General features: G+C 35.0%; 2 protein-coding genes and 1 long non-coding RNA gene across 5 annotated transcripts in view; 2 read left to right on the top strand and 1 right to left on the bottom strand.

The window, feature by feature from the left end:
• Positions 1 to 30,762, top strand: part of LOC136026838 (tripartite motif-containing protein 2-like) — a 52,590-nt gene extending 21,828 nt beyond the window's left edge. For both annotated transcript variants that reach the window (XM_065703546.1, XM_065703547.1), the window contains 5 exons: positions 1,343 to 1,472; positions 2,735 to 2,893; positions 23,623 to 23,802; positions 26,956 to 28,054; positions 29,694 to 30,762. In XM_065703546.1, the coding sequence (XP_065559618.1) occupies positions 1,343 to 1,472; positions 2,735 to 2,893; positions 23,623 to 23,802; positions 26,956 to 28,054; positions 29,694 to 29,932 (1,807 nt within the window). In that variant the 3' untranslated portion in view covers positions 29,933 to 30,762. The remainder of the gene's footprint in view (positions 1 to 1,342; positions 1,473 to 2,734; positions 2,894 to 23,622; positions 23,803 to 26,955; positions 28,055 to 29,693) is intronic.
• A 23,441-nt stretch (positions 30,763 to 54,203) lies between these two features.
• Positions 54,204 to 69,964, top strand: LOC136026842 (uncharacterized). Of its 2 annotated transcripts, none has more exons than XR_010617430.1 (2): positions 54,204 to 55,198; positions 69,765 to 69,964. It is a non-coding gene; the product is annotated as an uncharacterized LOC136026842 (long non-coding RNA). The 2 variants fall into 2 exon arrangements; XR_010617429.1 differs by lacking the exon at positions 54,204 to 55,198 and adding an exon at positions 57,037 to 57,679.
• LOC136026839 (carbonic anhydrase 12-like) lies at positions 56,571 to 115,633 on the bottom strand. The gene is made up of 9 exons (XM_065703549.1): positions 115,490 to 115,633; positions 101,436 to 101,665; positions 93,043 to 93,269; positions 86,641 to 86,769; positions 74,315 to 74,440; positions 71,991 to 72,165; positions 64,904 to 65,009; positions 61,820 to 62,050; positions 56,571 to 56,796 (listed from the first exon to the last, which is right to left on the bottom strand). The coding sequence occupies exons 2-9, from the start codon at positions 101,663 to 101,665 to the stop codon at positions 56,629 to 56,631; spliced, it is 1,392 nt and encodes a 463-aa protein (XP_065559621.1). The 5' UTR covers positions 115,490 to 115,633; the 3' UTR covers positions 56,571 to 56,628.
• Positions 115,634 to 144,179: the final 28,546 nt, after the last annotated feature.

Consider the following 144,179-nt stretch of genomic DNA (forward strand, 5'->3'; position numbering starts at 1 on the left):
AAACATTTTTTTTTTTTTTAATTTCTCTAGCCTCCCTCGCCCACTGAGAAAGATCCCTATCATTAGAAATAGCTGTAGCCTCATCAAATTGTATAAAATGTTTAGGATGAAAGAGTGTATGTTCAGCCAGAGCCGAAACAAAAGTTTCAGGAGGCTTTTTTTAATTGTAGGGTTTTTCTATTGAATTGTGATGCTCAATAAATCTTTCAATAAAAATTGTCGGTGAGTTCTACCAATTTAAAACTTTCCACAAGAACAAGGAATTTTATACACCCCACTAACTAAATCTCCCCGGGTTAAGTCCTTCCCAGAATTAAGAAAACTACCCAATTATCTCACTAATTAGAAATAAGTATATATGTTATGTTTACGCAAAATTCTTTTAAGCATCTCCCCCAAAATAGGTACATAAGGCAAAGAATGTACGTAAGTTTCAATGTTCTCATTGAAGTAACTCTAATAGCTTCTTTTCCCTACGTGGATCAGTAGCGACAATTGTATTTATTATTACAGGTGGTGGTTTTATTTGTTTTTAGTTTAGTGTTTTTCTTTTTATCTTGTGCTAAAGACGCCTAGTTGAGATACAGGCGAAATATTCGCGTTATTTTAGTCTTTCCTCTCTACTGGCCGCAGTCTCGTTTGAGATTATTTTTTGGGGAGTTTTATCCCTCTTTTGTTTCCTGTTCCAAACCAAATTACCAGTGACGCCAGGACCCGAGGGCTTGAACCCCTGTCCTCTCGGACAAAGGATTTCAAGTTTAGCTTGCTAACCACTCCGCAAGGACGGCTCATGCTTGGCAATCACTTGTCATGGTGGTACAAAAATCTGGAACTAAATTTCAACGCAAATATGTGATAATTTTTACAAGTAACTGTTTAATAGGTTGTTGAAAACATTATTATCATATAGTTAAATAGGAGAGTAGTTCTGTGCTTGTTAGTTACCTTTTCTTATTTTTGGCCAGATGAATTAGTTCTAGGAAGCTTGTCTCTGTATACTAATTGCAGCGCTGAAGCATGGAACAGGGTATCTCTCTCTCTCTCTCTCTCTCTCTCTCTCTCTCTCTCTCTCTTTCTCTCTTTCTCTCTCTCTCTCTCTCTTCTCTCTCTCTCTCTCTCTCTCTCTCTCTCTCTCTCTCTCTCTCTCTCTCTCTCTCTCTCTCTCTCTCTCTCTCTCTCTCTCTCTCTCTCTCTCTCTCTCATGATTATGCACGGTTTTATCGTAGTTTGTTTTTTCATGTGTATATTATGTTAAGATATTACGAGGTTGAGGCTCATTCTTTTTTCTCAGACATCTTTGTGAAGTTAGAAACTTCTATATCTTTGTTTTGTTTTTTCACAGGGAATCCATAAATGTTCCGCGAGGGGGTGTTTCTGCGCTACCACCTAGCTTCATTGTGAACCAGCTACTGGATTTGATGGCAACTCAGAGACGAGAAGTTATCCCCAAATGTGGCCTGCATTCAAGTCAAGTGAGTTTTATAGTACGTCTTTTACTGCTAGATTCTAGTACTTTTCAGAAATTTTCGTTTAAATCTTTTACATTGACACTACTGAAAATCTAAATTAATGATCTAGATGATTTAGTTCTGGGACTGAACTGTAAAGCATATGTATACATATTTAAGAGATAATATAAATATATAAAAACAAGAAACAAGGAAAATAGTAATGGCCCTATACCCTTTCATGCTACCACCATCTCTAGGTAAATTCAATGGTATTTCCAGTTCTTCATCTAATCAATGTTGACTGATTAATATTGGTATTAATTTTTATGTTTATCAGAATGATCAATGAAAAGCTGAAAATGTACAAGCAAAACACAGTATTTAAGGCTTTAGGCGCATCAATTGCCCCAACAGGATTCCACCCTTCAAAAATTAATGTAACTATACAGTACGGAATATGGACGACTGAAGCAGCTCTCTCTATTCATGCACACAAAATAATTGTTTTTGGGGTAATATCACCTGTGAAACTTGCGATTTTTTTTACAATTCTGCAGCTATAAGGTGCTTCGAAGAGACTAGATTCTTATATCATCGTATTAATTACTTTCATATTTATCCATTCACTCTACCATAATTGAGATATTCCTTAGGCTTTTTCTTAGTGAATGATCTAGATTTGATAAAAAAAAATGAAAAATATCCTATTTTCTTGTGTTTTCGTACCTTTTAATCATATTTTTCAGTCTATAAAACTCTAAACTAATTTCAATAACTTATTTTGGTTTATTGGTAAAGCTGAAGTCTTCCTCTCTCTAATGTATAATCTTGGTTGGATTCCAACGTTCGTTCTAACGAAAAAAGCCTCAGATTATTCTTGAACTTGTCTAATTAGACTTTACAAAAAAGTATGAAATCATGTGAACAAACAGTTCCTGTGGGTTTTATTGGATTCGGATTCTCTTGGAATTCCCCTTTCTTTTGATTTTTGCTACAAAATATTTCCTCTCCTTTTCAAGAAATTTTTATATCTCCATTGTTATTTTTTTTCAGTTATTTTGAAATCCTAGTAAAATATGAAAACTAGTAAAATATGTAAAACTAGTAAAACCTAGCAAAATATGAATATGATGATTCATATTTCCTAAACCAATATCTCTTATTTCAGGTCATTAATTATAAAAAAAATTGTTTCGTGCATGTCGCATGCTAAACTTAGTATTTTATTTAAGGTTAATTAATATAGATTTTGGACCGCCTTATTAAGTTCCTATTTTTTCCAGGAGTTGTTATTTTGCGAGACTTGTGATACTGTTTTTTGCGTGCGTTGTACAGAAGGATTACATGGTGGGGGTTCTGATCACACAGTTATCCCATTTGCAGTGGCTATAAAAAGGATGTCTGAGATTCTTCTCTATCGTGCTAATGAATGTATCGGAAAGGTAATTATAGGTAGAATGCACTTAGTTTTGCGTAGAGTTTCAGTATTGCAAAATGTAACCATGTTATTTATTTCTTTTTTTATTATGAAACAAGCTGTGTTGGCCTCTGATGGCCAGTGCTACAAGGAGCTGTGAATAGCAGTAGTAGTATTTAAAGTACATAGTTGTAGTAGTAGTAATAAGATTTTTTAGATAAAAACCTGCATGCAATGTGTTCTTTAGCGTTAATAAACATCCCCTGAAAGTTTCACCTTAATACCCTTATCCTTTTCGGTAACCCAAGGTCAAATATCTCCCTTTTTGTCAATAACTCAACCCCTGTGTAAACAATGGACAACTTGCAAAACTTTCCAGTGTCCTCTCTCCAAGGCCTATGGGGGCACGAGTCAACCCCAGACACATAGCTATTGGACCTGTCGACTGTTAAAAAAGTGGCTGTCTCAAAATCTGTATCGTATATCTTTTGGGAGAGGGTTTATAAAATGGTGTCTCCTCACCCTTCAGTTAATTTTGACTGTTAAAAAAGGAACTGAATCTTTCAGTTTCCGATCGAATGAGCCCTGTCCGAAGTTTCTACGAGAACTTCTTCCATGCCAAGTGTCTCGGTGAAGAAAAATAACACATTAAAGCCATATTGCTCTAGCTGCCTGGGAAATTATATTTGACACTCTAAAGCTAAACCATTATGTATTTTGATAAGATGTAAAATGCAGGCATGCAAGGGATAAGACATGAAATAATCAGATTATATGATAAAGGAAGAAAGTGTTGAAGAAAATCTGATTCTATTATCAAGTTTAGTTATAGTCATTTTTCTTAATTAGTATCAATTTAGCATCAATTTTCAAATTAATATCAAAATTGCAAAGAGTTTATGGTTTTTACTTCTTCAAAGTGTGATACTCAAAGAATGTCAGACGAAGAGCTCCATATTTGCAAGTACAGAGAATCGTATTACACTGATACTTGGCACCTTTTCTTGACCTTCTTCTATTATTTTGGATTTGTATTGACCATCTACTTGTTAAGCTTGTTCAAAATTTCCAGTCAAATGTCTAAGCACTTTTTGGACAGGCATAAAACCGCTACAGATACTTCTAAATAAAGCAGGGAGAATGCTTCAAATTTACTAAGTTTTAAAACTTAAGAAGACAATCGGAGACATAAATATTATTTTTATTTTTTTTTTTTTTGTAATTTAGATTTCAAACCTTTAGGAGGAAGTAAAGGTACTTATCTATTAGCCAGTAGACACTCGAGAATTTGGATCTACTGTATGGGATTATATAAAAAAAACTAGTTTTTTAAACTGAAAGTAAGTTTAAAACTTAAGAAGACAATCGGAGACAGAAATATTATTTTTATTTTTTTTTGTAATTTAGACTTCAAACCTTTAGGAGGAAGTAAAGGTACTTATCTGTTAGCCAGTAGACACTCGAGAATTTGGATCTACTGTATGGGATTATATAAAAAAAACTAGTTTTTTAAACTGAAAGTAAGGAGCGTTATTAAAACTTAAAACGAACAGAAATTACTCCGTATATGAAATGGGTTGTCCCCTCCGCAATCCCTCGCTCTTTACGCTAAAGCTTTTAATTGTTTTCAAAAGCAGAATTGTGGCAAAGAGTCAAACTTTAGCGTAAAGAGCGAGGGATTGCGGAGGGGACAACCCATTTCATATACGGAGTAATTTCTGTTCGTTTTAAGTTTTAATGTCGCTCCTTACTTTCAGTTTAAAAAACTAGTTTTTTTTTATATAATTTCTGAACGTTTTTGAATTAATGCATGTTTGATTTTGGCTCTCCACACATAAATTATTAAAATGAAATTTACATATTAATTCCTTTTTTGGCTAAATGGCTTTCTCTTAGTTTTGATCAGACGATTTTGAGAAATAAGGGATGGGGAAAGAGGCCTAGTTGCCATGCAATTTTTCGGTTACATAAAAAGGCAACTAGAAATTTTAATTTTTAACGAATTTTTTTTATTAGTAAAAAATATACGTAACTTAAGAATTAACTTACGTAACAAACTTTAATTATATTCATTAATTTTTATTATGTATATGAGGGGGTTTGTACCCTCGTTAATACCTCGTTCTTTACACTAAATCGTAAGTTTTGTCATAATTCTTTAAGAATGACCCCTGAATCAGAAAGGCCGTAGAATAAATAGTTGAAATTACTAAAAAATACTATAGCATAAAGAGCGAGGTATTTATCTCCTCCTAAATACCTCGCTCTTTAATCTAAAGTATTTTTAGAACCCCTCATATGCGTAATAATCTCTGTCCGTTTTAAGTTTCATTGCTACTCTTTACTTTCAATTGAAAAAAATTTCCATGTTTATTTTTTCATTGTTTTTTTTTGTAGTAATTTTAGAAATCCTGCGCCCTTTTCATTGAATTTCTGTTCACCATGACATATTTCTCCAAGGAAAGATCCTCCCACATAGCCCCCTCCCCTCAACCCCAGCCCCAAAACAAAAAAAAATCCCCTGAAAACGACTGTACACTTCCCAATAACCATTATTATATGTAAACACTGGTCGAAGTTTGTAACTTGCAGCCCCTCCCCCAGGGACTCTGGGGGAGTAAGTCATTCCCAAAGACATAGTTATTATGGTTTTTGACTATGCGGAACAAAATGGCTATCTCAAAATTTTGATATGTTGACTTTGGAGAAAAAATTAGCGTGGGAGGGGGCCTAGGTGCCCTCCAATTTTTTTGGTCACTTAAAAAGGGCACTAGAACTTTTCATTTCCGTTAGAATGAGCCCTCTTGCGGCATTCTAGGATCACTTGGTCGATACGATGACCCCTGAGGAAAAGAAAAAAAACAAACAAACAAAAATGAACACGCACCCGTGATTTGTCTTCTGGCAAAAAATACGAAATTCTACATTTTTGTAGATAGAAGCTTGCAAATTTCGCTATAGGGTTCTCTGATACGCCGAATGCGATGGTGTGATTTTCGTTAAGATTCTGTGACTTTTGGGGGGTGTTTTCCCCTATTTTCTAAAATAAGGCAAATTTTTTCAGGCTCGTAACTTTTGATGACAAAGACTAAATTTGATGAAACATATATATTTAAAATCAGCATGAAAATCTGATTCTTTTGATGTATATTTTAGCATCAAAATTCCGTTTTTTAGAGTTTCGTTTACTATTGAGCCGGGTCGCTCCTTACTACAGTTCGTTACCACGAACTGTTTGATTGAAACAGATGAGACGCTTAGGAGATAGATTAGATATGTAATTTGGGCTGTATGTTTGCTCATTAGGGGGGAGGGGTTAAGTATAGCGGGGCTGCATGCAAAATATAACCTAACCAAAATACCAACTAAATATTTATTAAAATGTAGCTACAATGTAGTTTTCCACTGAGCCGAAGCTAATTGTTAGTTTTGTAGATTCAATCTATTTAAAGGGCCTGTACCCCCTTCGAATCCCAGTCCCGACACTTTTTTTATGGCACTTGGTATTAATCAAGTGACATATGGGGATCGCAAATTCTGTCGGACTGTCTGTCCCGGTTTTGCTAGTTTAGGCACTTCCAGATAAGCTAAGACGATGAAATTTGGCAGGCGCATCAGGGACCAGACCGGATTAAATTAGAAATAGTCGTTTCCCCGATTCGACCTTCTGGGGGGGGGTAGGGGGACGGTTAATTCGGAAAAATTAGAAAAAATGAGGTATTTTAACTTACGAACGGGTGATCAGATCTTAGTGAAATTTGATATTTAGAAGGATATCGTGTCTCAGAGCTCTTATTTCAAATCCCGACCGGATCCGGTGACATTGGGGGGAGTTCGGGGGGGGGGGGACTTAAAATCTTGGAAAACGCTTAGAGTTGAAGGATTGGGATGAAACTTGGTGGGAAAGATGAGCTCAAGTCCTAGATACAAGATTGACATAAACGGAACGGATCCGCTCTCTTTGGGGGAGTTGGAGGGGAGGGTTAATTATGTAAAATTAGAAAAACTGAGGTATTTTTAACTTACGAAGGAGTGATCGGATTTTAATGAAATTGCATATATAGAAGGTCCTCTAACTCAGATCTCTTATTTTAAGTCTCGATTGGATCTAGTGTCATTGGAGGGAGTTTGGGTGGGGGGAACCGTAAATCTTGGAAAAGGCTTAGAGTGGAGAGATCAGGATGAAACTTGCTGGAAAGAATAAGCACAAGTCCAAGATACATGGCTGACATAACTGGACCGAATCTGCTCTCTTTGGGGGAGCTTAGGGGGGGGGGGGAATTCGGAAAAATATGAAAAAAGAGGTATTTGTAACTTATGAACGGGTAATCAGATCTTAATGAAATTTGATATTTAGAAGGATCTTGTGCTTCAGAGCTCTTATTCTAAATCCTCACCAGATCCGGTGACATTGGGGTAGTTGGAGGGGGAAAACGGAAATCTTGGAAAACGCGAAAATTGAGGTATCTTTATTTTACGAATGGGTGATCGGATCCTGACGAAACTTGATATATAGAAATATCCCATGTCTCAGGTGCTACATTTTCAATTTGAATCGGATCTGGGGACATAGGAGGCTCGAGGGGGGAAACAGAAATATTGGAAAACGCTTAGAGTGGAGAGATTAGGATGAAACTTGATGGGAAGAATAAGCACAAGTTCTAGATACGTGATGGACATAATTGGAACGGATTCGGTCTCTTTGGGGGTATGGTGGGGGGTTAGTTAATTCAGAAAAATTAGAAGAATAGAGGTATATTTAACTTAAGAAGGGTGACCGGATCTGAATGAAATTTGACATATAGAAGGAACTCATGTCTCAGAGCTCTTATTTTAAATCTCAACCAGGCCTTGTGACATTGGGGGGAGTTGGAGGGGGAAACCGTAAATCTTGGAAAACGCTTAGAGTGGAGAGATCGGGATAAAACTTGGTGGGTAGAATGAGCAAATGTCGTAGATACGTGATTGACGTAACTGGACTGGATCCGCTTTCTTTGGGCGAGTTAGGGGGTGGTCCTGTACTTTGGCGAGTTTGGTGCTTATAGACTTTCTGGGCGATAAAATTGTTAGGCGTGCCAGGGACCTGCACAAATTGACTTGATAAAGTCGTTTTCCCCGATTCGACCATATGGGGGGCTGTAGGGAGAGGAAAAATTGGAAAAAATGAGGCATTTTTAACTTACGAGTTGGTGATCGGATTTTTATGAATTTTGATATTTAGAAGGACTTCGTGTGTCAGAGCTCTTATTTTAAATTCTGACCGACATTAAGCCTCTGATTTTCCTTTTAAATCAATCTATTGATTCTTAAAATTTTGCTAGAGCTCATACCATATGAGCTCTTGGCTCTTCCGGCCTCGGCACAAGTGCCATATGAGCTCCTAGCTCTTGTTGAACTTCTTCAAGGTGCAGGCGCATGTTACGCAATAGGGAATATTTTCTAAGAGATGCAAGTGCTTGCTACGGAATTGGAGTTAAGGTTGACGTAATCTTGCCTAACTTGTTGGTTCATATGTTTTGCATAGTATTATTTCTGCATTGGAAGGATAAAAATATATTATTTAAAAAAAAGGTGAAGATGAAATATTCCAAGAGGGCATGTGTACATGATAGCTTTGCAGTAGCGTTGAATGCCGAGAAAGAGAAATGTTTGGATTATGAAACAAGTGCTAAACTATTGGATATGTATGCGAGCGTTGTCATGACAGTAAGGAGTAAATTTCTTTGGAGTATCGAGGAAATTCAAGTGTTGTAGAGGTGGGTATGGTAGAATAACATCCCCAGAGAAGTTGGTGTTGAAAAAGATTGCGAACCTAAAACTTTTAGTTGATGAAGTAGGCCAACATCTTGTTGATGGTAACACATTACCGGTTGATTGATCTTATCAATATCATCCTACTATTACCGTTCAATGATATGGTAAAAAGAAGACAAGTGTACCCCTGCAACGTCATGCAACACATTTTTTCTTTTCCGAAACTTTTACCTGTGTAAGGATAATATGATAATAGACAGAGAAATCACGAGTAAAATAAAATTGGCACTAGCAGATATTTTCAGCAAAGAAATTAAAGATAAATTGATGAAAAATAAGCCCCATGCAAACTTTACTAGCACAACTGATAGTTTACCAACGGACACATTCATTGAGCCATGAATCAGTCTATAAAAAAGGAGTGAGTTTGTTACTAGCGAGAAAGAATCCATGCTAGTCTATAGTCGGTAGTGGGAGCGTCAGGATAAAAATGATTAAATTTGACAGAGAGAAGATTATTAAAAACTTTGAAAAAATGGCTAATTCTAGATGATAATTTCCAAAATTGTCAGTGCAGAATCTTCACTGAGAGTTATATCGTATAATTGACGATATAATGAGAAACGAGTATCCATCTTTCGATTATTGTCTGAGACTTATGTATCGTGGCCCCAAGGCATTTACTGAATTTACTGACATATTAGTTGAAACAAAACAGAATGATATTGCGCATCTGTATGAAGATTACCCGAGTTTCAGTTACTCCTTCCATTTCTCTAGTGATCCAATAAGCGATCAGCATAAGTGACTAGTGATAACAAATAATATTCATTTTTTGACCGCGAGTCATTTTATTTTTGGAAGTGGGACAGTAAACATCGAAAAAGTTTTACATATGCCTATTATTTTCGTATATATTGGGCCGCTGGTCATCCTGTGAGAATTGTAGTACTAGTGATGACTATAATGAAAAGTGTAAATCATGCAATCCATGTAAATTGTATAGATGATATGCAATGCAAATTAAAGAGTGTAATTCATGTCTTGAAGAGGTTTGTGACTCTCCCACCAGAGGCTTCTTATGCTCCGATTGTCACTACAATAACTGTGGTCAATGGGAAAAATACTTACCCTGGCATGATTGCAAAAAACGCTAAACGTGATTTCAGTTTATTTATACTTTTATCGTTGTGGTTTTAAATTGCTTGGGAAGAAGAATCTAGTCTACGCTTCAATTGCTGGAATAATAAGAGACTCTGGTTTTACGACATCGCTGTGAAGATACAGGCTACTATGATTATAAGCCTTCTGACTTTTATTTGGCTGTTGCAGAAAGTGACTCTTCATCTGAGAACTTTGTGTGCGACATTGCTTCAAATAGGCAAATTGAAACACTTGAATTTTATAATATGAATCGGAATAGTATTATTGACTTTACGAAGAGATATAATATAAATGAAGTTACATTATTGTAGAAAATGCGATCCTGACTTTGCATGCCAAGATAAATACAAGCTGAATCCTGATGAGCTGCTGCTACTTATCATTAACGATTGTTACCTGTACGTGGAAGAAGAAACCTAAAGAACATAGAGTTTGGGATATATAAGTTTTATTAATAAACAAATTCACAAACATGTTTACAGCATTTCACTCCTAGGGCACTGAAATTTATATTATGCATTTATGATAATGTTATTTGCACTACGAAGTCGTTCAATCGAGGATTGTTACCGTAAATGCTAAGAAATTCACTGTAAATATATCGACGACATCGCAAAATAAAATATAATAGTGCATGAAAACTACAGCTTTTGATTGAAAAATCTTGCCGCTTCCGGTTTTGTATAACAGATTTTCTACTTTTCTCAAGAAAGTCTTTAATATGAGGCGCGTAGAACTAACACGGTAGGCCAAAAAAATAAAAAATCCTATATTCTTCTGTGTTTGAAAGATGCATAGCCAATGTCCCGTCTTTACAGCTGATGGGCTACTATTAACAATGGTAAGAGTATTGTTAACACTTTGAATATGGTTGAGGAAATCCGAGAGTATGCAATAGGATTTGTATATGGACATGTAGGGATCCAAATTGAATACATTGTTTATTTGATTCGTGTTCATGGTACCAAGTCTTATAGAACAATGCCACCTGAGGTCATTTCCCAATAGGTTTCAAACTGATTTAGCGAGATTAATGCAACACTCTCCTCTAATGGCCGGGAAAAGGTACACTCTAAACGCACTTTGTCTATTCGGACAATAGTAACATCTTGAGTACCGGACAAATCCAATATAATGATACTATGATTTTTTCGCAAACATTTCTTCGGTTATACCATTTTCAAATAATTGCAAATCTCAATCTAGGGATTGTATTGTCAATTCATATAAGGTTCTGTAGGATTTATCAAAGGATAAATTGTAGAATGGAATTCCATTTACTTTACATACAATAGATGAAAGTCTAAACATTTCAAATTTATATGGAGAGTTTGTCCAATGATCCAACGGCGCTAGCATTTTTTATAAAAGCCAAAGGAAGTTTGGAAGGAATTGCACCATTAATAGATGATGAAATAGTTTAGACTCGTATATTCGTAGCAATATGTCGTTGATTTGTGATTGTATGAGGAACGAGCAATTTGATATTATTCCCACTAGTTTTTACTTTCTCAATTGTCAAAGTAACAGAACTCATAACCTGTTGTTTTCATACATGAAATATTGTCGAGGGGAGAGAGATTGTTGTATGGGGTGCAGTGCCAACTACTTTTCGCAAAATTAAATTGGGCGGAGCAAGATATGCAAACCCGGATGGTTTCGTATGCCAAGGATGATAACAATATTACTGATATGTGCAAGTTGCTAGTCACGGCGGCAAATCAAAATGTTCTGACCTGGAAGTTCGTAACTTTCTGTCCGTGTGAAGTACCTGCCATCGGCGAGTCTGTTCATGACACAGTAGTTTCGAAAGTAAATGAACTCTCGAGAAAATTAGGTTAATCTATTTTGAATGCTTGTCGCTACCCGGCCAGTCTGCCTGACAGGTCCCAGCCCCTTCAATCTCACCCCCTCTCCACTTTACTCCGTGGTACTAAAGCATCCCCCAAAAGACTTAAAAGGCCCAATTGAACGAAAAACATTCATCGACAAGGTGTGCCCGAATCAGAACCATATGGCCGAGTTACGACGCTTTAATGACGAGTAGAAACTTGTGTTTCGGTCCAAGAAAACCGCGGGCCAGATAGTTGAAAATGTTTAGCGTGCCGAAATATCTATCCAAATTTCCCTCAAGGATCCTGCCTTTGTCGCGGCGATTAAGCGAGTGCCAGAAGATTTAGACGAACTGTCTCTGAAACAGCTAATCCCCGAGTGCACTAAAACAGTACAGTGTGGCAAGACCCAAATATTTAAAGTGTACTTCCCGTCCCGAACTGTTCTTGATAAGTTTCTGAAAGTATCTATGAAATATGGATATGAAGCCCTTCCGGTTGGGGAGTTCATGTTCCTACCTCGTCGCTGCTTCAATTGTCGTGGGATCGGTCACTTCGCCGGGAATTTTAAGAACAGTGCACTGTATTCTAAATGTGGCTCCAGTTATGCCAAAAAATTGCTTTTTACATTTGTTGCAAGACCGATGGTCACATGTGTTATAGCGTAAAGTGCCCGAGAAACCGCAAAACATAAACCCTTGGACTCGTTTCTATTACCATTGAATATAAACGGGGCGCTTACAAATAAACTTTCTGTGTTGCAAAGCCTCGGCTCCAGTGATAGCGTGATTATCCTCCAGGAACATTTTGTTACTTAACATAGTATCAACATACTTACACTTGATGGCATGACGTCGTACTTCGTACCTGCTAGAAAGCTGAATAAAAGAGGCGACCCTCTCGTGGTCTTGTTTCTTTTGTTAAATCAACTCTCCGTTCTAGCTTGTTTGAAATAAATGATCATTAATTAGCCGTGAGATTGGACTCCGATTATATGCTGTATCGTGTGAAAAGTTAGATTCCAATTATCCCTTGCGACAATTTGGTAATAGAAATAATGGTCATATTGCTAATAGGTACCTTTTCGCCAGAGGTAATGAGAAAAGACTATGGATATAAACATAGATTTGCTCTGTACAATTTTGCAATACTTCTTTGTGCAACCCCCCCCCAAAAAAAAAAAAAAAAATCTGGCGTCTAGGTTTACCTTATGTTGCAGCCGAAGACTTTAATTGTAATTTGTCTGAACCAGATTCTCAGGCGTCTCCAAGTACTACCTTAGTTAAGGGTTTATTTAGTGATTTTTTGCGTGTATTAGATAAAATATCCTATTTTACGTATATTCACACGTGTTTGCGAACCTCTAACTGGGACCACATTGCTATATCGTCAAATCTAACCGCCGGTATAGTTAATTTTATATTTGGTTATCAGCTTTCTGCCCATTTACTTATAACTTGCTCTATCGGTGTGCCAACTGCTGTGTCTCGAAGTAGTCTACTACTACGTGATTCCTCACCGGAGCGGTATCGTCGTGATTGGTCAAAAATTGACCAAATTCATTTCGTCGAATCCGTCGACTTGATTCCAAGTAAAATTAATGTCCCATTTCACCTTCTCCAACAGTCACTCCAGTTGCCTAAGAATGAGGTCCTGATTTGAATTGACGTATATTGTGCTGAAATATGTCATGCCCTACGTTTTGCCGAAAAACCAGCTGTCTCCATGCAACGTGTCTTCAAAGGAATTGTCCCTGGATGGTCCACAATTTTACTTCATGTGGACAAGTCAAGTTTTGGTTTTTGTATATGGAAGGAATGTGGGCTTCCTACTACGGGGCTTTGGAGTGACATACGGATCTCGACGAAGCGAAAGTTCTCCAAGATTTTTGCTCAGCATCGTAGAGATCTTATTAATAGCTATTCTGCCCGTGCGAAACAAGATCGAAAAAATTTGTCTCCTCCTCAGCATCCCCTCCTTCGCGACTGTTCTCAGCTGATGTTTCAGAGGCTGAATGGTATGAATATTACGAATCCGAGTGTTCTTCCCCTTATCCTATCATAGAACAATTTTTTTAAGTAGCTCTGGATTAGTCTCTGGATGCTCAACCCGATGAAGATTTTGTGGTCAGTACCCGTTCTGTCGAAGATGCTATTCAAAAATGAAAATGGAAACGTTTGTCTGATATTGACCATGTTTGTGCGTTTCATTTGAAATACGTGGGAAACTTCTGACGTCTCATCTGTCCCTTCTTATGCAGATGATTTTCAATAGGCTGTCGTTCCTTCTTCTTTTTGCATCGGAGATCTGACTCCCTATCTCTAAAAAAGGGAAATCTAAAGTCCACTGTACATTATTCCGCCCTATTAGTGTAGCTACATCCCTTTGCAAGCTCTTTGATCTACTATTTATTAGGGAACTGAAAAAAAGTTTGCTATACCCCTTCACACCGGCTCGGATTCAAGCGAGGCACTGGATGTGCCGATGCTTTAGCCGCTATAGCAAATGCCCTGATTGTTGCGGAGTCGTCTGGAGGAAGTCTTGTTTTTGGGGGATATGATGTCAGACGTGCATTTGACTCTCTTATCCATGCAGCGATGCTTCTGAAAGCTGGTAAACGAGGATTGAATCTGGCCATTATTAGTTCTCTTCGGGATTAATATGCATGATTATGTATCCGCTTGAAACTACCCCCAGATAAAGGCAATAAGGTTGTCCAGATAAAGGCAGCTGCATATAACCTTTCTTCTGCAAAAATATGAAAATCCAGAGTATAAAAAAGCTTACAAGATAAAAAATAAATATCCAGAATTTAAAAAAAGTAGTGAAGAGCTTATTTGAAAACTAAATGAAAAACGTAACAGTAAAAAGTGTGCAATTCAGAATAATGGAAGATAGTTATGATTAACAAAAAAGTGTTAATTCTGCCACAATTAAAACATGGTATCAGTTTGTACGATACAAGAACTCTTGTTTTTGTTTTGATGGATTAGTCTCGATTCTTGGGAGAGAAATGGGTTTTGTGGTTGATACGCTGTTTCAAGTGGTCATGTCAGAGTAGGTAGAATATGCTTGAACTCAAATTGCCCACAGTCTTTTCGGCTTCATAATTTGTTACTTTTTTTGTTGTTCATGGTAACGTTACTTTCACCCTATTTTCCTCCCATAGTACTTTTCATCCTGAATAAGTCAAGGAAAAGGAAATATGGTAAGTTAAGGAAAAGGAGACATAATGTCTCATTTCTTATTTGTTTTACTGTAGTTTAAAATTGCCTTAGTGTAGTTTTCTTTATTTTATAGCCAAAACTTGAACAAACTTGACTTGCCAACCGAAATTTCCCTAGCTACGTAACATGGCATTTTTTACCTGCCAGAATTTATCCTATTCTATCTAAATTTAGCAATAGTTTTAAAGGGTTAGGTACTAACATTCTTTTTTAAGTTAGTTTTTCCAAAAAGAAAAATGATGAATTTATATGTTGTTCTTAATATTTTAGTTGGTGAACAGTAGATAGTCTAGAAATTGCCTGAATTATTGATTAGTGTCAGCTGCGAGGATTTTCTATATTATTTACAGTAAATATATAACAAGATAGATAAGAAGGATTTTTTATTGATTATCATGATTATAAGAAAATGTCATTGGTTTTTTTCGTCATTCTCACTGGCGTCAAGTTCAAGTTCTATATTATTCTTTAACTATACATATTTAAAACTATTCACATAACATTCCCGGCAGGGAGACCGGCTCGAAAGCCGGGCGACAATACAAACAGTAAAAGCAAACAAACCCAGAAGAAACGGATGTCATCACACTTCTCACTATCTCATACCAAAAAATAAATGCCAAAAAAACATTTATTAAAATTATTGTCTTCATTTATCCGATAGCTGAAGGGACGGGAGCTACTCACAAATTAATATTTACTAATTAGCAGAGCTTTGATTTTAGTTTTTGATGTTAATAGCGATAGACTCTGATCAAAAAAAAGATTCATATGTGTTCCAATAATTTGTAATAATATTTGTTGGCGAAAATCTAGACCGTTCGGAGACAATGAAAGGCACAGGAAGCTTACTTACAGGACAACGAGTATTGTATGGTCGGACTGAGGGAGGGCCTGGAAAAAATTATTTAAAACAATCTGGTTGCAGATCTCTTTAGATAACGGACACGGAAAAGTATACATTGAAAAGCTAAAATTTGTCTAACCGGAACGATATTAAAATAACTGTAAAGACTCTTAGCTGGAGATTTACCAGGAAGAGAAACTGGGGAATAAAATAACATCTTAAGGAATCTCATCGCTTTATTTTGCAACTTCACAATAGGAGAAATATGTGACAGAAACGTACTCAAATAAATCATCGAACAATATTTAATATACGAATGAACAAGAGAAAAATAGATTGATTTTAAAGCATAAAAAGGAAGGAAACATTTAAGACGATGCATTACAGTTTTCTGAATAATAGGTTGCTAGTCTTGGGAATTAGTTAAGTACCCCTTTATGCTTGGTTAACCCTTAAAAAAAAACAATAATAATAATTCTCTTAGTGGGCTTCAAAATTGCCATTGATCAACCAAAGCTGATAACTTACAACAGTCTCTTTAAATCTAAGAAATCTCTTTTGAGATTGTGCTGATTCTAATATTTACTCTGCTTTTTTCTAGTTCATTATCTGTGGGGATGGGTGTAAATGACAAGTCTCGACTTCGAAAGGAAAAACCGTTGATTAACAGAAAACAAAAAATTACATGTCCATACAAAAGCCTGCCCCCCTCCACAAAGAATTCTTTAACTTGAATTTGAATGCTTTATCTTACTATGTAAAAAGAAAATACCTAAAAAACTGAGAGTTTTAGTAGACTTTTGTTGAAGTTCTTTTTGTTAAGCTTTGATTTTTTTTTTACATTTTACTTTTATTTTAGCTTAAAATGTTGAATACCAAATATGTCAACATTTTAATAGGTTAATGATCCATTTCTATGAATGCCAGTCAAGATTTACCCAGCTAAGCCACGACATTTATCTATTGTATTTTAAGGTTAAAAGATAAGAAGAAATTAGGGTTAGTTCAGAAAAGTTATTAGGGCTAATTAGGAAGATTTCAAAATCTTTTTATTTCCATAGCTCTGGAATTCTATGTAAATTATCTCGAAAGCCGACCCTTAAGAGTATTCTAGGAAGAGAATCTGATTACGCCGCCTTTTAAAAAACCCGATTGGTTCTTGTATGTAATATTAAGCTAGTAAAAAGAACAAAAGTTTTGAGTCACAATATTTTTAGAAATAAACTCTCTTTTCCTATGTGATCAAACCTAGGATCTTGCTGCGCTTTATCTTAAACATCCATCCTCCTAGAGAATTATACTACTACTACTACTACTACTAATAACTCACTGCAGCACCAAGCCGCCTGAGGCCAACACAGCTACGCACGCTCCTCCTCCAACCTAATCTATTTAAAGCCTCCCTCTTTACACCCTCCCAGGAAGTTCCCATTTCCTTTAAATCCTTATTTATGACATCCTCCCAACCCAGACAAGGACGACCTGCTTTCCGTGTAGCCCCAGACGGTTGGCCAAAAAGGACAACCTTCGGTAATCTGTCATCCTTCATCCGTAGAACGTAGCCTAGCCATCTCAACCTTTCTTTCATTATAGCCCCAGAAAGCGGGATTGAACCACACTTTTCGTACAACCTACTGTTTGAAATACGGTCAGTCAGTCGGGTACCCAGAAAAATCCGTAGGCAATTTCTCTGGAAAACATCTAGTAAATTTTCATCTGCTTTTCGGAGTGCCAATGCTTCAGAGCCATATTTGACCACTGTCATCACTGTAGCTTCCAATATTCTAATCTTGGTTTGTAGGCTTATCTTTCTATTCTTCCAAACTTTTTTTAACTATGAAAAAACACCATGAGACTTCGCTATTCTACTTTTAACATCTTCACTGCTCCCACCATCTTTACTAATAATACTACCAAGGTAACTGAAGCTCCCAACCTGATCAATCTTTTCGTTACCTAAGGTCACCTGTTCATCTTCACTTATTCCTAACCTTAGTGACTTAGTCTTCTTAACATTAATTTTCAAGCCTATTTTAGCACCCTGAACTCGTAAAACCTCTAAAAATTCATTCATTTTGCTCACACTTTCATCTAATATGCTTAAATCATCAGCATAATCTAAGTCCAGGAGCGTTCTTCCTCCCCATTTGATTCCATGGTCTCCAATTGCCTTTCCTGTGCTCCTTAAGACGAAGTCCATCAAAATGATCCATATAAAGGGGGATAGAACACAACCCTGCTTAACTCCTGATTTAATACAAAACCAGTTGCTAACCTCATTTCCTACCTTAACCGCAGCAGTATTATTCTCGTACATAGCGCAAATCACTTTAATGTATTTTTCTGGTATACCATATAACGATAAGACCTTTGTTAACGCTGTTCTATCAACAGAATCGAAAGCTTGCTCATAATCGATAAAACTAAGGACCAAAGGTGTTTGACAACGAAGGGACTTCTCAATTATTAACCTAAGAGTGAAAACATGGTCGACACATCCTCTACCTTTTCTAAAACCGCATTGTTCTTCCCTTAAAACTTTGTCTACAGCATTTCTCAGTCTAAAAAGTATCATATTACTCAGTAATTTGCTACCTACAGAGACCCTAAACTAGGATACTAAAACCTAGGAGAATTATTACTAAACTTATTAATATTTAATTTAAGTTTTATTAATATTTAGGCCTAGATGCGCTTAGGAATAAGAGGAATAAAAGACTAGTAAAAGTTTTGGGAAAGGATAACATCATTGCCTGAGAATAGATTAGTTAAGGTAGCACGTAGAGAAATGATAAAAGATAATAGGAAACATTCTTGGCCAAATCAAGTAAGCAAAATACTGGATAGTTGTGGGATGTCAGGAACTTGGAATCAGGGGATAGGCATAGGAGAAGTGTGGTAAGAGAGGTAAAAGTTGTACTGCAAGAGCAGGAGATCCAGTTATGGCAGACTGTTTGGACCGCAGCAGCTTCTTGGTGTGTACGTGGAGGTCAAGGAGGCAGGGGAGAAATATTATTTTAAAATGGGGCTTTAGGGGGAGGATATAAGCTTGGTCACTTCAATATAGGGTAATTTTATGCATTTCGGTGAAAGAAGGAAATATTTAGGGAGATTTAGGTCCCGGAAAGATCCATACTTTTGCCAGATGTGCAGAGAAAATGAAGATTTGGAGCACTTTATGGACAATTTTAAGGATATGAGGGTAGAAATTTTTGGGACTGAAGTAAAGGGGAAGGATTGGATGGTGGGAATTTTCAAAAGTAACTATAAAGTGAATATTAAGATTGTGGGGAGGTACGTCCGTGTATCCATGCAGCTCAGAGAGAGATTTCTGGAGGGACGATGATAGGCAGTACAAGAAAAGAATGCTTGGAAGATAAGTATATATATATAATGGTGGTGGAAGGTGTTTTTCTTATTTATATTATTTTTGTTAACCATGGCCCATTGAGGCTCTATTGGTGTAATATATCATATCATTTAATTTAATTACGATATAACTATTATTATTGAGCATGAAAGTTGTGTGCTATTAAAATATTAATTCAGTTCAGTTCACTTTATTTACAAATCAAATAAATTTAACTAATATGCAAGTACCCGCCCCAAGAAAGATACAAAAAAGCACTTGCGACTGGGCGAGTTCATAAAACTTATTTTCTAACTAATAATTCACTACAAACGAAACATAAAAATAAAGAAAAAAAACAATAACCAATAACAACCAATCTCTCATTATGAATATAATAAGACTTACTTATATAACTGATATTAGTAGAATTAAAATATAATAAGACTCTTACGTGTCTTATTATTTGTGTTTTTGTTATTCTATCGTTTTTGCTTTGTTATTATGATTAAATTAAAAAAAAACAAACATCTTTTTTGAAATGAAAGTAAGGAGCGACATTAAAACTTAAAACGAACAGAAATTACCCCGTATATGAAAGGGGTTTTTCCTCCTCGACGCCCCGCTCTTTACGCTAAAGTTTTTTATTGTTTTAAAAGTAGAGTTGCGAGCGCAAGGAGCGGGGTGTCGAAGAGGAAAAGCCCCTTTCATATACGGAGTAATTTCTGTTCGTTTTAAATTTTAATGTCGCTCCTTACTTTTATTTCAAAAAACTTGTTTTTATTTAATTTCTGAAAGTTTTTGAATTAGTGCATGTGTGATTATGGCTCTCCGTACATAAATTATTAAAATGAAATTTGCAAATTAATTCTTTTTTGGCTAAATGGATTTCTCTTAGTTTTGATCAGACGATTTTGAGAAATAAGGGGTGGGGAAGGAGGCCTAGTTGCCCTCCAATTTTTCGGCTATTTAAAAAGGCAACTAGAACTTTTAATTTTTAACGAACGTTTTTATTAGTAAAAAATATACGTAACTTAAGAATTAACTTACGTAAAAAACTTTTATATTCTTATATTTTTGATAATATATATGAGGGGGTTTGTCCCCTCGTTAATACCTCGCTCTTCACACTAAATCTTAAGTTTTGTCCCAATTCTTTAAGAATGACCACTGAATCAGAAAGGCCGTAGAATAAATAGTTGAAATTACTAAAAATAATTTAGAATAAAGAGCGAAGTATTTATCTCCTCCTAAATACCTCGCTCTTTATGCTAAAGTATTTTTAGAACCCCTCATATGCGTAATAATCTCTGTTCGTTTTAAGTTTTAATGCTTCTCCTTACTTTCAATTGAAAAAACTTTTTCATGTTTATATTTTCATTGTTTTTTTTAATGGTAATGCTTAAAAAGCCTGCGCCCTTTTCATTGAATTTATCTTCCCCCATGAAATATTCCTCCAAGGAAAGATCCCCCCATATAGCCCCTTCCCCTCAACCCCACACCCAAACAAAAAATGCCCCTGAAAACGTCGGTACACTTCCCAATAACCATTACTGTATGTAAACATTGGTCAAAGTTTGTAACTTGCAGCCCCTCCCCCAGGGACTTTGGGGGGGGGGGGGGTAAGTCATCCCCAAAGACATAGTTATTATGGTTTTCGACTATGTGGAACAAAATGGCTATCTCAAAATTTTGATCTGTTGATTTTGGGAAAAAATGAGCGTGGGAGGGGGCCTATGTGCCCTCCAATTTTTTTGGTCACCTAAAAAGGGCACTAGAACTTTTCATTTCCGTTAGAATGAACCCTCTTGCAACACTCTAGGACCACTTGGTCGATACGATGACCCCTGGGGATAAAAAAAAAACAAACAAATAAACACGCACCCATGATTTGTCTTCTGGCAAAAAATACGAAATCCCACATTTTTGTAGATTGGACCTTGACATTTTTTCTATAGGGTTCTCTGATACGCTGAATACGATGGTGTGATTTTCGTTAAGATCCTATGACTTTTAGGGGGTGTTTTCTCCTATTTTCCAAAATGAGGCAAATTTTCTCAGGCTCGTAACTTTTGATGACAAAGACTAAATTTGATGAAACTTATATATTTAAAATCAGCATAAAAATCCGATTCTTTTGATATATCTTTTAGCATCGAAATTCTACAGTTCGTTACCTTCCTACAGTTCGTTACCACAAACTGTTTGATATTTCGGCATCGCTATTGTTAGGTATGTCTCTACTATGCCCGTAAGTGTTCGTTGGATTGTCTTCATATTTTCCTTGGTTCCAACGGGCTTTTGTTGTCATATCTATTTATCTATCTATCTATATCTATTTTATATCACCATAAAGGTTCCTAACAATGCAATACACTTTTCGTTCAATTGACTGAAAAATTTTCCTAGCCACTGGGAAAGGACTGAAAACGATAAATCCAAATTGCGGTCGTTCTATCGAAGGGTGATATTATTAGAAAAAACTAAATCGTAGTTTTTAAAACAAATCTTAATTTCTCCAGCCTAACTTGGTTCTAAGAATAAAAAACGTTTCTTACCAGTAAATTGTTGCCATATAATCCAGGTCATTCGTGTATCCTTTTCTTCACTTTTCTTTCTTTTGTTTGATAGTGTCCATCAAATTGGAGGAAAGTGAGCCATTTAACTATCGAGGAACAGTTGCTAATCTAATTTTAAGCAAAGCAACTGAAGAAATTGCCACGTCTCTCTCTCACTACTCACCATTATATTATTCTGGTATTCTTACATCTTTTTTTCTGTTTCAACAAAATTGAAACCCTTCCAAAAAGTACATGGGCCTCGTGAATAAATTGAACATATACGCCTGATACCCTATCCTCCATAAAAAACACAGAAATAAACGACCCGGCTCAATAGTAACCGAAACTCCAAGAAATGGAACTTTGACACCAATAGTAACATAAAAAAAATCGCATTTTTATGCTGTTTTAAAATGTATAAGTTTCATCAAGTTTAATCTTACCCATCAGAAGTTACGAGCCTGAGAAAATTTGCCTTATTTTAGAAAATAGGAGGAAACATCCCTTAAAAGTCATAGACGAAAATCCTACTATCAGATTCAGTGTACCAGAGAACCCTACTGTTGAAGTTTCAAGCTACTATCTACAAAAATTTGGAATTTTGTATTTTTTGCCAGAAGAGAGATCACGGTTGCGTGTTTTTTTTTTTTTTTTCAGGAGTGATCGTATCGACCCAGTATTCCTAGAATGTCGCGAGAGGGCTCATTCTAACGGAAATCAGAAGTTCTAGTGCCCTTTTTAAGTGATCAAAAAAATGGAGGGCCCCCTCCCACACTCTTTTTTTCCCGAAGTCACCGGACCAAGCCTTTGAGATAGCCATTTTGTTCAGCATAGTCGAGAAACCTAATAATTATGTCTTCCGGGGCAACTTAATCCCCTGCAATCCCCGGGGGGAGGGGCTGCAAGCTATAAACTTTGACCATTGTTTACATATAGTGATGGTTATTTGGAAGTGTACAGGCGTTTTCAGGGGGACTTTTCTGCGTTGAAGGGGGGGGGGTCTGGGGAAGGGGTTAAATGGGAGGATCTTTCCATGGAGGAATTTATCATGAGGGAAGAGAATTTCCATGAAGGGGCTCTAGGATTTTATATCATTTTTTGAAAAAAAAATGAAAAAAGTTTTTTCAGCTGGAAGTGGGCTAAGGAGCAGCATTAAAATCTAAAACGAACAGAAATTATTACGCATATAAGGGGGTTTGTCTCCTCCACAATACCTTGCTCTTTACGCTAAAGTATTTTTAGTAATTTCAACCTTTTATTCTACGGTCTTTATGATTCAGGGGTCATCCTGAAAGAATTGGGACAAAATTCAAGCTTTACTGTAAAGAACGAGGGGACGAACCCCCTTATATACGTAATAAAAATATACAAATGTAGTAGTTCGTTACGTAAGTTAATTCGTAAGTCACGTATATTTCTTACAAATAAAAACGTTCGTAAAAAATAGAAAGTTCTAGCTGCCTTTTTAAGTAACCAAAAATTGGAGGGAAACTAGGTCTCCTCCTCCATCCCTTTTTTTATCAAAATTGTCTGATTGAAACTATGAGAAAGCCATTTAGCCAAAAATCTCGTTTAATTATTCATGTGCAGTGAGCCAAAATCAAAACATGCATTAATTCAAAAACGTCCAGAAATTATATAAAAGAAACAATTCTTTTAACTGCAAGTAAGGAGCGACATCAAACTTAAAACGAACAGGAATTACTCCGTATATGAAAGGGATTGCCTCCCCAACGCCTTGCTTTTTACGCTAAAGTTTTTTACTGTTTTAAAAAGTAGAGCTCTGAGATAATCAAACTTTAGCGTAAAGAGCGAGGCGTTGAGGACGGGACAACCTCTTTCATATGCGGAATAATTTCTGTTCGTTTTAAATTTTGATGTCGCTCCTTATTTGCAGTTAAAAATCTTGTTATTTTCATTTAATAAAAATGCATATCTAATTCATACTCATTAGGGTCAGGTTCACGTGAAATATTATTTGTTCTAGTTTTTGTTCATAAATTTCAGTTTGTTGTTCCAGTTGCAAGATGCTGATACTGTGGTTTCACAAGAAATTAGAAACTTGGAGCAAAGTAGGGAAGATGTAGCAGAAAGCATTGAAAGAATCTTCAATGAAATATATATCCTCATAGACAGGAAAAAAGAAGAGGTTCTTACAAGTCTGAATCGAATAAAAGATGAAAAAAAGGAAGTGCTGGAGGTAAGCTATTTAACCCTCTTTTATTTTGACGCTTTTTGCATCCAACAGCCCCATGGCCATTGTGTGGCTTTAACCAACACTAATTTTCTCTTTTTATCTGAATTCAGTTATGATGGCTTACCAGAAAAACTACACGAAGGATTGAAGATTTGGAGGAAACCCAGGTATTGAAGTTTCTCCAAGGGGTCTGAAAATTCAAACTGTATTTTGAGGTCCGAATATCAGTATTTGTGTACACTTTTTGCTTCCAAGCATCGCCATTGGGAAGGGGGGCAGCTCTTTGGACCTACCACCCGCTTACTTCTGTGTGGCACCATATTTCAACTTTGTTCCTCTTTTCTTTCCTCATTGTACAAGTTTTAATTATAATTTAATTTCTTCGTCTGGGATAGGGGGGGGATGGCTCGTCTAAATGGAATTACCTAGAATTAAGATGAAAAAAGACCGAAAATGTTTGTTCTTGAACTCTAAATAATCGTTTCAAAATTAGTTCGGCAAAAGATATAAACAAACCAACATGGTCATGGGCGTACATAGCTTCTAGTCTAGAGGGGGAGCAGCTGATTCTGTGATGAAGGGTTTTGGGGGAGGGGATGAGCTGAAGTTATAATGGTATTTCACAAAACCTTACATTGCCAGCAAGTTCTTTATTAAGAAGTAATTCCAAAACTTTATTAATAAGTAATCACCAAAAATCATAAATCATCAATGAGCTTCAGCATTAATCTTTTTAGATTAGAGCTAACTCTTTCTAAGATATCATGGATAAGTTTTATTCTTATATTCTTGTTTGACTTTTATTCTGTCATTCCAGCTTTATATTATATTCTTGTTTGACTTTTATTATGTCATTCCAGCTGTTTATTTCCAGCTTTATATTATATTCTTGTTTGACTTTTATTCTGGCATTCCAGCTGTTTATTTCCAGCTTTATATTATATTCTTGTTTGACTTTTATTCTGTCATTCCAGCTGTTTATTTTCAGCTTTATATTATATTCTTGTTTGACCTTTATTCTGTCATTCCAGCTGTCCAGCTTTTCAACCATCTACCTTTTATCAACTGCTTTTTTAGCCACTTACCTTTTTATAATTGCTTTTTCAACCATCTGCCTTTTCAGCCATATCTAGTGTAAATTTGAAGTTCTAGAGGGGCAGCTGTCCACCTCCCTCCGCACGCCCATGAACATGGTCAAGTGTTGTTCTGTTCTTGATTGAGGGAATAAATCCAAGAAGGGTGCAGGTATCTAGTATACTTGCACCCTCCGTATACATCATAGTTCTATTATGATGAGCTTCTGTAGCGAATGACGTTGGATTTTCTAAGTTAGGTTTTCTTCGTTTTTGTTTTCATTACAGACTATACAATTTTCAGGAGGTGTTCATTGATGTGTTGAGAGGCATGTTGTAGAGGAGGAGTGCAAGATGCAGCCTCCGACCTAGAACGAATCATTATTTCATTAATATTCCTACGGATATTCGTAAATATCCTTTACCGATCGTGGAATTCGTCTTTTTTTGTTATATTTTTACTGCCCACTTCCCCCCCCCCCTTCTGAAATGAATTGCCTGCTTATGGATGTGACAAGACCCTGTAACTATTTTTTTTTGTATTAATATACACCTTATTTCAATAATCAAATTCATTTCTCAAAACTTTGTGAGTTAAGAATGGAACCGCCAAGCCCTCTCGTGGTTTCCTTGCTTGTCCCGTGCCCTTCCAAAATCTCATGATTTTAAGTTTTCCACAAGATTTCAAACGTTTTCTATAGATTTGATCCAATAATTGCTCTTTAAAACGGACTCTTGCGTACTTTCCTTGTAAACCTAGATTTATAATGATGCCTTAAATTGTTTACGCCCAACATATTACTATTGAGTGCTTACTTCAAGGTAACCCAAATGGTTCATTCCTTTTAATGGAAAGGCAGGTTTTGCATAAAGCGCACCAAGGGCCCTAGTAAAATTGAATTAATTAATATCTGTATTACCCACAAATACTACAAAGCAAATGCAGAGTACAGAAAAAAAATGAGAAAAAAAAGAAAATAACTACGAAAATACTCCGTCTCTCTTTCTTTCTCGGTAATTTTCTTATAATATCTCAAAAACAAAGAGATGAAAAATAAAGACAAATTAAAACGACTCGGATATTTCGTCTGTATGAAACAAGGCATTTTGAACGCTACAAGTTGAGGAAAAAAAAAGATATAGTCTAAAATAATCTATAAACCCTAAAATTAAGGAAAATATAAAACAAATAAAAAACAACCAATATCTATATTTACAATTGATGCTACTGTGATAGAGCGCAAATAGCGCTACGTCAATGAGAACACTGAAGGACTGACTAAAATAAAAGATAATGAATATGAAATTAATCTTATCGTTGCGAAATAATCCTTTTCTTAGGTTTCAATGATTCTTTTCACTGAGACCAGGTGGCACAAGTGAAAATTTAGATATCTGTCACTATTTTTTCTGTACATTGAGCAAAGCAAATGGTTATCTCTGTTAATAAGGAAAATATCAAGAAATGGTAGCCTGTTATTTAGCTCAAACCCAATTGTAAATTGAATGTTTTTTTTTCAAAGTTATTGAAATGGTTAAGAAAAGGATTTAAGGACTCAAATCTCTGCTTCCAAATAAAAACAATGCCGTTCATGAATCTACCCCAAAAACAAGGGAAAGTATAAAACTCAATAGCGGACGTATCAACAGAAAACACATTTTTGCTAATCTTTCAATAAGCTAGCAACAGGACCATTCCGCAACAGTATGATTAATTTCGTATCATTTTCTTTTGTATTTGCTAGTCGAGTCAATGTTCTCATTGAAGCAACTCTATTCAGCTTCTTTGGTGCTCAGTCACAATAGTATCGATTGTATATTTTTTCTTTTATTACCGGGCTTTGGATTTTATTTGGTTTTAGATTATTTTAGATTGTATCTTTTTTCTTAGTGTTGAAAATGTTTTGTTTTATACAGGCAAAATAATCGCGTCGTTTTAACTTGTCTTTTCCTTCTACTGCCCATAGTCCTCTTTGTGTCCTTCATTTTGATTTTTTTTTCTCTTTGTCTTTGTCCTGGCTGGTGAGTTCGGTTACAGATATCTAATATCTCAGTTCTAATGCTTATTTTCGTTCTTTTTCAGAACCAGTTGTCTCAGATACATGCCGAACGGTCGAAAGTTGAACGTGACTGTGAAGGTTTACAATATCAAATGGAAGTTCGAAACATAACAATGAAAATCAATGATTTGAAAAGTCGCATTGATGGAATTTCAGCATTACTAGAGCCAAAGGAAAACTCATTTCTTTCTTATGAAGAGGATGATCTGTCTAGTACCTTGAATGAAGTCAATAATACCCTTGACGGTATTGTTAAAATCAGGACAAGCAAAACGCATCCAAGTGCATGCATTGTTGAAATGGACGATTGTCATCTTCATGTTGAGGTCAGTGCGAGTCTCGTGACATGTGATATTAATGGTAAACAATGTTGTGCGGGGGGTGACCCTGTTAGTGCTCATGTTCAGCATGAATCAGGATCTGTTGTTAAGTGCAATGTAATTGATAATAATAATGGTACATATGAAATTCGCTTTCGACCCAAGATTTGTGGTGAACATGCACTTTCTGTCCGTATTTTTGGTAGGCATGTCAAAAATTCTCCTATGTCCTTCATTTGTGATGGAAAAATTCCTTTGAAAAGCGTTTATGGTTCAAAGGGCACAAATATGCATCAGCTATCCCAGCCAGTTGATGTAGTGGCAGATAATAATGGATTTGTTTATGTTTTAGATACGGGTAACGACCGCATTCACAAATTGAACTATGATCTCAAACGAGAAGAAATCATCACGAACGATTGTCTCATAGGAAGAAGCTCAACTGGGATATGCATAAATGAAAGTGATAACCTTTTGGTTGTAAATTGGCGAAGCAAATTTGTCACAGAGCTAACATCAGTTGGCGAAAAGCTGAGCTCGTTTACGTGTACAGCATTCGAGGAGCCTGTTGCTGTTGCTTGTAGCAGTAGAGGTCAAATATTGATTGCTGACACTGGTCGTGGCTCTGTTTTTGTTTTTGACAATGGCAAATTGGTGAAGAAAATAGGTGGAAACGGTCAGTTTAATTTGCTTGCTGGTGTCACTTGTGGTCCCAACAGAGAAGTGATTTGTGCCGATTCGAGATTGCAAGTTTTCTCCCAGAATGGAGATTTTCTTCGAGAGATTTACACTGAAGGGAAAGGTAACTTATTCTTTGTGTTCTTAAAAGCTTTATATTCCAAAATTGAAATAAAGGGGTAAAAAAATTTTTTTGGCATTTCCAAATGTGATTGCTCATTCTTCTTATTTTTCACTGACATGAGGGAATTTTTTAAGGCTCTAATCAAAGTACTTCGAAGATATATATCCCACAGTTTAAAGCAAAAGTAATTTTATCAACAAAGCAACGCAAATTTGAAAAATGTAGCATAGTGTCACGAATACTCTAAGTGTGATAATAGTCGGGATCAGAGACGACCTTGTTTTCGTCATTTAGATGCAAAAGCACAAATAACGCTAGTTCTTTTGGAACGGCTAGGGGGCAATAACCTTACTCCTCTCTCTAATAATTACTGTTCGTATAACCAGGTTGTCTTAAGACTTAACTATTCATCCATAGCAGCATCTGTTATCTTTTGGTTTTGTGTGATGGTCTGTTTCAATTTCTGTTTATTTTGCATTTAATTTATTCGTTAACAGAAATTTCTTTTTGTTCAAGTTAATAAATTATTTTATTTCTTCTTGTTCAAGGATTTAATAGTGCTCTTTTTCTTTTTGGTTGAGTTTTTTTTTACGTTTGAGCCTTTAAAAATGTACAGTAGGTTTTAGTTTCTAAGCAAACAAACCTACAGCCACAAACTTAATTTTATTTATACTCTGGCTGAAACAGGTCGTTTGGGGTTAAGACATTTGTCTGAGTCTAGTAGAAAAAATAAGTGCAAATATTAAGACGCTGACATCAGCAAAAGATTAATGTTGAAGAGCTACTACTGCAACCGTATACGCTTATATTTTGTTTGAAGGCACAATACATGCACAATATGTTGTGCAGTACAGTAAAAATAAACAAAAAAAGTTGGATCTATAAAATCGTTGGTGTTTTAACCCTCTTCTAATATCCCTAGATACGCCCCCGTAGCTGTTGCAAAGCACTCAAAAAAGGGAAAGTCCTTAGGTTTAAAAACTCATCAGCAATTCAAATCAGAAAATGGAATCTTGCCATTCCTCAATACTGTACCCTATTAAAACAAATACCTATATAATAGTACTAATAATATTTATTACCTACAAACATACAAAAGTATAAACAGTGGAGTACAGAGAAAAAGATCAATAAACAAAGAAAAAACAAAAGTACACGTAACTCAACAATGGCAAGCATAACAAAGCTAATATAACAAAGAAAAACAGTATAATCAAATAGACCAACAGATCAGTAGAACAGACGAAGTAAAGCTGCATTAATAACTAAAAACATTTACAAACACAGTATAGACCGCCGTTCATGTTTTGCATTCATCATGTTCATCATTTATTTTTAACCCACAAAGATAACCCAATGGAGAAAAGAACAAGCAAACGAAATTAACAAAACAACCAAAAAACTAAACTCTCATCCCACATAATACATAAATAACAAGAGAAAATATAACTAAACTAGAGAGATAACTTATAAGAAGAAGAAAATTATGGCATCATCGCCCCATACGGGGAACTATTCTTGCAGAGAGATTGGACATAGCAAGAAAGCCGAATATGTAATGTAAGTTACATTCTGTTTCAGTACAAGAATTAATTTCCTTTTGGTTTTGATTTCGCTACTTATGACTTTTTTTTTTCAGGGAAAGGTCGTTATGGGGGAATAGCATTGGATCCTCACGGACATTTATTGGCGACAAGGATTGAAAGGTCCCGTTCATTTGTTCAAGTGTTTGAATTTAAGACTGGTGTTCTTCTTTTTCAAATTGAATGCGAGGAGGCAAAATTCAGGAGACCAGCGGGTATAGCCTATGTGCCTGATGGGTGTTTAGTAGCCGTCGACCTGGGGAATGAGTGTTTGAAAAGGTTTCGATATTTTTAAATAGTGCAAATTTCTAGTCTTTTGCTCTTATAACACGGTTTTAATAGTCTTTTTATTCATATTTGTAGTGTATTTTTCTTGATTATTTTGTGCCCTGGTAAATATGCAGGAATTAGGGGTGGGGGGAGGGGGTATACATAAAGACGAAAAAGAGTTTTGACTCAGGGATTATAAGAAAGCATGTAATATATATTGTGAGTTTTGTATGACTGGGTTTGAAGAATCATCTCTCTGTCGTGTACTTGTATTTTTCACCCTTTGGTTTCGTCAGTAATAATTTTTTTTAGTAATATGTGAAAGAATTTGCCTTTGGATGGATATTCCTCAATAGAGCAGGGTCGCTGGATTCTAGAACTAAACCGAAATATGTGACAAACAGTTTGAGATTTTGAAGAAAAGGCTTAAATGCTTCCCTAAAAAGTTATGTTTGAGGCTCTAAAAGGTCTTATATTGCAGAATTTGTTCGTAAGACCAATTTTATGGTTGTAATTTATGAGTGTAAGGGGTAATGTCCTGAGTCTTTTCCAATTTTTTATTTCAAAATGGTAAACTGTTTCAAAATTTGGTGAAATCTTCTAAAAGAGAAAAATGAACATTTCCTGTGTATCATTTTAAAGGAGACGAATTTGGCGAGAAAAAAAAATTATACGAAGTTTACCAAAAACCTTTAAACTTTTGGTTGCGTCATGAGCTTTGAAAATTGGTACACTATGCTGTAATGACTAATTTTACCTTTGCGCTTAATTTTGGCTAATTCAATTCCTTAAAGTTTATTTGCCATCAATATTGTTGTATTATTGATTACTGAATAAACCGTAATTTTTTTTAAAGTTTCCTCTATCCATGTAACACCATTTTCTCTGTCTGAATTTTTTCTGATAAATATGCTGACATTTTTCACATGGGTTGTGTGACCTTAACAGTGACGTTGAACTGAAAAATATTATGTTCAAATACAAAATTGGTTTCGGAGATTTATTTTTGAAACATAAAAGAAATTTTAAAACTCCTTAAAAAAAAATTGGGAGCATAAACTGTATTTGTTAGTTACAGCTCATTATGTCATCTGCTCAAGACAAAGGTTTATTTTGTTTAAAGTTTCTTAAGAGCTTGCTCTGAAAAATTAAAAATTCAGCGCATGGATTTCAGGTACAACTTACTAGAGGCGGTATTCTTTTTGATTTTGGTGAAAAATGCTCTCAGAAAAGGTGTTGATTGAGTACGTTTTTTTTGTGGCTGTTGTAAATTCTAAGAAGGATTTTTAAATGAAAACTTGAGGGAAAGTCATTTTTTGGGTCGGTGTTTTAAGTTAGGTTTGGAAGGATACTACATATCCAGTCTTGACTGGAAAGTTGAAGGCAACTCGTACTCGCACTTATGGATTGTATTTTCTGGGAAGAATTTCCGGATTCTATTTTTGTGGAGGGATGGGCTTGGAAATGGAATCTGATACAAAACTAAAATTGACAAATTGTCATTTGTTATTTGAAGCCCAAGTTGTCAATCTTAGTTTCCTATGACAAAAATGTCATTCAAATTAAGTTGGCAAACTTAATGACCAAGAATATATTATTTGAAATTGTTGGCGATTGCGGTAATTATTTTATAGTTCTTTTCAGATATTTTAGGGAGGACTTGATCAGTTTAGCCTAAAGTCACCATTAAGGCTTCTCCTAATTTAAGTCTGAATTAAAACAAAAAGGTCAAATAGAAAGGGACTGGGATGCTCGCATTGACCTGAAACGGTTATGAAATCATAACAAAGAATGGTCATATGTTGAGCTTCAACTAGACAAGATTGTGACATCCACTAGTACAATAAACAAAATGTATCACAAACTTTTACTGCGTAGACTCTCTGGTTGTAAGTGTCAGAGACTTCAAAGAGGAACTAAGGGCAATAAATTAGCAAAAAAGAAAACGCAGTCTAGACGCTATTCAATCCATTGATTCGTCCTTTTTCGGTTTCATTGCTGGACTAGGTGCAGCCAAGGTATCCGAGGAAAAAAAAATAACAGAAAACATGGATAAGTCACTGTTTCGTCAACCGGGAAAGGATTTTCTAATAGGCCCTCTAGATCCGGGCTTAGGGGCGCGCAATACCAGGGGGGGCACTAAATTATCACTGGGTTATTTTTTCTTAACAAATTGGCTTGCTGTGATTTATCGTCAAAGTACCATATGCACTCCGCCACCGCGCTGCCTCATAAAAGCGATTCTGAAACAAAACAAGATTTTTGTGCCCACTTATAATTGTCAGGTATCTCCCAGGAATGGCAGCTGAGAGTTCGGAATCAACTCTTTCTTTCATTACTTTTGGCTCGTCAGTTGCGTTCTGTTCAGTGCTTCCACTATCCCCGAATTTTCAGGGATTTCCCTGAAAATCTTGCAAAAACGGAGCGGCGCATTGAAGTATCAAAGCTTTTAATCTTGCCTTAGTTTCAAGCTTTGACATATGAAGCTATTGTAAGCACTTTCTTTAAACGATTTTCCGGTTTAATAATATTGCGACAACCTTGTAATTGGCGGTTATAATTTATCAGGTCAACTCGATTCGATTTTTTTATCAGCTAAAAATTATACTAATAATTTTCATAGTGGCGAATGTAGTCAGCAGATCTCACGGTGATTTTAACAAATTAACCAGTTGCTCTCTCTGTTTTTGATCAGTGCACCTACGCACTGTTAAGATTTCAGAAACTGTACCAAACGTCCACAACTAGAACCAACAGTACCATTCTAATTTTTTTGGTAAACATGCATGCTTTTTATTTTTCTTTTATTAATTCACATTTTTCAATGAAGATTCAAGTTTTAGATAGAACAAAAGCTGGGCTTTTCATAGATTTGCTGATTTTGACTAGACATTTAGCCACTTGTCTGTGTTGAAGGATTAAGAATATTCGGTAAATTTACGTGTAAGGTGAATAAACATTTGCTCTTACTTTTCTCTTCAGTTGGTTTATAGTTTTCAGTGAGTGTCTGGTGTCAGGTAGAATGACAGCATCGCTTTTCATAGACATATAAATTTTACTATAGGTTTTAACTTGAAATGGTTATTATGTAAATAAAAATAATATAAAATTTGGAGGATAGGGGGAGACTAACGGTCCAAAATGGTCTTAGACTATCTGCAATATGTTAAATTTTGTTTTAACTTTATTTGGCAATATGAGCCAGTCGTAGACGATAAATCACCCCAATAAGTAATTACATAAAAACAAACATTTTTTTTTTCTATTGAAAGTAAAGAGCTACATTAAAACTTAAAACGAACGAAAATTATTAGGTATGTGAGGGAATTTCCCCCTCCTCAGTTCCTTGCTCTTGACGCTTGAATTTGAGTTTTTGTTAAGAAAAAAAATAGATCTACGTTGTATGGGCAACGTGAGGTGTTGCGACAACGTTTGTTCGGCTTCGCTGAGCAAAGGGTTGTGAGAGCAACGCTTTGGTTTTATTTCCTTGCTTCGATTAAACGTTGAAGCTGTTAATATGTGAGGATCTTAAAATAAACAATTCCCCTATATGTTTTACCATTGGAACCAAATTGGTCTTACGATGAGATACACCGGAAAATTTACGTGTAAGGTGAATAAACATTTTCTCTTACTTTTCTCTTCAGTTGGTTTATAGTTTTCAGTGAGTGTCTTTTGTCAGGTAGAATGACAGCATCGCATTTCATAGACATATAAATTTTATTATAGGTTATAACTTGAAATAGTTATTATGTAAATAAAAATAATATAAAATTTGGAGGATAGGGGGAGACTAATGGTCTAAAATGGTCTTAGACTATCCGCAAAATGTTAAATTTTGTTTTGACTTTATTTGGCAATATGAGCCAGTCGTAGACGATAAATCATCCCAATAAGTAATTAAATGAAAACAAACATTTTTTTGTACTGAAAGTAAAAAGCTACATTAAAACTTGAAACGAACGAAAATTATTAGGTATGTGAGGGAATGGCCCCCTCCTCAGTTCCTTGCTCTTGACGCTTGAATTTGAGTTTTTGTTAAGAAAAAAAATAGATCTACGTTGTATGGGCAACGTGAGGTGTTGCGGCAACGTTTGTTCGGCTTCGCTGAGCAAAGGGTTGCGAGAGCAACGCTTTGGTTTTATTTTCTCGCTTCGATTAAACGTTGAAGTTGTTAATCTGTGAGCATCTTAAAATAAACAAGTCCCCTACATGTTTTACCATTGGAACCAAATTGGTCTTACGATGAGATACACCGGAAACAAATAATAGATACACCAACAAGCAAAAGTTGCAAACCCCTCATTGACAAAGATGATTATGAGCTACCAGTCGACTGTTCCTTAAAACTGCCCTATATGTCTCACAATTGGTATCGGCCTGTTTTTGATTTCAGTGTGTACATTACCACTGAAGTTGTCAACCCCTTTAAACTTTCAAACTGGTACATCTCATGAAGGAATTTTTCAACCAAAAAAATGGATAACATATGCTTCAGCTCATCAAGAGCTATCGACTGCCGTCGAAAAAAAATCAACCTGTCTTAGTTCAAAAGTTGACTTTTTTGCCGTAGGCCAAGTTTCTAACGTCATCACTTAGAAAGGGGCAAAGGATAAATTCTAATTTCTTTAGCAATGAGAGAACTTTTGAAGTTTAAGAGGCACATCTGATACCATTTCTCTACCGCAATCCCAGGTGCGAAAAACTGAATGATAAACTCAGCTGAAATTACGAACAGAAACGAGTAGAAACAATAGATAACAGCACTTTCGGACCCGTGGGAAAATGCCTTTTTTGTTTCTGTAAATTTTTATATTCATCACTTAAAGAAGATATATTGGCTGTGGGGCTGGATAAATGCCGCATATATTTAACATTTATAGATTTTAGTCCATCTTCAATTTGAAACTGGTGCTTGCCTGCTAGAAAGGAGCTTTCCACTCGAAAGCAGAAACATGATTTGATGAAACGAAAGCTTGACTGCATAACTTCAGATAGTTCTCTCTGACCTAGGCTATAAAACTCCACTTCACTTCACATACTATAGGCTATGGCTCACGGACAAGCGAAAACCATCCTTTTTGGCCCCAGGCAAGAGTTTTACGAAGCTGTCCAAAATGAAAAGTCATGCTCATCAATCCGGCTTATGGTCCACACTTTCTGTAAAAACCGCAGAGGCTAGACCCTTACCACTTTTCTAGGAATAAGCGGAAATCGGGGTGCTAGAAAAAAAAACCGACAAAACCAAAGTGTTGCTCTCGCAACACAATGACTCACGATACACAAGGACCGTTTAACTGGAATAATAAACTTTTACAAATTCAAAGGACACTTCAACGTAAAGAGCGAGGCACAAAGGACGGGGCAACCCCCTCATATACCTAACAATTTCTGTTCTTTTTATGTTTTATTGTTTCTCCTTACTTTAAGTTAAAAAAAACTTGTTTTTTATTTAATATCTGATAGTTTTTAATAAATGCTGGGAAATCAGCGCATCTCCCATGAAAAATTCCCTTCCCCCGCGAAAACTCCCTTATGGATAAAATCCTCCCACGTAAGTACTCCCACCAGAAATCCCCCCTCCGAGAATATCTTTGTGCTTTCCAACAGCCAATACTATATGGAAGCAATGGGCAAAGTTAATAACTTACTGCCCGTCCCCGGGAGCTGTGAAGGATCAAGTCATCCTCAAAGACATAGTCATTAGATCTTTCAACTGTGCTGAAAAAATGGCTATCTCAAAATTCTGATCAGAAAATTTTGGGTAAAAAAGGGGGTGGTGGGGGGATTTAATGGCCCCCTAATATTTTTGGTCACTTAAAAAGGGTACTAGAACTTTTGATTTCCGATCAAAGGAGTCCTCTCTCGATCTTCTAGGATCACTGGTTTGATACGATCACCTCTGGAAAAAAAAACAAATAAACACGCATCCGTGATCTTGCTTCTGGCAAGACATTTAACATTCCTCATTTTTGTATACAGGAGCTTGAAACCTCTATAGTAGGGTTATCCTATATTCTGAATATCATGGTGTGATTTTCATTAAGATTAGTTAGTTTCTTAGGGGTATTCTCCCCATTTCAAAAATTAGGCAAATTTCTCAGGCTCTTAACTTTTGTTGGGTAACATTGAACGTCATGAGTTTTATATATTTCGGATAAGCATCGAAGTTCAATTCTTTTGATATATCTATTATTATCAAGACTCTGTTTCTTATAGTTGCGGTTGCTATTGAGCCGCATCACTCCTTACTTTACAGTTCGTTATCACGCACTGTTGGAAATATATATTTATGTACAACCCACTTACATAAAAATATAAATAGTGGAGTAAACACGAGCTAAAATCAACAATAGTGTTGCACAAAAAAAAACAACAACAAATCACCAAAAATAATTAAACGACATTAACATTCAATAAAAATTTTTAATGAAAACAAGAGCTAAGAGCTCATATGGCACTTGTGACGAGGCAAGAAGAGCTAAGAGCCAAGAGATCATATGGTATGAGCTCTAGCAAAATTCTATAAATCAATAGATTGATTTAAAAAGGAAAATAAGAGGCTTAATGCCGGTCAAGATTTAAAATAAGAGCTCTGAGTCACAAAGTCCTTCTAAATATCAAAATTCATTAAGATCCGATCACCCACTCGTAAGTTATAAATACATTAATTTTTCCTCTCCCTTTTGCCCCCCAGATGGTCGAATCTGGGAAAACAATGTGAAATCATCATTGATGACTGTCACAGTGTAAAAATATTTTCCCTTTACTGTGCTGATTGCATAGATGACTGGAACAGTTACATCCGCAGGACTTTGCTTCTTAGGGAATTCCAATTTCGTCAGCAATAGTTACAGCTTAGGGGTATAAGCCTAGAGAAGGAAACATGTTAAGAAAACATTTCATAATACGCACAATAGCTGTAGCTAACACCTTTTGCATGGATCCCCCCTATACTTTACCGCCAACCCCCCTTCCCCTAAAAAGCAAATATATAGTCCAAATTATATAAAACCAATGCATTCTGTCACCCATCACTTGTTTTCCGGTTGTTCTTTTAAACAGTTAATTCAATTAATAAGTACAAGGTATGAAACAAGAGAGACGCATTGGGGGAATAGAGGGGAAATATATAATTTCGGCTGTATATTTACACATTAAGGGGGGGAGGTAAAATATAGGGGGTTCCATGCAAAATCTGTTTGCTACAATTGTTATGCATATTGTAAATTGTTTTCTTATCATGGTTCCTTCTCAAACATGTTTCCTTCTTAAATCGTAAGTTAAAAATACCTCATTTTTATAATCTTTCAGAATTAACCCTCGCCCCCACTCCCCCAAAGAGAGCGGATCCGCCCTTCCAACTCCCCCGAATGTCACAGGATCTGGTCGGAATTTGAAATTAGAACTTTATAGCACATGATCCTTCTAAATATCAAATTTCATCAAGATCTGGTCACCCTTTCGTAAGTTACAAATACCTCAATTTTCAAAATTACCTCCCCCCTCCCAATTCCACCAAAGAGAGCAGATCCGGTCCAGTTATGTCAGTCACGTATCTTAGACAGGTTTCTATTCTTCCCATCCAGTTTCATCCTGAGCACACCGCTTTAAGTATTTTCTCAGATTTCCGGTCCCCCCAACTGCCCCCCCCCCAATTACGTTTGATCCGGTTGAGATTTAAAATAAGATATCGGAGTTACGAGGTCCTTCTAAATATGAAGTTTCATGAAGATCCGATCACTCCTTCGTAAGTTAAAAATACGTTATTTTTCAGAATTACCCCCCCCCCCCCCCGCAATTGAGCGGATCCGTTCCAATTATGTAAATTACGTATGCAAGACTTTTGCTTATTTTTCCAACCAAGTTTCATCCCAATCCCTCCAATCTAAGCGTTTCCCATCATTTTAGGTCTCCCCGCCCCAAACTTCCCCCAATGTCACCAGATCCGGTCAGGATTTAAAATAAGAGCTTTGAGCCTCGATATCCTTCTAAAAATCAAATTTCATGGAGATCCAATCACCCGTTCGTAAGATAAAAATACCTCATTTTTTCTAATTTTTCAGAATTAACCCCCCCCCCCCCCAACTACCCAAAAGAAAGCGGATCCGTTCCGTTTATGTCAATCATCTATCTAGGACTTATGTTTATTTTTTCCACCATGTTTCATCCCGATCCTTCCACTCTAAGTGTTTTCCAAGTTTTAGGTTTCCCCCTCCCAACTCCCCGCCCTCATCACCAGATCCGGTCGGGATTTAAAATAAGAGCTCCAAGACACGATATCCTTCTAAACATCAAATTTCATTGAGATCCGATCACCCGTTCGTAAGTTGAAAATACCTCATTTTTCTAATTTTTAAGACTTACTCCCCCCCCCCCCAACTACCCCAAAGAGACCAAATAAGTTCCGATTATGTCAATCATGTATCTGGGACTTGCGCTTATTTTTCCCATCAAGTTTCATCCCGATCCCTCTACTCTAAGTGTTTTCCAAGATTTTAGGTTTCCCCCCTCCAACTCCCCCCAATGTCATCAGACCCAGTCGGGATTTAAAATAAGAGCTCTGAGACACAATATCATTCCAAACATCAAATTTCATTAAGATCCAATCACCCGCTCATAAGTTAAAAATACTTCATTTTTTCTATTTTTCCGAATTAACCGGCCCCTACTCCCCCCCCCCAGATGGTCAAATCGGGAAAACGACTATTTCTAATTTAATCTGGTCCGGTCCCTGATACGCTTGCCAAATTTCATCGTCCTAGCTTACCTGGAAGTGCCTAAAGTAGCAAAACCGGGACTTAAGGTTTTCCCCCTCCAACTCCCCCCAATGTCATCAGATACGACCGGGATTTAAAATAAGAGCTCTAAGACACAATATCATTCCAAACATCAAATTTCATTAAGATCCAAGTACCCGCTGATAAGTTAAAAATACTTCATTTTTTCTATTTTCTGCGAATTAACCGGGCCCCCACTCCCCCCCCCCCAGATGGTCAAATCGGGAAAACGACTATTTCTAATTTAATCTGGTCCGGTCCCTGATACGCTTGCCAAATTTCATCGTCCTAGCTTACCTGGAAGTGCCTAAAGTAGCAAAACCGGGACCGACAGACCGACAGAATTGGCGACTGCTATATGTCACTTGGTTAATACCAAGTGCCATAAAAACGAATTATGCCTTGATGAGGCGACAATCGCCGATACGCTGTTTCCGAAATCTTTTTGTGTAAACCAGTCAGCTTTTCAGTAATATCCGAGAGGTGAAATTTATTTATTAATTTTCTATTCCTATTTCAAATTAAATAAAAAAACAAGTTTTTTTCAACTGAAAGTAAGGAGCGACATTAAAACTTAAAACGAACAGAAATTACCTCGTATATGAAAGGGGCTGCTTCCTCATCAACGTCCCGCTTTTTACGCTAAAGTTTGACTCTTTCGCTCAACTCTTCTTTTTAAAACAGTAAAAAACTTTAGCGTTAAGGGTGCTCGCAACCAATGCCAGACTGAAAACCGAGCTGGTTCTCCCTAAAATTAGCACTCTAATTTATGAAAGGAAGTAGAATATAATTAAGGATTTTACTAAGATTACAAGTAACCGTGAATGGCCTGTAAGAAGAAACGATCCAATGGACTCTTACCTCGCTCAAGAACGGAAGTGACAGTTCCAAACAAAAAGCTACCGGGAACAAGACAACAAATATACATTTGGAAAAGCTACTGTAAATGGAAAAAACAAAGATGGGCAATTTACTTTAAGATGATGAACTCTAATTCCGTCAACATCAACAGAGCTTGATTTCAATTTCTTAACAGATGCAATTACAGCATCAACAGAAACGGATAGAACTTGTGCCTGAGTCAAGGAAGACGGGAGAACCGAATCAAACAACTTGGAGTAAAATGCCTGCACTATATAATTCACTTTGGAAAAACTTAATAATGCTTAGACCACACAGCTGACGAGATGGGGCAATTAAGATTTGCTGAGTTATCTAATTTAGACGAATTAATCACTTTGTCCCATCCATTTTTGTTGGTAGGATAACCTAACCCTTTATATCGACTTGATCGCAGACGTTTTTTAAACACACGCTTGGTTTTTTGTGTTATTTCAAATACATTTCCGGATTGTGGTCGACCATTATCAATCCATATCCGCAGCCACAATATGGCTTTATTTTTCACAGTTCTCAGTTCAGGGTCACATGACCATATTGATTTCCTTGTACTTCTTCTCACTCGCTCCTGAAGGACAGCAACCTCCTCAGCATGTTTTAAATATCACACAATTTTGTTGTAGCACTGATTCAGTTCATAATTTCTTTTTGTAGAGTGAACATTAGGCTGTACTAAGTGAAAAGGTACACGTCAAGAACCAAGGAGTATGGCCAGGATTGAAATATATAGTGCCATATTAGCATTTTTCAAGTTACTCCGAACAAACCATTTAGAGGCAGAGGAATCTACCTGGGCTGTACTCTAAGTTCTAATAAAAAAAATAGAATGATAATGGAAGGTGATCAATATCCTGCTCATTTTCGGTGGCATGCACTGTTGGAGATGTGATAAACGGGGAACAAATCAATATCCGATAGGCTGCCAGAATTATGGATGTACGAAAAAGATAAATACTTCGTAATTATTCTGTAATTAGGAAGACTATCAAGAAGGTTCATAGAACGCACAGAATCAAGCTTTACGTCAGTGTTCATATCACCAATAATAATAAATTCGCAAGCATCCTTGCTTATTCTATGGAGGAGAGTTTTTAAACTTCCACATGCTTTGGAGAATTTATTCAAAGAAGTCATATTTGTCTCATCATGAGGCATTATGTATTAATTAAAACAGTTTTGCCGAGTGTTATAGCTAGAAAATACTCGTCAGAAAAATAACATGTCGGAGACAAAAAGCTGATCTTTTTTTTTTATAATACATACTAAGCCCCCGGAAGGCCTTCTAGAAGTAGAAGCAGCATTTTGTTGTGAAAGTAAAGTGATTAGCACTGCTGTGCAGGAAGTTAACACTCACTCTTGTCAAAAGATGTTCCTGCAAGCATACAATGTCAAACTTACTGTACAGTTCATCAATGGTAAGATCCTTGTTTTGTATCCCTCAAATATTAAAAGACACAACTGATACTGATACAGACATTAATTAAGTTTTAGGCAAATTATGACTTGCAATTGCTTTCAGTTTAGGACATGTGAAGCTATACGAAACATGCTTGACTTTACAGTTTGGGCACATAGGTGACAAATTGCAAGGCGAGTCTCTATCTGAGACTTTGGGACCGGCACATCGAGCACATTTTGGTGTTGCACTGGAACAAGACGACTGGAGATGTTCAGGGGACCGGCAAATATTACAACAACGAGGAATCGCCTTGAACTCGTAAACGTGTAAGTTTTTCATATCCTACTTTAATACCTTGTCGTAATGCTTCGGCTCTTGACACTGCGTCAGAGAATTCCGGTTTTACCGCAGTGTATCTCCCTAACTTAGAGGCTTCAACATCAAAAATCGTATTAGGAATGTCATCTTATTTTTAGATTAATAATACACAAATACACATTGGGAAACTTGCAACAGAACTTTTTTTACACCAAAATGTTTAGAAAAATCAGCTTAATCACACAAAAAAAATCCCTCCAAATCCCCCTTGCACAACTGCCCGAAACCCCCCCTTGAAGAGGAAAAATAAGGGGGGTATTGGAATTTCTATTTGGACGTATTTTTCTGTTTAAGTGGTCGTATTCTATCAAATCGAGCATGACCAATCCGAGTCTGACGTCAGAAATCAATTTTTCCGTACCCCAGTATCAATTTTAACCTTCAAGGAGGGGGGGGGGATAAAGTACGAAGATCGTTATTTGTCGGTTTGCTCCAGCTAAAGGATCATTTTATATCAAATAAAGTACCGTATTGCCAAATATGAGGTCAAAAGGCGTTTCTTTTTACTATTTACCTCATTTGCACCTCTAAGGGGCGTGTGGTGCGCCAGAGCATTTTGACCTCCCATTCATTGTCATGAGTGTTACCACTGTTTGTCAAGAAAACAAAAGTCCTTGGTTGTGACTTAGCGGGTTTTTGGTAAGTGTAGAATGGCACGGTGCTCATTGACTTCATCTCATCTCCACTTACTTCTTTTCTTGGCACTGAAAGGTCTGTTGCCGGCAACTCAGGTGTAGACACTACAATAGGTCCCATTCCATGAAAGATATTCAGGCCGTCAATAGTATCAATATGAAGATCAACGCTTTCTCTTCGGACTCTTCCAACAACGTTTGATTTACTGCTGCACATCTCTCAATTTTGTTTACCTCCGACTACGAAGTCGAGTTTGTACAGTGTGTCAATTAAAATCGGGATGAAAAATTGTGGTGCAGCTGTGAAACCTGTCATATTTGTATAGGAGACAATTAATCCTCGCGGTCTGCTTGATGCATTATAGCCTGTCGAATAGCAGATATTAGACGAGGCGTGTCGACCCCTATCGATGAAACCAGTAGACAAAGAGATGGGCACACGAAGTTCAAAGACTTCTCTATTGACGATATTTCGTTAAGAAATTCGTAGGAATGCTTCCTTGTCGTAATGGATTTGATTTCACTTCTTATTATCCTTCCAACGACTTTGATGAGCTGATCCCTTACTCCGTTTCCATTATCTGCTTTCACCTCTTGGTAAAATTCTCGTAATATCCTGTCAACCGTATCTCTAAATGTTACGAGTGTCTCTTTCCTTTTTGAATCGGACACAACCACTTACTCGCCATATTCAATAATTGGCAAATTCTTGGCTTGATGGAAGCTGTAGGCCAAACTATCACAGTCAGTTTCAGAATATGAGCCATCTGTCTTAAAATGATCGTCAAAGGTACAGGTTCTTCACTGCTGGTATAGCACCAAAGTGCTTCTTCGAGACGGCTTTCCTTGTACTATCGCACGGTCTTCCCTTCCGTTTCTTTGGTGGAGGCACTTCACTCACCTCTTCTTGACCACAGCATTTCTGTGGAACCTCTTTTCCTGTCCTGAAATTCACTGAGCATATTTGATGATAAGCGGCATCCTCTGCATGAAGGTCAGAAGTCTTTGAATTTATCCGACCAAGCACTGTTATGGCCTACCGATCATTTACACATTTCACTAATCGAGTAGTTGAAGCTATGAGTTCGTATTGCATAAGCTTAAGCGAGTTCGCGACTTGTGATCTTGCATAATTGCACTGCTTGACCACAGAATAGGCAGTTCTTCGAAAATTCAAAACATGGAGCTGAAGACCTGGTCGGGGGAACTAAAACCGGTCCTTTCTGCTCAAGTTTCATTTGAGCTTTCTTTTCTCTGTTGATCGGACGTCTGTCACAGTAGTTACGACGACACGCGGTGTGGACTTTATTTTTGGTCATCACAGCTATACTGCTACTGTTTTCGTTGCTTGGTTCGACTGCCCTAGGAATGACACGTGAACGTATAATTAGATAGACGTATCCATTAACAAATGAACTAACATCTTCTTATGCAATTCTAATAAGGGGGGGGGGTAATGCCAGAATTGCCTCTCACTCAATTGGACTATCTGTCTTGGCTTTTTCTAAAATTAGCCGTGACTTTTATGCCCACAACTATTCCAATTTAATTCAAACACCTAGAAGAACAAACTCAGCTTGAATGATACACAGTAGATGGCATTCCACAAATGAAGTTGAAAAGCAGAAATGATTAATGAGAATCGATTTTCCATTTCGATTTCGAGAAGTGAAAATTGATTTTCCCCCCTCATTTTTCTCCTTCAAGGAGGAATTTGGGGTACTTGTGCAAGGGGGATGGGGGGGGGGATTTTTTGTGTGATTAAGCTGATTTTTCTTACCTTTTTCGTGCAAAAAAAATTCTGTTGCAATTTCCCCGAGGTTTGACCACTTTTGTCCGTATGTTTCCTCCACCAAAATGGCTTTAAACTATGATCATAATTTATACATGTATGAAAAGACAAGGTTTCATTCTGTCTAAAACCCGACACCCCATTGAAAACTATCAAGAACAGGAACAGGTGAAAAAGTATTTTCATTTACCTTAAATATACGAAGGCAGGCTTATTCAAAGCTTAGTAGTACATAAATAACTAAACCTGTAGTCAAAATGAGTATATCGGAGGCAGCGAGTGCTGCCTAAGTAAAATGGGAATTGGGCTAAATGTATTTTTTTTTATTTCTCCAGGGCCCTTCTTATGTAAGGAGTTGTCGCAAAAACTTCGAAGAGAGCTCACTCGATTGAAAATTGGAAGTCCCAGTGTTCTTTGCAAGAGTCCAAAGAGATTGGGGGGCAACTAGCCCCCTCGCCCTTTTCAGATGACCCGCCTTCCTGAACCGAAATAAAGCATTTTGAGATTCTAATTTTGCTCAAAAGGGTCGAAAGGTCCAATAACTATTTCACTGAGAATGATGGGACCCCCACAGCCCCTGGGGCAGTGGTTATAAATTACGCAGTTTGTCCAATTTTCGTATATAGGATTTTTTTATATTAGGTAAAGGGAGAATCTTTGATTCTGGGTCTTTCCAAAAAGATTAAGGGTATTAAGGTTACACTGTAGTCATCCAGGTTATCAAAAAGGTGTAGCTGCAATATCTTAGAAACGGCTGAGGGTATTAATTAGGGTGTCAGAAGGGTGTATTTGTGATATATTAGGAACAGCTAAGGATATTAAATTGAAACTTTCAATGGATATTAAGAAGTAAGAGTAAAGAGAAGTAAAAGTAAGAGTAAATCAAAAGATTATATGTGTATCCAGATTGTCAAGAAGGATACCCAGGAACAGGTAAGAATTTTGCACTGGAACTTTCAAGACAGGTTGTCGGAGATGTTCGACCGAATAAAAAGACAATGTGTGTATCTAAAGTTGTCAAAAAGGCGTATCGCATAACATTTTGCTCCTTTCTCCTTTATTATTTACAGTGAACGCTAATAAATAAAGAAGAGAAAAGTCTCGCTGTCCTAAAAATTTCTGTGAATTTCTATAGGGATCTGTATATTTTATCTTCAAGAACGGGGGAGAGGTTTAAGAGCATTTTGTCTGTCAATACACTAGAATATATTCTCATTTTATAATCTCAAAATTTTTCTTGACTCTTTTCTTTGTTATTTTGCAGCCACAATAACCAATTGGCAAGAACAAAAAATGTGTCGTGGTATTCTTAAAAATGTTTGAATATTTATAGAGGGCTTTATATTTCTTCATCAGGGGAGGGAGAGGCTTAAGCGAAGAATTGCATATTATTGTCTAGTGTATTTTTAATTCGATACACAAAAGTATATCCTCAATTTTTACTCTCGATTTCTTCAAGTAAATATTTATAATGATTTTCAGAATTTGACTACCATTTTCTTTTGGCAAATACTAAGAAACACAGTTTCACATTAAGAGTCCTTGTCAGGGCTAGAAATAAAATTAAGAAGGAAGAAATTGGTATAATGACTACTTTGGATATTGATGTCATTATGAAGTTGGTTATCCTTGTAAATGAATATTCTCTTTATTTTGGTTTTAAAGGTGAATTTAGAAACAAGTGTTTGTTTTGGCCATGGGGGCATTCTTCTCTCCTTTGTTGGCAAATCTTTTCATGGACTCTATTGAAACCTCCGCGATAAACAGCTTAAGGTTCTCCCCTTGTTTCTGGGGCAGATTCATGGACGATGTGGTTTGCATTTGGAAACACGTTTTAGATTCCTAAGATCTTTTCAATAAACATTTAAATAGTTTTGATAAAAATTAAAATTTAAAGTCGAGTTTAAAGAAACTAAACAAACTATTTTTTCTTGATATCTTATAATTAAAACTAATTTCCATTTATTGTTTTTAATATACAGAAAGCCTAAACACAGTGATAGGCATTTGAATTGTCATTCGTGTGACCTATTTCAATGAAACTTACCGAAAGTAAGGAGTGACATTAGAGCTTAAAACGAACATAAATTACTCTGTATATGCAAGGGTCTGTCCCCTGCTCAACACCCCGCTCTTAACGCTGAAGTTTATTATTGTTTTAAAAAGTAGAGCTGTGAGAAAGAGTCAAACCTTAGGGCCCAACCTATTTTTTATTTAATTTCTCTTTTTTAATAATGATGAAAATCCAGCACCCCCTTCATGTAAATTCTCTTCCCCGTGATAAATTACTCCATGGAAAGATCCTCCCACTTAATCCCCTACCCCCAACCACCACCACTAGAAAAAAAAACCTGAAAACGTCTGTATACTTCCGAATAACCAATGCTATATGTAAACACTGGGGAAAATTCATAACTTAAAGGCTTTACCCCGAGGACTCTGGGGGATTAAGTCGTCCTCGAAAACATTGTTATGGGATTTTTTACTACGCTGAACAAAATGCCTGTCTCGAAATTTTAGTCCGGTGACTTTGGGAAAAAAGAGCGTGAGAGGGGGTCTAGTTGCACCCCAATTTTTTAATCACTTAAAAAGGCACTACAGCTTTTATTTCCATTAGAATGAGCCCTCTGGCGACATTTTAGGACTACTGGGTTGACACGATCACCCCTGAAAAAAAAGATAACAACAAAAAAACAAATAAACATACATCCGTGATGTTTCTTCTGGCAAGAATATACAAAATTCAACATTTTTGCGGATAGGAGCTTGAAACCTCTATTGTAGGGTTCTCTGATACGCTGAATCTGATGGTGTTATTTTCAACAATATTCCATGACTTTTAAGGGTTCTTTTTCCCTTTAATTACGAAAATAAAGCAAATTTTCTCAGTTTCGCAACTTTTGATGAGTAATCTTAAACTTAATGAAACTTATATATTTAAATTCAGCATAAAAATCCAATTCTTTTGATGTATCTATTTGTATCAACATTCTGGTTTTAGAGTTTTGTTACTATTGAACCGGGTCGCTCCTTACTACAATTCGTTACCACGAACTGTGTGATTTTGCTTGAACATAACATTAATGCATGCTTCCAATCGGTAAGACCAATAGGTAGTTTCCTTAATTTCGTGAAGGATTTAATCCGGGGAAATTTAGTTAGTGGGCTGTATGAAAGACCTCGTTCTTGTGGAAAGTTTTATGTTGGTAGAACCCACCAACAATTTCTTGCAAGATTTATTGAACATCGCAACTCAATTGAAAAAAGGACACGGCTACTTCTAATGATAGTGGTTTTTCATTAGTGGCAGAGGGAGGCTAAAGAAATTTAAAAAACATATGTTTGCTAATCTTTTAATAAATAGGGGGACGGGAAATTTAAATATTGACCAAATTTATCATCGTCTCTTAAAAAATGAATCAATAGTCAATTAGGGAATTAAGATTTTACATAATCACTAGGGGAATAGATACTTGACCAAAAAGAGTTGCTTCAATAATAGCTAACAAGAAGATTATTTCGCAACAGAATAATTAACTTAGTTTCAGTCTTTATAATTTTTTTCTCAGTTGCTTTGGTGTTCTTATTGAAGTAACTCTAATTGCTTTTTTCCCTACGTCGGTCAGTTGCTACAATTGTACTTTCTTAATATTGGTGGTGGTTTCATTTGTTTTTAGTTTTGTAGTTTTTTTTATCTTTGTTTCTCTTGTGCTGAGGACGCCTAGTCTGCTGACAGGCAAAACATCCGCGTTGTTTTAGTCATTCATTCTTTCCCTCTAATTGCGGCATTCTCAATTGTTGTTTTTTCTTTGAGTTTTACCTCGCTCTGTTGTTTTTTTGTTTTTTTTTTGCATTAGTCCAGTCGATATATTTCAGTGTATAGTCTATGAATTCGCTTGCCCTAAGATGAGTGGTCCCTTCAGATCTTGTACAATGGGTACCATAAACAATAAGGCCGTTTACCTACAAATAAGTAAAGCCTCATAAATCCATTTGGATATAGTTCGTTTGGAGATGGGTTTTTAAAGCCATACGATGATTGAGAAAAAAATGTTAGGTATATTTGCAAATATCCTCATTCTTGTGCACTTGGTCAAACGGGTAACCAGGCACAGTGACAATTGTTGAAAAGGCTGAAACTCAGTCATTTATTTTTGGTTGCCCTGTTTTGTTCTTTTTAACAATTTATTAATTTTAAAACTAATACCCGTCTTCATTTCGTGTCATGTTACTAAATGACAAAGTGGCTAATGCCTCAAATAAACGGTTTTCAATATTCCAGGATGTTGATCGAAATAGGCTAAATACACATTTTACATCCAAAATAATAGAAACTTGAGAAGACTACAGCTTAATTAAGTACATGTCATTAAACATCCCCTTCCTTTTTTTCATAATGAATCCTGCATGTAAACAACAGAAAAGTTGCATAATTTATAATCCTTACCCGTGGGCTGAGTGGGCTATGGCCTGCCCAGAGATATAGCTATTATAGCCTTTTGACTATTTTGAATGAAAGGGCTGTTTAAAAAATTTACTGATGTTGAGATGATATTTAAATCTGAAAGGGAAGGCGGCCCTCGGACACCTCCGGTGCCTCCTCAACATTCCCTGAAAGTTTCAACTTAATACCTTAAGCCATATCCTTAGATAATGCTGATATTCCTTTTTGACAACCAGCATGCATTTTGTGTTTGGGATTGTCTGAACATTTCCTTAAGGTTTAAAACGAAAATACCTGTATATTAATGTAATGCAACTTGCACAACTTTCAACCCTTTATTAACCCCTAAGGTACACTTTCAGATTATTTTCAATTAGTGGCTAGAAATTATGACTCTTCTTTCATTAAAAATAGTTCAAAGATCATATAACAAGGCTTTTGGGGTTGATACAGAGCCAAGGGATGAGGGTTGTAAGTTATTCCCCTGGGGCATTTAAGGTTCTTATGGAAGGGATGGTTTTGTAAACTTCAGATGTGTCTCATTTGGTTGAAATTGGAAGTTCTAGTTCCTTTTTAAGGGTCAGATGTGATGGAGGTCAACTAACCCTCTAACTACCCTTCTTTTCACCAAACGCATCTGATTGAAATTGTGCGATGGTCGTTTTGTTTAAAATAGCCCAAAGAACATATAAAAATGCCTCCAGGCTTGACACAGCCCCCCAGAGTTCTGGGGAAAGGGCTTTAAGTTATGCCCTTGTGGCATATATGGTTTCTATGAATGGCGTTTTGATGTTTTGAGTGTAACCCGTCCCTCCTCCTATGCCCATCATTTCCCAAACAAACATCCAAATGAAACTTTGAGACATCTTTTTCTTCAGCATTGTTGACAGGCTTTGCAATTGTGTGTTTGGAGATACCCCCTGAGGCTTTCTGGCAAGGGCTGTAAGTTAGCCAATTGTTCATTGTTTATACATGGTATATGTTATTGGGAAAGGGTATACGTCATATTTGATTTCTATTTTTCTAAAATACGAAGGGAAATAATATGATTCTTTCAGGGAATGATGTGGGGAGTGTTGAACTAAATCAAAACATGTTAAGTGTATATGGGTTGTCAAAAGGATATAAGTCATTAATGACTAAGTATATTAATTTGGAATTTTCAGAAAATAATAAGGGAGATGATCGATTGACCAAAAAGACTACAACTACTACTGCTTCTACAGATCCCACAACTACTATTACTACTACCGCTACTATGACTAAAACTATTGCTTCTTTAGAAAGTACTGCTAAGGCTGAGGATATTGAAAAAATATCTGAAAAAATGTTGAGGGAAATTTGCTGATACGAAGGAAATTGCTGGTACGAGTGCATCAGGAACATTTTTGGAACGGCTTATCGTATCAAAAGGAAACTTTAGGGGCATCATGAGTGAGATGTTCAGTTTACCAAGAGGAAAAATGTACCTGTTGCTACTGCTATTAATACTGCTGCTACTATTGTTACTAAGAATAAGAATAATAATTTATTTATAAACCTCTCCACCAAACAGAGTGAGGACAGTGGAGTAAAAAGAGAGAAAGCAGAATAAACATCAGAAAAGAAAACAACACAAGAAAATAAAACAACACATAGGTCCAACAAAATCAACAGAACAAACGGATGAGAACAAATGTAAAAAGGTACAACACAATACAAAATCAACAAGGAAAAAGGGCAACAAAACAAACGGTTGAGCCCGTGATATGGGGTAAGCCGTCGATATGCTTGTGCCGATAACTTATCATAAAGCTCCTGTAGTTTTGCAGTTATATTGGGAACTTGTATTTTCAGATTATTCTCAGAAGTGAAATCTACGTTGTTTACATAAGTCACTCTTTTTCAGGAGAATGAGGGACCCAGAAAGATAGAATATAGAGTGATCACAAAAAACAGAATGCAAAGAAACCATGGCCTTTCGATTATACTTAGACCGGTTTGATACAATCTTAGAGCATTCAATTATGACTTTTTTACAAGCTTCAGATATTGTAGACTTACGGGAGGACAAAATATTTTTACAAATTGTTAAACCAAGCCACCGAAAAATTTCAACAGAGGGAATGGATGTATTTTTAATTTGAAGAGGTGTATTTGGGAAGGTACCGGTTAAAACAAATATATTCGCATTTTTCAAGATTCAGATTTAGTCCAATATCAAGGAAACCTTTTTAACCCTTTGAACTGTGCGGGACAGGAAAGATTTGCATCTACTGATAAGGGGAATATCATCTGCGTAAGCAATGTATGACACGTCAGTAAACCCCATAAAGTACGTCTGAGAGATCTTGACAATTATCAAAGCAATGCACATCTTGAAAATATAAGGTGACAACACTCCACCTTGACGTACACCATAATGGACTGCAATATTTTCGTGCATGAGAGTCCTATTTAGTTCTAACGCAAGTGTGAATGACTGTACAAGTATCTCAGAACAAAGACAATAGAAATATTTACACCATTTACAGAAAGAGAATACAAAGCTTGACTATGAACAATATTATCGCCCTGTGGGCGCGTGCACAACTTATTCCTTGCTTGAACCCGTACTGATTTCTCCATAAAATGATTGAAGGAAGTAAAACATATTCAAAAATCTTGCTTAGCGTATACGTGATTGTAATGGGGTGACAAGAAGAACAAGCAGAAGCATCCTTTCCGTGTGTCAATATTGATGGAACAGTTGCAGAGAGGAAATTGTCAGAAACTATGGAAATAACCAAACGCATTTGAAATAATAATTGCAAATGTAAACATCAGTTCTTTGGAGTCAGGCCCAATATTTTTAACGGAAATACCATCTATATCACATTATTGCAATTTGAGCCGCTTCACTGACTTAATGATAAGGTCATACAAAACGGGTAAGACATGCCGCTGTGACGGGTTACGAGATAAACAAATGTGTTGTAACTTACTATACACAGAATGCACAGAATGGTTTAACTTCAAGAAAACTTGAGAGTAGTTTGACAGCCATCGAGACGAAGAAATATTAGACTGAGTATTATATTCGTCAAACTTGGAACTATTTGAAACATTTTCCAATCTTTCTTACTCTTAGGGAAATTTTTTCCACTAAGACGAATTTTTCTGGGATGCTTTTTTAAAGCAATCTTTATTGACTGCTTAATATCAAGCACTTTTCCCGAAGGAGGTCTGCCACACGCTACCCAAATTCGAAGCCAAAACTTTGCTGTATTTTTTATAGGTTTAAGCTCTGGGTGGATAATCCATACTGGTTGCTGAGTATCAATGCGACATCGATCAAGAGGCCCTGCCATACCTTCCGCTACACCTAATAATCACTATTGCTGCTACTACTGTTCCCACTGGTACAACTACTATTATAATACTAGTGCAATTAAGGCTACATATACAAAGGTGAAACTTTGACAGAATATTGAGGGAGAATTTGAACTAAATCAAAATAAACTATGCGCATGATGACTGTCAAAAGGGTATATCTGAAGAATGAATTTGGGTATTAAGATGGAACTTTCAGAGAATACTTAAAGGGGAAGATCAATTGACAAAACCGTAATAAATGCATGTCCCTACTAACACTAATACCTCTGCTACTTTAACTAATACTACTACTGCTACAAAACCACTCCAACTGCTACTTCAATTGCAGCAATTTGTAAGGCTTAGAGGATTAAGGCAAATATGGTTTCAAAAGGGTGTCAAAAGCGCACATCAACAATGTTTTGGAACGGATTACTGTGCCAAGGTGAAACTTCTGGGGCATCATGAGTTCACTGTTAAATTGACCAAAAGACAATGTGGAGATACTACTACCTCTAATACTACTGCTTCTACTTCTACAACTATTACTCACTGTTACTACTACTACTAATATTAAAGCTAAGACTACTACTACTAACTCTTACCTTAGATCCTCCTTAGCCATCAGTGGCTCATAGGGCGTTGACAGCGCCTCTCCTTTCATCACAAAGCTGTGTCGCAGCAGGGATATCTTCTCCTTGTGGAGTGAGTGAAATGTTGGCCTCTTTCAGGTCCCGATCATACTGCCTTCGCAGTGTGTTCTTTGATAGGCCTTGTCATTTCTTCCTTCAGGATGTCACTGAGACACTCTTGACACTCTTGACATCGAGACACTCTTGACAGGCATGTGTAGAATATGACCCAAATATGTCCATCTTTGTTTCTTCATAACTTCGGTCACTATGGGCTGATTCGTTTTCAGCCGTATTTCCCTATTAGTAATTTTTTTCATACTAACTTTTTTTGAGGATCCTTCAAAAAAAGGAATGAATCTGCTGTTACTATTACTACTATCGAGAAGCATCAGTAATGCTTCTCGACCCGTTGTTTGGTGGTATTAAGCTGGAAATTTCATCTTGTGTTGAAGGGTATGTTGAAAACAAGACAAACATGTTATAGGCATACTGCTACTAATGCTACTACCGCTACAAGAAATATTGGTACTACACAAGCTAAGGGTATTAAGGTGAAGCTTTCAAGGTATATATAGGCAGATGTCAAACTAAATCAAAACGAACTATGATAATGTAGATTTTAAGAAGGTTGACAAAGCAGTATCACAATAACGGTCTATATTATTAAGTTAGACCTCCAGGGTAAGTTGTGACGGATTTTGAACTAGCCACAAGACACTTTTAATATTGCTTCTACGGCTACTGCAACTAATGCCACTAAAGGCATTGAATTGAAAAGTTTAGGGGTAGTCTCAACTGAACAAGAAAACTATACACATGCAAGTATTAAAAGGGTATATAAGCGGTATCATAGGCAGTGCTGCTCTATCAAAGCTAGTAATATCATTGATATTTTAAAGGATCTAATTTGATTGGAAATTCAAAGTTCTAGTACCCTTTTTAAGACTCAAAAAGGATTGGAGGGTAATCAGCCCTTATTTGGCACATACTTTATCCAAACACTTCCAATTAAATTGTAATATAGCCATGTTGTTCAGAATAGCTGAACGGTCTTGTAACTGTATCTCTAAGGCTAATGTGTACGTCAAGTCTTCACGATTGTGCAATTTGCCAGTATGTAGAAAAACTAAATGTTGCCTTAAAATGAAATCAAAACGCTTTGTGTTTATGCTGGTTGGCAATAAGATATCTCAGCAATATCCCCAAGAACAACCGAGGATATTATGTTCAAACTTTCGGGGCTATTTTTGTTAGTACTTCTGCTCGTAAAATTTAACTAAATCAGAACAGTGTAAGTGTTTCTAAACTGTCAAAGAACATAGATAGATTTTTTGAGAATGGTATTAAGTTTCATTTTTCATGTTAACTAAAGGAGGTATAAAGCTAAATTAAACACTACTATATGTCTCCAAATTTTTAAAAGGGTGTATATTTTTAAAATTGTTAAAGAAATTTCTCCAGCAATCAAATAGAAGGCCAAACTTTAATTTTCAGAGAGAAACCGAAAAGGTTTCTTTTTATCTTAAAAAGGACGCTAGGATTTTTAATTTCTGTCAGAATGAGCCATCCCACAACATTCTAGGACCACTTGGTCGATACGATCACCCCTGGAAAAAAAAATAAAAGACGAATAAACACGCACCCGTGATCGGTCTTCTGGCAAAAGTTACGACGTTCCACATTTTTGCAGATAGGAGAAACTTCTACGGTAGGGTTCTCTGATACGCTGAATGCGATAGTGTGATTTTTGTTAAGATCCTATGACTTTTAGGGAGTGCTTCCTCTATTTTCCAAAATAAAGCAAATTTCCTCAGGCTCGTAACTTTTGATGAGTAAGACTGAATTTTATGCATATAAAACCAGGGTAAAATTCTAGTTAATTGACTTCTTGCTATCTCGGAAAGGGTTTAGGCTAGGAAAATGAATCTTTCAGGGATGGTTCTACAGGCTAAAGAATGTCCCGGGAAGGTATTTTAAAGTACCCACCTTCACTCCTTCTCCCTCTAGAGGGCCCTGAAATTTCCCTACATGACAGGTCCTATACCTATTGAAATTTTGACAAAACAACGTTTTACCTTAATTTTCAGTTACTAGTTGCTTTTTCTCTGCCTTTAGTTCAGAAAATGCAATTCCTGTTATTTGAGTAGAATTTTGAGCCATATCAATGTTTTTTTTTCAAAATTCAGGAAATGTATTTGTATATCCTTAAAACTTTATAAAATGGAATTGAGCAAAGTTATGAATCTGAAAACAATTTTGATGTACTTCAATTAAGCAGAAGATCTATTTTGCAAGGTTAAACTTTTATAACACACATATTTTTAAAGGTCATCAAAGGTCAGGGCCCTCTAGAGTAAGAAGGAGTGGAGTTAGTTGCTTCAAAATACCTTCCCGGGACATATTTTAGTCTGTAGATTCATCCCTGAAAGTTTCATTTTTCCTAACCTAAATCCTTTCTGAGATAGCAAGAAGTCAACTAGAATTTTACCAAAATCAGCGTAAGAAACCAATTGTTTCGATGTATGTATTAGTATCAAAATTCCGTTTTTTAGAGTTTCGTTTACTATTGAGCCGGGACACTCTTTACTACAGTTCGTTACCACAAACTGTTTTATTTAGACAAGATTAAAAAAAAAAAAATTACATCAAGACTTTGAGTGAACTTTGTCACTGAACTCTCTCCAAAAAAATTTAGTAAATAACCCGGAAGTTCATTATTTTATGAATGACCCGAGAGTTAATTGTTTTGTTTTGTATAATTAAGTTAGTTTCATTTTTATTACTTTAGTATTTCCACCGATGACGATTGCCGCAAATGTGATCGAAATATTTAAACTTTTATTTTACTGTTTTGCTGTTTAAATAAATGGATTTTTCTCTATTTAAATGTTTATTTGCTCGTCATAGGAAGGCAGTGATGTCTGAGAAAATAGTACCTAATTTGAGGTGTTGCGTCAAAAACAAGTCGTATATACAGGGCAATGAGACCAACCAAGTATACAGCTATTTTGTTTTCTTTTTTTCACTTAATTCATATATTTCAGTTGTATGTAGTTTTTAATAGTGTATATAGTTGTGGATTTTTTTAGAAAAAATCTCTGATCCTGCAATTTACTTTAGAACGTAAAATGGTAAAAAAAAAAAATAACAAAAAAACAACAGAAGCTTCATTTCCTGCTACTAAAATGTTGTATGATTGTTTCCTATTATCCTTTCTTGCTTGAAACAGGTTATCTGCAAAGTTTGAGAAAGATTGGTATATTACAGAATCGCTTGTGTTCACATTCATTTTCTCGTTTTTCTTCTTTTAACTTAATTCATTTATTTCAGTTGTATATAGTTTTAGATTTGGAAAAACTGTGATCATGTAATTTTCTTTAGAACATAAAACTGTAAAAAACAAAATAGAAGAGCCATTTCATGTAACTAACATATTATGTGATTGTTTCTTATTACCCTTTGTTACTTGAAATAGGCTATCCACAAAGTTCAAGAAAGTTTGTTACATTGTCCAATCGCTTATTTTCACATTCATTTTTTTTTCCTTTTTTTCACCCTAGTTCATTCGTTTCAGTTTTATATATTGTGTATATAATTTTAGATTTTGAAAAACTGTGATCCTGTAATTTGCTTTAGAATATATATAAATCTGTGATCCTGTAGTTTCTTTACGTAAAACGTTACGTTACGTTTGTTTTGTTCAACTAACATGCTGTGGCTGTTTTTAACTGCGATCCTGTAATTTACTTTATAACGTAAAACAGTAAAAAACAAAACAGAAGACTCATTTCCTGCTCCTAATATGTTATGATTGTTTTATATTATCCTTTTTTACTTGAATCAAGTTGCCTAAAAGTTTAAGAAACTTCGTCATATTACCGAATCTTATAGTTTAACATTCATTATTTTTTTTCCTTTTTTCACCCTAATTCATTCTTTTCAGTTGTTTATAGTTTTATATATAGTGTATATAGTTTTAGATTTTTTTAAAAACTGCGATCCTGTAATTTGCTTTAGAACGTAAAACAGTAAAAAACAAAACAGAAGACTCATTTCCTGCTACTAACATGGTATGATTGTTTTATATTATCCTTTGCTACTTGAAATAAGTTACCTAAAAGTTTAAGAAAGTTCGTCATATTACCGAATCTTATATTTTAACATTCATTTTGTTTTCTTTTTTTTCACCCTAATTCATTCTTTTCGGTTGTATATAGTTTTATATGTAGTGTATATAGTTTTAGATTTAAAAAAAAACTGCGATCCTGTAATTTTTACATGTAATCATGTAATTTGTGATGTTGCAATTGGCTTCAGATCTTTGACACTAATTGACACTAATTGACGCTAAGGCATTGCTTAAGATATTTGCAATAAATAAATATATATGTCAATAAATATTTAAAATAAACAAATATATATTTTTCACTTTCGGTCTGAACTATTTTGAGAAAACAAAAATGATTTTTTAGCAGATTGTTTTGCTGCACCTATTCTGTTGAAAATCTCCCTGTCTCTTATAGGCTGTATTTCGCGGTCATTGTATCTCAATTGGTTTCCGTCTGGGTCCTGTATTTTGCCAAATTTCTCGAGCTAAAAAAAAATCATTTTTAAAATAAACTACACTTGAGGAAACACATACATACAATCGTATATATGGGGTATATATATATATATATATATATATATATATATATATATATATATATATATATATATATATATATATATATATATATATATTATATTTATTTGATCCTATAAATATAGATCTAAGGTAGAAATATACTATCTTCATTCGTGGACTTTAATATCAAGACTGGTAATATTAGTGATAGATGGTAATCCATACAAAACCAACTTGGTGTCCAGAAGGAAACAGCAATGTCAATAAACCGTTACAGTTACTTGGATACACTAATCTAGTTATAAATAGTATGTTTTACTGCTGCAAAATGACCCACAAGTCAACAGGTCATTATAATGAAAAACCAGCTAAGCTTTTTGATTATGCCATATTAAAAAGAAGGTTAGTTTGATTGACATAAGATTCTGCAGATGTTTGGAAGTGCAGTTACTGATGTTGAAAGTGAAGATCAAAAAGTTTGTTGCACTGAAATAAAAGGAAAGAGCAATTCGTACTTGTAGGGGCCAAACTAAAAACAAGAGATGTTGCTAAAATACATTCGTCAATAGAAGTGAATTTTTTATGTTGTCTTTAGATAAGTGTGATAAAACCAGTTTGAATATATTTCACAAAATTTCGAAAGCAGACACAAGTACCTGGGTTTGAAAAGGAGCAGATTAGGCTGAAAATTAGAGTGATCTGTTTCATTTAAATTCAATACCCACTCTTTACGCAAAAGTTCGATCTTTTGTCAGTATCTTTAAGAACGATTCATTAAACACAAGTACCTTTTAATTAGACTAAAAGTCTTATTTTATACTACCTACAAACTTTAGCGTCAAGATCAGGGTGAGTATTGAGGAAGGAACAGCCCCTTTCATACGTGGAATAATTTATGCTCGTTTTAAGTTTAATGTTTTGCCTTACTTTCAACTGAAAAAACTTGGGTTTATTACTATTCAGAGCCTGCTTTTAGATTATGTACCCCATAAATAGAAGGTTGTTTTCAGGATTTCCCTTTAAATGGTTTATTTCCTTAAATATTTATTCTACCTACGGATATTTTGTATAAAATAGCTCTTAAATAGCTCATATAAAAGTAGAAAAAAACTAGCGTAAAGATCGAGGTATTGACGAAGGGGTAGAACCCCTCATATACGTAATAATTTCTGTTAGTTTCTAGTTTTAATTTTAATCCTTACTTTTAGATAAAAAAAAACCTCCTATGCAGCCTTGTCCCCGCGAAACCCCCCCCCCCCCCATCAGAAAAAAATCCCCCTGATAACTTCTGTATGCTTCCCGACAACCAATACTATATGCAAACATTGGGCAAGTTCACAACTTGCAGCGCTTCCCCCGGGGACTGTGGGGGATTAAGTCATCCTCAAAGAAATAGTTTTTAGATTTTTCGACCATGCTGAACAAAATGGCCATCTAATTTTTATCGGGTGTCTTTGGGAAAGAAGAGCATGGGATGGGGCCTAGTTGCCCTCTAATTTTTTGACCACTTAAAAAAGGCAGTAGAACTTTTAATTTCCGTTGGAATGAACCCTCCCGCGATATTTTAGGACCACTGGATCGACACGATCCCTCTGGAAAAATAAATCAAATAAAAAAAACAAATAAGCCCACATCCATGATCTTAAAATACAAAATTCCACACTTTTGTTGATAGGAGCTCCTTACTTACAGTTCATTACCACGAACTGTTTGATTATGAGCCAACAGTTGATAAGACGTCGGGCAAAAAAATCTGAAGAGGCTTGTAAGTTGAAAAATGCCATCTTAACTATGCCTGTCTATTCAAAGATTAGCATTACAGAAATAGAACCTTTAGTCTTGACAGGTATGCTTTTGAAAAGCCAAGTTTTATATAATCCAAAACCTGATGCCCTATTGAAAACCATAAGGGATTTCTAGAAGCAAAAATTAACAAAAATTATGTGAGTTTACAAAAAAAAACTCCATTGCACTGATGGTTCAAATATGGGACGTTTGGTGCAGTTTCTTTAACCATTGCAGTGCACAAGGGAAACCAGTCGAAAATAGCAATACCGAAGTTTAGGCAAATTAGACATATGGACCATGATCGTCACCCTGTGATTTTACAAAAAAATATATATTATATTAAAACGAACTTCCTTTATTTTTATTGTATTACTTAGATTTTGAAAGACGAGATCTATTGAAAAATGTCTATTACAATCCTTGATGGCCAAACTCAAACACAAAAAAAAGAAGAAAAAAGCATCAACAATAAAATAAACTAGTATAAAATGCTAGTCAGAGAAAAAAATTGAAACGTCAAATAGGCTTTAAACAAATACAGGAAATGATAGCAATAAATTAAACTCAAAGTCTCGTTACCAAAAAATAAAAAAAATTGCTTTAATAAAAAGAAAAGAAAGACTATAAAAAGATAGCTCAAAATATGTGACAGCTACAGTAATAAACTGAAAGCTGAAAAGAGTGAAGGATAAGGGATCCACCTATTTTTAGATTTTAGACGCTGTAGACAAAATGATAAAGAAAAACTGTGTGGCTTTAAAAAGGGTAGAAGATGTGTCGACTAGATTTTCACTCTTAGACTAATAATTGAAAAGTGCCTGAGTTATCAAACACATTGGGTTCTCAGTTGTATAGATTATGAGCAAGCGTTCGATTCTGTTGATGGAAGAGCTTTAGCGAAGGTCTGATCCTTGTATGGAAAAGTGATTAGGGCTACGTACGAGAATAACACTGCTACATCTGTAAGAAATGAGGTTAGCAGCTGGTTTCGTATTAAATTAGGAGTTAAGCAGGGTTGTGTTTTATCCCTTTATATGGATGATTTTTGTAGACTTTGTCTTAAGGAGCACAGGAAAGACATTGGGGGAACACGGAAGTAGGAAAAAATTTCCTGGACCTAGATATTTCTGATGATTTGAGCATCCTAGATGAAAGTGTGAGCAAAATGAACGAACTTCTAGAGGCTTTACGAGTTCAGGGTACTAGAACAGTCTAAAAATTAATGTTTTTCTTTGTCTTAAGGAGCACAGGAACGACAATGGGGGAACACGGAACGTGGAAAAACTTTCCTGGACCTAGATTATGCTGATGATTTGAGCATCCTAAATGAAAGTGTGAGCAAAATGAACGAACTTCTAGAGGCTTTACGAGTTCAGGGTGCTAGAACAGTCTAAAAATTAATGTTAAGAAGACTAAGTTGCTAAGGCTAGGAATAAGTGAAGATGAAAAGGTTACGTTGGGCAACAAAAAGATTGATCAGGTTAACAGCTTCACTTGCATTGGTAGTATTATTACTAAAGACGGTGGGAGCAGTGAAGATGTTAAAAGTAGAATAGCCAAGGCTCAGAGTGTTGTTTCACAGTTAAAAAAAATTGGAAGAACAGGAAGATAAGTCTGCAAACCAAGATTAGAATATTGGAACCTACAGAAATAACAGTGATCAAATATGTTTCTTAAGCATGGGTTCTCCGAAAAGTGGATGAATATTTGCTAAATGTTTTCCAGAGAAATTGCCTACGGATTTTCCGGGGTATGCAGCTGACTGACTGGATTTTAAACAGTAGGCTGCACGAAAAATTCGCTTTTATTCCCCTTTCTAATGCTATAACGAGAGAAGGGTTGAGACGGCTAGGGCATGTTCTCCCACCGTCTTTACTAAAAACACAACCGAGGTAAGTGAAGCTGTCCACCCGATTAATCTTGTTGTTACCCAGCGTCACCTGTTCATCTTCACTTATTCTTAGCCTTAGGGACTTAGCCTTCTTAACATTGATTTTGTACTTATTCTAGAATTGTGAATCCACGAAACTCTAATTTTGGTCACAGATTAATCTAGTATGCTTAAATCATCTAATTTTGGTCAACACAAATTTGGCCTGACCTTCTGCCTTTTCTAAAGCCACACTGTCTACAGCATATCTCAGTCTAAAAAGTGCCATATTACGGAATGAGTTGCTACCTACAGAGACAAGACTAATATCTCGATTATTAGCACGCTTACTCTTATAACCTTTTTATACAGTGGTTTAATTAAGGTTTTCCTAAAATCGCTAGGTACTAACCCTTTTTCAAAAATCATATTCATAATCTTCAGCAACTTATTTCTAGCCTCAGAGCCACCATATCTAAGAAACTCATTTACTACACAATCGGTACCTGCAGCCTTGTTATTTTTATATCCCTTTAGTACTCTTGCTAATTCTTCCTCACAAAACAAATCTTTCTTCACATCCAAGGTATCACACGCTTTTCATTTTTTCTATATCTTTTCCTGGAACTCTATCTTAGTTTAGCACATTTTCAAAATATTTCACCCTTCTCTCTTTAGCTCTTTCCTTATCATTTATTGTGGTCCCGTTCCTATCTTTAACTAGGACAAGTACGGATTGACTGCTTCCTTTCAATTTATTAACATACCAGTCCAACGTTTATTATGCCGTCTAGCTGAATGTTCTAGATCCTCGGTAATTTTATCTATGGCCTCCATTTCACCCCTCCTTATATCGTTTTTTAATGCTTTATCTACTTTCTTTACATTAGTTTTGTTTTTACATGATCTATCACTCAGATAATTCTTTTACAGACCCCTTCTCATGTCTACCAAAGATAAAACTTTTTCACTAATATTTCTAGATACCCTCCTAACTTTCTTCCTCAATACACATTCAGCAACTTCAAAAATTGCTTTCCTAACATTATTTCATCTTTATTCCACATTTTTAAATGTGAAATTAGAAAAGAGGGCATAAAATTCTATTCAATTATACGAAAAACTGAACCGAATACGTTCCATCAAAGAAAGAAAAGTTTATCCTAGCTTTGCTTTTGACAAAGTAAGTATATTTTCTATCACAATGTATAAGACAATTGCAGAAAAAGGTTTAGTTTAGGAAAAGTTTTTGAAGATGGTTTATTTTATGAAAAACTTAGTTCAGTTAAACATTAAAACACAAATCTACGATCAAAGAAAAAATATCTTACCTGAGCACCTGATAGTTCAAGTATCTCATGCATCACAATCCATTGGACGTTTTCAGTGAAAGGTTTAGTTGTTAGGGATCCCCTGTATCGATAAAATTTTGATGTATCCTCTGGGAGTAAATTTGCAAGAACGGTGTCAGGCTCTTCCAATGTTTTTTTCGAGTTTGCTTTTTTGATTTCTGGAACAGCGCTGAAAAACTCGTCATAATACTCATTTTTGGCGGCTGCTTCCTAAATCAATACATGGTTAATAGTTAATACATGGTTAATGGTTAATACATGGTTAATAGTATGTTGTGGATAAGGAGTGTTTATTTCTATTAAAATTAAGAAACTAGTTTTGCAGACTGAGTTTAACCAGCATTTCGGTGAGCAATGATTATTGTAAAATATTTGTGTATTTCATTAAAGGAAAAAAACAAAATTTAGACTTAACACAAAATTTGGGATACAAGAATGAATCTAGACTAGGCATTAAGCGTCTGAAGTTTCCTTTGATCGTGATTTAATTTTTCTGACAGGCTATAAGGACCTCTTCAGTCATTGGATAAGAGGGGTGGGTTGGCATAGTAGCGGCTAGTAATTAAGAAGTGACTCGGGACGATAGTGACAAAGACTCTAAAAGAAAGAATTTTGATAATAATTATTATTTAAAAAATGGCTTTTTATGCTGATTCTAAATATATAAAGCTCATGAGATTTAATGCTTTCCATCAAAAGCTGTGAGGCTGAAGAAAATTTGCCTTGTTTTCAAAACAAGGGGATAAGCGTCTTGGGAGAGTGAAGTTTCCTGCCATTTCCTTGCACCAAGGTACGATTTATTCTTAAATTAATTTTTAAAACTTTTTCCAAAAAACAAGTTTTTCAAAAAAAAGTAAAGAGCTCTACTAAGCTAAAAATTAGCGGAAATAAACTCAAATAATCTTCCAAGTTTAGAACTACCACAAATCACTATCAATAAGTTAATAAAATTCAAAACGAACAGAAATTAAATTAAATAGCCGTTCTAAAACTACACTATTCTTCACTGAAAACTTTGTCTAAAGCATCTCTCAGTCTAGAAAGTATCATATTGCTAAGTTATTTTCTACCTACAGAGACCAGACTAGTTCCTCGATAATTACGACACTCACTCTTGTCACCTTTATCATACAATAGCTTAATTAAGGCTGTCCTAAAATAATCAGGTACTTCCCCGTTTTGAAAAATTATATTCATAATCGTCCGTAATTTATTTCCGACCTTAGAGCCACCATATTATACAAAATCACTGCAATATGCAATATACTGCAATATCAGCAATTGGAACCTTATCGTTTTCTGATCCTTTCAGCACAGTCGCTATTTCTTCCTCGCAATAGAAATCTTCCTTCACATCAAGGGTATCACAAACTTTGTCATTTTTTCTTTTACTACAACTCGTTAATATATTCTGGAAATGTTCTGACAATATCTCTTTAACTCTTTCCTTACCACTATCTCTAGCACCGTTCCTGTCTTTAAGAGGGACAAGTCTAGATTGACTGCTCTCTCTCAATTTATTAACGTGCCAGAAAAATATTTTACTAATATGTCATCTAGCTGAATCTTCCAGATACTCGGCAATTTAGTCCATGGCCTCCACTTCACACCTGCTTAGTTCATGTTTTAATACTTTCTCCACTTTCTTTTTGTTCCTTTTATTTTCATAAAATTTGTAACTTAGATAATTCCTGTACATGCCTCTTCTCCTCTTTATTAAACATAAAGATTTTTCAATAATATTCCTATTTGCAGTCCTAACTTTCTTCCCTGAGACACAATCAGCAAATCAACAAATTGTTTTTCTAAAATTATTCCCACCACATTCAACATTGTCAAATTTTAAACTCTCAAAATAAATATTCACCTGTTCCTGGAAAGTCTGTCTCAAATTCTCATCTTAGAGTCTACCAGCAATAAAGCTTTTCGGGAGGCAGTTACCCTTCCAAAATTTCATCTTTAAATTAACCCTACATTATTAAATGGTAATCTAATTTTAACATCAATAACATCACTACTATATACCCTAGTATCTTGTATTGATACAACCAGTCTTCGGTTTACTATAATATAATCAAAAGATTTGCTGTCCTACCATCACGTGGATACCATGTTAACTTATTTGTAATTTTATAGCCAAACACCGTATTAGTTATAACTAAATTGTTAAACCTATAAAAAAGAAATTGCAAATGTCTGTAGCCATTACTGTTTTCTTTTCCTACAGTACATTTATATAGGCGATGATACTATCTATCCTTACTTCTACCAACCTGGGCATTAAAGTCTCCCAGTAAAAACACCACATTTCTACCTGGGACCCTGTTTATTCGCTCCTGCAGGCTTTCAATAAAATTCATCTGAGTCAGTAGTAACTCCGTCTGTCGGTTCAAAAGGGGCATATTGCTGCTACAACTGATACTCTGAACTTTTTTAGTCATAAAGTGAACAATTAGTATTATATTATTAATACCTTCCCAGACTAAACAAGACTTAGCAGCTTCTTTATTCATCATGAGCCGTACTCCTTGTCCATGTACTCCATCCTTCCTGCTTGAGCAAAAAAAATTCTATATCACCTATTCTCATCCTTCCTACCCTTTGTATATAAGTTTCTGAAATTCCTAATAACTCTATTTCGAATTGTCTAAATTTGTCAGTCAAGATGTCGATACAATAGTCATTTTTTAACGCTGTAACATTTCGAATTCCAATTTTCATTTTCGTTAGATCATTGAAATTATTTTAGCCTCAGGAAAAGCAGTGATCTTGCATACCAGTGCAGAAGGGGAATCATATGTTTTCAAGTATTCACCGAAGCGCTTAAAACTAAAACTTAAATTAAACTAACTAAAACTTGAAGTTGCTACGAATGGATTTCAGGAATTGCAGCTTTATGTATAGTTTTTTCATTAAATTTAACTGTCCTACGCACATGAAGAAGAAAAATCATACTTTTTACAAGAAATTCAGTCATTTTCTTAGAAACAACATTATTAACTTAATGTATATTAATAAAATCAATCATAAATACCTTCCTTCATTCCTGGTTTTTTGGCCTACCTTAAACAAAACTGCAATCACAGCTAGGCCATCACGTTTCTTCAAAGCTTCCTTTACGGAGTCATACTTAGTGTTGCGATGAACAAAGTGAACCTCTGATGGATATCTGAAAATTCAAACATAAATCTTGGAATTTACTAGAAAAAGAAAATTTGAAAAGTACTCTTGACTCAGATTGCATTGATTTGCATTGAATTTTAGATGCATCTAAGCATATTATTTATAGGCTACTATCAATTTTTCTTAGGAGTCAAAAGAAATAAGTATTAAAAAGAACTGTTATTCTGCTAAAAAGGTATTGTGGAAATAATTTAAAGTTTAGAGTGTGCTGCTTAAGAAGTGTGTACTTTCAATAGTATGTTGCTCTGATAGTGCTTATGCTCTAAGAAATCTGTAAAATTGTAATTTAATGGAATTTTCGAATGCAAATTAAGGAACCGCACAGCGCAAATACCAATCTCCGGGTTCTTTGTTACTGGCCAGAATTATACTGAGTGATTGGAGGCTATTCATCCAATCCTATTTATATTTTCCCTGAATTTCTCAACCCACTGATTTGGAGTTTATTTGGTTAAGGTGGAGCTTACTGAGTCACACTCCTTGCTCCCATCGGAAAACAAATAATCAGAGATACCATAATCTCAGCACCTGCCCCAAGCGCTGACATACCATTATAGCAAATTAATATGTCTTGCAATTGTACTAAGCTGATAAACTTTTAGTTACTAAGTTTAAGATTATACTTAGAAGTACATTGACTATTCTAACCTTTGCACACACAACAAGTTAATTTATTCTCATTTATTTGGCTTCCATTATAAATTTACAGCTGAAATCAATTACACTCACATTTGTTAAGTTTCTTTTGAAACGTGTCCTTGTGGTCCTAATCAGATATATCATCAATAAAGTGACTCAAAATCAATGTTTAAGGTATTTCTGCATGTTTCAATTTCCTTGGGATTCATGTATAATCATTTTCTTGAACACATTATATGCCCAAACATATTTGACTTGGAAAAACTTGAAAACGGGAGATGAAAACAAAAGTAAAACTGTTGCAAAAACACCAGAAAATTTTGAACTTTCTGATAGTATGCCAATAGCCAACTATGTTAAAGCGGAAAACAAGATTACATATGTGTAGGTTTGCAACAAAAAATGAAAATTCTGTTGTAAAAAAATGTCTAAGGGATCATAGTTGTGTTCTCTGTTCAGTCAATATTATGTAACTAAGGAGATGACATCTAACGTGAGAAAATATTACCAAAGATTTCTCCATGTACTTATTTAGAGCTTGGCGCGACTCTAGTTGAGCTTACTCAGCCCCTGAGCTGAGTCACGTCAGCTATAAGGCAATTAGAAAAATAGTGGTGGAACACAACTTGGATGGTAATAGATTTTGTGTGTGAAAAGCAAGGTTACTGAATAGTGAATTGAGAAACAAAATCCATACCATAATGTTAAGAATAGCAACGCAAACGTTAAGTTCCTCTTAACTTCTTACAACTTTAAACAAGCTATGTTGGAATTATCTTTGTCAATATCCTAGTAGGTTTGTGTTGCAGCATTTGTGCAACTATATTAGTCCTATATAACTAGTATATAACTATATATATTTATATATATATACTATATATATATATATATATATATATATATATATATATATATATATATATATATATATATATATATATATATATATATATACTATATGCTATGCTATAGTATATACTATATAGCATCTAAACTTCATGCGATTGGACTTTCTCTTAATCTTTCAAAGTGTGAATATCTTTCATTTAATAGCAATATCACTACTCCTCTAATCTGTGGATCTTTTTCTATCCCGTCGGTTTCTTCATTTCGGTGGCTGGGAATTAACGTTAGTAAAACTCTAAAATCCTTACGGACTCTCACTGTTGCTGATTGCAAGAAGAAAATCCAATTAAGTTACTCTAAAATTGTTGCTAACCGAGGTAGATACAATAGAAAGTCTCTTGCTAAATTATACTCGGTTTTTACAGATCATTCGGTTTTGTTTCTTTCTGGTATTGTGTTGCGAGAGCAACACTTTGGTTTTGTCCCGTTTTTTTTGTTTTGTTTTTTCTATGCCGCCGAACTCAGCTTATTCCTGGAAACTGGTAAGGGTCTAACCTGTGCGGTTTTTACGGAAAGTGTGGACCTCAGGCCGGATTGATGAATATGACATTACATTTTGGAAAGCTCCGTAGAACTCTTGCCTGGGGCCAAAAAGGATGGTTTTTGCTTGTCCTCGAGCCAGAGCCTATGGTGTGCGATTTGAAGTGGAGTTATATAGCCTATGTCAGAGAGGAGTATCTGAAGTTGTGCAGCCAAGCTTTCGTTTCATCAAACCATGTTTCTGCTTTCGAGTGGAAAGCTCCGTTCTAGCAGGCAAGCAGGCAGGCACCAGTTTCAAATTGAAGATGGACTAAAATCTATAAGTGTTAAATATATGCGGTAGTTCCCCGGCCCCACAGCCAATATATCTTCTTTGAGTGATAAATAGAAAAATTTACAGAAACAAAAAAGTGCGATTTTCCCACGGGTCCGAAAGTGCTGCCATCTATTGTTTCTAGCCATTTCTGTTCGTGATTTCAGCTGACTTTACCATTCTTTTTTTTCTACTTGGGATTGCAATAGAGAAATGGTATCAGATATACCTCTTAAACTTTAAAAGTTCTCTCATTGCTAAAGAAATTAGAGCTTATCCTTTGCTCCATTCTAAGTGGTGGTGTTAGAAAGTTGGCCTCCGGCAAAAAAGTCAACTTTTGAACTAAGACAGATAGAATTTTTTTTTCAATGACAATCGTTAGACCTTGATGAGCTGATCAAAGTATATGTCATCCATTTTTTGTTACAAAAATTCCTTCATGACATACACCAGTTTGAAAGTTTCAAGGGGTTGACAACTTCAGTGGCAAGGTAAACACTTGAACCAAAAATAGGCCGATACCAATTGTGAGATATGTAGGGGACTTCCAAGCAACAGTCGATTATTAGCTTATAATCATCTTTGGCAATGAGGGGTTTGCAACTTTTGCTGATTGGTGTACCTATTATCTGTTTCTGGTGTAATTGATGGTAAGAACAACTTGGTTCCCGATTGTAAGACATGTAGGGGAGTTGCAAGTAATAATCGGCTGTTAGGCTACAATGACTTCAGCGACAAGGGGTCTGGAACTTTTGCTAGTTGGTGTACCCATTATTTGTTTCCGGTGAACTTGGATGTATATCCCGGGAGAGGGACTTGTAAGTAAGAATCGGTTGCTAGAGGAGGCTCACGAGGGGCTACAAATTTGTGCAAATTGGTACACATCTATGGAATCAGGGACCCATAAATTTTCTGTAATGACTCGCCATCCAATAATAAGCGATCCTGGATGGCGAGTCATTACAGGAAATTTATGGGTCCCTGATGGTATTTTGATCCTGAAAAGTTACAGATAGCTTTATAATACCAACTAGATTACATAAGATAATGTTCCAAGTTTCCATCCGTCACGATGTCTACGATTGAAAAGGATAAAGTTCAACCGGCTGCAAAGTGACATTTAGGGGCCTAGTAAGTAATAATCGGCTGTTAGTGTGGACCTCGGGCCGGATTGATGAATATGACATTATATTTTGGAAAGCTCCGTACGACTCTTGCCTGGGGCCAAAAAGGATGGTTTTTGCTTGTCCTCGAGCCAGAGCCTATGGTGTGCGAAGGATAAAGTTCAACTGGCTGCAAAGTCAATTTAGTCCCTTCTTCCAATTTTTTTTTTTCAACCCTGAGGAATAGCCTTTGATCATCTGATTACTGATTGTGTTATTCTTTGTCTCTCACGAAAGAGGGACTTGTAAGCAAGAATGGGTTGCTAGAGGAGGTTCATGAGGGGCTACAAATTTGTGCAAATTGGTGCACATCTATGGTATTTGATCCTGAAAAGTTACGGATAGCTTTATAATACCAACTAGATTATATAAGATAATGTTCCAAGTTTCCATCCGTCACAATGTCTACGATTTAAAAGGATAAAGTTCAACTGGCTGCAAACTCAATTTAGTCCCGTTTTCCGATATTCTTTTGCTGTTGTTTTTTCAACGCTGAAGAATTTGATCATGTGATTACTGATTGTGTTCTTCTTTGAATATGCCGTTTTGAAAGCTTTGATAGTTTTGACAACTTCAGCATTTAACCGATAGCGAAGAAACAAAACCAAAGTGTTGCTCTCGCAACACTTTAATCGGCAAAGCCGGACAAAGGTTGCCGCAACACTTCACGTTGCCCAGGCAACGTAGGTCTAGTTTACCCTATTTTTCATAAAAAAGATATCAGTTCAATTCGTTCTTATTATTTCCGTTTTTCCCGTTTTCTATTGTATCTGCCTCTATGGTATAGGAATAGGAGCCTCATATCTATTTATAGTTTCCTGGATATTGGGTCGAAGCTCACAGAGCTTGCTGGCAAAAATACCCCAGTCTACTTATTTTTATCTGCCCGCCCACAGAGGCCTTACTCGTTTGCTTTAGTTTCTTGTTTTTTCTGTTTTGTGTAGTGTTTGTTTTGTTTCTTTTATTGATAATTCGCTTTGATTTTTTGTAGCGGGTCAAAAATAAATTATTATTATTATTATTATTATTATTATAGTATATATATATATATATATATATATATATATATATATATATATATATATATATATATATATATATATATATATATATATATATATATATATATATATATATATATATATAACAACTATATATATAACTAGTCCTGTATTGTTTAAACAGTGTTTGCTTCAAGTGCTCTAAATCAACTTATTTAATATCAAACTTAAATTTTCAGAAGAACACTGATGGAAATTGGCATCGAAGGCAAGATAGAAATCTGCCACTGGAAGAATTAGCTCTCTTTTAAGATTCTTACATGTAAACTGAGAACCCCTTACATCTAGTAAAAGTGTCATTCTTCAGTAGGTCACATTATTTTAACAGGGACTGATGATTTCCTTGTAAGAAATCAATAAATAAACAATATTGAGTTGAGCATTAGTATTCGGAATATACGTTAAACATCATAGTCAATAGGTATGACCTTGCTACCATACTTACATTGTCACCAATTAGTCAATTAAATAATATTAAGCTGACAGTGCTGGAAGATGCAACGGAAGGATAGCAGGAAATAGGAAATATGATCTGTTTCAATAATCGTGGTTTTGCCATTAACCGCAAGGATCTTCATATAAATTTGCCTCACAGCAATGTATTTACTTAAAACTTATGATTAATTTGAAGTTCGAAGAGTATTTAAGGTACTTGTATTTGTTTTGTCGGATATTAGAAGACGAACTGAGAATTCTACCTCCATCTCTTTCATCTTAGCTTTGCTTAAATGTTAAGAATCCAATGTAGTTTCACAGCTGATTTGATTGAACATAACGAAAGCAAATAAATCACTAGCTGGTAAAATGTTGTATACTAGGGTCACAACTTGCAACAAGTTATAACCATATTATCCTCGCATACATCTTGATACAAGTGATGGGATTGTTGCGTAGGAGCTTGTCTCAACTATTGAAAAATATTCATCTAAGTGAATAGATCAAAAGCCGAAATAAAAGCCAGACAACTGATTTCTAGTGCATATATTCAATCGTTTCTTCCTTACCGAAAATAAGCTTTTTTGAATTTAAAAGCTTTTCTCTGAGTTGACAACACCTTCAGAAGTATATATATGGCCCACTTAAAAATCTCAGAAAGAGTTTTTATCTTATATAGTTTTAAGTTGGTAAGAAAGAAAACTCATGACAGAAAGAATAAAGCTAATCAGTAACACTCCTAAGCCACCCAGTGGACATATTTTCCCAGTGTATACAACTTAACCCAAATACTGAGAATTGTTTCGTCTAAGCCTTACAGACTAACAAAACTTTTATTTAGGCAAGACTAGAACCAGAATCGATTATTGTCCTAGTGGTCGGGTAGCAGAAGAGTTAGAAGCATGGACACAGTTTTTTGGGCCATAATTGGGCTTTACATTCAAACCTGAAAGGCATACTCTTCTTCTTCAAAAATTTTCTGAAAGAGCAAAAGTCACAGAGCAATCAGTGAAATGCATGTTCTTGATTCAAGAAATAAAAAATACAGCAAAGGTAAAAGGTACATATATTGAATACATGGTATGTCCATGAGTAACTTGGTTTTTTTAAGAACTAAACTTTCCTTAAAATGTAGCCTTTAGAGAAATTATAGTCCTCTAGGCTGAAGTTTTAATTTAAGCTAAACTGATTGGTTTTGTTTCAATAGGGAAAAGCTTCATCACTGAAAACATCATTATATACCTATTTTTAAGAACATAAGGACAGGGAGGATAAAAATTGTACTTATAAATGCCCGCTTTAGTGCCCCCCATTTAAATCCTCAATTGACATCCCGGCGTTTGAAAGCGCTCAGAAAAGTTGCAGTTTTCAAAATTAAATTTTAGCTAGATTTAAACTTGTTGATTTAACTTTAAGGCAGTGATTAAGTGAACTTGAAAACATCGAGGTTTACAATTGAAGTTAGGGTGGCCTTCTGTCTTTCAATTCTCTAGAGACCGTGAATTGTCAAAAACCCTTCAAATGGCACTTATTCATTGGCAGTAACAGCAGGTCAATTATACCAGCTTGTCAATTTGGCCTCTCGGGCGATCTGGTACGATTCTTTCTGGCAAAAAAAACTTGCAAAAATTTCAGGTAGCTGAAAATATTCTGTGGGACTGATCGAAAACAGGAAAATACATCGAAAAATGGTTGCAATCATCGTATGGGTTATTGTATTCTGATAGTACTGATTTTGTTCTAAAAGCAATATCCTTCATAGAGTACACTAGTGTAAAAGAGCTAGACATTTTCTAAGATGTCTAAGCAATTAGAGGAAATACAGCAAAATCCTAGCAAACATTTTGTAGAATCTTCAAGAAGCTACGGCAAAGTACTTTTTAAATATACATTTTCAATTTTAACATGGGATTTTTGAGTTCCATTAGTTCACTTAATCACGGACTTAATACAATTTCTGGCTTCCTTACCCTTTGCCATCAATCTTATGCTCAGATCCATCATTGGGACTATCCAAATCCCAGTGAAAGTGAAACTGCTCAAATTCATACGTGTTATTCAAATCTGCACCACCAACGGTGATTTTATCACTATTGTGTCCATCCCTGGCCGTTGCTCTTGCTAACAAAGCCACAGAGGCTTGAGCTAATTAGAGAAAAATATTTATAAAATTTTCATTAATCACAAAAAACTCAGATGATTTTTAGCATAAATAAAAGTACTGGCATGGGATGTTAAGAACACCAAAAAAGCTGAGGCATATAGAAAGCATGTACTAACAACTTATACTTAGGTCTATTTTATAAATCGATTTATCTTTTTTGCAGCTCTTCTTGTTTTAATCGATCTTCTTTTTTACATGTTATGACATCGACATGTCAGAATTTAGCACAATAGCAAATGAACGAACTGCTATTCAGTCTATTGATTTTGAATTAAAATCGAGTAGTCGTAGGCATCAAGCCATGGCTAATTGTAGAAAAAGCCAAGACAGATAGTCTGATTGAGTGAGAGGCAAATCTGGCATTAACCCCCTCATTAGGATTGTGTAAAAATGTTAGTTCATTTGTTAATATAAAAGTCTATCTGTTGTCCCTCCTTGCGTCATTCTTAGGGCAGAAGAACTAAGGTAGATTGTCTTAGAACTAACAAAGTCATAGAACCTATAGTTTTCCAAGTGTTTGGTTAGATGGTACGGGTAAACAACTCTAGTAAGTATGGCTCTCTTATTCAGCCAACACTTATTTGTTATATTTTAGAAAGGCACGCCCGCCTAGAGTCTCAAGCAGGTTGACCAAGAACTAAAAATTGACATAGGACCGTTAGATTGCCTGGAATGAGAGGTAAACAAGGTACGCCTACCTATGATCTTTGGCAGGTTGAACCAAGGATTTAGAATTGACACGGGACCGTTAATTTGCGTGGAATGACAGGCAAACAAGTGTCTAAAGTTGAATTGGGCCCATCTGCAGTGAGTGTCAGGCAAGACGATTGATTCAATTCATAAACTTAGACATTTGCGCAAATAAAAACTTAATTCAGTGTTATGTTGGCCAACAAGCTCACTGGAATTCCAAGGGAAATAAGCGTCCAAAGCCTAAAAGTGCCTGTGTGTCTTGGGTTTGACTGTCTAGGCTTGCCACAGGCTCAGGGAGTCTTACCAACCAAAAGGCCCAGATATTTAGTAAAATGGTATTAACCCAGAGGAGGCAGCTTAGGAAAAAACCTCTATTTCAATTTTGTTTCTTGTTGAAAAATTATTGATTTAATAAACGAAAATCTATTCTTATTTATAGATATATGCATGACTAACTCAATTTGAGTTCATAAAAAAAAAATACAAATAAACCAAATGCCCAACTACATATGAATGGACTCATTGTTTAAACAGATGATCACAGAAAGTGATAATCACAAATTATGAGATACATTCCCATTTTCTAGTTACAAAACTTATGAGTTGACACTCAACTGCTGCTTCAACACCGGGGCAATCCCCGAGTACCTATTTGCTCACAAATGTTGTCTTGTTACGTTTTAAGCTAAGTTTGAAATACTAAAATCATAAAGCTCCTACAGTCCAATTAAGGAATTCAAAAGCACTTCTGCTTAACGAACGCTAAAGATACGTTCTTGTGATGCTAATGAGTTTGAAACACTAGCAGAACTTAAGACTACAATTCTACGTAAATGTTTTATGTTTAGTAAGTTCGTGCTACTCTATGAAAAAGTCAACAGTGTCAACACTTTGAAATTCATCGATGAGCGATTAAGAAATATTGGCAATCCGTCTAATTTCTTGTTTTTGGTATTTTAACAGTTTACTTGTTAAAATTTATACCTTAACCATGTTTTTTTTTGGTTTTTAATGTTGTCCTAGAATGAAAAGACTTGTTAAACTGCAAAAGCTAACACTTAACATAGCTCAACCACTTAGTATAGAAAATTGCTTGCAAACTGTGGAAACGACTTAAGATGTGTAAAACTTTTATGCTGATTCATCGGATACAAAATGATCTGAATAAAGATATTTAAGGATTTTCAAACTCTTTTTCATTAGAATATCAATAGGATATAGCATACTAAATTTCTACTTAAATACATTAATAAAACTGAGGCCAGTTATGTGATTTTGCATCTGAAGCCGTATTCTTTGGTCTTTTCCTTCACTTTTTTTTTGAAAAGCCATCCTTTATTATTTTTTTCGTGACGCCATTTTTGAAATAAGGGCAAAAAGACACAGGAAGGGCTGGTTACTGGTTTTTTTTTTAAGTTTTGAGTTTGGATTACTTGCCTGATTTTCCTGTGTTTTCAACAATCAATTTACTAAGAGGAGAATCATAGTTGGTGAAAATCAGATCTGGCATCTCTTTGTCCATAACGTCAGCAGTCTTAATATCCACAGGCGATTGCTGCTTACCTAAGAAATTGAAGATGTTCAAACATACAATCTTGTCACAATAGAATAGTATGGCTCGTGAGTGTGGTAATCCAGCCATGAATAATAGAAGAATTCGGCTGTGTCAAATAATTTCACAGAGTACTTTTCGATTGAAAAGTAGTTTTCGGAGCAAATTATGCAAGCAAATTGGAACAAGTAGTCATAAGCCATTATTTTTCTGTTGTGATTTGCTATTAGGCCTACATGAAAAACATCGTTATAAGACGTCAAACCATGGCATTTAAAGCTTTGAAATTTCCAAGTGCACATCCACCGCTACAAAAAAAAATTCCAGTTAAAGATAAACACTTTAACTTTGACAGTTAAGTCAAAGTTTGATTTTGTGTGGTATTTTTGTTAAGTTTAAGGAAGGGGAGTTTAGTTTGCAGGGCTTCTTTTTAAATTTTTATAGAATCCGATAGAGTCACAGCAACAATTCACAAAATCGGGAAACAGCGACAACAAAAAGGAAAATTTTAGCTTTCAAAATACACCAGCCTGAAGTAATAGCCCATCACCCATCGCCCAGGCCGTCTCCCTTTGCTCGGTGTTGCCAAGTTTTGATGGAAACACCCTTTGCCGATCACCCAATCTATAAAATTAATTAAAGTATTGCCAAATTTAGTCTCGTATAACCTAAAAAAACTATTAAAATGCTTGAAGATAATTATTTCAGAATAGAGGAAATCTGCAAGGGCCAGACACTATTTTTTGGACTCAACCACTTCTGCTTCACTAGTAGATCGTTTGAAAGCCGTTTTTCTCTGATTCATAATATATACGTCTCACCGCGTTCAAAGGTCTTGGACTCAATTTAGCTCCCAAATAAAGTTTTCCTGACAAATTCCAAATGTTTACATTAGAGAAAAGCGGGCGATGGCATTGCTTTGGCTTATTATGCCCTATACAGTGTTTATATTAAGTGGAAAAAAATAATCGTTGGACGTATCATAAAATTAAGTGTATTCTCCATTATCACATTTTTTTCTGACTTTCTTATTTAACAAAATCATTGTTTTTATCGTTCTGGTCTTGAAATTCATCTTAAAGGTCAAAAAGTAAGAACAGGGTTCTTATTAATCTCAAAATACGAATTCCCATCATCCAACAGATGAGACATTTCAAATGACCTATCACTCTCGATAAGTCAGATCACAAACACAATTAGCTCAGAGCAGGGGAGTTTTTCAGGGGTCAGACACTATTTTCGGGGCCTAACCATATCTGCTTGACTAGTAACTCACTCGAAAGCCCCCTTTTCTCTGATTCATAGCATATACGTCTTACTACGTTTAAAAGTCTTGAAATCAATTTATCTCTGTAAAGCAGGTTTTTTGACAAATTCAAAATCCTTGTCTTACAAAAAAGCGGGCGATGGCCTTGCTTTGGTTTATTATGCCCTATATAGTTTTTTTTTTTAAGTGGAAAACAATAATCCTTGGATTCACCATAAAACTCAATGTTTTCTCCGTTGTTACAGTTCTTTATGACTTTCTTATATAACAAAACCAGTTTTTATTTTCCTTGTCTTAAAACTCAATCTACAAGGCCAAAGAATGTAAATTAGTTCCTATCATCTCCTAACATGGGGCGCAATCATCTGAAAGATTGGAAATTCCAAATGAGCAGTCAATCGCCACAAGTTGGAGCCCGAGCGCAATTAGCTCAGAGCAGAGGAGATTTTTAGGGGTCAGATACTATTTTTGGGGACTAAACAACATCTGGTTGACTGTGGCTCTTTTGAAAGCTCTTTTTTCTTGCATTTTGTGGTAAGGCGTGGTATACGCCTTACCACGTTTAAAAGTCCTGAATTGAATTAAGCTCCGAGATAAACTTTTCTGATAAATTCAAAATCCTTGTTTTACAAAAAGCGGGCGATTGCCTTACTTTTGCTTATTATGCCCTATACAATGTTCTTATAAAGTGAAAAACAATAGCCCTTGGATTATAATAAAATTCAATATTTTCTACATTGCTGCAGCTCTTTTTGACTTTCTAATTTAACTAAACCACATTATATCGTCCTGGTCTTAAAATTCCATCTTTAAGGTCAAAAAATGAGAACAAGACTCCTATTCATCTCAAAACATGGGATTAGACATTCCGAATGAGCTGTCACTCATCACAAGTCGGAGCGAGAACACAATAAGCTCAGAGTAGAGGAGATTCTTAGGGGTCACGCTATTTCTTGTGTCTATACCATATCTGCATCACTAGTAGCCCATTTGATAGCCCTTTTTTCTCCGATTCATGTTATTTACGTATTACCGGATTTTAAAGTTTTAAATCAAATTTAATTGCCAAGTAATGTTTTTCTAACACATTTACAATTGTTTTTCTATCTAATTATTTGACGTAACTAAACACTCTTATTCTGTTGTAATAATATGATCTTCTCATGCATGATTTCACTGAGAAATTATCAATGTTTGTGTTAAAGTGTCAATGACACTCTTGACTTCTGTCAAAGTTTTTCGATAATTGATAACTGTTTTCAAAAATTAAAGTTCTCATAAATGTTTACACGACGGATAGACAACTACTCATTATTAAGTTTGGTTAAAAATTAAATTTGGTCTCAAAGATTTTTTTATTTATTAATAACTGTTAATAACAGTCTCTTAAGCTGTATTACGAAGGGGGAGGGATTACGTTTTAGAAGCAATACATTCGCTTTCAGGTTTAACCCAGTTGTGAAATTATAATGTAAATGTTTCAAATGCTAAAAGTGACGAAAATTAATATTCAAATTAAATTTACAAGTGTCAGAAACCCCCAAAACAAATTGGAACCAACGTGAAGAAGTCATATACGGAAAACTGATTACATAATAACAAATCCGTACTAGAAGTGTTGACAGAAGAGCTTAGGAATACATTTGAATGTAACGAATTTGGCAAGATAAGTATAAGGAAAAAAGCTTGTACCTCCTTAATCAGAAATAATTTTAAAAAAGAGTTTCAAATATTCTTTTTAAAATATCCATACTAAGAATTTGATAAGGACTAACGTAAAATACAAACTTGAAGCATACGACGCAAAATATAGGTTTACTTCTAATTGCAGTATTAACGAGATTATTACTACCATAAATATGACCATGACTTTTGATGTAAAGCAAGTGAAGAAGGCGTGTCATGTTAAATCCAAGAAGCTTAAAATGGATGTCTTAAGTGTTACATGGAAGAAAAGCAGGAGGAACTACAAAACAAAGGTAAGATTATAGTCAAGTCCAGCAAAACTAGCGCGTGCTCTTACAGTCCAATGTCGAAAATAAAAGATTCAAGCTGTCGTTTATATTAAATGTCTATCATAAGGATCTGTCAGACCCTTCAAAATCTCTCAAAACTCAATTACATCCGTTCTCGGAACTGGAGATCAAGATTAAAAGTTTTCAAGTGGCAACAATTATAGATGAACCAAACAGAAAAAAAGACACACAAAAAAACCAGCATAAATGGGAACATCCAAAGACTGTAATGACATTCATTTTGCATAGTACTGTTTTCAGAAAAATCATATGGAATGGGTCATAGAGGAATTAAGAATTCACCGAGACCTGGTGTTCCACTTCGATGTAAGGGGGGGGGGAGAATGATGCGTAAAATACGGGCTAGCAATAAAACAAACTCTTGTGTTAATTAGTATCAGGAGGTGGAGGGCCAGACCATCCTCCAGTTTTCTACTTTTACTCATTGAGTGATGCACATGGTACGAACACTATTACGTTACCTTCAGAAGATTTAATGGGTCCACTACATTGTGGAACCAAACAATTGTTCCTTTTATAGTGATAAATTTTTCTTGGGCCATGATGTAACAGTTCTTTCAGGTAATAAATAAATTTACATTAATACAGTATTTGAATTGTTGTTATGATGTTGTAAAAATGAAGTGTCAATTTAAATCTAAGGAAAACTAAGCTAAGCATGTGTGTGGCACATATGATCCACTTTATAGGTTCTGTGCCTCTTGAGTACAAAGATTCTAAGAGAACTGACTTCATAGTCCGTTCAGTAGCTATAATAATGCAACAAGAACCGTTGAGTTGATAAAAGAACACTGGACCTGCTTAAGAGCACTTACAACCAAAAAAATATTTCTTATAAATTCTATTAAAATCTGTATGTGAACCATTTAGCCTAAGGTTCCAACCAGATGCTGTCTATGAAGACAACAATACAGACGATTGTGAGTTTACCGATTAACGATAAAAACCCTTTTATTTTTTTTTATTTTTTTGCCTTTCATGATGAGTGCTCAGATGATAATAGTAGGGATAGATAATTAAACCATTATTATGGTTTGAAAGTTTGTTATAGGCTAAAACAAATAATTATTAAACTATGCCCTTTAACAATTGCAATAATAATATATATGGAAACAATAATACTATGGAAAAAAATATAACTGGCTCAAAATTACTATGACCAATCCCCTTATCTGTTTCTTTCACCGGAACACATCAAAACTGCTGAAAAATTGAATAAAAGGAACATAAAATGAACAGTTGGACAAATTTCAAGACTTTATCAACGCATGTTCAAAGTATTCTTCGAGTTGCAGTAGCTTCAACTAATGTAGGAAGAGTATGTAGTAGTAGTAGTAGTAGACAGTCCATTATCCGAGTTTCGTACCGGTTTTGGAGTGACAGCAGTCCTAGCACTTCCAGAGCCTTTTCGTAGAGGATGTCACGGCGGCCCAAGATGATCAATACCGCTCGCCTCTGAACCGATTCAAGCTTCTGACAAAGATACACTGTTATAAATGCTGAGGCACCTAAACAGGGCACGCATATTCCAGAATGGGGCAGACATACACTATGTATGCATACTTAATACTCTCTGTGTTCGCACTGAACCTACGCATACTGTTTAAAGCCTGTAGAACTTTTTCCATCGAAGGGCTTGACATAAAATAAAAAGGCCCTTAATAGCGAGATTTGAAATATTTTTCTGTTTCAAAACCAAGATTGCCAAGTTTAGACCAGCAAATGTCTTCTCTGCGGATGTTTTGTTTTGTGACAAATTATTTTTAAAACATATTGTAGCTAATTATTAATCCTAAATTGAAATTTGTAATCAATAAATTTGTAAATAAGGAAAATCTCTATTTGACTTCTTTGTATTCTAAATATCCAATAAATTTAACCATGGATATACGGAATTTGAAGAATGGATCGTTAAATATTTTAAGCAGGACAATTTTTGAAAGGAAGGCCTAGTTGGCTTACCTGATAAATAGGCGACATATGTATTCTTCTCTGGTTTTAAATGCAATCGAAGAAACCTTTAACTTTCGAAGATGATAGCAGGGTACAGTCAAGTAAAAGTAGTAGACAGGTTTAATAGCAAAAACTTCACAGCTATCGCTAATTTGTGTTTCTTTACAACATATTGTGTTTCTTTACAACATACATTTTGACGAAAACCGGACGAAAGAATTGCCATCAGTTTGTTTTTGCTTTAAGGGGAACTAACTTATCTTGCTTTATCGTTCTTGATGGTAGAGGTTGATCAGGTAGAATGTCACGGTGCTGAGATTTAGAAAGCAAGAACTTTCCAAAACTCATTATCTGAGTTTCGTACCGGTTTTGGAGTGACGGCGGTACTAGCACTTCCAGAGCCTTTTCGTAGGGGATATCACGGCGGCCCAAGATGATCGATACCGCTCGCTTCTCAACCGATTCGAGCTCCTGACAAAGATACACTGTTATAAGTGCTGAGGGCACCCAAACAGGGCACGCATATTCCAGAATGGGGCAGACATACGCTATGTATCCATGCTTAATACTCTCTGTGTTCGTACTGAACCTATGCATATCGTTTAAAGTCTGTAGACTAGAGTTTGCACTTTTAACCACGAGGATCTTGGTAACTCCGAGGATCTTGGTACTGTTTGTTAGAAGGAATGGAACATTTGGCTCCATAACATCACTTTTTAGCGGGTTAAAGCGCACTATCTTCGACTTGTTCACCTTAATCTCACAATTTAGCTCCGTGCACTCTCTTGTAAGAACACTGAAAAAATTTGAACTGAATTGTGGCGTCACAACTCAGTGGGTATCAGTGGGGGGCAAGGAAAACAATTTGAGAAACATTTCTATAAGAAAACTGACCATGAATAATAGGAAAGACTTGGCTAAGTGATCAAATAATAGAGGCCTGTATAATGAATAGAATAAAGTAAAGAAATCTAGGCTGTGGTGTCGTTCTTCACGGAGCACCACTTGTAAACAAGATCTCATTACAAGTCAAAGATCCAGGTCATCTGATTCCTGCCAAAATTTTGATTTTTGTCAGAGCAGGAGTTACATTTTTTTTTCACCCTTTACAGAGTGAAGACAAATATTTTGGTAAATTTGCAAAAATATTACTTGATAATGCTCCAATTAAAAAAAATTTTCCTTTTAAATTGAAAAAACAAGAATATAGTTTCAATTGCAGGCCGATGTTCCTTTAATTTAAAGATTTTGTTTGCAGATTTATGGTATATGATTTTAAATCATGTTTAGTGTTTGAAGATCCAATCATTGATCTTCATGACAAAAGTAGCAATACAGTGCGAGCCCAAAAAATTGCAGAAATTGTAAAAGGCATGGAAATATCCTTGAATAATATTTGCACAATTTGCAGACAGTCACCCGTAACATATCAGTCAAACTGTGATTCGTCAGATTCAGGGGATGTAACAAATTGGATTGGATGTAATGCAAATGAAGACCATTGTTTCCACGGGGGTTATCTCTTTAAAATGTTTAAAACCGTATAAGAGAGAAAATTAAACTGTCTAATTGTTAAAATAGTATAGCTTTTGAAAGAGTTAAATTCAAAAGCCATGTGAATAATTGTCAATTATATCTTTCCAAGTGAAAAATAATTGATGACTTGAATCCAACTAAAACTGAATCAGATAAAAGATTTGAATCAAATACCATTGACTGTTTTCCATACCTTATAAAATGTGTGCATAATAACACCAATTTGCCCCTAGATTTAATTTTGCTGAAGTACGTACCCCTAAATGTTGGATTGATTAGTTTGAATTTGAAAACCACTACACACTGAAATCAAAATAATTGATTACTTTAGCTCAAGAAAATTGGTCTCTTCATTTGTTTACACTGTATTGTTTGTTCTGCACTTAAAAACTTATCTATAAAAGTTCATTACCAAAAAAATCTTTAAAATGGCCTCATTAAAGAGAAGTTTTAGATACTGAACTATTATGTATGTTTTTTATATCTAAAATATAGGATTATCCAAATATTCCTTTTTAATGTAAATCTGATGATTTGGGACAAACTACATTGCGACCAGACTGAAGAACAAAAAAAAAATCTCGAGATTAGCTAAGATTCATTACCTTTTGTATATTAAAAGATTCAGGTCAGCTAAAAATCTAAAAACAAATAAGTGCTAGAGGTCAGTCTTTTTCGTTTATGAAGTTTATTTATTTTATTCTAAATTTCATGAATTTCCTAGTTTCACCCCAAAAAAGTGTAAATAAAAAATAATTGGTATACCTTATTACAAAATGCAAACGAGATTTAAGAAAAATTTGAATTCTATGGAGCTCGAAAATCTTAAAATTAGCAATATTACATTGGTTGTTACACTTAAAAATAAGCTAGTCAAATAAAAATCAGCATTTATAAGTCTGTGCTAGAAACTGGTTTATTTTCATTTTTTGTGTCGTTTTGTGTTTTATCTGCCTTTTTAATTTTTTCTTATATATATACTTCGTCCAATCAAGCTGACTAACTTGACAATTATTGGAAGATTTTATGATCTGGAAATGAAATAAAATTACAAAGTTATTATACAACTGAAGAAAAAAAAATTGAACAAAGAGAGCATTCATTGTCTAATATATTGTTTAGAGTTCCAATGATCAGATAGTAAAAGCATCGGGTGAACATAGTCCCCCTAAGCCAAGGGTAAGGGCTGTAACTTATGCTAGGGGGGCTTATAAGGTTTCTATGGAAAGTTTTTATGGTAAGGTTCTTATGGAAATCTGCTGCAATGACACAGTAGGTTATAGACTTATACAGTGAGAGGCAATCCTCAAACTTTTGTTTCTAGTGATTTTGTTCGTTTCAAACTTGATTTGTATATTCAATTTAAGTTTCACTCGTTTTAAGATTTATTTCTTCATTAATATTAGTATCTATTGTATGTTTTTTTGCATTCATTCTTTATTTAATTTTTGTTCGTTTTGGGTTTCATTTATCGATAGCCAAATATATTTTTTTTTCATTTTAAGGTTGATTTGTATTTGCAGGAGAGGTATGCAAAATTTGTCTATTCATCTATATTATTACTTGTTGTATGTTTAATTTTTGCTATGATTGTTTATTTAACTTTTGTCCGTTTAATTTATTCTTTAATAGTAACATAAGGTCGTTTTGCTTTGAATTTTATTAGGTATTTCTATCTGATGATCTTAAGTTTGAAATGGCATTTACTTTTCTTTTAAAAACGTCTTTTTCGGAAAGTTATTTTTCGTTAATTTTGGAAAAAAAGGGAATAATCACTTCTGATTTTCAACGATTTTTTATCTCCTGTGTTTAGTATACACTTATGCATGCTAATTAGGGCGGTAGTCAATCTGGAGAAACTCTAGTTATTACCTACAAGGCAAAGCTGTCTCTTGTACTATGTGAGGCTATGGTATATTAGAGATAGCCCTTTATGTGAACTTTGTATCGTTGAAACTGAATATCAGAGTTTTAGATGACAATGACCTGCTACCAGAACCCCGTGAAAAGGCAAAACAGGCGTTCGAGTCGCTCCTTGAGGGAGATACCATTGACGAAGTGCAGGTGTCGAAAGCAGCAGAATTTATCCATGAAATATATCATAATGTAAAAGAACGATTATCTGAGGCCAGACTGCCCAGCTTTGGTTTCAGTTTCTGAACCTGCTTGAAATCTTGATAAAGAATTGGAGGGCTGAACGAAGTAGCAACTTTGAAATTTATCTATATATGCTGGTAGAAAGGCTTCCTTATTTTGCTTTTCCCGGCCACAATCTTTACACGAAGTCTACTTGGCTGTTCGTGCAGACAATTTTCCAGTTGATTAAAGACAATACAGAGCAGTAGAGAATGATACAGGAATATTTAGATTCATCTGGAGAGCTGACAACTACTGGGTGGCACATTCTCCTGGTTTGATGATCGAGCAAATTTTAATAAGAAGTACGAAAACGAGTAGTGGTCTGACGAGAGGTAAGCGCATGACTGAATTGCAGTAGACAACTTGAAAATCTGGTATGCCCAATTTGGTTCTCCTTAAGGAACGCATGTAGAGCCCGACTAGCCTTACAGAGATGACAATTGGAAATCACACAAAAGCCATATCTTCAAGGAGGGCTAAAAATCTGATGGACATAGAATAGATAGTTCGAAACATTGAGCCCCTAGAACACTTCATACAGGATTCAGAGCTTTTGAACGTAGCTACTGGTGTCCAAGCTTCAACATCTGTAAACTTAGACAAAACGAAATTTGTTGGAGAATAGATTCCGAAGGACATGGGAGCGAAAGAAATTGACAAATATGTTTTCAGGAGAAATGAGAAGGCTGTAACTATGGCTGAAAAGTCATGTGGTGATAGATAGCGAGTGAGAAAATGTTCAACCGGTTCTTATTTTGAAGTGTCTAGCCGCAGTGACTAGCACCAGTGGTTCTGACTTGAAAAAGGTTCTGTCGTTAAAGCACTTTACTTTCCCACCATCGTTATTTAATTCATTCGAGGTCAAAAAGACATCCGAAAAAGCATCTCTAAAAAATACACTGATAAAAAATTTAAGGATTGTCGGTCCAGTGGCATTGCTGACCTCCCATTAAGTTTGGACACTAGCTAGCTAGTTCACAAAATGCTTTGTATTGCCGGAACAACCTTCCCTAAAGTGGCAGAATCTTACGTAGATTATGTCAAAAGACATTTCGGCCAGGCAGTGGTAGTTTCTGATTGTTACCCTGATAAACCAACGACAAAAAAATGCACACCGCTAAAGAGAACCAAAGGTTTGTTGTGTCCAACAATATTCTCCTAATATGAAGATCGTCAAAAGTTAGGATGAATTTTCGAGAAGCTGGCAAACACAGGATTCCAAGATCTACATGCTCAGGATGATACCGACGTCCTAGTTTTTCAAACTGCAGCCTATTAAGCTGAAACTTTCTCGAACACTTTGGTTGTGAATGATACCGACCTATTAGTGCTTCTGCTGTACCATGCCAAGCTTGATGTATGCGATATGTCTATCTCGACAGACGTGCGAAAAATAACCGACGAGTGTATGACATGAAAAGAATAAAGACCAAACTAGGAGCCGAAGCAGCAGAAAATTTTCTCGTTTGCCGTGCAATGTCAGGCTGCAATACAACCTCTAGACATCATGGCGTCGAGGAACCAGGAGCAGTTTTTTTGTCACTTAACGATGGTATTTTTAAGAACGCTTGTAAGATCTTCATGACAACATGACCCAACTACCAGGTGATCACTGAAGCTGGAGAAAAATCTTTTCTCCGCATATACAAAGAAACAAGTAATGAGAAGACCCTGAAGAGTGTCCAGGTGCTGTTATTTACTATGCGGGTTGCAATTTCAAATGATTTCGTTCAGGTGGAGCGGATTCCACCGATTTCGGCTACCACAAAGTACCACTTGTACAGGTGTTATTTGAAAATAATGAAGTGACAAGACACGTTCAATTTGCTAAATCCCAAAGAGTGGGATTGGCACCTCTCTTCGTAGTGGAATATAAATATTCCCTTTATGAAAGATGCATCGTCAGCACAAGAAAGTGTGCTGAAGATGTTACAGTACCAGTGTACCAGCAGGTGCCGTTCTCTTAAATTCAGCTGCTGTCGGAACGGTTTACCCTGCAGCTTTGCCTGTGGGGAGTTTAAAGAGGAGTTATGTACTAACGCTTTGGCAAGAAAAGATGAAGACAATAACAAAGATAAGTAGGAAGAGGAATTAGCTTTAGGTTGTACTTTAAAATCCCAATGTTTGTGTGATTAACTTACCTTAGTTCTAAACTTTCCTTTTATAACTGATATATCTGAAGTTTTGACCTTGATTAAAAGATTGATTTTCAAGAAGTTAAGCTTATTTACCCCCCATATTACAGGGCCCTCACTGGTTGAAGTCAGGTAGATAGTAAAAACACTGCTTTTTCACCTCATATTTGGCAATACACTACTTTATTTGATCTAAAATGATCCCTTAGTCACAGGAATCCGTCAATTAATAATCTGCGTACTTTATTTACCCATCTCCCCATTCCATGAAGGTAAAAATTGATACCCTGATACGAAAACTGAATTTCTGACTTCGTATTCGGATTTGTTATGCTTGTTCTGATAGGTAACGAATATTTAAACTCCAAAACATTAATAAAGGCAAAAATCGATTTCCCCTTTCATTTCCACCTTAAAGGCAAATTTGGGACATTTTTGCAGTGGGGATTTTGATGGATTTTTCTTATGTAACTTAATTGATTTTTCTGAACATTTTGGCCTAGAAAAAAATTCTTTTGCAATTTCCATGAGGTCAAACCGTATTTTTACTCCAGTAGGTGATGGTGACATAATTAGTAGTAGTAATAGTAGAAGTGATAATAATAGTAGTAGTGGTACTTAGCTGTGGAAATAAAGTAGCACAAGAACAATTTAATGAAATGAAAGTATCACTTACCATCGAATATGCTTTTGTTTATTTATAATACTCCGTACTTTGTGTTTTTTATACTTTTACGGGTAATAAAGTTCATTCATTCATTTATTCATTACCATCAAATATGATTATAATATGGTTGTTTTTGTCGTAGTTGATGTAAAAAAAAAGTTCTGCTCCAATCTTTTGATGTTGCATTCAGTGAAATTAAATATTTATAATTACCATCTGGTTATGTTTGTCACACTCTTACATTGTTTCGGAGAAGCATCGTTCAAACATAATTGTAACCAATAAGGAGACAGATGGCAAAAGGGAAGTGAATCCAGCTGAATAATAGAGTCATATATATATATATATATATATATATATATATATATATATATATATATATATATATATATATATATATATATATATATATATATATATATATATATATATATTCGTGAATAAGTAACAAAGATAATTAGAGAGTCAAAAAACTTACCAACACATGAAATGCCATTTGAAAAGAATTTGCTCCCACTGCATTTACATGAATATGAACCGGCACCTTGAACTTTACATTTGGCCCTTTTATCTCCATTTCTAGTGCAGGGGTTGGGGACACAAGGGTCTAAAAATAAAAATTAGTCATAAGAATTCCAGTTTGTATTGCCAAGTCATACATAAAACTGTACATGGGAACCCCTTTTACCAATAGTAATTGTAAATGAGCCCGAATTTTTCTTATCCTCATATTGATTGGTTTGTTGATTCTAAGGGTACACACAATAGCAATATATTTATTATGTTCTAATAATAGTTAAATACCAGTAAACAGCTTGCGACTTTCTACAGTAACGAAAAAACTTTAAATAATTTAGAAAAAAACAACTACTGTCGAGTTGGTAAAAATGTACAACATTTGAGTTTATGGCGGGAAGCTTAGCGCTGGAACAGATTCTGAAATTTTGAATACGATTTTAAAAGTTATTACAATGATGGTTGTTTAAAACCAAATTTGCATCATTGAAATCAGAAAGGTGGGAAACCTTAAAAGGAGGAATTGAGCCCCTCATCTTCAAAAATAAGAAAATTCCTTTTTTGTAAGGATAGCAGGGATGTCTTTTTTTCCACCAGAGTGAGGAGGCAATTGCAGGATTACAAAAAGATGTCTAATTTCTCTTGACCATGTCTATGTGCACTTCTTTTTGCAATAAATTCAATCTTTTTAACACCCTCACAAAGCACCACGTGTCACTGAAAATGACAAATCTTTGCGTTATTTATGAAGTTAAAAACAATGTTGAAGTTAATCAATATTGTGGAAGCAATGTTGAAGAAAATCAAAGCACACCATGTCCAAACAGGTTGCCAAGAGGATGCATAAGCAATGATTCAGGAGCAGTTGATGGTATTGAGATGTACCTTTCATCGTGTGTTCAAGGGTATGATGAAGAAAACCAAAGATGGTGTGTACATACTGCTACTAATACTACTACTGTTGCTATAACTATTGCTACTACACTAGTGACGGGTATTAGGGTGAAGTTTTCTAGTAATATTTAGGTGGATATTGAACTAAATCAAAACTGACTATGTGAATGTACATTGTCAAAAGAATGACAAATCAGGATCCCAAGAACGGCTTACACTATTAAGTTAGATTTTTCAGGGTATGTTGTGACAGACTTTGAACTAGCCAGACGATACTAACTATATAATGTAACTACTGCTTCTACAGTTACTGCAACTAATAACACTAAAGGTATTAAGGTGAAAATTTGAAGGATGTTTAAGAGGAGTTTCAGTTAAATGAAAAGACTATATAGATGAAGATTTTTTTGTATGGCATATAAGCAATATCATAGGTAGTGCTGCTCTATCATAGCAAGTAATATCATTGAAACTTAAGTAGCTAGTATGATTGGAAATTAAAAATTTTTACACCCATTTAAACAGTCAAAAGTAATTGGTGGGCAAGCACACCTCTTCCTTAGCCAATAATTTTCCACGCGTTTCCAATCAAGATTTTGAGACAACCATTTTATTCAGCATAGTTTAATGGTCCTGTAAATATGTCCCTAGAGATATTGTTTATGTCAACCCCTCACAGTTATGGAATTTGCCTATTATACTTTTCAAATAGCTCGTGGTAATGAAATGTAGTAAGGAGCGACCCGGCTCAATAGTAACCAAAACTCTAAAAAACGGAGCTACAGCAAAAGAATCGCATTTTAATGCTGATTTAAAATATATAAGTTTCATCAGGTTTAGTCTTACCCATTTACTTTATTTGAGGAAATAGGGGGAAGCATCCCCTAAAATTCATCGAATTTTAACAAAATCACACCATCAGATTCAGCATGTCAGAAAACCCTACAATAGAAGTTTCAAGCTCCTATCTACAAAAATGCGGAATTTTGCATTTTTTGCCACAAGACAGATATCGGAGGAGTGTTTATTTGTTTGTTTGTTTTTTGTTTTTGTTTTTTTTCTTTTGTTTTCCCAGGGGTGCTAATATCGACCCCATGGTCCTAGAATGTTGCGGTAGGGCTCATTCTAACGGAAATGAAAAGTTCTAGTGCCCTTTTTAAGTGACCGAAAAATTGGAGGGCACCTAGGCCCGCTAATTATTTTCCCAAAGTCATCGGATCAAAATTCTAAGATAGCCATTTTATTCAGCATAGTCGAAACACCTTATAACTATATCTTTAGGGACGACTTACTCACCCACAGTCCACGCGGGAGGGGCTACAAGTTATAAACTTTGACCGGTGCTTACATATAGTAATGGGTACCGGGAAATATACAGACGTTCTTGGGGGAATTTTTGGCTGGGCAGGAGGAGTTGAGAAGAGGGGGATATGTTGGTGGAATTTTCCATGGAGGAATTTGTCATGGGGGAAGAAAATTTTACGAAGGGAGAGCAGGATTTTCTCGCATTATTTGAAAAAACAATGAAAAAATAAATATGAAAAAGCTTTTTCGACTGAAAGTAAGGAGAAGAATTAAAACTTAAAACAAACAGAAATTATTACGCATATGAGGTGCTCGCATTCTCCTAATACCTCGCTCTGTACGCTAAAGTATTTTATAGTAATTTCAACTATTTATTTTACGACCTTCGTGATTCAGGGGTCATTCTTAAGGAATTGGGACGAAATTTAAGCTTTAGTGTAAAAAGCGAGGCACTGACGAGGTGGTGTTCCCCCCTTTATACGTGATAAGAACATACAAATACAGAAGTTCGTTACGTAAGCTAATCAAAGGTTACGTATATCTTTTACTAATAAAAATGTTCGCAAAAAATTAAAAGTTCGAGTTGCCTTTTTAAGTAACCAAAAAAATTGGAGGGCAACTAGGTCTCCTCCCTCGCTCCTTGTTTTTCTCAAAATCATTCGATCAAAACTATGAGAAAGCCATTTAGTCAACAAAATAAATATGCAAATTTTGTTTATGCAAATTTTGTTTTAATTATTCATCTGCGGAGAGCCCAAATCAAAACTTACATTGATTCAAAAATGTTCAAAAATTAAATAAAAAAAAGTTTTTTTTTAACTGAAAGTAAGGAGCGACATTAAAACTTAAAACGAACAGAAATTACTTCGTATATGAAAGGGGTTGCTCCCTCCTCAACGCCCCGCTCTTTACGCTAAATTTTTGTGCTGTTTTAAAAAGTAGAGTTGAGGGAAAGAGTCAAACTTTAGTGTAAAGAGCGGGGCGTTGAGGAGGGAGCAACCCCTCTTGTATACGAAGTAATTTCTGTTCGTTTTAAGTTTTAAGGTCGTTCCTTACTTTTAGTTAAAAAAAACTTGTTTTTTTTTATTTGATAACCTAAAGGTTGTGCTAAAGCTAAATAAAAAGGCACTGTGTGTATATTGAATGCATATTAGACATCTCAGCAGTATCTAAAAACTAACTGAGGGCATTAAGATCAAACTCCCAGGGCTACTACAATTACTATTTCAGCCCATACAAATTAACTTAATCATAGGATTTTAAGTATATTAAGGTTGCCAAAGAACAAAAATATATATTTTTGGGGAATGGTATTGTTTTTTTTTTTCAGGTCAACCAGAGGAGGTATAAAACTAAATTATACAACAATATTTATATCAAGATTTTCTAAAGGGTGTATGTTGTAAAAATTGTGGAAAAACTACAGCCAAATTATCAGTTCAAATCATCATACCAAAGGGATATAAGATAGTTTTTTTCCAAGAAAATGACTATGTGAAGAAAAAAAGAACAGAAATTAACCGAAAAAACTTTTTCCACAAAATAGGTTTTTTAAAGAATAGTAAAAATCTCTACTAAACCAAAAATAAGCAGAAATTAAATTGAATAATCTACCAAGCGTAAAACTACCCCAATTCGTCATCAATAAATGAACCCAGCCCAAAACGAACAGAAACTACTGTAAACAACCGAGTCAAACTTAAAACAAGCTCACGTTACGTCACGTTACTATTAGTCACTCACGTGACTAGGGATGCAAACCCCCATACCTTCTCAAGGCCATAACATAATTTGCATTTTACTGAAAAAAAAACATTTTAAATAATCGAACATTTTAAACTTTTTAACCGAAAATTTTTTTGTAAGCTAGGGCTAGAATTTCAAAAATAGTCCTTGGGATACAGATTAGGATACTATACAGATAGGGGTACAAATGTGTTTTTCTTTCTCTTTCTGACTCTTCTGAATTCAAAAACACCACATTCAGAAGCACAAATGCATATGGACAGAAGCAAAACACTTCTTGATCATTTACGTATGTAGATATACCCTCATTTTCCTGTCTTTCTGTAAGCTCTCAATACTGTCTTAAATCTGAACTGAAGAAACACGAGACATGGCTACCAAAAAACCACTTTAGAACTAGGAACTTATAACTTAGAATTGGAAACACAAATTCTTAGAACTCTATGTCTAGATTTTAAGTTTGATTTAGGTCAAGCCGCTAGTTATCTGAAGAAGGAGATCCCCAAGCTAAATTTGCAGCCACGTGCAAAATCCTATTCACATGGTACGCCCTTGCATAATAACACATATAAATTTGTGTACCCATTATAAATGGTAAGCAAAAATGAATCAAACAGTTCGTGGTCTCTAACAGCCAGAATTTTGGTACCAATATATAAATGGAAAGAATTGTATTTTTATCCTGGTTTTAAATATAAGTTTCATCAAGTTTAGTTTTACCCATCAAAATTTACGAGCCTGAGAAAATTTGTTTTATTTCCGAAAAAAGAGGAAGCACCCCCCAAATGTCATATAATTTTACTGAAAATTACACCATCACATTCAGCGTACCAGAGAACCCTACTATAGAGGTTTCAAGTTCTTATCTGCAAAACACTAGAATTTTGCATTTTTCACGAGAAGAAAGATCACGGACGTTGCGTTTATTTTTTCCAGGGGCGATCGTATCGACTAGGACTAGAGGTCCTAGAATGTAGTAAGAGGGCTCATTCTAGTGGAAATTAAAAGTTTTAGTGCCCCTTTTAAGTGACCAAAAACTTCGGAGAGCAACTAAGCTCCCCCACGCTCATTTTTTCCCAAAGGCACCGGTCGAAATTTTGAGATCGTCATTTTGTTGGACATAGTTGAAAACAAAATAATTATGTCTTTGATGACAACTTAATACCCTACAGTCCCCGGGGGAAGGGCTACAAGTTATGAACTTCGCCCATTGCTGGCAAATAGTATTGGTTATTGACGAAGTATAGTGACATTTTCAGGGGATAGTTTCTTCTGGTGGGGGAAGGGTTGGAGTTTACGTGAGAGGACCTTTCCATGGAGGAATTAGAGAAGCTAATTTCCATGAAGTGGTTGCTGGATTTTTCAGCATTATTTAAAACAAAAATGAGAAACTAGATGAAAAAACAAGTTTTTTCAACTGAAAGTAGGGAGTAACATTAAAACTTAAAACGAACGGAAATTATCATATATATGAGGGGTTCGACCCCTTCTCAACACCTTGCTCTTTACGTTAAAGTAATTTTGTAATTTCAAAATAGCTACTTATTCTAGCTAAACGGCCTTTGTGGTTCAGGGTTCATTCTTATAAAACTCGAGCAAAATTCGAACTTCAGTGCAAAAGTAAGGTATTGAAGAGGGGACTAACCCCTTCATATACGTAATAATAATGTACGAATATAGAAGTTCGTTACATAAGATAATTTGTAAGTTATGTTTATTTATTACAAATAAAAAAGTTTGTAAATAAAATTAAAAATTTTAATGGCTTTTTTAAGTAACTACAAAAATTGGAGGGCATCTAGTCCTCCTCCCTCAAATCTTTTTTCTAAAAAGTCCAATCAAAACTTTGAGAAAAACATTTAGCCAGAAAATGTAAAAATTAATATGCAACTTCCGTCTTAATTTTTCATGTACGGTTACCCAAAATCAAAACCTACATTAATTCAAAAATGTTCAGATCGGTAGTAAGGAGGGACATTAAAACTTAAAGCGAACAGGAATTATTTCGTATATGAAAGGGACTGTTTTATCCCCAAAGCGCCACTCTATACGCTAAATTTTAACTCTTTCTCACAGCTCCACTTTTTAAAACAATAAAAAACCTTAGCATAAAGAGCGGGGCGTTGAGGAGGGGACTGTCCCCTTCATTGACGGAATAATTTCTGTTCGTTTTAAGTTTTAATGTCCCTCCTTACTATCAGTTAAAACCACTTGTTTTTTATACAATTTAGCGAACAAAGAGAGAATGAATTCACATATAGTGCATACATGGCACACACACTAAAAAATGTACAAAAACCATCAGACACGTAAAAATATACACATTTTACAAACTAAACCCAAGTTTAGTTTAACTTGGAACTGAAATCTAGAATATTAAACAAAAAACAAAATAGAAAATTCTCAGGTTTGTACTTACTTCGTGCGCACATATGCTGTGGTAGACGTTCTCCTGGGTTCAGACAATGTATTGTTGCTCTTTGAGTTTGTCCACTCGTCTCCCGAACTGTCACATAATTCATACTTGTTTCCTTGCTCATAAGGATTCCTTTTATTCCGCCAGTAAGAAACCTATAATTTCCTCTTCCATTTGATGGGCCAAAGCTTGGCTGAATTTGGTAGTAGTTGTAATTATCATATTCAAGTCTAAAGCAAAAAGAAGGAAAACAAAGGTAAAACAGGAGTACCGGTGGCTTTTCCCCTGTTCAATTTTCTGTATTGCATTATTTTTTTTTGTGATATCCAATGTTTGCCCTTTTGACATTACATTCATAGAATTGCATCAGATTTTTTATTAAAATGTATATTCCAAACCTTGTTAGGTATATTTGGAGTAAAAAGAAGTTTTATGTCACCAAAAGGCAATTCCTCATACTGTTTCTTGGAGGGGCTTATATAGAAAAAGAAATAGTAACAGAACTTAAAATGAGAAAAAGCAGTCAAAATAAACACTGCGAAGTAAATGAATTATATTTCAAGAAGTTCCGTATCTTAATAGTCAAGAATTTTTTTTTAATTAAATCTTATTCTTTAAGATAATTTCTTAAACCACATTGGCCTGTCATAATATACAGAAAGAAAACGATCAAAAATGGGGTTTTTAAAGGTCAAATGAAAATACGGAAGAAAACACAGAAAGCAAATATTTCGAGAGAATAACCACCTTTTTTCTTCGGCACGAACAAAATAATATGATCAAGGAAAAAATAAACCAAAAAAAAGCGCGTAAAGTGCAACAAAACCAATGAAAAAAGGCAAAAAATTAAATAAAATTCAAGAAAGACCGAAAATTAAAAGAATTAAATGCAAATATCTAGCAAATAATAAAGTCACGTTATTCCCAATATCCACGACACAAAATCCAAACAAGTTTGAGCTGCCAACGACAGATACTAACGAACAACTGAGAAATAAAAGAAAAAATTTCATTCACTCAAACAAACAAAGCAGCAATTGACTAAATTGATGAACTAGGTCACCTGATTTCTGAATTTTAACCATTGCATTTCTTGTGGATACCCTCTGAGACCTAGGGGGTTGATGATATATTTGATTATGTGATTGAGAAAGTGGTTCAACGTTTATTTCAGGGTTACTAAAGTATCGGCTTTTCGTTTGCGAACATCGAAATATGATTCATTTATTCTTAAATCACCTGAATCTCTGTTCAAAGCTAGACCTAAGTGTTGGTATTTATAAATTTCAACAGCTTTTCTGTAGTGCTTGGCAATATTTTTGTCATGCGAGATTAGGCTAGCCTGGTTAAATAAAACAGCATGGTCTGATTAACAAATGTGTTCTGAGAGGGTAGAGCCAGAATTTTTTGTTTTTTCTGCTTTTTAAGATTATTATTAATTGAGGAAGAGTGCTGAGTTAATTTATCTGTAAGTCGTTGATTAGTTCTTCCAATGTACCAAAGACAGCAAGAGCAATGAATTCTGTAGACACCGGAGTTTTCATCTATCGGGATAGGGTCTTTCTGTAATTTTGTAATTGCAAAATGTATTAAAAAATTATCAGATAATGACACAGTAAAAGCAAACCAAAGAAAAAGTTCAGTTTTCCTTGTTCTCCCGTACTTAAAGGGGTTTTAGACCACATTTCCAAAAATCTAAGGAAAAATAATATTTTCACTAATTATAGACCCAGAAAAACTATCAGTTCCTAAATCTACTAAGATAAAGACCTTATCCCAATAGGTGAAAACTCCGGTGTCTACAAAATTCCTTGCTCTTGCGGTCTTTGGTACGTCAGAAGAACTGATCAACGACTTACGGATATATTAGCTCACCGCTTTACCTCAATTAATAACAACCTTATAAAACAAATTTTGACTCTGCCCTCAAGAACAGATGTTTAATAATCCTGACCATGCGGTTTTATTTAACTAAGCTAGCGTAATTTCGCACAAGAAAGGTATTGCCCAGCACTGCACAAAAGCTGTTGAAATTCATAAATACCAACATTTGGGTCTAGCTTCAGGGATTTAAGAATAAATGAGTCGTATTTCGGTTTTTTTCAAAAGAGAATCCGATACTTTAGTAATCCCTGAAATAAATGTTGACCCACTTTCCCAATCACGTAATCAAATGCATCATCAACCCCTTAGGTCTCTTAGGGTGTCCGCCAGAAATGTAATGGTTAAAATCAGAAAATCAATTCGTTTGTTTGAATGAATGAACTTTTTCTTTTATTTTCTTTAATTTTTGTTTTTTTATTGAATTTTATTTAATTTTTTGGTGTGTTTTTTTTCATTGGTTTTGTTGTACTTTACACGTTTTTTTATTTTTTAGTTTCTTGATCATATTATTTTGTTCACGCTGAAGAAGAGAGGCGGTTTTTCTCTCAAAATATTCGCTTTCTGTGTTTTCTTCAGTATTTTCATTTGACCTTTAAAAACCCCATTTTTCATCGTTTTATCTCTTTATGTAATTTATTCTTTAACATAATTTCCTCTTCTTTCATACTGTTTTTCACAAACATACCCAGGGAGACCTTGGACACTCCCCTCCATTTCCTCAGTTTCCCCAGCCTTTGGGTACTTTTCACTCAAAAGTATCAAATAAATAGTTATTTGTTATTTGAGTGAACCGGCTCAATAGTAACCAAAAGAATCGCATTTTAATGCTGATTTTAAATATATAAGTTTCATCAAGTTTAGTCTTACCCATCAAAAGTTACGAGCCCCATTTTTTACGAAACCCCATTTTTCATCGTTTTATCTCTTTATGTAATTTATTCTTTAACATAATTTCCGCTTCTTTCATACTGTTTTTCACAAACATACCCAGGGAGACCTTGGACACTCCCCTCCATTTCCTCAGTTTCCCCAGCCTTTGGGTACTTTTCACTCAAAAGTATCAAATAAATAGTTATTTGTTATTTGAGCGAACCGGCTCAATAGTAACCAAAAGAATCGCATTTTAATGCTGATTTTAAATATATAAGTTTCATCAAGTTTAGTCTTACCCATCAAAAGTTACGAGCCTGAGAAAATTTGCGCTATTTTAGAAAATAGGGGAAAATGCCCCCTAAAAGTCACAGAATCTTAACGAAAATCACACCATCAGATTCAGCGTATCAGAGAACCCTACTGTAGAAGTTTCAAGCTCCTATCTACAAAAATGTGGAATTTCATATTTTTTGCCAGAAGGCAGATCAGGGATGCGTGTTTATTTGTTTATTTGTTTTTTTTGTTTTTTTTTTCCAGGGGTGATCGTATCGACCCAGTTGCCCTTGAATGTTGCGAGAGGGCTCATTCTAACGGAAATAAAAAGTTCTTGTGCCCTTTTTAAGCGACCAAAAAAATTGGAGGACACCTAGGCCCCCTCCCACGCTAATTATTTTCCCAAAGTCAACGGATCAAAATTCTGAGATAGCCATTTTATTCAACGTAGTCGAAAAGCCTTATAACTATGTCTTTGGGGACGACTTACTCCCCCACAGTCCCCGTGGGAGGGGTTACAATTTCAAAACTTTGACCAGTGCTTACATATAGTAATGGTTATTGGGAAGTGTACAGACGCTTTCAGGAGGATTTTTTGGTTGGAGGCAGGGGTTGAGAAGAGGGGGATATGCTGGGGGAACTTTTCATCGAGGAATTTGTTATGGGGGAAGAAATTTTCCATGAAGGGAGCGCAGGATTTACTAGCATTACTTAAAAAAACAATGAAAAAGTTTTTTTCATCTGGAAGTAAGCAGCAGCATTAAAACTTAAAACGAACAGAAATTATTACCCATATGAGGGGCTCACCTCCTCCTAATACGTCGCTCTATTAGCTAAAGTATTTTTAGTAATTTCAACTATTTATTCTACAGTTTTTGTGATTCAGGGGTCATTCTTAATGAATTGGGACAAAATTTAAGCTTTAGTGTAAAGAGCGAGGGACTGACGAGGGGGCGAACCCCCTCATATATGTAATAAAATCATAAAAATACAAAAGTTCTTTACGTAAGCTAATTTATAAGTTACGTATATCTTTTACTTATAAAAAGATTCGTAAAAAAGTAAAAGTTCTAGTTGCCTTTTTAATTAACCAAAAATCGGAGGGTAACTAGGCTTCCTCCCCCGCTCTTTTTTTCTCAAAATCATTCGATCAAAATTATAAGAAAGCCATTTAGCCAAAAAAAAATAAATATACAAATTTCGTTTTAATTATTCCTTTGCGGAGAGACAAAATCAAAACATGCATTGATTCAAAAACGCACAGAAATTAATAAAAAAAACAAGTTTTTTAAATGAAAGTAAGGAGCGACATTAAAACTTAAAACGAACAGAAATTATTCCGTATATGAAAGGGGCTTTTCCTTCTCAACGCCCCGCTCTTTACGCTAAAGTTTTTTTACTGTTTTAAAATGTAGAGTTAAGAGAAAGAGTCAAACTTTAGCGGAAAGAGTGGGGCGTTGAGAAGGAAAAGCCCCTTTCATATACGGAGTAATTTCTGTTCGTTTTAAGTTTTAATGTTGCTCCTTACTATCATTTAAAAAAATTGTTTTTTTTATTTAATGTTATCCTGAAACAATTTCCTACATACGTACTTTGTAACACTTCTCAAGATTTTAGTCGTAACTAAAATGTATGGAAATGTCTGCCTTTACTTTTTATTTTTCCTCACTTCGAATAACCAACTTCGAAAAATGTATGGAAATGAATTCGCATCCTGATGCAATCTATCCTTCAAGTGATTAAATAAAAAAAAACAAGTTTTTTTAACTAAAAGTAAGGAGCGACATTAAAACTTAAAACGACCAGAAATTACTTCGTATATGAAAGAGGCTGCTTCCTCATCAACGCCTCGCTCTTTACGCTAAGGTTTGACTCTTTCTCTCAATTCTTCTTTTTAAAATAGTAAAAAAATTTAGCGTAAAGAGCGGGGCGTTGATGAGGTAGCAGCCTCTTTCATATACGAAGTAATTTCTGGTCGTTTTAAGTTTTAATGTCGCTCCTTACTTTTAGTTAAAAAAACTTGTTTATTTTATTTAATTTCTGGACGTTTTTGAATCAATGCATGTTTTGATTTTGGCTCTCCGCAGAGGAATAATTAAAACAAAATTTGCATTTCTTTTTTTTGGCTAAATGGCTTTCTCATAATTTTGATCGAATGATTTTGAGAAAAAAGAGCGGGGGAGGAAGCCTAGTTGCCCTCCAATTTTTTTGTTAATTAAAAAGGCAACTAGAATTTTTAATTTTTTACGAATATTTTTATTAGTAAAAGATTTACGTAGCTTATAAATTAGCTTACGTAAAGAACTTTTGTATTCTCATATTTTTATTACATATATGAGGGGGTTCGCCCCCTTGTCAGATCCTCGCTCTTTACACTAAAGCTTAAATTTTGTCCCAATTCATTAAGAATGACCCCAGAATCACAAAAGCCGTAGAATAAACAGTTGAAATTACTAAAAATACTTTAGCGTAAAGAGCGAGGTATTAGGAGGAGGTGAGCCCCTCAAATGGGTAATAATTTCTGTTTGTTTTAAGTTTTAATGCTGCTCCTTACTTCCAACTGATAGAACTTTTTCATATTTATTTTTTCATTGTTTTTTTTAAATAATGCTAGTAAATCCTGCGCTCCCTTCATGGAGATTTTCTTCCCCCGTGACAAACTATCGATGGAAAGTTCCCCCAGAATATCCCCCTCTTCTCAACCCCTCCCCCAACCAAAAAAATCCTCCTGAAAACGCCTGTACACTTCCCAATAACCATTACTATATGTAAGCACTGGTCAAAGTTTGTAACTTGTTGCCCCTCCCACGGGGACTGTGGGGGAGTAAGTCGTCCCCAAAGACATAGTTATAAGGTATTTCGACTACGCTGAATAAAATGGCTATTTCAGAATTTTGATCCGTTGACTTTGGTGAAATAATTAGCGTGGGAGGGGGCCTAGGTGCCCTCCAATTTTTTTGGTCACTTAACAAGGGCACTAGAACTTTTCCTTTCCGTTAGAATGAGCCCTCTTGCAACATTCTAGGACAACTGGGTCGATGCGATCACCCCTGGGAAAAAAAAACAAAAAAAACAAAAAAACAAAAAAACAAAAAAAAACAAATAAACACGCATCCGTGATCTGCCTTCTGGCAAAAAATACAAAATTCCACATTTTTGTAGATAGGAGCTTGAAACTTCTACAGTAGGGTTCTCTGATACGCTGAATCAGATGGTGTGATTTTCGTCAAGATTCTATGACTTCTAGGGGGCGTTTCCCCCTGTTTTATAAAATAACGCAAATTTTCTCAGGCTCGTAACTTTTGATGGGTAAGACTAAACTTGATGAAACTTATATATTTAAAATCAGCATTAAAATGCGATTCTTTTGATGTAGGTATTGGTATCAAAATTCCATTTTTTAGAGTTTTGGTTACTATTGAGCCGGGTCGCTCCTTACTACAGTTCGTTACCACGAACTGTTTGACTTCCTATTTTCTCATATTACGTTCTGCTCTTTCTTTAAGATGTCGTCAATTTTAATCATTACACCAAGATTACTAAATTTCCATTGAAAAACATAACTCGAAGCATGCATGGAAAACATCGACTATTCAGTTGCACACATTCAAAGAAACATCCTTATGCACAAGCCCCATTATGCTTACAATTGCGGAAGTGAATTAAAGCAAAATCAGGCTCAACCGCAATGCCTACATGAGTGCTATGTATATTTAATTTAAAAAAAAACTTCAGAAAAAGAAGTTTTCCAAACAAAAGTAAAGGTAATGTTAAACTTAAGATAAGTATAAATAAAAATCTATAATAATCCAAACCCAAAACAGACTACAAAATACTATTAAAGAATAAATGAAACCCAAAACAAACAGAAATTAAATAGACATTCATATTAAACAAACCTACCACAGTTACCAAATAAATGAATAAAAAAGCCTTATAACGAGTAAAACTGAAACTGAATATACAAATTAAGCTTTAAATAAACAAATAATATTTTACTTTTCAAGAATAAATAAAACCCAAAAAGAACAGAAATCAAATAAACAATCATAGCAAACAAACATACAACACGTAGGAATGTAAATGAATTATTAAAATTCAAAACCTGTAAAACTTAAATTGAACATGCAAATCAAGCTTAAAACAAACAAAGATTAGATTGTATATTTGATATACAATGAAATTAATTGCCGAAAGTTCATTAGTTAAAGATTTTATTTCCTTGTAATTTTCATTTATTTTCATTGTTGCAATAAGTAGAAAAGAATATATCTGTAATATTACTCATTTTCAGTAAATCACCAGTGATGCAAAAGGCTTTACGCGGGGATCTAGCTATCCTCCGATCAGTATTCACTCTTAACCATGGAATTAAAACTTTAGAGTTCCAATCAAATGAGCCCATTCCGAATTTTTGTTATCTGATCTTAAAAGCAATTTTGAACAAAATGACTATCTCAAAATTTTGATCACCTTCATTTTGAGAAAAGAGTGAATAGAGGGAGGGGGAGGATCTGGTTACCCTATAATAACTTCCGAATCTTAATAGTGGAACTAAAAACTAGAACTTTCAATATTTAAAGTTTATAAGGCCAACCTTCATTAAAATCCTTATACACTCCTGGGGTATAACTTTCCATGCTTGTCCTCGGGCTTTGAAAAGGGACAACTGTGTAGCCTGAAGTTTTATTATCTCATCTTTGACCTATCTTGAAGGAAATGGCTATATCAAAGCTTTTATCGGAGGCATTTGGAAAAAAGAGGACGTGGGGGATAGCTGTCCTCTAATCACTTTTCAGTCTTAAAAAGAGCACTAGAACTTTCTATTTCTAATTCAATAAGCCTGTTTCAAAGTTTATTCCACCACCCATTCCATATGAAGTTACTATAGAGAAAAAATTAAATAATAAGACATTGAAGCCTAATAAATTTTACTATAGTCAATGCTATAGCTTTACTTCTAATTTCGAACGTGAGTTACAAAGAATCGGAGAGTTTACTTGAAAAGTGTGTTTTCACTATAACGCTTTTTTCTTTTTTTTAATGTATTTAAATACCAAAGAATGTAAAAAAGAATTGTTTGTAGTGGCTGCATGAAAATTTTAAAGACAATATTAGAAAAACGGTTAGAAGCATAAACCAATAAATTAAACATGTAACACATATTACAATAGAGTTTGAGAAGATTAAGTTTTTTTTGAGGAAGAAAATAGTGGTAATGTTGGCTCTTTAAACCAAGTTTTGGTAATAGTGTAATCTGCTTTTATTGTGTAAACGTAAAAATCAACAAAGAACAATGACTATTCATGCATATTACCTTCCTCTTATATTGGGGCTTGGGTATTACTATTTTACTAAAAACTTACGTCGGATTGTAGGCATGAAAAATACTATCCCCAAAAGTATCAAATCCATATTGCCTCGCTTGTCTTCCGCAGACGCTAAAATCTTCGGCCAATTCATAGCAGGTTGGAGCCACAGTTTGTGTGGTGATGATGGTCCTCTCTTTTAGAATGGTGCCAAAAGGTCGCATAAAGAAACTATTAACTGGATCCAAAGTTACCAAAGCAGTACAAAAGATAATGATGAAAATCATCTAAAATTATAAATATAATAACAATTGCAATAAAAATTTAGTCGGAGGTCTCATGTAAAAGTCAGCAAAATTTTGCAAAATCTTTAGTCTTATACCCCTCCCTAAAAACGGGCGAAAAGGGAGTGTATCCTAACAACATAGAACCTGGATGATATTTCCAGTTCCTAGGATATGCAATAGGTATTTTGCATATAGCTGAGAGACCTTATGTAGATTCAGTATTTCAACAACTTTTGACACAGCTTAGACATTAAGGCCAATCACCATCCTGCACTTTCCTTCTTATTGGTGCCCATTCAATAATTAAGATCAGACTCCCCACCCCGTTTCCCCTTGATCTTTTTGCACAGCCAGTTTTGAGCTATAGGCATTTTTATAGCTAAAATGTTTGTCTTTCCTGGTTCTATCCCTCTTTTCCACGTTTAGGTTTGTACACAACACACGCATACTCAATGCAAAAATGTTTCGCTATGACGTCATTTTCGGTCTTTTTGGCTTGAATCAGTAGATAGGGGTCACTGGGAGTAGTATTACCTTAAAGTGACAATCCCCTCTTTTGTGAAATATCCTTTTTTGACAACCAATATTCACATGTTTTTTCATTTATTTAGTTCAATGTCTCACTCATCATACCCTGAAAACAAACATTATAAACTTGGCCGTTCCTTAGGTGTCTCATATACGCCCTTTCGTCAATTTTGGGTGGACATGTTTTCTTTTGGTTTGGTTAAGCATCTCCAACAGCATGCCCAGAAAATTAGAAAATAATACCCTTATCTCTTCTTAAGATGCTGCACAGACGATTTTTTGACAGTCTAGATGCACACATTGTTATTCAATTTCGTGTTTCATTCCTCTCAGCTTTCCCTTGGAATTATAACTTAATACCCTATTTCGCTACCGAGAAATTGCGTCTATTCTTTTGACAACCTGAATGCACTTCAGCTTTTTTGATCCAGTTCAACATTTTTAGTAGTAATAGTAATTACAATAGAATCAGAAGTAGCAGTAGACGCAGCATTGAAAGGAGTAATTGTAGTTACAGTAACAATCACAATAGTTGAACCATTTGTAGTTGCAAGTGTGGTAGTCGTAAGTAGTTAAAGTGGGAGTCAAAGTCGCAAATAGTTGCAGTGATAGAAAGTCGCAGTCACAAATAGTCAGAGTCTTAATTAGGTGGAGTTGCTAGTACTTGTAGTGACAGTTACAATCTGGTGAATTTGAAATTAGTCACAGTCAGATTCGCATTTGTAAGTAGTTGTGGTCGTATTTAATTGCATTCAAAAGTAGTTACATGCAGCTACAGTCACAAGTGGTTAAAGTCACAAGTTGTCGCAGTCATAACTAGTAGCAGCCAAAAGTAGATGCAATCGAAAGTAATTGCATGCGTTACTGTATATAGCCGCAGTTGCAGCCAAAAGTTGTTGCTGTCAGTGGTCGCTGTCAAAAGTAGTCGCGGTTGCTGTCCTAGTCGCAGTATCAGTAGCTTTAGGATTAGTAGTCTAAGTAGCAGTAGTAGCTTTAGCAGTAGGTACCTGCTGTCTTTTGGTTGGTCCAACATCCCTCTCAACATATCCTGAAAGTTTCAAATTAATACCCTAAGCATTTCCTGAGATACTACTGATATACCCTTGTATCAACCTGCATGAACATAGTTTTTTTTACTTAGTTCAATGTTCCTTTCAGCATTCCCTAATAGCTTCAACTTCATACCCCTAGCCTCAGTAATCGTAGCATTAGTTGTAGTATTAGTATTAGCAGTAGTAGTAGTAGTAGTAGAAGTAGCAATAGTAGGAGTTGTAGTAGTAGTAGTAGTAATAATAGTACTAGTAGTAGTAATAGTAGTAGTAGTAGTAGTAGCAGTAGAAGTAGTAGTAGTAGCAGTAAAAGTAGTAGTGGTAGTAGTAGTGGTAGTAGTAGTAGTAGTAGTAGTAGTAGTAGTAGTAGTAGTAGTAGTAGTAGTAGTAGTAGTAGTAGTAGTAGTAGTAGTAGCAGTAGTAGTAGTAGTAGTAGCAGCAGTAAAAGTAGTAGTGGTAGTAGTAGTAGTAGTAGTAGTAGTAGTAGTAGTAGTAGTAGTAGTAGTAGTAGTAGTAGTAGTAGTAGTAGTAGTAGTAGTAGTAGTAGTAGTAGTAGTAGTAGTAGCAGTAGTAGTGGTAGTAGTAGTAGTACTAGTAGTAGTAGTAGTAGTAGTAGTAGTAGTAGTAGTAGTAGTAGTAGCAGCAGTAAAAGTAGTAGTGGTAGTAGTAGTAGTAGTAGTAGTAGTAGTAGTAGTAGTAGTAGTAGTAGTAGTAGTAGTAGTAGTAGTAGTAGTAGTAGTAGTAGTAGTAGTAGTAGTAGTAGTAGTAGTAGTAGTAGTAGCAGTAGTAGTGGTAGCAGTATTAGTAGTAGTAGTAAACCCAAAGTACCTTATGATTAGTTTAACATCCCCCTCATTAAGCCCTCAAAGTTAAAATCTATTACCCTAAGCCATTCTTAAGATATTAAGTATACAGCCTTTTGATAACTTGCACGCACATAGTGTGTTTTACTTAGTGGAACATTACCTGAAAATTTCACCTTTTTAGCTTATACTTTTTGGAAGAACCCGGATCAAACATGCCCCCTTTCCCAATAACTTACCTAAATATAAACCTAAAAAAAAATGCAGAACTCGTAGCCTTTAAACACTTTCTAAAATTTATTAATCGGATGTGTTTTTGAGGGAGGGAAGCAAAAAAGATGTGGGATAGAGGCTGGTTACTCCAAATCACCTTTGACTCTTAAAAATGGCACCAAAACTTTCTATTTCCAATCGAACGAGCTGCTTTTCTATGACATCATCCTCTATATGTACTGTTGTGCTGCTTATGATAGGAAATTAAACATAGATTTTACTCCCCACCTTCCTTAAACTTTCCCCACAGGTTTATGTCCTATAACTAAGAGTCCAAGGGGTTTAGAGTTTTGTTTACCTAAGAGAATTTTCACATACGATATTCTCAGGTAAAAAAAAAAAGAAAAAAAGTTTTTCATGGAAATTAAAAGAAGACATTTTTTAGTAAGCAAGTTTTATTCAAAATGTATTTTTCTCGGTTGACTTAATAAGGGGAAGGAAGGGTTGATTATGAAACAGGGTGGATTGTAAACCTTCATCTAAGGGACTTTGACCATGAAAATTACAAAGGTACATTCATTATGCTCCCCAGCCTCTCCATTTCAAAAGGGGCTGCAAGGCACTTTACAATGAATTTATAAAGACAAACTTATAAGAAGCAAATAAAACCAATAAAAATTCCTCTAGAATCTTGTGGTACCCTGCTACACTTGATGAAGAAAATTATCATAAAAAAATAATGAAGTCCTTATGAACAATTATGAGATTTGTTCAAGCGAGATATGAAAAAATTAAATAAAAAAATTAAACCTTCAAAGGACTCGCACTGAAATGGAATTTTGAGTATGTCCTGGTATTTCGAATCCTTTCCCACTGCTAATATTTTGGATGTTGTCCAAATGTTATCAAGGATGGTTGTTATTCTCAAAATATTGTCATGCAAATATTTAATTAAAAAGATAAAACGAAGCCGGAAAGACAAAATAGTAGCCCCCATCACATTTAAATGCCTTGAATCAATTAGTTTGTTGTAACAAACTGGAATTAAAGAATGATTAATTTAAAAAAAAAAGAAAGTTTTCTGAGTAAAGAGCGAAGTTGAAACAAAAAACGAACAAAATTATTTCTTGACAACCTATCTAATATATATAAACAAAACTAGTGCAAATAAATCAACTGGTGATATTTCCCCGTTTTTATGAATACAGAAAACTAGCGCTTTACTGAAAACACAAAGCAATATAGAAATTCTGTGTTGGTAAAAGTAAATCTTTTAACGACACTTTTAACAGTATAAAAGTAAAGCATTGTTAGATTGTTGCTTTTTTTTTTTTATTTGTCATCAAACATTGCAACAATGACATCAATTTCACGATTGACTTTCATTTATGATCTGGAAAGAGCATTTATGATTATTTTGTAGATAGGTTTGAAGTCAAGTGATCTTTTTAGTATCAAGACTACAGAGTCGATTTAGAATTTGTATCACAACATGATATTCTCCATTTGTAGAGAAATCGTTATTCCGTTTTGTTGTTTAACTGAAGTGATTTTCTTCATAATTCAGTGGTGTAGCATTAAGGAGGGGCAATAGCTCTCCATGTAAGGAGGAGGAGGAGGATAAGATCCTATAAAAACTGTATATCTAGTCTATTACGCTATCGACTAGATAGCATCATCATAAAGGTCCAAGTACATTTTTGAATTAAGAACCAGGCTCTTAATTCTGGTTTGTGAAGTTTGTGTTGTGTTTTCATGAGTAGTAATAATGCATAATTTTGTTTGTTTTAAGTTTCAACTTCAAAATTTACTTTGATCAGAAATATTTCGCTTCTAAAATATATATTTTTGTTCTTTTTCATTTTTTAAAGATATAAATAATAAACCTTACAAAAAGATCTTTGACCTAGATCGGGGAAGAAAGCAAGTAAGTTAATATAAATTTAACAAAAAGTATATTGTCCTACATGAAATATATAACCTAAAGTTTCTAGAAAATTAAAGGATATTAAAAGAATTAAAGGTGTGTAGCTAACATAATTCACAGAAACGTGTAATTTAATTATTACAATTTTGTGCTACAATTTTTCCCCCCAAGAATTTCTGGATTCAGAAAGGCATCGCCCTTTCTCTAAAAAGATTACATTATCTGTAATCTTTTACATTATCTGACATTATTATATATGTCACCCGGCCCCTAAACACAGAAAAAGCAATTCAAACTCTAAAAGACGGGAAAAACAAAACATGAAAAAAGGTTACAAAGGATAATATATAAGCAAAAAGAATCATGAACTGAAGAAAGGTGGGGATCCTAAAAAAAAAAAACAATTCAAGAGGGGAAGCTTGTTATTATAGGTAAATTTAAACCACAATAAAATATGTTTAAGGGATTTTAGTGATAATCGCTCGTTTCTTTAGAGGTAAATTTAAGCAATATTAATATATTTTTGAAGGCTTTTAATGTAAATACCTCGTTTCTTTGACAGAACGTCAGATTTCACGTCCCCTCAGTCTAAATTTTTTGTTTAACACTTCCTAGCTTAACTTTAGACTCTGGAAAATGTTAGTCCAAGCAATTCAAGCAACTGTGCCACGCTGTTACCGACCCTTGAGCACCCTCTGACACCCTCCCCGCTCATTATTCCTCTGACATTTTTTCAGATATTTGTTCGTTAAAATCATACATAAAACCGAATAGTTCATGTTATTCAAGCCAACACTCCGTGATAGACCATAATTGAAATGATGTATCACGATGTTGATTTTCACAACCATGGCACTCTATTACTGCCCTTTTTAGCATCCCTCTAATGATATTTTCATAATAAAATCATACGTAAATCCATTGGTTCATGTTTTCAAAAGCCAACCTTAACATGATACGCCATGTCGATTAACGTCGCTGTGCCCCACTATTGCTGGCCCTCTGGCACACTCTGGTCAGAGACACTGACAGTCAGACATACAGGCACGGAGAGAGATACGAAACACACAGAGGGAAAAAAGAAACACAGGCATGCGCACACAGTCAGAGACATAGGCATGGAGAGAGAGTGATAGGGCACTTGTGGAATCCAGGGATAGGACATTCGCGGAAACCATCTTGGGGATACTAATCTTGCAGTCACAATGATTAACATCTTTTTTTTAAGCCATTGGCTGACAATCCGAGTGCATTATGTGAATGATTACTTCAGGTGATCAAGTAACAAAATAGATCGTGCCAGAGGAAAATGGTGTTTTAAGCTATCTTGTGTCGCAAAATATTAGCTTTCATCCTAAGATAGTCAAAAAGCCGTGGTGTGTATTTTATAAGATAGTTGGTTGATAAGTCAAGATCTAAAACCTTAAATGAACTCTCTCTTTATTAACTACTAAATTACAAAAACTATAAATACACAAAATCGCCCGGGGGAAGACTCAAGGAGCCTTCCTTAACCTTCAAACAAAACCTTAAAAAGAAGGTTTTACGCCTTTAATCTTGAAAAGGCCGGAAAATAATTTTTTTGCATCTTTTGCAAGCATCCATTTCTACTTCATTTATTTCTGATTCTTTTTTTCTGTTAGGAAAAACGGTTGACCGCAAAACCAGAACGAAGTGCTTCATGAATAATTTTAGAGCTACTTCATCTCTCAACCTGTAACTTATAAGTGGGTTTTCCTTATTGGCTCCATCATAAAGTTTCGTATGACATCTTCTAAAGGGGAAAGCATGGGAAGCTTGACATGGGCACCATTATAACAGCCATAGTAAAAAATTCTTGAACCACTAGTTTGCAATTCTTGTTTTACATATTCCCCCTCCTGGCTCCTTTAATAAACAATTACAAATAGTTTAAAAAAAACTTCCTAACAAAAAAAGACATCGGTTTATTTTCATTTTTCATGAAGTTAATTGAATTTTGAGTTGGTGTATTTTGAAATAACCATTGACAGAACACCCCTCGAACCCATTTGTTATGTCTAGTGTTGCGAGTATATTATTGGAAGTTTGAGAAAGGTGGGAAGTTAAATTTATGCTTAATATTATTCCTATTGACTTCCAATATATGTAGAAGTCTTAAAAATAGTACTTTACTGGAAACTTAGCTTCTTCGAGTTTTTTTTGTGAAGTAAAATTTTATACAAAAAATTGTTGATACTGATAGACTTACAAATGCGTCTTTTAGTTTTTGCAGGCTACCTATGAAATTCCTGTGATACCGAGAGGAAACCTGCATGTTTTGGGAAAGTCCTAGTTTTAGGGTCTCAAGATCTTAGTATATAACACTTTCTAAGTTTCGCTAGTTTGTTAAAGCTGCCAATTTATTTAAGCTAGTCTCGTAGATATATACTACGTAATCTGCAAAGCAATAATTTTTTTTTTGCTGTAGGTTACATCTGCACTTTTTATCACCGTAAGGAAAACGTTCTATAAACTAAGGGAGACAAGCGTTCCTCCTCATAATCTTTTTTTAGATATGTGCATTTTTATAATGCATTTTAAATTATGGTTCTAATTATAGGCTATTTAAAACATCCAAATTATGTCACTCGGGAATGACACCCCGTGCTGCGTTAACTGTGTAATTATTTAAACATTAGGGTACAAGAAAGTTATCTCAAGAAAGGAAAAAGAAAGAAAGCAATAAAGTTTTTGAAGAATTCGTTCTCATTGAAAAACCATACATCATCCAACGATGCCACCGTTGTGTAAATCATCAAAGTCCCGTTTTCAATCTTAGTTGTCATTTCTGCTTCACGGGACAATTCATTTGGTATTTTTTAATATATAATAATATAATATTAATATAAACAATATATATAATAAATTAATATATAATTTTAATATATAATAAATATATATAATAAGGACATAATAAGGGAATTGGTGAGTCATTAGAACAAAGTTTCATATTGTCCTCTCCGATTCTTTACGGGAGGTTCGTCTCCTCCTCAATACCTCGCTTTTTACGCTAAAGTATTTTTAGGAATTTCAAAAGATCTACTTATTCTAATTAAACAGCCTGTGTGATTCAGGGGTCATTCTTTAGAATTGGAACACAACTCTAACTTTAATGTAAAGAACGAAGTATTGACGAGGGGGCAAACCCCCTCGTATACGTAATAAAATATACAAATATAGAAGTTCGATACGTAAGTTAATTTGTAAGTTACGTTATATTTATTACTAATAAAAACGTTCGTAAATAAAATTAAAAGTTCAAGTGGCCTTTTTACTTTACCAAGAAATTGGAGGTCAATTAGGCCGATCTAAGCTTTGAGAAAGCCATTTAGCAAAAAAAGAGTAAAATTAATGCGCGAATTTCGTATTTATTATTCATGTACGGTTATCCAAAACCGAAACCTGCATTAATTCAAAAATGTTCAGAAATGAAATAATAAAAACTTTTTTAACTGAAAGTAAGGAGCGACATTAAAACTTAAAACAAACAGAAATTATTCTGTATATGAAAGAAGCTGCCCCCTCCTTAACGCCCCGCTCTTTACGCTAAAGTTTTACTCTTTCGCACAGCTCTATTTTCTAAAACAATACAAAACTTTATCGTAAAGAACGAGGTATTGAGGAGGGGACAGTCTCTTTCATATACGGAATTACTTTTTTTGTTTTAAGTTTTAATGTCGCTCCTTACTTTCAATTAAAAAAAAAAACTTTTCTTTTATTTAATTTCTGAATGTTTTTGAATTGATGCAGGTTTTGATTTTGGCTCACCGCTCAAGAATAATTAAAGCGAAATTTGCATATTAATTTCACTTTTTGGCTATATGGCTTTCTCAAAGTTTTGATCGGAGGATTTTGAGAAAAAAGCGGTTGGGGAGGGATTTTACTACCTCCTCCACTTCTCTATACTGCTGGAATTTGATATTGCCTTTCAAATTGAGTCACTCAGGCTGGCACGTACGCAGGGGAGCCTTCCCCCCCCCCTGAAATTTTGTGAAATGTTTAATTTCCCCATGGTTTCTTGAGATTTCTGGCAAAAGTAGGACATTTATTAAGAATCTAGATACATGTATGAAGCCTTTTTGGGGGGATTTTACAGCATGCAATTATCCGGTCAAGTCACTGCCCAATTATTAACCCATTCTCTGTCTAACTTTTTACCCTTTTTGAAGTAATTAGCAATTGTACTGTTATTTTTTTCGTAAAGAGAGTTTGCTTTCCACAGCAAAATATAATTATCCTTGATATTAGGGCGTTAATTCCCCCTTTCTAGGATAAAGTACAGCTTTTAATGGATCAATTTTGGAAACTATCATTTTTCATTAAAATCTACGTTTTTGCAATTGAAGAACTACCCCCCGCAGCACCCATATTGCACTGTTAATCCTAAAATTTCCCTTTCAGTGGGATATAATAGATTAATCACTGGTTCTAGATCGCTATGAACATAACCTGAGCCTAGAACGTACTTTTGAGGCTCCAGTCTTCTTCCCCCCATTCGCTACAATACTATAGATTAAAGTTAATCTGTATTTTCCGATATACGTGCTTTTTGCATTACTAAATAAAAGAAGTGCTACTTTATATCTGCTGTTTAGAAGGTTTTGGCCTCCCCCCCGAAAAAAAATCCTGCGTACGTGCCTGTACTCAGGTATTAAATTCATCAAAATTATAAAATATATACCATAAATAAAAAAAGATACGGCACAATATTTATTGTTTTATTTTCTTATTTTTTACTATAGTAAACACTGGGTAGATTTTTTTAAAGAAAAAATTGGACAAAAAAAAATAGTAGTTGGGTCAGTCCTGAATCACTAAGAAAATACAGCTCAAACACATGTAGTAACCGCTCTCGTAGGAGCGCTTCCAATGGATTTAAGAGCATTGGAATTAAGTATATTAAGATATGGAAAAAATGGTCGACCTCAAAATTGGCCGAGGGTTTTGAGTCCTACCTTGAATGGAATTAGTTATTCGGCACATCATAGCCATTATACTGACCAAATTATTGCAAATTTTTTGGCTCTTTCTTTTAATGACCTTGGTGTATTTCAGCCCTTCATATTAACCGTAAATCTTTGAATGAGTTTTTGTATGCAAAATGGTTTGATGAGTTTAAAAATTCTGTTAGCACATGGCCAGCTAACTTTTTTGAAAATAAGGATGACCTTATCTCTGCATCAAAAATTCCCCCAAATAGTAGATTAACACAGCTTATTACAGGTCATAGTAGATTGCTTCATTTTTTAAATAGGATCGGGAAACCTGACTCTCCATTGTGCTTGTGCGGTCTAATGGAAACATGTAGTCATCTTCTATTTGATTGCCCTGTTTATTGTAGAGCACGTTTAGCAATGGAGTTCGAGTTAAGTGAATATGAAATAAGTGTGCCGTTTCCTTTATCGCTGATAATTAGAAATAATCGAGTTCGGACTAGTGTAAACAGATTTTTATCCAGCACAAAGAGACTTGACTTTTAGTTAGTGTTTATGTTTTCCTTTAGATAGTGTGTACTCTTTTTTTTTTCTTTTTGTAATGTTTTTTTTCTGTTTTTGTTTCTGTGAAATGCCTGTTTTCGGTTTAATCACGAAATAAAGTATCTATCTATCTTGCCAGGTTTTTGGTTGCATAATCACATAAGAATGTACTAAGAGAAACTACAACATGTATTTTGCAATTTTGATATGCAAACCGGACCGACAGGTCAGGATTCACTGGTCAGCAGGTCAAATGTCGAATTCATGAATTCACAATACAAACAGCATAAACGTAAATGGAGTAATACAACTTCGTTTTGAAATGGACACAATTAGCGTCAGTTGCATACAGGGCCGTCACACATAGGGGAAAGGAGGGATGCCCCCCACCCAAAGATTTTTGGTTACTCAGTAAAAAAAGCTGGTAAAATCGTGGTGCTTCAAACCACTGATGAGGTCATCCACGGGAATTTCGGACTTGGTCGGTAAACTCAACAGTTTCACCAAATCCTGCTGTGATTTTACAGGTGATGCCATAGATTTCAATTTGGTAAAAAAAAAAAAAATAGCATTAAAATTATGACATCGTATGTGCCGAAATCTAAATCTTGGTTGGTAAATGCAGCGGTTTTACCGACTCTTGCAGTGATTTAAGTATTGTATTCAAAACAGACATTTTGACAATTATTGACAAAAAACAGCTGGTAAAAAAGACCAGCCAGTCGGTAAAATCTCTTCCTCCCTCCCAAATATTTTGGCTAGTAACGATCCCGGTTGCAGAAGTAGAAGTAGTATGGTAAGGAGTCAGTAATAAAAAAGGAAAAATAAAAATAAATATTATAATAAATAAAATGTAGTAAAAATTTACAAGAATAAACAAATTTGGCAGTAGTATTTATTATACGGATTAACATTAGCTTTAATTTTAACTAAAAAAAAAATAATTTTGTGGACTTTGGTATGAGCATTAAATACATCTAGCAAATAGCGAAATCGAATAAAAAAGCTCGATCAGCGGAGCCGATTAGAAGTGGGCTTCACGGAGTGGGTAACCAATCCTATAAAATAGGTCTGCCCGTTATATAAATTATTACATCTCTCCGTTGTAAGTTGGACAATGATCATTTGAGGCCTGTTACACACATTTAGGAACAATACAAAAAAAAATTAAAAAAGTTTCTGATGGAAATAAAAAGTAAAATTGAAGTTTTAAACAAATAAAATTACTCCTTCAGTTAATTACTTCTCAAAAAATATTCCGAAAATAAATTGACTCATTCTAGTACTTTCCTTTGTTTGTAGACTCATGCTTCACTGAAAACCCCAAAATTATGAGATAATATCATACTCTCTTAGGAGACTACAAGTTTTTAACTAGTCTCATTTTTCATAATTCAACAAAACGGAAGAGAGGGTCATAAACATCTTTTTTTTAAACTTTGATCCACCATTATACATAACAAAATATTTCGCCTTATACTCACCCTTATGGATGAGTATAGTGGTTCTATCTCCTTGGACAAAAAAGATTCGTCCTTCCCAGGTATTCCTCTTAGAAAATTTCTCCCCCCGCGGAAAATATTTCCCAGAAATTCCCCCCTCCCCTGTGGAAAATTCCTTGCTGGAAAATTCTCCTCTCGGAAAACTCCTTCCTGAAAATCCCCTGTACAAAATTCCGAAAATTCTCCCAGTGGAAAATCTCACTATATACAAAACTGTGCATCTAAAAAAATGTATTACAACGGATTTTGGAATAAAAACTAGAGTAAATAATACGGAACTGGACTTCACAGTCCCTTGCAGGTGGCTTTGATCTCTCCTTCATGACGCTTCAGCAAGAAAGTGTAATTAGGGGGGGGGTATTCTACGTTTTCGCACACCCTTCCTGCTTACCTATCCTAGAGTCCTCCAGGTACCCAATTAGAGCTTTGTCGACGCGGGGTGAGCTTACAGAGTCATGACCCCCATTACAAACAAAATAACCAGTAACAAAACTCATGGAAGTGCAGTGAGATAGTAGGCTCAAACTAAAAAGCATGAGTTATTACTTCCTTCGGGCTTGATATAGTGTTGACAAGAGGCGTCGCTAGCCAAAATAATTTTTTTCAGGGGGGGAGGGATTTTACTGACTGGATAGTGATTCTTACCGCATGATTCGGGTGAAGCTGTTATTAAAATTATTTTTCATTTATTTTATGCCAAAAATATTCATAAGCCAATTTACCCTAATTTAAAAAAATTGAGCGAGTAAAGTATTGGTCCTTTGAGCCACTAATTTACCATTTAAGATTTTTTTCTGATGAATAGAAGAAAGTGCGATGGAGAGTCACCCTCCCCTCCCCCCATATGTGACACCCATGCAGGAAACTGTTATACCAGTTCCCCCCTTACGACCGTAAAGGCAGCTACTAGGTGTACATCAGAAGGTTTCCTTTCTAAAGTACCTTTACTACTATAAAGTATGTTACTCTTAAGGAGGGAAAATGCAGTAATGAAGCATTACTTTCTCCACAGCTGAGAAGTTCAATCGACAGTTTTCTATACTTTTAGACCGATCGGCTATCTTGAAATTTTAAAAAGTTTTCAATGGAGCAAGATCGTGGTTTGATGCCACGAAAGGGCTCTAGAGCTTTTAATTGCCGTTTCATTGAGCCCTCTCTTGATCCGTTCGTTCGATGAGATCAACCGTGGGAAAAAAAGATGCATCCGTGATCTTCCATCCGGGAAAAAAAATTATATTTTTGTCGATAGGAGCTCGAAACCTCCACAATGAGGTTCACTAATGCTCTAAATTTATGGGCATGTTTTCATGAAGATTACTTGCCATTCTGTATTTTTTTTTCCACTTTTGAAAACCTAAGACTCGAAGCATTCGATGTGCAGCATTGGACTTAATGAACTTCCCATATTTGGAATCACCATAACAAAAAAACTCTTATGATATTTTAGCTGCTATTGAAACGTCTTTTAGGAATTTTGGTTACAATTGGCCCGAGTTGCTCCTAACTCAGAGTTTGTTACCACAAACAGCTTGCTTTTACACGCTGTATTATACAGCTGTTTCAGAATATAGTAGAATATTCCAGAAATCCTTCTTTTCTTTATTCTATCGTTTGTCTTAGTATCCCTTTAAATGCCAATTTTAAATGAGGGGAGAATCAGGGGCGCGGTCAACTTTCCGTGCTGTGGTGGGATTTTTCGGAGAGAAATTCTTTGTGAAGAATACGTCAGACTCGACTAAATAATCTGAGGCATGCAGCTTGCAAATGGAACGAACATCAGATTTTGAACATGAACGCACAAAATAGACCCCTACCTCTCCCTATCCAAAGAGGCTTAAAGTCGTCTATTTTCCATTTCTTTTTTAACGGCTACTCCAAAAAAACATAAACTAAAATGTTTTCTTAAAAAGAGAAAGAGGGGAAGAGAGAAGGGTGAGAGAGAGGGAGAGAAAAAGAGAGACAAACAGACGTAAAGAGGCTGAACGACAGAAAACAAACTGTGATTAAAATAAATATTATATTGGATGTTGTTAAACGAATTTTGATTTAAGAGGGAGAGGACAGTCATTTCAAAAATTACATAAAATGCATAATTAAATATACTTTAACTTTTAAGACTGAAATAATATTCGATTCAAAATTCAATGTCAAATACAGTTTAATATGCTTCTATTTTTCTAGAAAGGTTTGCAGGAAGATGATTAAGAGCTTAGGACTGATTGGATTTTAGGGCTAGTGAACTCGCTACTTATGTATCCTAATTTGCTAACTTATTCACTATAAGAACTATCACGCAGAAATTACCTTGACGGGTATCTATGTTCGTTCACTGGCTTAGAAAACCTAACTGGTAAAGACTTAGTTTATAAATATAAATAAATTTTCGGTTTCTATTTAGCAATCAGAACAATTCAGGTTTTACTTCATTTTGGGTCCTATTCAAGAAATAGGGCACAAATTTGGGTCGTTTTCGGTGTCTATTGCTTCACACGATATACTCAAGTCAACCTCACATTGGAATTGATTCAAGCTTTGAAAACAATAGGCATAAAAAGCCTGTTTTGTTAGAACTTGACCATTATCAGAAGCAATGAACACGATGATATTTCCGTGACAGACATGAAAAACCATATTACGACAGGTCTTGCTTAAGAAAGAACCAAAGAGAGATAGAGGGGAAAAGAGAATTTTAGGCTCCAATGAGCTTGACTCGCAAACGTGAAACCCAAGATTAAGGAAAACCTGCCCGAAATTAGAATACAAAAGTCAGTTTAGAAACGTATTTGTGCAAAGGGCTCATGCCGGAATAAGGCTACAGATTTTGCCAGGCTTTAAGCTTTATTATAATGTTGGAATAATTAGACACTGCTGTCGTCCAAAGGCAGTGAATCAGGAAATCAGTACGCCTCCAAAATACACCATTGCTCAGCATCCCCAAAGTTAAGAGTAAGTTTCACAGCTTGCAAAGGATCTGCCAGTTTTTTCTTATCATTTTTCTACCTTTGTCATATTTTTTTCCTAGATATGGAAAGAGTAGGGGACACTTTTAACTTTCTTCTAATTGATATGAGGAGTCAAACAATTCGTGATAACGAACAGTAGTAAGGAGCGACCCGGTTCAATAGTAACCGAAACTCTAAAAAACTGAATTTTTATAACAATAGTCAAACAGTTCGTGGTAACAAACTGTAGTAAGGAGCGACCCGGCTCAATAGTAACCAAGACTCAAAAGAACTGAATTTTGATACCAATAGCTACATCAAAAGAATCGCATTTTATTGCTGGTTTTAAATATATAAGTTTCATCAAGTTTAGTCTTACCCATCAAAAGTAACGACCCTGGTAAAGTTTGCGTTATTTTAGAAAATAGGGGGAAACACCCCCTAAAAGTCACAGCCATCTTAACGAAAATCAAACCATCAGATTCAGCGTATCAGAGAACCCTACACTACAAGTTTCAAGCTCCTATCTATAAAAATGTAAAATTATATTTTTTGCCAGAAGGCGGATCACTGATGCGTGTTTATTTGTTTGTTTGTTTGTTTTTTTGTTTTTTTTTGTTTTATTTTCCCAGGGGTGATCATATCGACCCATTTGTCCTAGAATGTTGCGAGAGGGCTCATTCTAACGGAAATGAAAAGTTATAGTGTCCTTGTTACGTGACCAAAAAAATTGGAGGGCACCTAGGCCCCTTCCCAAGCTAATTATTTTCCCAAAGTTAGCGGATCAAAATTCTGAGATAGCCATTTTATTCAACTTAGTCAAAAAACCTTATAACTATGTCTTTGGGGACGACTTACTCCCCCAGAGTCCCCGTGGGAGGGGTTACAAGTTCAAAACTTTGAACAGTGCTTACATATAGTAATGGTTATTGGGAAGTGTACAGGCGTTTCCAGGAGAAGTTTTTGGTTGGAGGCAGGGGTTGAGAAGAGGGGGATATGCAGGGGAACTTTCCATCGAGGAATCTGTCATGGGGGAAGAAAGTTTCCATGGAGGGAGCGCAGGATTTACTAGCATTACTTAAAAAAACAATGATAAAATAAATATTAAAAAGTTTCTTTTTTCATCTGGAAGTAAGCAGCAGCATGAAAACTTAAAACGAACAGAAATTATTACCCATCTGAGGGGCTCACCTCCTCCTAATACCTCGCTCTTTACGCTAAAGTATTTTTAGTCATTTCAACTATTTATTTTGCGGCTTTTGTGATTCAGGGGTCATTCTTAATGAATTGGGACAAAATTTAAGCTTTAGTGTAAAGAGCGGGGTACTGACGAGGGGGCGAACCCCCTCATATATGTAATTAAAAAAATGAGAATACAAAAGTTCTTTACGTAAGCTAATTTATAAGTTACGTATATCTTTTGCTTATAAAAAGATTCGTAAAAAATTAGAAGTTCTAGTTGCCTTTCTAATTAACCGAATATCGGAGGGCAACTAGGCTTCCTCCTCCGTTCTTTTTTTCTCAAAATCATTCGATTAAAATTATGAGAAACCCATTTAGCCAAAACAAAAATAAATATACAAATTTCGTTTTAATTATTCCTCTGCGGAGAGCAAAAATCAAAACATGCATTGATTCAAAAACGTTCAGAAATTAAACCAAAAAAAAAACTAGTCTTTTAAAAGAAAGTAAGGAGCGACATTAAAACTTAAAATGAACGGAAATTACTCCGTATATGAAAGGGGCTTTTCCTTCTCAACGCCCCGGTCTTTACGCTAAAGTTTTTTACTGTTTTAAAATGTCGAGTTAAGAGAAACAGTCGAACTTTAGCGTAAAGAGCGGGGTGTTGAGAAGGAAAAACCCCTTTCATATACGGAGTCATTTCTGTTCGTTTCAAATTTTAATGTCGCTCCTTACAATCATTTAAAAAACTTGTTTTTATTTATTTAATTACATCAAAAGAATCTCATTTTAACGCTGATTTTAAATCTATTAAATATATAAAAAAAAAACTAATTTTTTTAACTGAAAGTAAGGAGCGACATTGAAACCTAAAACGAACAGAAATTACTCCGTATATGAAATTGATTGTCCCCTCCGCAATCCGTCACTCTTTACGGTGTAACTTTTAATTGTTTTAAAAAGTAGAATTGTGGCAAATAGTCAAATTTAAGCGTAAAGAGCGGAGGATTGTGGAGGGGACAACCCATTTCATATACATAGTAATTTCTGTTCGTTTTGGCTCTCCGCACATAAATTGTTAAAATGAAATTTGTATATTAATTCTTATTTTTAGGGAAACGGATTTCTCTTAGTTTTGATCAGACAATTTTGAGAAATAATGATGAGGAAGGAGGCTTAGTTGCCCTCCAATTTTTCGGTTACTTAAAAAGGTAACTAGAGCTTTCAATTTTTAACAAACATTTTTATTAGTAAAAAATATACGTAAATTAAGAATTAACTTACGTAACAAACTTTTATATTCTTATATTTTTATTATGTATACGAAGGGGTTTGTACCCTCGTTAATACCTCGTTCTTTACACTAAATCGTAAGTTTTGTCCCAATTCTTTAAGAATGACCCCTGAACGAGAAAGGCCGTAGAACAAATAATTGAAATTACTAAAAATGTTTTAGCATAAAGGGTGAATTGTTTATTTCCTCTTAAATACCTGGCTCTTTATGCTAAAATATTTTAGAACCCCTTATATGCGTAATAATCTCTGTTCGTCTTAAGTTTCAATTCTAATCCTTACTTTCAATTGAAAAAACGTTTTCATGTTTATTTTTTCAATTATTTTTTATAGTAATGCTAGAAAATCCTGCGCTCTTTTCATTGAATTTTTCCCCCCATATTCCTCCAAAGAAAGTCCTCCCAAATAGCCCCCTCCCCTCAACCCCAACCCCTAAGCTAAGTAAATCTCCCTGAAAACGTCTGTACACTTTCCAATAACCATTACTGTATGTAAACACTGGTCAAAGTTTGTAACTTGCAACCCCCCCCCCAGGGATTTTGGAGGAGTAAGTCATTCCCAAGGACATAGTAATTATAGTTTTCAACAATGTGGAACAAAATGGCAATCTCAAAATTTTGATCCGCCAGCTTTGAAAAAAAAATGAGCGTGGGAGTGGGCCTAGGTGTCCTCCATTTTTTTGGTCACTTAAATTGGGCACTAGAACTTTTCATTTCCATTAAGATGAGCCCTCTTGCGACATTCAAGGACCGCTTGGTCGATACCGTGACTCCTGGGGAAAATAAATAATAATTGAAAAAAAACAAAACAAATAAACACGCACACGTGATATGTCTCCTGGCAAAAAAACTAAATTCCACATTTTTGTAGATACGAGCATGAAATTTGCACTACAAGGTTCTCTGGTACGCCGAATGCGATGGTGTGATTTTCGTTAAGGTTCTATAACTCTTAGGGGGGTTTTCCCTATTTTCCAAAATAAGGTAAATTTTCTGATGGTGCCAAATAAGGCACCATCAGATTATGAGAGAACCCTAAAGTAGAAGTTTCAAGCTCACCTCTACAAAAATATGGAATTTTTTGTTTTTGCCACAAGACAGATCACGTATGCGTGTTCATTTGTTTGTTTTTTGTTTACTTTTTTTCCCAGGCGTGCTCGTATCGACCGAGTGGTCCTAAAATGTCGTTTGTGGGCTCATTTAACGAAAATCTAAAATTTTCAATGACCCCAAAAATAGGAGGGCACCTAGGCCCCCACCTCCGCTCATTTTTACCCGAAGCCACCAGATAAAAATTTTGAGATAGCCATTTTATTCAGCATAGTCGAAGAGCCTAATAACTTTGTCTTTGGGGACCACTTACTCCCCCAGAGTCCCCGTGGGAGGGGCTGCAAGTTAAAAACTTTGACCAGTGTTTACACATAGTCATGGTTATTGGGAAGTGTACAGATGCTTTCAGGGGAATGTTAATGGTTAGGGGGAGTGGGTTTATGGTAGGGGGTCACTCGGGGGAACTTTCCACAGAGGAATATGTCATGGGGGAAGAGAATTTCTATGAAGGGGGCGCAGGATTTCTTAGCATTTTTTTTTAAGAGCAATGAAAAAATAAACCTGAAAAAGTTTCTTCAACTGAAAGTAAGGAGCAGCATTCAAACCTGAAACAAACAGAAATTATTACGCACATAATTGGGCACATAATAATTCACTCTTTACGCTTAAGAAATTTTATTGATTTCAACTATTTATTCTACGGCCTTTGTGATTCAGGGGTCATTCTTAACGAATTGGGACATAATTCAAGCTTTAGTGTAAAGAGCGATGTATTGATGGGGGGAGGCAAACCCTCTTATATACGTTATAAAAACATACGAATTTATAAGCTCAGTACGTAAGTTAGTTCGTAAGTTGCGTATATTTTTACTAATAAGAACGTTCGTAAAATTGAAAGTTCTAGTTGCCTTTTTAAGTGACAAAAAAATTAGAGGGTAACTAGGCCTACTCCCCCGCTCCTTTTTTTTCTCAAAATCGTCCGATCAAAATTGTGAGAAAGCCATTTAGCAAAAACCAAAATAAATTGATCTGCAAATTTACTTTCAATTATTCATGTGCAGAGAGGCAAAGTCAAAACATGCATTAATTCAAAACGTTCAGAAATTAAATAAAACCCAGTTTATTAACTGAACGTAAGGAGTGACATTAAAACTTAAAACGAACAGAAATTACTCCGTACATGAAAGGGGCTGTCCCCTCCTCAACGCCCCGCTCTTTACGCTAAAGTTTAAATCTTTCTTTAGACTCTACTTTTTAAAACAGTAAAAAACTAGCGTAAAGAGCGGGGCGTTGAGGAGGGAACAGCCCCTTTCACGTACGGAGTAATTTCTGTTCGTTTTAAGTTTTAATGTCGTTCCGTACTTTCACTTATAAAAACTGGTTTTTATTATTTAATCTCTAAAGAAAGTGAATGTTTGAACAAAATTTTTGAGTTTTGAGCTGTTTTCTCTCTGCACACGAAAAGTAATCCCCTCCTAGCCCTCCCGGCCATATTGTTTGGTGGTCAACTATACAAAACTGTATAGCCAGTAGTCTCTTTTAATTGTTTAATATACTTTTTCATTCTTTACGGAGAGCGCATGTGTATAGAAGAAAGGGACAAATTTTACCCTTTTAAATAGTGAAAATTTGCTTAGCCTCTTATGACTGTGATTTTTTTTAAAGTTCTATTTTAAATGAAAACATAATCACCAGATCATGACTTTCATGATTCACTTGATCTTCACAGTATCTCAAATGACACTGTGGCGTTTATATTGTTTGAGGGGGTGGTAGTCTCAAAATTATTATTGTTAAAATGTGTCTGTTTGTGTTTGAGATACTATATAGGTTAAATTTTGCTTTTATCCTGATTTGGTATTAGTTTTATGCTTCTCTATAAAAGCCGATTTATGGGCAAAAAAAAAATTCAGTAAAATTACTGCCAGTTTTTCATTGAAATGGTTTTAATACGTATACTTCAGGAATAGTGAGTTTCTAGCAAGTTTCAAATTATTAAGAAATTGTTTGTATGATTTGTTTGTATGATTAAGAATTGTTTGTATGATTTGTTTGTATGATTAAGAATTGTTTGTATGATTGTTTTTATGAATAAGAATTGTTTGTAGGATTTGTTTGTATGATTAAGAATTGTTTGTATGATTTGTTTGTATGATTAAGAATTGTTTGTATGATTGTTTGTATGATTAAGAATTGTTTGTATGATTGTTTGTATGATTAAGAATTGTTTGTATGATTTGTTTGTATGATTAAGAATTGTTTGTATGATTGTTTGTATGATTCAGAATTGTTTGTATGATTAAGAATTGTTTGTATGATTGTTTGTATGATTAAGAATTGTTTGTATGATTTGTTTGTATGATTAAGAATTGTTTGTATGATTTGTTTGTATGATTAAGAATTGTTTGTATGATTGTTTGTATGATTAAGAATTGTTTGTATGATTTGTTTGTATGATTAAGAATTGTTTGTATGATTTGTTTGTATGATTAAGAATTGTTTTTATGATTGTTTGTGTGATTAAGAATTGTTTGTATGATTTGTTTGTATGATTAAGAATTGTTTGTATGATTGTTTGTATGATTAAGAATTGTTTGTATGATTTGTTTGTATGATTAAGAATTGTTTGTATGATTTATGCTCTGAATCATTTCGGACTATGTTTTGCATTTACAATAAAATGTTTTCGTAAACAAATCACTCTTGCTGTTCGTCTCCACCTAAGAAGGTTAAAATCAAACATTAGGGTTCTAAACACTGACTGATAGAAGTTTCAAGGCAAACGTAATGAAAAGTGTCCTTTTTTGGAACCCATCTTTTGGAAGGATTATGCCAACAAATTAAAATGGCTTTGATTTCTCTTATAATTATCTTCTTGACCTAAGGAGATATGATTTTTAGTTTAAGTTTTGTCCTCTCTTTTGTCCTCTCTTTTGCAAGTTTTTATCCTCTCTTTTTTACATTGGCGATTAATCAGTCTTTTGTATATTGTTTCAAAAACACTTTTTCCGCAAAAGTAGTTTTTTGAAGAAAAATAATGTGCTATATTAAACCAAACTTGATCAGAAATAAAATCAAATGATTTTAAGGGTAAAACAAATATAAACTAATAAATCAACTAATAAATCTGTATCAACTAATAAATGCCACACAAAACGAACAGAAATTATAATAAAAACAGCAAGTCAAATTAAAAAAAAGAAGACGTTATGACAACTACGGCAATTTAATGAAAAAAATCCTTGCCTCTACCTATGAGTTTTATGAGTTTATTTTCAGAAGAGAAAATAAATCACCATTATAACAGTAGTATTGCTAAATTAAGTCTTGATATCACCCCTTACGTGCTGCTATCTATTCACCTACATTTCTAAAAGGGGCGTGAATGATAATCAAACAAATTGTGGTAATGAACTGTAAGTAAGGAGCGACGTGGATCAAATAAAGACGAAGACAACACTGCCTTTCCATCACAAACACCAAAAACAAGAAGAACAATAGCCTCAATGGAAGAACAATTTATTCCTATGCACAATAAATACACCCGTGTTGCATTAACTAAAGCCAATATTGAACTGATTAAAGCAAAACAAAAAGCATGGAGAGACTACAAAAGTAATCGACTAAGTAACGACCGAGAGAAAACATTCAAGAGGCTCCGCAACAGGGTTCGAAAAGCAACAAGAAGAGAAGGAAAGCTTAGAGAACGTAAATTAGCTTTCTCCTTGAAAGAAAACCCAAAAATTTTCTGGAAATACGTGAACAGCAAAAGGAAAAACAAAGGTGGAGTCTCATCTCTTTACGATCCCGTGAAACAAAAGCTGGTACACGACCCCATGGACAAGGCAAATTTTCTCAACAGCCAGTTCTCTTCTGTTTTTACTCAGGAACCTGAGAACGAAGACCACTTTAGCCGCGAGGAACCAATTCAGGGTATAAGCGAATTGATAAGACCGATAGAGATCAAACATAGCGATGTTCTAAAAAAACTCAGAGAACTTAACCCAAGCAAGTCCACAGGCCCAGACAATCTACATCCAAAACTGCTCAAAGAACTTGCAACGGTAATAACAGAGCCACTAGTCTACATTTACAGAAAGTCTCTTGAACTCGGTGAGCTTCCCACTATTTGGAAAAAAGATATTGTCGTCCCAATATACAAAGGTGGGAAACGAGAAGACCCATCAAACTACAGACCGATAAGCCTCACTTGTATTACGTGTAAAGTACTCGAGTCTCTCATTGCAGACCACACCCTAGAACACTTAAAACGAGAAAAAATACTTACCGAAAAGCAGTTTGGTTTTCTTAAGGAACGATCTGCAGAGATTCAACTGCTTTGTGCCACAGATGATTGGAAGAAAAACATCGACAAGGGGTTCCAGATTGATCTCATATACTTGGATCTCAAGAAAGCCTTTGACAAAGTTCCCCATAAGCGTCTCGTCAAGAAGCTCAGGAAATACGGTCTCTCCTCATCCGGGTCCTCATTCAGTCTTCTTCAATGGATTACGGACTTCTTAACTGGCAGAAAGCAAGTTGTGTGCGTAGAAGGTTGTCTCAGCAATGCCGAAGAAGAAGTTCTTAGCGGAGTACCCCAGGGGTCAATTCTCGGCCCCCTTCTGTTTAATCTCTACATCAACGACCTACTTGAGGTTATCAAATCTGACATCCTTCTCTACGCGGACGACACAAAGCTCTATCGCGTCATCTCGTCATGTGAAGACATTCACCACCTGCAGGCGGATCTCCAACGAATCGATGACTGGATGAAGAAGTGGATCATGGAAATCAATACCCAGAAAAGTCATATCCTCACTCTGGGTCCACAAAACTTTTCGTCCTCATACTTTCTTGGTTCCGCTGCACTCACTCTTAGTAGAGAAGAAAGAGACCTAGGCATCTTAGTGGATTCTGAACTGAACTTCAGTAGCCACTATGAAGCTGTCGTCAAGAAGGCTTCCAAAGTTGCTGGTATGATCAGAAGAAACTTCTCGTGCGAGGACGACAAAATGCTTGCTACGCTCTATAAGTCCCTTGTCCGCCCGATTCTTGAGTATGGACATTGTTCTACAAGACCATACTACAACAAGGACATAGATGCTCTCGAAAATGTTCAGAGGAGGATAACTAAATTCTCTCCCAGGTTACGCTTCCTTCCCTACGAAGAGCGGCTTAGAAAGCTTGAAATCCCAACCCTCGCATATAGATTCCATCGTGGTGATCTTATTGAAATGTACAAGCTCTGCAATGGAGCCTATGATAACGTACCAGCCCAGAGAATCGTGCAGTTCAATAAAAATCATCTCCGAGGACATCAGTACAAAGTGAGTATGGAACGTTTTTACAAGTACATGGGCCGATGGACTTTCGGCAACCGAGTTGTTCAGTATTGGAACAACTTACCAGAAAGAGTAATCTGCTCCACAAACCTACGGACATTCAAGAAGGAAGTTGATGAATATTATTCAAGTGACATTTTCTCCTTATGCAAATTTAGAAGAAATGCAAATTAAGATTTTTTTTTTGTAGAGGCTTAACGGCCTGCCATCAAATTTGCGAATATATTTTATTTATTTATTATTTATAATAGGTAATTTCTCAAGACAGTGGGAAACAAATTAGAATGAATATTTTGCCCCTATGTCCAAGGGCCATCCTCAGCAATACAATAACAATATAAGAAAAAACAATTCTTGTGTCCTGGTTGAGTTTTTAGTTGAGCTTCGCTGAGATAAGGATGCTGGGACTGTTTTGAAAAACTATTCGTTTTAGTTTTGTTGATTTTATCCTCTTGTAAGCTGTTTTTTCTTGTATACTTTTGTATTGCTGAGGATGGCCCTTGGACATAGGGCCGAAATGTTCATTCTAATTTGTTTAATAACAATTTGTAATAGCAAACAAAGCTTTGATAATTTTCAGAATGTTTGATAACATTAGACAATATTTTGTTAATTTTATGCACAATTACGATAGCACTTGTCAAGATTTTGATCATATCAGATGTGATTTTGATAGCACTCTACTAAATTAAACAAGTTTGATAGTGCCAAATATAATTTGTCAATATAAGATATTATTTTGATAGTACAACGCAAGATTTTGGCAATAAATGACAAGATTCTGATAATACCAGACACAATTTTGATAGCACCATGCTAGATTTGACAAAAACAGACAAACTTGGTGGTAAGAAACAATATTTGGTAATACCAAGTGATTATTGATAATATCGGAAATATTTCGTTAACATGTACTAAAAATTTGTTAGTTTCATAAGAGATTTGTTAATAATCTCATTTTGATACTACCATGTGACATTTTCATAATGCTGGACATGATTTGCATGGCATATGACAATAATTTGAAAATATTAGACAGGATTCCGTGATACATAGCAAAATATTGATAATGCAGTGCAAAATTTTTGATAACATAAGTCAAGATTTTATTAATAGCAAGCAAAATTTGTTGATAGTTAGCAAGATTTGATCACACATGATTTTTCTAGCGCTACGCTAGATTTTAATAATATTGAAAAGTTTTGATGGTACAAAAAAACATTTTGTTAATATCAGAAAAGATCTTGATAGTACCACGGAAGATTTCGACAATAATTGAGAAGAACTTGATATTACGCGACATGATTTTGATAGCAAAAAACTAGATTTTGACAAAACCTACAATTTTGGCAAAAACAGACCAAAACAAACCGTAGCTTCAAAGCTTTATTATAGAAAGTGTTATATTCTGTGTTAAGAAAAAACCAAGATAAAACCAAAGGTACCGTCTAATATTTATGTTTTAACGTAGCATCACAGAACAATTCAGTCAATTTTTCTTTTTCAATTCTTCTCAATCCAAATTGATTATCTTCTTTTTCAATAAATGGATTCTGTATCCCTACAAACTTTATAAAATCAAGATCACCGACAATTGAGCCATCAAATTCAAAAACTGAAGCAATAAATCATTCAATTGTTCTACAGAGTGATTTTGTATGTTTCAATATTATTTTGGGTGCAGGAATTAAAACACGGAAATATGTCAATCTTATATTTTTGCAATGCCAATTTCCCTAGCTCAACAATTTTAATGAATGCTTTCACTTTGTCGTTTTGTATGATCAAATCCATTTGCGGTTCTTGTATTGATTTATTAAGAGCACTTAATTTTCAAAAATGTAAACAAAATGACATCAAAACAATCATTTCTAGACATATTGCCGTATTCGTGATAATTTTCCTCAAGAAACATAGCAGTTCACATAGCAGGAAACTCATTGAATCACTAGTACAAGATAGCTTCTCTAGACATCACATGAAGGGTAATTTCTTTCATGATTGCTTTTAGGGTGCTTTCATTTAGGGACTAAGCTGAAAGGTTTTGCTTATTTTTCAAAATATTGATGTGGGGGATAAGCATTGTGATATGCTGTATTGCTGATTCATAACCACTATATTGGATTGTCAAGTCAGACTGAATCTCCCTGGAGCTTGAAACAAGGATGTTGTTTTTCTGTATGGATTCTTCTCTTGATGTATCAATTTTATTAGACATAAAAACAATAATCTATCCAAGCATTAATTCAGCAAACCAATTGGCTATAAGAGCTACAGCAGTACAACAAGCTGACAACAGACAAGCAAGCAAAAACCATAAAATACTGAGGTTTCAATTTTGTCTTTACACGATACGGTAGAAAATAATTGTTTTAAAGCACCCTCAGTTAACTAGCCTGTCAAAATAGTGTAAACAGAAAATATGCTTGGAGATGGTAAACATCACCATCCAGAGAACAAGACGAACGCCATCTTTCCTATTTTAGTATCCAAAGATGCACTCTATCAACTCTAAACAAATTCGATGTGATCGAAATTGAAAAAGTTTCTCACAGTTCAACATTCACACTGTTTAAGCAGAAAATTATATTTTAATAATAAGTAAAACCCTCGCTCCAAGTTAAACAAATTTGTTGGTTGTAGCGTTTGCATTATTAATTTGGAAAAATGGTTGAGTGTAAATGAACAAATGCAGTGGTTGCCGGCACAGAAGAGATTCTTCAATCAAATAATGAGCTAGGTTCTTGTTTGGGTTTGGTTGGTCTGGAGCACTACCCTAACTGAACCAAATGGTTGAGTGTAAACAACCAAATACAAATGTCGACAGCAGAGAACAAAACCTTCATTCAAAGAATGATTTAAGCTTTCTTTTGGGTTCAGTTGACCGAGCAATTTGTCTATGATAGCAAAATCAAGCATAGTGGAATCATAACTCTATGTGTATAGAACAAAAAATCTTGCCATGCACTACCAAAATCTTCCACATTACTGATAAAATATTATCTGATGTAATAAAACATCTTGTATTGTATTATCAAAATATTATCTAATATCAAAATATTTTGTCTAATAATACCAATGTTGTTGGATATTTTGAAAATCCGCTATTGTGTCATCAAATTCACTCATGATATTATCAAAGTTATGCAAGTGTTTTAACAAAACCTTTTGTGGTATTATCAAAATCTTACCTGACATTAATAAAAAAAATTCTGTTATCATAAAATTTGTCTGTTGTCACCAAAATCCAGCATTTGGCTGTCAGAATCGTATCTGGGGTTATCAAAATCTCTTTGATCTTACTATCAAAATTTTGTCTAAAATTAACAAAATGATTTCTTGTACTTGCAATTACTTTTGAATCCTATCAAAATCTTGAATGGTACTACCAAAATAGTATCTGGCAGTATCAAACAGCCTGCGTTGCATTATAAGAATATTGTTGCGAAATATTCAAACCTTGCAGGATGTTATAAAATTCTGTGTTGTGTTATCAAATTCTTTCATGAAATTATCAAATTCTGATGCTGATAACATAAGCCTGCACAATAGTAGTTAAATTTTGCTTGTAATTAATAAAACATTTCCTGCAGCTAACAAATTTTGTCTGATAATATACAAATCTAGAATACTGCTATCAAAATATTGTCTGTTATTGTAGAAATCTTGGACAGTTTTATCAAAATCGTGTCTGATATTTATCAATAACTTAACTGATATTACCAAACGTCTTGCACTAAGTTTTCAATATGTCGCCTGTTATAATGAGAATCCTCAATGGTATTATGAATACCTAGCATAATATTATCAAATCTTATTAAGTATTAACAAAATCTTGCGTGATTTTGTCGAAATCTTACCTCCTATTAACAAAGTATTTCTGGTGCTATCGAAACATTCATTATATTGTCGAAATGTGACATGGTGCTGTCAAAACCACATTGGCAATTACCAAAATTTAACAAAATGCTATTTAAATCGTGTTTGTTAATATCAAAATCTCTTCAGCTATTACAAAAATGATGTTGAATAAAATAAAACGTCTTTGCCTTTCAATTATCAAAGCCTTGCTTAGTATCATTAGAGCTTGGGCAATATTTCCAAACCTTACCAGATATTAGGAGAGTCCTCCGTGATATTATCAATAATCTTACCTTACATAGTGTTATCAAGATCTTACAAGCTATTGTAAGAATCGTATATAGTCTTATATATAATATAAAACCATACAAGACTATTATATATAGCTTAATGGTTTCTGTTAAAATCAAGATATGTCTGTTAGCATCAAAATATAGCATGGTGTTTTCAAAACCATATCTGTAATTATTAAGATATTGCCAATTATTTCCACATATATTAGTACGTGATTAAGGAAGTTTCTGGCCTAATTCATATCACGTTTTCTAAGAATTTGGGTTAAACCAAATACTCACCCTTCGATAAGGAAATAGATAAAAACTAAAATTATCTAGGGTCAACACATGCAGAATTGTAATAAACTGCTGCTAGTAATACTCTTAAATCCACATATAGCAATATTTCCAATATTTTGCAAAAATAGTCCAAATTGTGACAGGTTTGAAAAATAGCGGAATGTACTGAACAGTAGTTTTACTGCTATCTGCACTATGGAACGCCTAATCCTAATGAGAATGATGAAGGTATGATGCTCGTAGTCTGGATCTGTAATATACTACACGACGATTTGGCATTGCTATTTGATTTGTGACCACTAGCCCAATTAAAAATATAAGATAGCTTTACTTAAATCTTGGCCTGTCTCTTTCTCTCTGTCTTTCCCTCTTTTTCTCTCTATCGGTCCCTCTGTCCTTGTCCGTCGATCCATCTCTCCATCTCTCACTATGTCTCTAATAAACACTAATTCTTTCTCTATCAATCACTTTCGGAATTTCTCTTTACGTTTTCTCCTTTTCTTGTTCCTCTGTTTTTTCTCTGTGTTACTATGCTAATCGATCCCTTCAATATATTTTCTACTTATCTTTAATAGCATATAGCCATTATATTTAGGCTATTTATCTGTCTCTGTGAAAAACATCTTTGTTTGTCAAAATGTTAAGAAAATAAAAGAAAATCACACAGGTAGCATCAGTGATGTCAAGAAAGCTCAGAAAACTGGTGGGGGGGACAGATGTGAACATTCTTAAAAGCCAAGTTTGATATTTTTATTTCAGTGAACATACCAAGAAAAGTCATATTAAAATCCAAATACAAAATTGTTATTTTCAGTGATGAGAGTGGGTTTTCAATATTCCCTTCCCTACCCCTTCAGCTAAACTAATTTTTAAATATCATTTTGGAGTAGGGTGACTCCGTTTTTTCAAAAATACTTAAAATTGCCCTTTTCAATGAAATTATCCCAAAAAGTGTTTCGCAAAATCTTGAGGTGTGACAAATCTGGAGGAGTGTAGTGTGAAAAAAATGATTTTGATTTGTTTATGTAGAAACTAAACAAAATTGGCTAAGCAGTATTGGACGCACAGATTCACACATTTTTTTTTTGTGGAAGAAGGGAAGTAAAATATTTTTCAAAATTAGCACAGACAATTTTAATTTTTTTAATGAAAACACAGCTTAGGCCATTTCTTGATCAAGATACATAATTTTTCGAGTGCTAAGAGGTAAGAGGGGCAGAAATCTTGGAAGAAGTCAAAAAACCATCTTTCCCCAACCATGTTTGCCGTACTAATCATTTGGCTATATTTCTGAAAAGAACACAAACAAATGTCAGTTGGACCAGTCCCTATTAAGTTATCCCTGTAAATTCTCATTTGTTTCTACCAGGTTTTTCGAGGTACAATCAGACATATTTTGTTTTGAAAGTTAAAAAATGATTGTTGCAATCAAAATTTACAACACAAGTATTGAACGATAAGTCAAAATTAATTAGTTTCTGGGTCAAATATAGAACCAAGGACTTGACGACAGACATGTTATTGATACAAGTGTAGTGCTAAAGCTTTGATTTTTCAGTGGAGAACAGCTAGTTATGGACACAGATAGACACATTTGATTGCAGAATGAAGAGTCACCTACCAAAGAATGAACGATGAACCACATTTGCTGACAAATTTTAAACGTGTTTACAAACAGCCAGTGGTAGTAAAAATTTTCCAGATAAAAAAATGGGGAGTAGTCGCTTTTTTCTGGACTCAACTAGACTTTCATCTTTAAATCTTATTTTTAAGTATGTTTTCAGTTAAGCTTAAATCACTCAAAAACGGCAAAAAATCTAATCACAAACCTTCATCAAGAAAGTCAACTGTAAGTATGATGTATAATACCCTAAAATAAAGGTCTGCCTGTTATATAGATTATTTTTAAAGGAATATTAATGAAGAACCAAACTTTTGCGAGAAAACGGTATATTATTTCGGCTTATGAGATCTCTAACTTTGGTTGGTAGCAAAGCAAAAGTTTTATAGAATCAAATGAACACTAAAAAATGAGTTGTTGAGATTCTTTTCAAAAAATTCTTTTTCCACTAATGCATGCGTAATAGTGTTAAACCCTGCGCTATCTAAGGCTTGTAAATAAAGTGGCTTGAATGCCTCAAATAAAAATATCTCTTCTCCAAAATTGTTAGTATATAACAAGCATCACACATTAGGAACTAACAGTTGAAATCAAGGACTGAAAAGTAAAATAAATCTCCCTTTTAAATGGCTTAAAACTAAGTCAAAACTAAGTCAATTTTCATTTTGCGTTATGTTTTAGAACAGTTACTACGGAACCTTTCCATAAAGAGAGAGAGAGAGAGGGGAAAAAGAGAGAGGGCGAGAGCGAGGGAAGGAGAGAAGGAAAAAGGAAAAAAAGAGGGCAAAAAGAAAGAGAGACAGGGCGAGGAAGATAATCAGGTAAATAGACTCTGTATACAGAAAGATCATATTGAACTTAATAGGAATCTTGGAAGAAGAGAGTTTAATTTAAAAGGTAGAAGTCTTTGTGACTGAGAGCTGTTCATGATTGAAGTTCAACGACAAATACAGCTTAATTTGCAGTTCTCTTGAATCGTCTTCCAGTACAAATAGCTTCACCATCATATAATCATAATTGCACATTGTAATGTATCATAACTGCAATGCATAAATTTTAATACTCCTGTTAAATTATTGACAATATAATTTATGACGATAAAATTACCCTACCGGTCATCTGTGTCTATTCATTGGCTAAGAAAACTAACCTAGTACAACCCTAGTTTATAATTAAGTATTTTATTTTGAAAAAATAAGGAATGAGGTATGCGTTACCAAAAATAACATCTCTGACAAAATTTGTTTCTGTATTTAGTATATGTAGTACAAAGCAAGATTCGGGGGAATTTTTAAAAAATTTTGATAATTCCAGCCATTATTTTGATGGCACCATGCTAGATTTTGAAACAAACAGACATAATTTGGAGTTAACAGAAAATATGTATAAATAACATTCAAGGTATTCATAATACCAAGCACAATTTTGATGATAACTTCCAAGAGATTATAACTTGTAAAATGTTGATAATACTAGAGAATTCTCATAATATTGGGCAGGATTTGGATAATACTGCCTAAGATTATGACATAATCTTTATGTCATATTATTGTCATACTCAACAAGATTTTAACAATGAAAGGCAAAGATGTTTGAGAATATTATATAAGATTTGGCAAGACCTGGTAAGATTTTGATAATAGCAGACACATTTTCAATACCTTTATGGTTATTTGAAAAACTTCCAAGTTTTTCATAATATCATTAAAGATTCTGATGATACCATAGCAGATTTCCAAAATATCCAACAAAATTTTGGTAATATTAGATAAAAATTTTTGTGATGTTAGAAAATATAATGATAATGTTATTATATTTGCAGTGTATATTTATATTTGCAATAATGCAATATTTTGCTAATGCAAATGAGATGTTTGATGACATCAAATAATATTTTGTTAATAATATGCAAGATTTTTGGAATATTTGGCAGATTTTGTTCGTTAAATACTCAGTTTTGATTCCAATATGCTAGATTATGATAATTTAAACAATTTAACCAGTCGGCATGGCACAGCAAGCCAATTGAACCCAAACGAGAGCCTAACTTAATCTATGATTGGAGCCTCTCTTCTGTGCCAAAACTATTTATACTTCGTCAGATTTTGTCTATTAATTATTTGTCAAGGTCAAATTTCTTTGACATAACTTTTCATGGTATTATCAAAATGTTACCTAATGTTAACAGAAATTTTCTGTTACCATTGAAATTTGCCTGTTATCGTACAATCTAATATTCTGCTACCAAAATCTAACAAAGTGATATCAAAATCGTGTCTTCGATTATCACAGTCTTGTCAGCTATTACCAAAATCTTGTGTAATATGATCAAACATCCTTTCCTTTCATTATCAAAATCTTACTTAGTATCACCAAATCTTGTCTAGTATTCTGAAAACCATGTTGGATATTATCCCAGTCCTCGCCGATATTACCAAAGATCTTACACAGTTTTATCAAAATCTTGAGAGTCTTTATCAAAATATGTCATAGCATTAGGGGAGAGTCGGGTAAGACGGACCCCATTTTGGTTTTTCGTCTGCGGAAGAGGTTGGAAACAAGCAACGACTGACGAAAAGTGTCTAACTTATCCCCAAAACATTGAGTTACGTAAAGAAACCTTCTTCACACATAAATCAGCCGTATTTCCGGGCCCAGATAAAAAAAAAACTGAAGTTGGTCAAAAGGTCCATCTTGCCCACCCCATAGGATAAGACGGACCAGCCCTTTGGGCAAGACGGACCCAATTGCTCAAAAAGATTGATTGTCTCTAAACAATTTTATTTCGAATACTTAAAATACTAGTTTAAGTAAAAAAGTAAAAAGTTAGCAAATAACTATATTTAAACACTGTACGAGGCCAAATCTACGTGAAAAACGAACTGAGCTGACCGTCTCGTCGTTCCGCCCGAAGGGATCGGTTTTGGCAGCTTCATGATGACCTCTTCTTTTCGCACGAAGCTCATCTTTTCAGTTGCCGTGAATTTGATCGATGGAGCTAATCGCTTCCAAAACTGAACTTGGAAACCATCAGATTCACAATCACACACAACTCCAACATAATTCCTGAAGCTCTTCTTGGTTGGCACTTTCACAACCAAGAAATCCCCACTTTTTGGTTCGGTTCCATCAAGAAACTCCTCCTCCTCTGACCCATCCAAATGCAAGCTGTCATCACTTTCATCATCCAGCGCGATATGTTCATCGAAGCTGTCTTCCCCGTTCCCAGGCTGTTTGGAGAGGTTTCTCTTTTCAGGCCGTTTTCTTTGAGCTTTCTTTTCTGATTTTTTTCTTTTCAACTCAAATTCTTCTTCCAGTCTGTTTTTTCAGGTGTGTTTGTCAGAATTTTGGACTTTGTTCTTGTCCTAGATGTTTTTCCGTCTCTTGCATAGAAACTCACCTTAGGGTGAGGACGAACCGACTCTGGAGTCACTGGCATAGTCGTAGAAATCACTGAGCTACTGGTAGTTGGCAGCACGTCGTTATTCAAGCTCTCGTCGCCAGGGCTGGTTGATGGAACTGCAGACTGGCCTGTCATGGAAGATGTCTCTGGTGCTGGTCGGTCTGTCACAAAGGCGCTGAGAAAGTCGTGATCTTGGAAAACGTTCCTATTGAAAGGGTATATTCCTGTTTTTTGGAACCCGCTTAGTACGTTTTCCATGACGAAAGCTCTTGGAAAAGCGATTCCAACGAATATTCCGATTTCATAAATGGTAATCCTCCTGTTTGGGTTCGAAATCATCCACGAGTTAGCTGCTTGATTGTAGTATCGCTTGAATGGCCCATAAATAGCAACATCAAGAGGCTGCAGCTTGTGACTGCAATGTGGCGGAAGCGGTAAGACGTCAATGCCGTTTTCTCTGCAAAGATTAACCACGCTCAATGAGACGTGCGAATCATGGTTATCCATAATCAGCAGAAGTCTATTTGTGGGTGAGCAACTGGTTTGGGAGATCAGATGGCGTATCATATCCGGGAAGATTTCGGCTGTCATCCATCCAGACGGCTGACATTTTCCTGTGCTTCCAGGGGGCGTGTCATTGAGAAAACTTTGGAGCCAGTTCACTCGTGGAAAGACAAAGAAAGGGGCTATCGACTGGCCAGCTGCGTTGATACACCCTACGACTGTTACCAGCGTCCCTCGCTCAGCCGAAGTAATGCGTCCAACTTGCTATGATCCCTTTTCTGCAACCACCTTTGGTGTCTTCTGAACGGTGGTTACTCCAGTCTCGTCAAGATTATATATTCTATTCGGCGGATACTTGTGCTTTATAAGCAGCTCTTCTAAATTATTGAAGAATTCGCTGACATTCGTCCTGTTGAAGCTGGTGGCTCTGGCAAGGCTTGTCGCTTCGGAGGACATTAGGGAATGCCCAACACAACTCATAAAGCTATTCATCCAGTCTTTTCCTGCACACTTATTTTCAGTCCAATTCTTCGGCATATTCTTCCCTTTGGCCAGGGCATATTCATATGCAAGCTGACCTGCTTCCTTTTTCGTAAGTCCATGATGCATGTGCTGTGCCGTGATCATATAGTCCTTCAGAAGTATCTCTTCGTTTGCTGAGAACACACTTTTAAAATTAAAGGTAGTTGCCAACTCCACTGATTGGGGATCTTCTGCTGCGTCGAGTTTTGCAACTGCTCTTCGCACTGTGCTTCGTTGCAAACCAACCTCTTTCGAAACTTTGCGAAGCGGCAAACCAGATTTAACTCGCATAGCAGCTGCTCTCAGTAAGTCCTGGTCGTGGAGACCGCGGGTGGTTTTCCTAGTATACTTTCCCATTCTGCAAAAGAGAGACAGCTTAATATATTTCTAATTGACATGCGGGAACAATAAATGCAACACAATATTCACAAAATACGTAAAAAATAATAACTTCGAAAAAGATCCCAGATGATAGGAGGCAAGACGGACCGGTCCGTCTTACCCGCTGTCTCTGTGGTCCATCCTACCCTAAACCTGCTTTTTTGGAATAGTTAAAAATTATAAGATAAGATGGCGCTGCAATGAAAAAAATTAATGTCTCACACACTCTCCTAGACCTCCATATTTGTAAGAAAAATTACCACAGTATAAAACAGAACATTAGAAACACCAGAAAAGAAAAACATTTACCTCAAAAGCCGGTTTCGAGAATGTGAAAACGAATAAAAATATTTTTCTCGAAGACAAGATTGGCTTCAACTCTCAGACTTCGCTCCAAAACTTGCCACTAGATGGCAGTTGTTTCTAGCTCTACAAGTGATAAAAAGGTGACGCTCAAGTCGAGCAATGACAAAAGGTCCGTCTTGCCCCCCGGTGCGTCTTACCCGACTCTCCCCTATCAATACCTTAAATTAAATTCATAAAATATATTCAGTTTAATTCAAAATTCGTCTGTTATTATCAAAACTAGCATGATGTTGTCATAACCATATCTTTACTCATTGAAATACTGCTAATTATTTCCAAAATCTTGCTTAGTACTATTAAAATATCAAAACTTGTCATAAACTATATATTTCTGGCACAATTGAAAAATTATCAATATTTCTAAAATTTAGCAAAGTGCTATCAAAACTGTATCTGCCACTATCTAACAACTAGGGTTGCATAATCAAAATATTGCATGATGCAACCAAATACTCTCAAGTAATATCTAATTCTTGTTAAATGTTCTAAAAATATTCTGTGGTAGTATAAAAATCTTTCACGAAATACTGAAAGGTGTTGACACAATAATGCATGTTACTACTAAAACCTTACTTGACAATAACAAAATGTTTTCATCAATTATCAAAACTTATCTGAAATTATCTAAATCTAGAATGGTACAAAGGTAATGGTGTCTATTATTATTCAAATCGTGCAAAGTATAAAAATTTTTAATTTGTCTATAAATATTATCAATAGCTTGTCTGATTCTATCAAACTTCTTACACTGCAATGTCAGTATCTTGGTTGGTATAATGAAAATTCTCTCTGGTATTATCAAAACCGTACATGGTATTATCAAGATCTTGCAAACTATTAATAAAATCTCGCATGGTATTATCAAAATCTTATCTAATATTAACGAAATATTTCTGGCAATGTCTGATATTAAAAAAAATATTTTTAGTACTATCAAAACTTGTCAATATTATCAAAATTTAGTACAGTAGTGTCAAAGTCATATTTGATATTTCAAAATCTTATTAAAGGTTATCATATTCTTTTGTGCTTTTATTAAAATCTCGTTTGATAATATCATAGCCGTATGATATTACCAAATCTTGTTTAATATTTTCATAATTTTGCCCATTGTTAAGAAAATCTTCTGCTTTTTATCTTTTTTCATTTTTATTAATTTTTTCTTATTTTTTTTCGTTATGACTTGTAGAGGCTACAGATAGTCATAACATCAGAATAAATAGAGGCTACAAATATCGACACATTAGGGTGTTTATGGGTACAAATAGTAGTTACATACGGACGTACTATGGATATAGATAGGGGAAACCATTGGATGTATTTCGGATCCCTGTAGCGGGCAAGCAGAGTAACTATAGTAGCTTGTGAAAGGGGTGAAACTATTATATTTAAGGTCTTTCGTCGGATACAACCAATCAAAAAGTAACAGGACCATAGTACCTGTAATGGCTGCAGATAAAGGCGATCATAGTACCTGTAAGGTCCTTAGCCAGAAGCAATCAATCAGAAACGTTACAGGACGATAGTGCCTGTGATTTATTATTTTTTTCAGCTTCAATTATTTTTATTCATTTTTGTATCCTGAAATTTTTATTTCATTTTTTGTTTTATTATTTGTTTCATTTTTAATTTTTTTTTTATTATCTTAATTTCTTATTTATTTTATTTCATTCTCATATTTACTCTCTTTTAAGCTTTTTCATCTTTTATTTTCCCTGGAGAGGGGGGAGGAGTACCAGGAATAATTTTCCTTAGGACGGATGGTTCTGTCTAGGCATTAGGGATGACCTCTTTTTATCAACGTAGGCCTGAATGGGATTGATTTTATCAAAATAAGCATGTAAAGGACCTATATCAATGGAGTTTGTGTAAGAATTCAATCAATTTCAAAACAATGTACTTGCTATTTATATAGTCATATTGACTGCCAGTATTGGTGATATTTGCGGTGAAGTAATCCAGTTTATTTGAATAGGAGAGGATAATAGTGGTAATTAGTGTGCGTGCCACTCCTGTCAAAGTAAGCGCTAGAGGGTTGACCTCAGGACAGATTATGGCATTACTACTCAACACCAAGATTGCTGAAAAACAATATGGATAGATAGTTTAATAAATAAAATAGTTTAAAAAACTGATATTGATTACAGAAAGCGTTGACAATGTTTGATTTAGTAAAATTAAAAAATTGAAAAATATTCAAAATATATTTTGTTTTCATTCTTTACTTTTTGTTGGAAAACTTCTTGGACCGAATAAGATTTTAAAAATTAATTTTTGCTTGTTTCTAATTGACGTAATTCTTATCAATGTATAAGGAAAGAATAATTTAAATCTGTTTGGTTTTTCCTTTAAGAGTCAAGATTTTGTTTTCTATTTATGTATTGGAAAAGTAATTGCAAATATCTCTAATAGCAGTTTTAGCTCATGTGTACGGGACAAAATGTTCAAAAATATGGGTTGAAGTTTGTGCATATTTTTTGCAGGTCTATGAGGCTGACGGAATTCAAACAACCAGTGAATTTTACAACCATGAATATTGAAATATGTTAAACAACTTCCATTCTCCTAATACACAAAAGTTTTGCCTTAATTCCTTAAAACCTTTAATGAGATATTGCAGATGCACGCTAAAGCTTATGCTCGCTCTTTACATGCATATAATAATAATAATAATTTATTTATAACCCACAAAGTACATATAATCTATATTCCGTGCACCCGAAACATCAAAGCACCACAAATATCACGTGCGTCATTGCAGATGCACGCTCTTTACGCTAAGGTTTGACTCTTTCTCTGAACTCTACTTTTTAAAACAGTAAAAAACTCTAGCGTAAAGAGCGGCGAGTTGCGGAGGAAAAGCCCCTTTCATATACGGAGCACTTTCTGTTCCTTTTATGTTTTATGTTGTTCCTTACTCTCATTAAAAAAAACTGTTTTTTTATTTAATTTCTGGAAGTTTTTGAATTAATGCATGTTTTGATCTTGGATCTCCGCACATAATTAATTAAACCAAAATATACATATTAATTTTTTGGCTAAATGGCTTTCTCATAGTTTTAATTGGAAGATTTTGAGAAAAAAGAAGCAGACGAGGGGACCTTGTTGGCCTCCAGCTTTTTGATTACTTAAAAAGGCAATTGGAACTGTTAATTTTTTACATACGTTTTCATTTGTAGAAAAATATACATAACTTACGAATTAACTTACGTAACGAGCTTTTATATTCGTTTATTTTTATTGCATATATGAAAGGGTTCACACCTCGTCGATACCTTGCTCTTTACACTAAAACATAAGAATGACCTCTGAATCACAAAGCCCGTAGAATAAATAGTTGAACTTACTAAAAATACTTTAGCGTAAAGAGTGAGGCTTTAAAAGGAGGTACACCCCTCATATGCGTAATAATTTTTGTTCGTTTTAAGTTTTAATGCTGATTTTTACTTTCAGTAGAAAAAACTTTTCATATTTATTTTTTCATTGTATTTTCAAATAATGCTAGAAAATTTGACTCTTTCTCTCAATTCTTCTTTTTAAAACAGTAAAAAACTTTAGCGTAAAGAGTCAAAAAAGTTTGACTCTTTCTCTCAATTCTTCTTTTTAAAACAGTAAAAAACTTTAGCGTAAAGAGCGGGGCGTTGATGAGGAAGCAGCCTCTTTCATATACAAAGTAATTTCTGTGCGTTTTCAGTTTTAATCTCGCTCCTTACTTTCAGTTAAAAAAACTTGTTTTTTTGTTTAATTTCTGAACGTTTTTGAATCAATGCATGTTTTGATTTTGGCTCTCCGCAGAGGAATAATCAAAACGAAATTTGCATATTTTTTTTTTTGGCTAAATGGCTTTCTCATAATTTTGATCGAATGCTTTTGAGAAAAAAAGAGCGGGGGACGAAGCCTAGTTGCCCTCCGATTTTTTGGTTAATTAAAAAGGCAACTAGAACTTTTAATTTTTACGAATCTTTTTATTGATAAAAGATTTACGTAACTTATAAATTAGCTTACGTAAAGAACTTTTATATTCTCATGTTTTTATTAAATATATGAGGGGATTCGCCCCATCGTCAGTACCTCGCTCTTTACATTAAAGCTTAAATTTTATCCCAATTCATTAAGAATGACCCCTGAATCACAAAAGCCGTAGAATAAATAGTTGAAATTACTAAAAATACTTTAACGTAAAGAGCGAGGTATTAGAAGGAGGTGAGCCCCTCTTATGGGTAATAATTTCTGTTTGCTTTAAGTTTTATTGCTATTCCTTACTTCCAGCTAAAAAAGCTTTTTCACGTTTATTTTTTAATTGTTTTTTTTTTAATAATGCTAGTAAATCCTGCTTTCCCTTCATGGAAATTTTCTTCTCCCATGACAAATTCTCGATGGAAAGTTCCCCCAGCGTATCCCTCTCTTCTCAACCCCTCCCCCCAACCGAAAAAATCCTCCTGAAAACGCCTGTATACTTCCCAATAACCAATACTATAAGTAAGCACAGGTGAAAGTTTGTAACTTGTTGCCCCTCTCACAGGGACTGTGGGGGAGTAAGTCGTCCCCAAAGACACAGTTAAAACGTTTTTCGACTACCCTGAATAAAATGGCTATCTCAGAATTTTGATCCGTTGACTTTGGGAAAATAATTAGCGTGGGAGGGGGCCTAGGTGCCCTCCAATTTTTCGGTCACTTAAAAAGGGCACTAGAACTTTTCATTTGCATTAGAATGAGCCCTCTTGCAAAATTCTAGGACAACTGGGTCGATACGATCACCCCTGGGAGAAAAAACAAAAAAAAAACAAAAAAAAAACAAATAAACACGCATCCGTGATATGCCTTCTGGCAAAAAATGCAAAATTCCACATTTTTGTAGATAGGAGCTCGAAAATTCTACAGTAGGATTCTCTGATACGCTGAATCTGATGGTGAGATTTTCTGACTTTTAGGGGGTGTTCCCCCCTATTTTCTAAAATAATGCAAATTTTCTTAGGCTTGTAACTTTTGATGGGTAAGACTAAACTTGATGAAACTTATATATTTAAAATCAGCATCAAAATGCAATTCTTTTGATGTAACTTTCGGTTTCTAGACCGAAAAAAAACTCCGTTTTTTAGAGTTTTGGTTACTATTGAGCCGAGTCGCTCCTTACTACGGTTCGTTACCACGAACTGTTTGATTATTTCTGTATCAAACAGTTCGTGGTAACGAACTGTAGTAAGGAGCGACCCGGCTCAATAGTAACCAAAACTCTAAAAAATTTAACTTTGATATCAATAGGTACATAAAAAGAATCGCGTTTTAATGCTGATTTAAAATATATAAGTTTCATCAAGTTTAGTCTTACCCATCAAAAGTTACGAGCCTGAGAAAATTTGCCTTGTTTAGAAAAATAGGAGGAAACACCCCCTAAAAGTCGTAGGATCTTAACGAAAATGACACCATCAGATTCAGCGTATCAGAGAACCCTACTGTAGAAGTTTCAAGCTCCTATCTACAAAAAAGTGGAATTTTGTATTTTTTGCCAGAAGACAAATCACGGGTGCGTGTTTATTTGTTTGTTTTTTTTTTTTTTCCCCAGGGGTCATCGTACCGACCAAGTAGTCCTAGAATGTTGCAAGAGGGCTCATTCTAACGGAAATGAAAAGTTCTAGTGCCCTTTTTAAGTGACCAAAAAAATTGGAGGTTATTTAGGCCCCCTCCCACGCTCATTTTTCCCCAAAGTCAACGGATCAAAATTTTGAGATAGTTGTTTTGTTCAGCATAGTCGAAAACCATAATAACCATGTCTTTGGGGATGACTTACTCCCCCACAATCCCAGGGGGGGCTGCAAGTTGCAAACTTTGTCCAGTGTTTACATATAGTAATGGTTATTGGGAAGTGTACAGACGTTTTCAGGGGGATTTTATTTTGTTTGGGGGTGGGGCTGAGGAGAGGGGGCTATGTCGGAGGATCTTTTCTTGGAATCTGCCATGGGGGAAGAAAAATTCAATGAAAAGGGCGCAGGATTCTCTAGCATTACTATAAGAAATCAATGAAAAACAAACATGAAAACGTTTTTTGAAGAAGTAGTATTGAAACTTAAAACGAACAGAGATTATTACGCATATGAGGGGTTCTAAAAATACTTTAGCATAAAGAGCGAGGTATTTAGGAGGAGATAAATACCTTGCTCTTTATGCTAAAGTATTTTTAGTAACTTTAACTATTTATTCTACGGCCTTTCTGATTCAGGGGTCATTCTTAAAGAATTGGGAATTACTTACGATTTAGTGTAAAGAGCGAGGTATTAACGATGGTACAAACCCCCTCGTATGCATAATAAAAATATAAGGTTATGAAAGTTTGTTACGTAAGTTAATTCTTAAGTTACGTATATTTTTTACTAATAAAAACGTTCATTAAAAATTAGAAGTTCTAGTTGCCTTTTTAATTAACCGAAAAATTGGAGGGCAACTAGGCCTCCTTCTCCACCCCTTACTTCTCAAAATCATCTGATCAAAACTAAGAGAAAGCCATTTAGCCAAAAAAAGAATTAATATACAAATTTCATTTTAATAATTTATGTGCGGAGAGCAAAATCAAACATGCATTAATTCAAAAACGTTCAGAAATTAAATAAAAAAAACTAATTTTTCAGTTGAAAGTAAGGAGCGACATTAAAACTTAAAACGAACAGAAATTACTCCGTATATGAAATGAGTTGTCCCCTCCACAATCCCTTGCTCTTTACGCTAAAGTTTGACTCTTTGCCACAATTCTACTTTTTAAAACAATTAAAAGCTTTAGCGTAAAGAGCGAGGGATTGTGGAGGGGACAACTCATTTCATATACGGAGTAATTTCTGTTCGTTTTAAGTTTTAATGTCGCTCTTTACTTTCAGATGAAAAAATTAGTTTTTTTATTTAATTTATGTACAAGTCAAAGCAAATGCTTAGGGCAAGAGGAACAAGGGATTTTCAAACCGTTTTTTAACTTGTGGGGGTTGATTTGAATTGAAACGAAGATATCTATTGTTTTGCGTTGGTTTTCCACTGACATTAAATGCCAGTTTATCAGTATTATGAATAATTAACTCATCTAAAAACAGTAGTTTGTGTTCAATTTCTATTTCGGGGGTAAACTACTAATTTCTATCATCTGTATCAAGATGATCTATCCAAATCCGAAGTTCAATTCCCCCATAATTCTAAAGTGGAATTACGTCATCCATATAGTCACCCCAATAATCTTGTTTTAAAAATAAGAATTCAATGTCCAGTTTTCAAGGTTCTCAAGATAAATATTTGCCAGTAGCCTGGATAAACGGCTTCCATTTGGTAGCATATTTATTTATTGATAAAAGAAATCAAGAAACTGAAAATACATTGAACAAGAGCTAAGAGCTCATATGACACTTGTGACGAGGCAAGAAGAGCCAAGAGATCATATGGTATGAGCTCTAACAAAATTCAATGAGTCAATAGATTGATTTAAAAGGAAAATGAGAGGCTTAATGCCGGTCAGGATTTAAAATAAGAGCTCTGAGTCACGATGTCCTTCTAAATTTAAAAATTCATTAAGATCCGATCACTCACTCGTAAGCTATAAATACCTAATTTTGAGCCTTTGAATTAATTTTAAAGCAGCATAAAGTTTCACTTAAAGTTTCTGCTTAATATCTCATTCTAGTCCTAAAATATCTGTCCTTTACTATTTTGTTATCCTGGAAGAAGTTGCAGTATTTTCATTTAATTCAGCATAGTAGCAATAATAGTAGCAATATTAGTAGCAGCAGAAGAAGCAGTGGTGCTGGTATTTTGCAAATAGTGCCTTGTGACTCCCTCAATATGCACTAAAATTTTCAACTTAACACTTTAATCTAGTTCTAAGATATATGTGTATATCTTTTTATAGTCAGCTTCGACGTAGTGTGCTTCGATTGAGTTCGACATCTCTTTCAAAATTCACAGAAAAATTCATCTTAATAC

Source organism: Artemia franciscana, chromosome 5, assembly GCF_032884065.1.
Source record: "Artemia franciscana chromosome 5, ASM3288406v1, whole genome shotgun sequence".
Lineage (NCBI taxonomy): Eukaryota > Metazoa > Arthropoda > Branchiopoda > Anostraca > Artemiidae > Artemia > Artemia franciscana.

Bases quoted from the DNA above. Each gene is read 5' to 3' on its own strand.
- LOC136026839 (XM_065703549.1), bottom strand. From the start codon at position 101,665: ATGATTTTCATCATTATCTTTTGTACTGCTTTGGTAACTTTGGATCCA. The intron at 86,770-93,042 runs GTAAGTACAAAC...TTTTATTTTTAG, and splicing joins ACAGCATATGTGCGCACGAA to ACCCTTGTGTCCCCAACCCC. The intron at 62,051-64,903 runs GTAGGCCAAAAA...GTATTGATTTAG, and splicing joins TGATTGCAGTTTTGTTTAAG to GAAGCAGCCGCCAAAAATGA.